Source organism: Cyprinus carpio, chromosome A12 (genome assembly GCF_018340385.1).
Source record: "Cyprinus carpio isolate SPL01 chromosome A12, ASM1834038v1, whole genome shotgun sequence".
Lineage (NCBI taxonomy): Eukaryota > Metazoa > Chordata > Actinopteri > Cypriniformes > Cyprinidae > Cyprinus > Cyprinus carpio.
Genome location: NC_056583.1, coordinates 6,396,612 through 6,540,790, shown reverse-complemented (window position 1 = coordinate 6,540,790; position 144,179 = coordinate 6,396,612). Strand labels below are relative to the sequence as shown.

Genomic DNA, 144,179 nt, shown 5'->3' with positions numbered 1-144,179 from the left:
CAATGAAAAGCCGACAGGACATCTGTTTAAGACCTTGAGTGCACAAAGTAAATGTTTGTTTCGCAGTTGGGACAAACTTTTCCTGGGAGACGATGGCATTCTCCGTAGAAAGACGAACACCCAGACACAGCTAGTCTTACCTGCAAGGTACAAGCAGCGTGTTTTGAGAGAACTGCATGATAATATGGGTCATCAAGGTCTTGATCGAACAATGTCTTTAATCAGAGAAAGATTCTATTGGCCACAAATGCAGAATGATGTTGATCACTATGTCACAAAGAGTTGTGTTTGCCTGAAACAGAAGAAACCATGTAGGGAGGCCAGAGCACCACTCCAGAATATCGTTACTACTCATCCGTTCGAGCTTGTTTCCATTGACTTCTTACACTTGGATAAATGTAGAGGAGGATATGAGTATATTCTAATTGTGGTTGACCACTTCACACGATTTGCACAAGCCTATGCAACTACCTCAAAATCGGCTAAAACTGTTGTTGACAAGTTGTTTAATGACTACGCTCTGAGGTTTGGCTTCCCACAAAGAATTCATCATGACCAAGGAGGGGAGTTTGAAAACCAGCTGGTTGCTCAGTTGAAGAAGATTTGTGGAGTTGCTGGATCAAGGACCACGCCATATCACCCCCAGGGAAATGGGCAAGTTGAACGTTTCAACCGAACGTTACTTCAGATGCTGAAGACATTGACTGAACAGCAGAAAACTAATTGGAAAGGGTCACTCAACAAACTCATCTTTGCATACAACAGCACACGATGTGAAGTGACAGGATTTTCACCATTCTATTTACTGTTCGGACGGTCACCAAGATTACCCGTTGATCTAATGTTCAGTTTGACATCTGGAACCGGAACTACTGATTATAAAGAGTATGTGAAGAGATGGAGACAAGAAATGCAGGAAGCATTGGAAATCACCAGACAGACTGCAAAGAAGGTGGCAGAAAGAAACAAGAGGAACTATGATGTAAAAGTGAGGGGTTCTATGTTATGTCCTGGAGATCGCGTCTTGGTGAGGAACTTGACACCTAGAGGTGGTACTGGGAAGCTTCGAAACCATTGGGAAGATATTGTACACATAGTAGTGCGTCAAATAGGAGGAGAAGGCCCGGTTTTTGAAGTGAAACCAGAACATGGTAAAGGAAGATCACGTGTTCTCCACCGCAACCTCTTGATGCCTTGTGATTATCTCCCATTGGAGACTGATCTTGGGAAGGAAGAAAAGACAAAGGGACCAGTGCAAAGACCAAAACCAGTAAATAGATGTGAACCAGGTCCGGAAGAAGAAGAGGATGAGGATGAAGGTTATCCTTACTATAACTACGTACCTGCGGTCCATCATCAGCAATCCAGGTGTGAAAACTGGCGAGATGAATACGTACCTGAAGTCCAGTTTCAGCAACCTGAGGAAGGAAACGGAGAGTTACGACATGGAAATTTACCAGTTATCCTGCACAGTGAACCTGAAAAGGAAAGGGAAGAAATTGGTCAAGAGAGAGCAAGGGATCGTAGAACAGAAGTTGTAATGGAAAATGAGGAGATACCTCAACAAGAAGTTGATGTGATGGAGGAGGAACAACGTGTAGAAAGACCTGATGAAATGGAAGATATACCTGTAAGACTGGGTGAGCATGACAGGGAAACAGGACAGGAATACAGATGGCCTAAGAGAGAAAGGAGACCACCAAAGACATTTACTTATGATCACTTGGGTACTCCCGCATGTTATAATGTAGAGCCTACAAACACAACAGCGTTTCAACCCATGTCATACGAGATGCAAAACTTACCTCCATGGACTTACCCAACGCAGCATTATCAACCAGTATACTTGTATGCATACTAAGGAGACTGAGGAAATGGAGAAAAAGAATGGGGTTTGAAGAAGGAAGATGATGCAGTTTCCAACACGTGCCTTTATTCACAGTTAACATAGGTAGTGAGACATTGCATACAATCAGTAGAGCATTGAGATAAAACATTATCAGCAGAAATAAAATTTCTTATTTTAGGTTGAAGCAAAAGGAGAGTAATGTCGGGACGACATTTATTTTTGATGGGGAGAGTGTGGTGGTTACAAAAATATATAAAATATATATATAATTAATAATAATTAGTGTAATTAATAATAATTAGTGTCATTGAAAAATAAACTAAATGCCGTTAATGCATAGTGTATTATTTTGGATAATGGTGATTGGTATTCCTTGCCTAGTATGGATGATCGATTATTTGATTACTTTTGCCTTGCGACTTTCACCTGCTGGGGGAGGGGGCGCGCTGCTCAGATAATACAGAGACTCAGCAGATATTGCAGCAGCTCCGTGTCCTGTGTCTTTTATTGACTATATCTCCCCTAACCAGGTATGATATTAGTAAATTGTAGTGAAAATACACTTTATATAAGTCAAGGCTGTAAAAAAATGGCAAGTGTCATTGTTTGAAGTGTATGCATTGTGTATTTATGTTTAAAAGTTCGGTTCAAGTTTACCGCGTGTGTATCACGTGTACAACTGGTGAATGCTAAACTGATGGCAGAGACCATGCGGTCATAGAAATGTGAAAACGGAGTGAATGAATACCATACGGGTTTTTTGAGAACTAATTTATCAATTAAGTTACAGGTGACTGCTTAAAGAAAAGTAATCTGTTGATTCATAAGAGAAACTGTAATATGTGTTCATACTAATGGTGTGTAAAGAGATAATTAGTTTTGCTGACATGCTATAATTCTTGAGCTAATTTAAGAAGTTTAAAAGAGTTGAAGACATGGTAAACGGCACGTTTAAAATGTAGAGTATCACATGTGAATATTGTATGCAATATACAGTACATAGTAGTATTAATGTGTAATTCAAGTTTCTATTGAAATTATTTGTTTAATTGATGAAAACAGTACCTGTTGAGAAGCTGTGAGTAATTCTATATATTTTTTTCCATATGTTGTGTTTTTTCTTTAAAAGAGATATGTTGTTATAAGTTTTATATGACATATGAGAATGCAGAATTATTTGCCTTAATGTCAGATAATACAGAGACTCAGCAGATATTGCAGCAGCTCCGTGTCCTGTGTCTTTTATTGACTATATCTCCCCTAACCAGGCGGTCAGGGTACTACACAGAGTTTAGATTCAACCCTAATTAAACACACCTGATCCAACTAATCAAGTCCTTAAAGCTTATTTGAAAACTACATGGTATGTGTGTGAAATGGTAATGAAAATAACAAAAAAATTATATAGCACAGGGGTGGTGAACTCCGGCCCTGGAGAGCCGCAGCCCTGCAGAGTTCAGTTCCAACCCTAATTAAGGGGGCTTTCACACTGGCAGTTTAGTGCGGAACGGGGCATGGTTCTCATGAAAAATCACTAATGTGAACGTTGTCATCGGACCCTGGTGCGCACTGGGGTACCGAACCCGAAACTACCTGGAGAAGGTGGTCTGAGTTTGGTTGCTCCCGAACTGTGGCGGGTTCGCGTGAATGTGCAAGCAACACGGACTCGGGTGCGCACTTGTTCAGGAAGTAAAGTATCCCGCGCATGCGTAACACAGTCGATATCATTGTTTCCTCAACACACGAGAACCATGAGTGGCAGGAGAACGTTGTGGGACACTGAAGAGGTGAGGTGCCTGATTCAAATTTGGAGAGAAGAGAACATACAGGAGCAGTTAGATAAAACTCACAAGAATGCAGACATTTTTGCATTGCTACGTCCCCTGGATATGTGCTGAATTACACCATGCAATGAACATAAACGGAGTTGTCGTTCACTATGCTGTGCATAATAGCACCAAAATAACAAAAAAATTACAACTATGCTCATTCGCGTTGTGTTCTCCATGCTTTTTCCGTGTGCATTTGCGATGACGTAAGGTGACTGCAAACGCACCTGGGTTCGATACAACTATTGAGTGTGAAAGCAGACCAACGCTGCGGGCGGCGCCGGGAACACATCGCGCTCGGGCTCGGACTGCATCAAACGAGCCCAGTGTAAAAGCCCACTAAAACTCACCTGCCTATAGCTTCTTAGTAACCCTTCAGACCTTGATTAGCTTGTTCAGGTGTGTTTGATTAGGGTTGAAGCAAAACTCTGCAGGGCTGCAGCTCTCCAGGACCGACGTTCGCCACCCCTGATATAGCACATTAAATAGCACCCCTTATAACTGTGATTTGGTCTGTTCTCCATTGGAGGTCTTGACCTTTGCTTAAAATCATATAACATAGATTTTGTCAATCTAAAAAATACTTAATATTCCTCCACATAACTTTATATATTAAAATTTGATGTGGAAATGCACTTCAAAGAAATGTAAATAAGTCATCACAAGCATAGATTGATTTCACCAAGTACAACACTTTACCAAAACAATATCCTATCCTATAGCAGAACGACATTCCAATCAACCAATCAGAATAGGGATATAACTTTTAAGGAAATATCTGTTTAAGGCTTACAATCAAGGTTAGGTGCTTCTACACCCTTGTTAATCAGCTATCATTTCCCACTGATTTAGGAATAAATTATGGGTAGGGTAGGGGTAGGTATTGGGTTAAGTCTATATTTTGAACAATAATGTTGATCCAGGATCATCAAAAGATGTTGATCCAGGAACATGTCTTACTTGGCAAAGTCACGTCGACCTGAACTGAACGCCCTTCACACATGAGATCACAGATTAGTATCTAGTAGAGCCAGCATCCGAACATACTCTATTGATTAAAGTGAAAGCAGGTATGACCCTGACACTACAGTTGAGTGGGCACATGGACTGGCATGGATGTTGGCACAGAGTTAACACAAGCAGATATAGTGAGGATGGGGGAGGCTCCTGGCTTCATGAGTGAAACCTGTATGAGCATGACTGATGGTGAGATTGAGACATATGAAGGGTGCTGGGTACATGAGCTGGCACTGTGAGAGCGGGCAGCGCTTGTCTGCCTGAAGAGATAATCCCTCTGTAAAGTCACGTCTCAGGAACTGGACAGATGGCACTGGTCAAGCCAAGTGAACACGTGTGCGGTTGACAGCATTTTCAGCATCTCAGTGCCTTGGTTCACAGTAAATGCTGCTTTTCACAAACTTTATGCATGTGCAGTGAATTCAACATGCATTTTGGGAACGCACTGTGCACTGGTTTACTTTCTTTACATGTTTGCATAATTTATAATTTAATGTAAATAATTTATAACATTTATGTGGATAACATTTTTACAGTATTTCACCATTATTTAGCCAAAACAAAAGCTTGAGCTAGGAAGTGAAGATTTGGAAGAAAATTATTTAAGAATATTAGTATTACAACTTGCAGTGTAAAACAAAATAGTTATTGATATTAAATATTCATTTGTGTAGTTTACAACAGTCTCTAGGATAAAAACGTCTTTAAATGGCTGCATTTGGTTCAAGTAGAAACTGTTCATACAATATGCTTTGTGATATTTTAATTATTGTTTTTCTATGTTAAAGGGATAAGTTCACCCAAAAATTACAATTCATTATTCCCATTATTGGCATTATTTACAAACACTCATGTTGACACAAATGACTAACTTTCTTTTGTCACACATGATTTTGTGTGTGTTTGTGTATGGTATTCAATTCAATTCAATTCAAGTTTATTTGTATAGCGCTTTTTACGATACAAATCATTGCAAAGCAACTTTACAGAAAATTAAGTTTCTACAATATTTAGTAGTAGCTTATCAGTGATGACTGTCAGTTTATGTGCATACGGCAGAAATATCAATAAAAGACGTAAACAAACAGACGATTAACACTATTAACAGCAATTATGCAGTCAAACTTATAGCAAAATGTGGTAGTTCTGTATGTTGTCTCTGGGTTAGCATCATCTGAGGTCCTCTGAGGGGCTGGCATCATCTCTTCTCAGGAGTTCTGGATCCAGACTGGAGCTTGTGTAAATCCTAGTTGTGTAAATACCGTGGCAAAACAGAGAAACAAATAGAGACATAATTAGCGTAGCTGCTGTTCAAGCCAAGTAAAATTAATTAGTTTAAACCAAGCTAAAGAATAATAATGCGCATTTGATCAGATATAACTGCAGTCCAAAATTATGAGATGCATTATTTGAATGCTTGGCCAAAGAGGTGTGTTTTTAATCTAGATTTAAACAGAGGAATTATGTCTGAACCCCGAACATTATCAGGAAGGCTATTCCAGAGTTTGGGAGCCAAATGCGAAAAAAGCTCTATTTCCTTTAGTGGACTTTGCTATCCTAGGTACTATCAAAAGTCCAGCGTTTTGTGACCTTAGGGAGCGTGATGGGTTGTAGAGTGGTAGAAGACTAGTTAGGTACACAGGAGCTAAGCCATTTAGGGCCTTATAAGTAAGTAATAATATTTTGTAACTAATACGGAATAGGTAGCCAGTGCAGAGACTGTAAAATTGGGGTAATATGATCATATTTTCTTGACCTGGTAAGGACTCTAGCCGCTGCATTTTGGACTACCTGTAGCTTGTTTATTGAGGATGCAGGACAACCACCTAGCAGTGCATTACAATAGTCCAGTCTAGAGGTCATGAATGCGTGAACTAGCTTTTCTGCATCAGAAACAGTTAGCATGTTTCGTAGCTTGGCAATGTTTCTAAGATGGAAGAATGCTGTTTTTGTAACATGGGAAATATGATTTTCAACAGACAAGTTACTGTCTAATATAACACCCAGATTTTTTACAGTAGAGGAAGTAACAGTACATCCGTCTAACTGCAAATTGTAATCTACGAGATTCTGTGTAATGTTTTTTGGTCCAATAAGTAATATCTCTGTCTTATCTGAATTTAATAGGAGAAAATTATTGGTAATCCAATCTTTTACATTTTTAACACACTCTGTTAGCTTAGATAATTTTGAAGATTCACCTGGTCTTGTTGAGATATATAGTTGAGTATCATCAGCATAACAGTGGAAACTAACCAAGGGGCAACATGTATATTGAAAATAGCAGAGGACCTAGGACAGATCCTTGTGGCACTCCATATTTTACTGGTGATAAATGAGATGACTCCCCATTTAAATAAACAAAGTGGTAGCGATCGGACAGGTAGGATCTAAACCATCTTAAAGCCTGCCCTTGGATACCTGTATAGTTTTGTAATCTATCTATGAGTATGTCGTGATCTATGGTGTCGAACGCAGCACTAAGATCAAGTAAAACTAGCAATGAGATGCAGCCTTGGTCTGATACAAGAAGCAAGTCATTTGTAATTTTAACAAGTGCAGATTCTGTGCTATGATGGGGCCTGAAACCCGACTGAAATTCTTCATAGAGATCATTTTTTTGCAGGTAGGAGCACAATTGAGAAGACAACTTTTTCTAAAATTTTAGACATAAATGGAAGATTTGAAATGGGTCTGTAATTTGCCAGTACACTAGGATCTAGTTGTGGTTTCTTAATAAGAGTCTTAATAACCGCCAGCTTGAATGGTTTTGGGATGTGGCCTAAAGATAACGACGAGTTAATAATATTGAAAAGCGTTTTTTCTGCTACAGGTAACAACTCTTTCAGTAGTTTAGTGGGTACAGGATCTAATAAACATGTTGTTGGTTTAGATGCAGTGATAAGTTTATTTAGCTCTTCATGTCCTATAGTTGTAAAGCACTGCAGTTTATCTTTGGGTGCGATGGATAACACTAAAGTATTAGACGCTGTAGAATCTACATTTGTTATTGTATTTCTGATGTTATATATTTTATCAGTGAAGAAATCCATAAAGTCATTACTATTTAACTGTGAGGGAATATTTAGATTGGGTGGCGTCTGGTTATTTGTTAATCTAGCCACTGTGCTAAATAAAAACCTTGGATTGTTTTGGTTGATTTCTATGAGTTTGTGGATATGCTCGGCCCTGGCAGTTTTTAGAGCCTGTCTATAGCTGGACATACTGTTTTTCCACGCAATTCTAAAAACTTCCAAGTTATTTTTTCTCCATTTGCGCTCAAGACTACAAGTTTCTTTCTTGAGAGCGTGAGTATTACTGTTGTACCATGGCACAGTACGTTTTTCTCTAACCTTTTTCAATTTGATGGGGGCAACAGCTTCTAATGTATTAGAGAAGATAGTGCCCATGTTGCCAGTCATTTTGTCTAGTTCATGTGTATTTATGGGTACACAGAGCAGTTGAGATAAATCAGGCAGGTTATTTGTGAATCTGCCTTTGGTGGCTGGAACAATAGTTCTGCCCGGACGATAACGCGAAGCTATATAGTTATTATCATCAATGCGCAGAATGCACAATACAAGGAAATGGTCAGTAACATCTTCACTTTGAGGTACGATATCTATGTCAGTAAGATCGATTCCATGAGATATAATTAAATCTAATGTATGATTAAAACAATGAGTGGGCCCAGTGACATTTTGCTTTACTCCAAAACAGTTTAATAAGTCAGTAAATGCAAGTCCTAATGCATCATTTGTATTATCAACATGAATGTTAAAATCTCCGAAAATTTGCGCTTTATCAGCAGCAACCAACAGGTCTGAGAGGAAATCTCCAAATTCTTTTAGGAATTCTGTATATGGCCCTGGTGGTCTATACACAGTAGCCAGAGAAAGAGATACAATAGATTTATTTTGCATATCTGACAGTGTAACATTAAGCAGAACTATTTCAAATGATTTAAACCTGTATCCTGTTTTCTGGGTAACATTGAGAATATCACTATATATTGTTGCAACACCTCCCCCACGACCAGTCTGACGGGGCTCATGTTTATTTATGGTATTCCCTACATTATGGGGAACAAATGTCCCCACAAATATAGTGAAATCAGTAAATTTTGACCTTGTGGGGACTTTCTTTTTTTTTTTGGTCTCCATGAGGAAACAAGCTAATAAATCATACAGAATCAAGGTTTTTGAAAATCTAAACATGCTGAAAATTTTGAGGGGTAGATTTGGGGTAGTGGTGGGGTATGGGTAGGGTTGGGGTAGTCTTGCATAACCAGACCTTCAGACTGAAGGTCTGGAATTCATGGCAGCTTTCAGTCGCCAAAGCCCGCCCTTGAGGCCGTTTGACCGACATGTCAAACAACCAATCACAGTTTGTTTCGTTCATCATCACGTTTCGAGGCGTGGAAATATCGCCACAATAACAGACTGGTGTGTAAAACTCTCAGACATAATTTAAAGATTCTATGCCACAAACTTTAAATATTCCACATACTTTTGAAAATCCAGCGCTTAGTTGATCCTGATAAGTGCTTGTCGTCACAGCTGTAAACACTACGGCTTTCTTCTTTCGTGAGGGGGTTTGGCGCCACGGTATCTTTGTTTTCAGGCGGAACGTTAAAGAACACTTAATATCGCTGGATATAAAGTGTCCCCAACTAAACAAGCCAGAGGCGAAAGTGGCAAGGAGCCAAAAGTCCATTGGTGACAGAATGGAGAAAAAATCTTGGGAGAAACCAGGCTCAGTCTGGGGGCCAGTTCTCCTCTTGCCAGATGAAACCAGCAGTTTAATTCCAGGCTGCAGCAAAGTCACACTGTGCAGAGGACTCATCTAGTTCCTGTGGTCTTGTCCCGGTGGCCATCTAGGAGACAAGGTCTTCACTGGGGATCTGTCTTTGTGGCTCATCAAGTTCTCCTGCTCTTCGCTGACATTCAGGGCTGTAAAGATCATCTCTAGGTGCTGGTCCAAGCAAAGGTAATACTTTTTTGAAGAGGAAAAGAGTTTTTATAAAGGTGAAGAAGCTGGATCTTTATGCGTTTGAGCTTTGGAAAAGAAGATGGCCATTAGTGGTAGGAAGTCACACTGTGAAGGAATGAGAGGAACAGAGGACTCAAATGCAGATGATTAGATGCAAACAAGTTTATTCTCAAAAAGGTGCACAAAAATAAAGCTGTAACCAAAACAGTGAGCAAATCTCTGGAGTTATCCAGCTTCGGTTGGCAGAGGGATGCAGACCAGACAGGCTGATTACTTTCCAAGACCCAGCACTCGCACAGGACCAGCAACCTGAGAGTAGAGCGAGAGTAGAGCAAGGCACAGGGTGGCAGTCTTTCACTCTATATGTCCTGGGGTACAGGTAAATACAGAGATCAGAGCAAAGCAGAGCACAGAACATCAAACGCAATGAACACAATACAATCTACTAAGAGAAATATAAAGGAAAGGGTAATAAGCGACAGGTAGAGTAGAAGCTACTCATGATCTGCCCCAGCCAGATCAGCACTGATTGCACTGGTCACGAGCCGCCAAAACAGACATGACAACATAGACAGCAGAAGGAGCGAGGAAGGCACCCTGACCCGTGATGCATACCATTTGAAAGTCAATCTCAGTCTTGAGAAGAATATTGTGAAATTTTGCAACATTTTTTTAAATCATACAGAATTAAGGTTTTTGAAAATCTAAACATGCTGAAAATTTTGAGGGGTAGATTTGGGGTAGTGGGTACATTTTTCAGGAACAAAGATTTAGGGAATTAGTGAAATTGCTTAAAAAGCATTTCAATTGAGGCAAAGCACACGCACACATGTAGAGGTGCAAGTTGAAGAAAAAAAAAATGATAATTTAATTGAAAGTGTACAACTGCACACTCACTTAAGCATAGGCTATTTATCCTCCAACATTTCGGCTAGTAGCCTTTGTCAAGGTATAGTTTCACAAAATGGAGAGTAGTATAAGTAGGGTGACCAAACGTGTCATTTTCCCAGGACATGGACATGTCCTGGCCAGGATTTCTATATTGCCTAAAATATCCAGGTTTTGGCTTTGGTTTCCTGTTTTCATATTTAATGAAGGTAATGATCGCTTGACCAATAACATGCAAACACTGTATGTTATCGACCGATCGTGGTGCGTGAGAAGGTGGGATCTACAGAGAACGGTCAAAGCGATGCAAATACATGTACATATTAGTGTTTGACTTGAAGCAGCACTGAGCATACCGATCAGTGTATGACATCAAAGTACCGTGAGAGCGATTCAAAAGCACAAGAAGCTGACTGCTCTCTAGAGCTCCCACAGTACTTTGTCATACAACAATTGGTCTGCGCAGCGCAAACAAAGCCAAAATGTGGATATTTTAGGCAATATAGAAATCCTGGCAAGGACGTGTCCTGGGAAAATGGCATGTTTGGTCACCCTATACAGTATAAGTAAAGGAGATATTTGTACACAGTTGAGAGTGGCGAGTTAATTATTTGATATAATTATTATATAATTATTTCACAATTATTTGATTATTATGTTTTGCTTGGAAATTTTCCTTGTTTTGGTGCTTTATCAATAATCAATTGATTGATTTGTCGATGTTATATACTTATACTTTTGTCTCCCAAATGGATTGACCTGTTTATATTATATTTATTCTTTCCATGTCAGAATCTAATTCTTAATCAGTTAACTATTTATGTTTTGGTAACTACTTTTGATGTGATTCTATTTTAAGTTGTTTTTGTGAATGTAACAATTGATTTAATTTTGTTGGATTGTAATTTTTATTTTTTCTGTTTGTATAGATCAAATTGTTGATGTTACTACTTGCCATGTTACAGTCTAATTGTCAGTTTTTTAATTATAGGATGATTTGGATCTCACCACTCTCAGCTGTGTACAATTATCTCCTTTACTTATACTCCTCTCCATTTTGTAAAACTATGCCTTAACAAAGGCTATTAGCCGAAACGTTGGAGAATAAATAAACTATGCTTAAGTGAGTGTGCAGTTGTTCTCTTTCAATTAAAGAGCATTTCAAATCAAAGCCCAGTGAAATTGTACAGCGTTTTAAATTCAATGCAAGATAAAAAGAATAGGGGGAAACTGTGCTTGAGTTTGTGGCAGTAATGAGGAAATTGGCTCATGACTACAATTATGGAGAAAAACTGACAGAAATGCTTTGGTATAGACTGTTATGTGGCATAAATGTAATTAATGTAGACTATTGGCAGAGATGGATTTAACATTTGAAAAGGCATTGAAAGTTGCCCAAGCAATGGAAACAATCAATAAAGATGTGAAAGATTTGCAAACTCAATGCCAAGAAACAGGCATTTCAATGTGAGTGCATAAAACGTCAGTAAAGCAAGATGATAGTCAAAGTAGAGCATGTTACAGATGCGGGTGAATGTAGATTTGCTTCTAAGAAATGAAATAAAGGTGGGAAACAAGGACACATAATAAAGGAAGTGGATCAAAAACTTCCCTTTTGGGGAAACAAACTTTCAAGGGGGATGAAGACATAAGAGAGGAGGACAGAGAATCCATTATGTTAGCAGAGATGAAAAAGTGCACCTGCATCTGATGAAGAAGATATTTTTACAAGAAGTTTGCAAGAAACAGAGATTCCACTAGCTCCACTAACAATCACACTGGTTTTTAATGAGTCAAATGCACAGTTTGAATTGGACAGGCTGTTGGGTGACAGTAATGAATAGGTCAAATTTTTCTAAATTGTGGGGAAAAGATCAAATTCCCGAATTAAAGACCTGTTCCTTGAATTTAAAAACCTATACTGGCCAAGTTCTAACTGTGTTGGTTAATGTATGAGTAGAAGTCAGATACAAGGGAACAGTGAAAGGGTTATCGGTAGCGGTAGTACCCTGAGCAAGACCAAATTCATTGGGCAGAGGATGGATTAAGAAATTGGGCATGAAATGGATTACATAGGATTCAAGGTATGGAAATTTTAACTTTGCCCAAAGTCCTTAGCCGACATGCAGAATTGTTTAAAGAGTTGGGTGAATTGAAGGGTCCACTGACAAAGATTTATGTGGATAAGGAAGCAGTCCCAAGATTTTTACAAAGCCAGACCAGTCCCTTATGCAATGGTGGAAGCAGACATAGCATGCCTGTTAAGAGAAAACATCATAGAATCTGTTAAATACTCTGAATGGGCTGCACCTGTAGTACCTTTTTTAAAGTCTGATAATACTGTATGACTATACGGTGACTACAAACTAACAGTAAACAAAGTTTAAAATTTGGAACAGTACCATGTTACTTGGATAGAGGATTTGTTTTCAGTTTTGTCGGGTGGACAGAAGTTCACAAAACTGGATATGTGCCATGCTTATCACCAGATTTCAATAGATATAGAGTCCAAGAAATATGTCACAGTGAGTACACACCAAGGGTTGTTTACTTACCGTGTTTTAATTTTTGGAGTTTCTTCCAGTCCCACCATCTTCCAATGGACCATTGAGGGGGTACTGCAAGGTCTTCCACATGTGGAAGTTTTTCTGAATGACATCCTGGTGACCAGTTGTAACAATGAGGAGCATCTCCAAACCCTATTGGATAGTATTGGATAGATTACAGGAAACAGAGCTGTGGTTAAAATGGAGTAAATTTACCTTCATGGTAAAATACCTTGACAAAGGCTTGTTTAGGACTTTTAAATTACTCTAATAAGTTCTTGCCCAACTTGTTTACTCTATTAGTCCCTTCATACAAATTGCTGTGAAAAGATGCAAAATGGAACAGGGTTGCATCTACAAGGCTGGTAAGGATTATGGAAATGCAGATGCTCTAAGCTGGCTACTATTGCCAACAGAATCTGGCACAGGAGCAAAGAGTGCTTATGCTGGAAAATACCGATATCACCTTGATTACAGAAGAACAGGTGAGAGAGTAGACAAGAAAATATCTGGTATTATCCCAGGTGAGAGAAACCGTGCAAAAAGGATGTCTGCATGAATTCATTGGATCAGAGTTTGACCCATTCACATGAATTAAGTGTACAGGATAGTTGTGTACTTTGGGGGGCCCAAGTAATCATCTCCAGTGTGGGTAGATCAGAATTCCTAAACCAGTTGCATCAGTACAACCCTGGAGTGTCAGGATGAAAGCTTTGGCCCAAAGTTGTGTGGTGGCCCAAGTTAGATCAGGATGTGGGAAGGATGGTTAAAATGTTTTATGTGCCAAGAGCATAGAAATGTTCCAGCTGTAGCCTCAATGCATCCTTGGAATTGGCCAGAAAAACCATGGCAACAATTGCATGTGGATTATGCAGGACCATTCATGGGGGAAAATGTTCTTTGTCTTGATTGAGGCACATTCAAAATGGATGGAAGTGTATCCACTGAATTCAGCCACATCTACTGCTACCATTTAATGTTTGCAGAATAGCTTAAGTAACCATGGATTACCTGAACTGATTGTATCAGATAATGGCACTTATTTTGTTAATTCAGAATAAAACTGGAATTGTGAGTTCCAGAATAAAAATTAGGTGTGGCATATTACTTCTGCACCTTTACTTATAATGCTTCCAGTGATGGTCTAGTAAAACGGGCTGTGCAAATTATCAAAACAATGCTTTAAAAAAAAAAAAAGTGGCAACAGAACGATTGCAACTAATTGTCTCGAGTTTTATTCAGTTTATTGGACAGATGAATGTCAAAATGTGTTTATGTGTAGTGCCCCAGTTTTGTCCGCTCGTGTTCGGTCGCGCAAATTCCGGGCCATGAGCGTCCACTCCCAGCTCATCTCGGGAGGACTCTGAGCTGTTCCCAGGCTCCACCCCGTATGTATAACAGACTTGTGTATGGATTGATTTATGTATTAACTGGTTTTCGCCATGAAATATAGCCACATATGCTGGTATGGCTTAATAAGTAAATAAACAAACAATCAGCAATACAGCTCCATGTTTTCTAATAATTATCTATAGCTACTCCTAAATTCCAGATGCCCATTCACTGTCCCTTGAGACTTTTCCTCATGCCAAAGTCCTTTTAAGACAAGTCATGTCACTTGGCGGCCATCTTGAAAACGCCTCTCGGGCATGCAAGAGCAACTCCTATCTCTTTGTACGGGAAACATCAAATTCTCCAAAACTGTTCACTAAGCTTACGATTAAATTTCATATTTGAAATAACCAAAGAATTCTGACAACAACTGTGTCATAAATGTTGTTACTTTTGCTCAAATCGAAAGCTTATTTGCATTATTAAAAGCTTATTTATTCAGAGTAGATCAGTCAATGCGCATGTGCAGTCCTAAGGGCAGGTCTTAGACCGCTGACTGTTTCTATAGCAACCAGGACACTTCTAACGGCAGCTGCAGTGACGCGTTGACTTTACAGATTAGCGATTGGTTCTTTCATTCAGAAGGCGGGGCTTCCTGCAATTGAGCGGCCATATTGAGCATTGCATTTTTTTCCCCATTCAAAACTAAAGGAGTGACACGTCTTGGGTATTCTATAGTCTTTGCTCACTCAGACCAGCCGGTCTCCTTCAACCTTCAAGTCTATTTCCAAATCTTCTATCCATTTTCCCCCTCCCTCCCTCCCTCCCTCCCTGCATCTTGCAACACACCCCACTCACAAACATCCTTTCATCCCAACATCCATTCTTCCACCCTTCCTTCAGCCGTTTACAGCAATACGGCTCTCGTGTTTCTAATAATTCTCAATAGCTACTTAGAAAGTTTTAGAATTTTAAGAAGTTTTATCGTATTTGTTATACTTGTACTTTAATTGTTTGCCATGAAAATAGCGTAAGATGCCGACCTGGCATTAAATTAAAATACACTACTATTTAATAACTTCTTATTCTTCCCCCTCTCTATACCTCCCAATCTCACTCTCTCCCTACCTCCCTCTGTCACTCTCTCCCTCCCTCTTTCCCTCCCTCACTTTACCTCCTCCCCCACCAATATCCTCTCATCCTCAATACCCCCCATCCACTCAAAGACATCCTTTCATCCTAGCATTCATTCTTCCACCCTTCCTTCAGCCATTTTTCAGCAATACGGCTCTCATGCATCCTAATAATTCCCAGTAGCTACCCTTACAGTCCAGAAGCCTCGTACAGCGCCACTACCTCACGCGGTGCAGTCTGGACTTATTCAACCTCCAATTCTATTCCAAATGGTCTATCCATTTCTCTCTCATCCTGCCATCTAGCAAAAAGTTGGTTTAAAACCCACTCACAAACATCCTTTCATCCCAACATCCATTCTTCCACCCTTCCTTCAGCCATTTACAGCATACGGCTCCCAGTTTTGTAATGATTCAAACAGGCAGTCCAGGTGCCTCATCCATTGCCCCAAGGGACCCTACCTCACGTGGGCCAGCCAGGACTCCTCCAACCTCCAATTCCATTCCTCTGGTCTACCATTCCCCTTTCCTCCCTCCATCAATACCTTCAAATCCTGCCACAGGTACATACTTAGCCATAGCGACACCACCTACTAGGCCAGCTTCAGCAGTCCATCACCTTCTGTCTCAGTAGCTCTACGCTCACAAACAATTCAGCAGCAGGTCGTCTACAGCAGTCCAACCAAGGGTCATTCAGGAGCCCTCTCAACACTGAACTCCTACTTCTGGATATTCTAATTTTAAACGTCCCTTTACGTGAACTTGTGGAGCCCCCTCACATCCAGCTTCAGCATGCTCAATTCCAGCCCCCCCTTAAACCTCAACACTTCTCCATGCAAACTACAGCTGTCTGCCGCAGCTCCATCCACTCCAGTAATTCCAATGCCGATAGAAATGCCCCTCAGTAAACATTAATCTTTCCTTAATTCATTGACATAGAGGCCGGCCAATCCTGCATCAGAGAGGCAGGACGGCACTCAACAACCTCAATCATCTGGGCTGCCCCTTGTCTAACTACAGGCTCCTTCACACCTGCGCGTTCTGTGACGGAGCCCATGTGAGAAACTCCTGCCCTCATAACCCTACGACACCAGCAGACTGACTTGCACAGCACCTCCGCACTCCTATTAAGAACCTGATATAGTTGACAGGCTACTAGCAGAAGAGGTTTAATTAAAAATCGACTAATCTTCTCCCCACGATGCTCACATTCCAACCATTAACTGTATCATCACAACCCCAGAATATTCATTCACCTAGCAGGCCACGGAGCTTGGCTTACAAAAGCTGATACCACTAATGCCAAGTCTTGCCTATCCATCAAGAATCTGGTGAGGCTTCTGGGCAGGTGCCATTACTTCACCATAAGCCATATTCGATTGCAGAAGCAGCCCTAGGATTTTAGACTCTCTTTCTGAAGCTACGATGGATTCTTGCTAACAACCACAGACTCCTTTATGCCCTTCACCTCCTCAAAGACTTAGAATCGTTGCACCTTCATCTGCACCACCATAATTAGGATTTTCACACTAATCTACGTTTTCACTGAACTCTGCCTTCCATTATCAGAGTAGAAACCTCAGAGCCTCACACTTAATCTGAGCTAGACAGATGTGTGCAAATTCTCTCCTTTGCCCCAGTTTTGTCTGCCCCTGACGTGGATCGTCCGTTTAAGCTTGAAGTGGACACCTGCAAGGCCTGGAGTTGGAGCTGTCCTGCTTCAGGATGGTGCTGACAGCATATCTTATCCAGTATCTTATTTTTCTGCTAAATTTGCAGCACTTTGATTTGAATATTGGTTATACTGCTATACCTTCTTTTTTTATCTCTCTCAGTCTTGTTTGCTTTTGATACTTCACCGAAAACCTGTCTCTTTTGTAAAAGGGGACTAGGTTATTTTAGGTGGGGGGAGTGTTACGCTCTGTCCTTTAAGCATGTTTCTTTCTTTGTGTGATGTCATGACTCTGCTATTCTTACTCTTTTTTTTATCTATTTGTTTATGTCCTCCCCTGTGCAGCTGTGTCTAGTCACATGCACTGCTTGATTAATTATAATAAGGACGATGAAGTGGAGGATGGCAGGAGAGAGGAGATTTACCAGGAAAGAAGCTTTATTTGTCTTTATTTATTCTTTACTTCTTGTGTTCCTTCTTAAGTTGATTTAAGGTATTGTTTGTTTGTAGTCTTAGGTTATTACTGATTTGGGGTATTTGTTTTGTTAGTTATTTGAGATAATTTTGCTTGTAGCCTTTACTTGTATGATATACAAGAAAATAATTTGTCCTTTAATAATAGCCCATTATTGTATTTGGATTTCACGTGTCCTTACTTTGTGCTGCATTTCCTCTTTATGCTGAACTTAAGTAAGGGTTCATAACAGTGTGTGTGTCCATACATTGGAAGTCAATGGTAACCAAAAATTTTGAATACCAACATTCTTTAAAATACCTTCTGTCGTGTAGAATGTCTACAGGAAATACACATTTGGAATAACATAAAGGTGATAAATGATAACAGAATTTTAATTTTGGGGTGAATTAACCCTTTAACCATTGACTGTATGAAAACATGGACTAAGTGTCTGTGACGTCACCTGTAGGTTTCTAAAGAGCATTTTGAAGCCTAAAGTGGGTGGAGCCAGCCATCACCATCTTGGCAGCATGTCACCACATGTCACTCCTGGATAATCGAAAATGGCCAAAGAGGCAGGACGTGGGTGGAGCTGGATGCTGAAACTATGCCCGCCTAGCTCGAAAGGTGGTGACAGCAGCGGCAATCCACCTGCCACTCAAGTGGTCATGCCCTTAATTATGCCCTTAATTAGAACTTTTAGGCTTAACATAATTTAAATGGATAAGTTATTAAAAAATTCAACCCCCACACAATTGTAAAGCTGTACCAAGACCTTACCAAGCTGCAACCATTTTTTATTTTATTTTTTTTTGCTGTTAAGTTGGGCATTTTCACATGGTGGGTCTATGGGACTGACTCCCTTTTGGAGCCAGTCTCTAGCGGCCATGTTGGTTTCATGAGAGAAACCAGAAAGTTGCTGCTTGCCACATGCACTTGAAATTTGAAACATGACTGTTTGATGTCATGATTGCTGTGTTTTTATGATGTTCAACTTCTGAAGATGTATTCTGAGATACCTGCATTTTTTTTCCATTCCGAGCTGTGTCTAGCTGTTTTTTTATTTTTCTTTCTTTCTTTCTTTCTTGCGTCACTAATAGGGTCATTAAATTCAAACATGAATTGTATCTACCAATGTCTAATGCAGAATCTGAAACTTGAAACAAAACCAGCTGAGAACCACTGCTCTAATATGTCTATTTACTGATAGTCGCACGATCCTGACATCTGTATGATTTCATGTTTCCAGCCATTTCTGAGGTCTCATGAGCACGGGAGGGATGCTTGGTTTGATGTGGGGAGACATGGATCAGAGGGGTGTCAATGAGCACAGAGATGTGAGTGTGAAGAGCATGAAACAGATGTGATGAGATGTTAGGAGGACAGCAGGAACCAACCAGGACAACAAAGAAAAAACACCTGACTTGTAGTGCACTAGCAGAAACTAATTACTAATTTCAATAGTAAATTCAGGATTTGGTAATGGATTAATATAACCCCTGTTTAATATTCATATGTGGTTGTTACAGACAGAATTCTGAATTATTTGTTGGTGATCTAAGAACAAAAATATACTGTTCATGATGATGGTTACTAAAATAAGCATATTGCAAGTTGGCTGACAGAATTAATAGTGTGCGCTGATGTTTGTGTGTGTTGTACCTTGGTTTTGCTCCATGACACACTGTTACATCACAGCGGGAGAAGTTTTAAAGGGGTCATATGATGTTGTTAAAAATAACATTATTTTGTGTATTTGGTGTAATGAAATGTGTTTATGTGGTTTAAGGTTCAAAAAACACATTATTTTCCACATACTGTACATTATTGTTTCTCCTCTATGCCCGGCCTTTCTGAAACGCATCGATTTTTACAAAGCTCATCGTTCTGACTGGCCAGCTATCCAGTGTGTTGTGATTGGCCGAATACCTCAAGCGTGTGACGGAAATGTTACGCCTCTTACCATACTGTCATGCCATGTCCCGGTCAGAAAACCAGTGCGACAAGACAAAAACATTAAAACACATTATAAATGAGGCATTTGTTGCATCCAGTGAGGACATAATTATGTATTATAATGACTTATACTGTCTTTTTACATGTTGCATTGCATCGCTCCACATAAACATAAAACCATGTCTGCATTTATGATTGGAGTAACGAAAAACAAGCAGCTCTAAGAGATACTCTACCCTGCTCAAAACTCACGTTTAATTAATCAGTGGAAAATCCTTTAAATATGTATTGTTTGCATGAACATTTGGGCAGCGTTATGCAAATCTTCCCACATCATGACATAGACATGTGGAGGCGTGTTTAAACAAGGCATTTTAGGAGGGCGTGGACAAGTCTTAACTTTTATAAAGAATATCTCTTTGGGTTTGAGACTTTAATTTTTGCAACATTAGGAATCTTATCTATTCACAAACAGCTTGTAACAATCCAAAGAGAAATGAAAACTTGAAATCGCATCATATGACCCCTTTAAAGTTTAACATCCTGCTCAGAGCAGAGTGTGTCACTGCCAAGAGAGACAAGACACTGAGCCACCCACCCTAATACAGCCTCCCAGCATCCCCCAATCTCTCTTTATCTAACAAATCGTCACTCTATCCCTACAATAAAGAACTCCCTGGAACCCCCATTATCTCACAATTTCACTCTTGCTTTCACTCTCTTTCTCTCTGTTTGGTCTCTGAAGAGGTTTTGTGGATTCTGGCTTTCATCAGACGTAGAAGCTGACAGGCAGAGAGACGTCTGATGACATTTGGGGGAGGGCGGGTGGAAGAAAATCCTGATCAGATCAGACAAGAGTACCTTACTGACCAAACTCCCACAGGAGTGAGTGTGGGTCTGTCCCATTGGCTTTAATGAGCTGTTTCTTGATGATCACTCTGTGCTAGTCAGGTAGATTGAAAAACAAAGATTTCCCATTATTCTAGCTGAATGAAACTTTTGCTAGAGATGCAAGTTGACTGATAGACAAAGACAAATAATCAATTCTTTCCCTCCTGCTCCCCCATATCATAGAAAATCACCAATGAGAAAAACAAAATAAAAACAAAAAATAAAAACATCCAAGAAGTAATTAGATTTTTTCCATTAAGAAAACTGCCTTTATTTAGCTAAACTACAGTAAAGCTACTACTTTGAAGTAGTTAGCTACACTGTGAGGAACAAAAAGTGGTTAACAGTATAATGAATCTACTAAAAAGCTATGTCTTATTAAATGGTATCCATAATTCAATCAGCCATATATTTCTGGGTCAAAAAACAATGAAAGAAAAATGGTTTTGAATAACTGTCCTAATAAAGCAATTTACTTGAATGAATCAGACAATCCAAAGCTACATTCACGAGTTCACATATTCATGTATAGCTGCGAGAAAAGTATGTGAACCCATGGAATTGGTTGGTTTCTGTAATAAGTCATAAAATATCATCTGATCTTCATGTAAGACAAAAACAATGTGCACAAGCAATTATAATCTTTCACACCTTTTGAACACATCCCATTAAACATTCAAAGTGCAGTGGAAAAAATAAGGGTGCTTTCACACCTGCCTCATTTAGTTCAGTTGAATCGTACCAGAGTTCGTTTCCCCCTTTGGTGCGGTTCGTTTGGGCAGGTGTGAAAGTAGCAATCGCACTCGGGTGCGCACCAAAGGCGGACCAAACAAGCGTACCGAGACCTGCTTGAAGAGGTGGTCTCGGTACGCTTTCAAACGAACTCTGGAGCGGTTCGTTTGTGGTGGGAACGTGATCCGACCTCAAACAGACCCAACTGCAAAAAGTACTGATCATTTTTTGCACTAAACCAGCTGCCGTAGTCAGCTGCGCTGTGCATTATGGGATGAGGAAGTGTTTGTTGACAGTTTGCACTTTAGCATGGCAGCTCGTGGATTAATGCACGCCTCCTCTTGAAGTTACGAGCGATGCCCGCTCGCCGTTTGCAGTCCATTAGAACGTTGTTTTCAAGCCGCATCTGTGCTTCATTATAGAAATGTATTGTTTGCATATTGTGGTGTATACAAACAATGTAATAGATTATGGCCAGGGACAAAACCAGCTCGCGCAGTCGTCTCTCCATAGTTGTGTTGTCTCCATGTTGTTTGCTGGCTTTTCCTCTTATGTTGGAATTTTCCTGCACGTAAATTCTGACCAATCGAAAAGCAGTTTAAGAAATACGTCATGGCCAATGAGTGATGTGGATGTTGTCATGTGACTGCATTTTGGTTCGTTTCAACTGGTTCGGACCAAAGCAATCAGTGTGGTGTGAAAAGGAACCAAAAAAGCTGAAAAATGCTACAATGTATAATTGTTTGCCCTTGGTTCGGACCAAATGAACCGAACTAGAGATGTGAAAGCACCCTAAGTGAACTTTACCTTGTTTGTTTGTGAGCTGTTCATGAGGTCCTTATTTGCTGTGAGCAGTTAAACTGTACACTGTTCTTTAAAAAAGTCCTCCAGATCCTGCACAAGGGTTAAAACATTCACTAATATGAAACACAGTGCATTGAGAGCCAGGGGTGAAAACTTTTCTGGACTGTTATCTTTGAATGAGAGAGAAGGTAAACATTTGGCTTGCTGTCCTTGATGGATGGCTTGGACTCGGGATACATCATTCTGCACTCATATTTATGTCCAATCAAATGCTCTCTCTAAAAAAAGGCCTAATTTATAAAAAGGTGCTAAAAGCCTTATCTGAAATCATTTACTTGTCTACATATTTTCTATATGGCACTATGTGCACTATAGAGCAGGAATGTCCAAACCTGTCCCTAGAGGGCCACCTTCCAACAGAGTTTATCTCTATCCTCAATTAAACACATCTGTATAACCTCATCTTCACGGTCTTCAGGATCACCAGAAACTTCCAGGCAAGTATGCTGGAGTCAAACTCTGCAGGGTGGTGGACCTCCAGGATTAGGACTCGACAAAATGGAGTAATGATGCTGAAAATTCAGCTTTGATCACAGGAATACAGTAGCCTATGTTAAAACATTCAAATAGATAATTTAAATGAATCCCATGATAACTAGAATTTACACAAGCTTCAGTCTGAATCCAGAACACCTGAGAAGAGATGATGCCAACCCCTCAGAGGACCTCAGATGATGCCAACCCTGAAACAACATACAGAAGTACCAAACTTTGCTATAAGTTTGATTGTGTCATATAGTAATTGCTGGTAATAGCGTTTATCGTCTGTTTGATTATGTATTTAATTGATTTTTCCGTACATTTCTGGCATATGTACATTAACTGACAGTCACCACTACTACTAAATGAAGAGTTTGGTTCCAAAACGCGATAAACACCTTTTTTAAAAAAGATGAGTTTTGGCCAAAATCAGTATTGTATCTGGTTGGTACTGAAAAGTCAATTTTTAATTTTACGCAAAATGCAATACCCGCCGAGTTATTAGGTCATGTTTTCTCCCTTTTTTCCAAACTGCAACAAACCCCAGTCTCCACTCTCTGCAGAATGCGATATAACCGCTAAACCAATCACAGCGCACCATTCAACACACTCTAGACAGTAATGGCGACCCTTTGAATACACCCGGCATCCTAGTTTTCCTCATCTACTTTGTACTTTGTGATCAACAAACAAGGGCTGCATGATAAATTGCATGTGATGTCATGTCATGTGTATCTCGTCAGTAAAGCCCGTTCTGTGATTAATAGTACCGGTAAATCTCCATCATGTGCTTTCAGATGGAGCGGCATTTAATACACAGAGCCATAGATCACAGACAAGCTGCGCAATATCGCATTCATTAGATGAATTGCATTCAGTTATGAACGCGATATTGCGTAGCATGTCAGTGTTTGTTTTTATCAATGCCATGTGACCCTGGACCACAAAACCAGTCTTAATTGTACATTTTTTGAAATTGAGATTTATACATCATCTTTCCATTGCTAAGCTTTCCATTGATGTATGGTTTATTAGGATCGGACAATATTTGGCTGAGATACAACTATTTAAAAAATCTGGAATCTGAGGGTGCAAAAAAATCTAAATACTGAGAAAATCCCCTTTGAATTTTCCAAATTAATTCTTAGCAATGCATATTAATAATCAAAAATTAAGTTTTGATATATTTACGGTAGGAAATTTACAAAATATCTTCATGGAACATGATCTTTACTTAATATCCTAATGATTTTTGGCATAAAAAAAAAATCAATAATTTTGATCCATACAAAGTTTTTTTGGCTATTGCGCTTTTTGTGGTCCAAGGTCACATTTTATGTTTTTGTTAATACAGCATAGAGCACCAGTCAACTAAATGAATGTAACATGACAAAGATGAATGCACTTTTGGAAGTTGAATGTAAAGAAAAGGACATTTTGGAATGTCTGTGGTCTAATGTAATATTGTTTTTCATGTTCTTGTTCATGATGAAATTTTCTTTTATTGTTGTAATAAATTTATAGCAAACAAGATGACCCATTGAATTCATTTTGGGAGCGATGACTGATGAATGTATTTTTAGTCCAGTGCCTGTAGCCTATATAAGATTAGTACTGACCAAGTTCAGAGGCTGTCATATGTTGATCAACTTACTATGCTGTGTATTTTCAACAGTTTCAATATGAAAAATAACTTTCATATTGATTCAATGGATTTTTTGCATTTAAAAGAAAAACAATAACAACAAAAACATGGATTTATTGCATTGGGGGGGGGGGGGGGGGTATAAAATTTTATACTAAATCTTTGAAAATCAAAATCTGGATTTGAATTTTTAATCTTATTATAACCTAAAGATGCTATGTGAAAGTTTGAAACAGAAAATAGTGGTTTTCATCTTGCCGCTTCAGTGGTAAAGAAAACATTTTTACTCAAATTAATCAAAATGGATTTATAGCATTTTGGAACCAAACACTTCAAATATTATAGAAATGTATTTTTCTGTGAAGTTGCTTTGCAACGATTTGTATCATGAAAAGCACTTTACAAATAAACTTGAATTGAATTGTTTATTGTTGTTTATTAGCCTACAAGGTTAAAGTCTAGTTAAAGAAGTCTAGTTAAGAATGACAAGGATAAAAGATTTGTAGCTGTTTTTTATTCATTTAAAATACATCCTAAATTATCTAAATATGTAAGGCTTGGACACGTTGTCCGTCAAAAATAGGTGTCTATCTTTAGCAAAGCAGCGTGGAGAGCCGCTTCTGGAACGTGCCGCGGCATGGCTAGTATAAACACAAGCATTAGAGTGGCCGTGATCAGCTCTGGTGGTCACTGAATCCTAATGTCACTGAATCTGCTGTTAACATGAACCATCCATTCATCAAGCAAAAATATAAGAATTAGAATCATTGTAATGTGACAATCGGGTGCAGGTCAGGGAGGATATTTAAATCACAGAAAAATATAGTTGCGGGTGGGTGGCAGGTGGATAATTTATTTTAAGCAGCAGATTCGCGTGACATTTGAGCTGATTCACTTGAGCTGATTGCCCAAGGTTCCCACTACTCTTTTCAGGGACCAGGTGGTGAGCCTACAAATGGTGTCCCCGGCGGAGGCAGATCCAGCTTTGGCATTGCTGTGTCCCGTAAGTGCCTTGCACATACCTTGACCACACCTGGAGGTTGAGAAGGTTTGACCAGCTCTTTGTCCGCTACAGAGGACAGCACAATGGGAAGGCTGTCTCCAAGCAGAGGTTGGCCCGTTAGCTAGTGGATGACATCACCTTGATGAACCAATCCCAAGGTGAGCCGTGCCCCATGTGGGTGAGAGCTCACTACACCCACAGTGTAGCTTACTCCACCCAGAGTGTAGCTTACTCCTGGGCTTTGGTGCACAGCACCTCTCTGGTAGACATCTGCAGAGCAGTTGGCTGGGTGACACATTCACGTACAGCCGGTTTCTTCCCATGTGTTGGGTGATAGGTAAGTGGCGGGAAGAATTGGCTCAATGTCACACTTGCTGCTCCCTTCCCCTCACAAGGGGATGCGAGTGCCTTTCTTTTCCCAGTTGAGTTCCCCGGACCGCAAACCCTGGTCTAGCATCCTCCAGCACCCCCAGCAGTCAGACTTGGTGGAGGAGTCTAATGCCAGGCCCAGTACTTGCGTTAGCATGCCCGGGACTCCGGTCAGCCCTTGTGCTAGGCTAGGTGTTAAATCTGTGTGGTTCCCTGCGGGTAATCCCAGATGTGTATTATTCCATGGTAAGGTTTCCCTCATGGTAAACCTGCTCTATCTGTCTTTGTTGGTAGTAGCTCCATCCCCACTCCCAGGTAGGACCTACCCCAGACACCTAATCCATATGGATTCCTTCTGTTAAAGAATTTCTGTGGACGGAACAGTAGTATGGCTTTCTCCAGCAGCGATGTAGTCACCATTGGCCTCTTACAGCACCTAGGTCAGTGAATTTGCTTTGGGGCATTGGGAAGGTTATGACATATGCGTTGCCATTTGCCTTGGCATGCAGCAGATTGTCACCATTATCATCACCACAGTGGTAACGATGTTCAGTGGTTATGGTGCTTTCCATAGGACCTCAAATGTCGCCACGACTCGTAGTGACTGACAGATAGGGAATGTCCCAGTTACGTATGTAACCCTCATTCCCTGACGGAGGGATCGGAGATGTTATGTCCCCTTGCCAAAACCCTGAACCACTCGCTGAATGATGGAACATGGTCTCGGCTCATCAACATAAGCCTGAATCAGTGGATGCAAGCCTCCATCTTATATACCTGTATGTACGGGAGAGTGGCTCAACATTGCAAAATCCACTCGCCAATTATCATTGGCCTTTTCTCTTAAACTCAGAGGTGATTGGGGCTCCCAAATAAGACCCCTAATGTTGTCACAACATAAGGTCTAGACATTGATTCATAGAAAGGTTCAATTTGAGTGATCTTTGACTGACTTCCAGATACAAGTTCAACTTTATTCAGTAACACCACACACTATACCAACATGGTTACTGGATTTTGTTTTGGGCAGTCATTTCCAAAACCTATTGAAAATAATGTTGCATTAACATTTTAATTTTGGAATTTAATATAATGTGGCAATGAGAGCTACATGCTAAAGGAATTTTAGGGTTTTGTTCACTTCTAAAGTTAGAAGTTAGTGGAAATGAGTCCAAGTTCTGGGGGACTATAGTTAGAACGATATTTAGCAGAAGTGTTTTGTTTGGGGAAGTTGTAGTGACAGATAAGGCTGTGGTTACTGTGAGAAGAGAAATGAAAGTTCAAAGATGTAGCTGCTAATCTTCATGTTGATCAAGCTCTGTGAAACTATTTAGCAGACACTTTTATTCAAAGAAACTTATAAATGAGGACAATAGAAGCAATCAAAACTAACAAAAGAGCAACAATATGTAAGTGCAAATGATAAGTCTCAGTTAGCCTAATACATATAATACCTTCACATAGCAAGGTATTTATATACATACATATATATACCACAATATATATACAAACACAAAGAAAAACAAGTAGATAGAATAGAAAAAGTAGAAAGCTAGCGGTGTTGTTGTTGTTGTTTTATAAAAAAGAAGATACTGTAGATGAAGTAGAATTAAAATAGAATAGAAAGTGCTAGAGTTAGAGGGTCAAATAAAGATGGAAGAGATGTGTTGTTAGCCAATTCTTGAAGAAGGCTAAGGACTCAGCTGCTCAGATTGAGTTGGGCAAGACATTTGACCAGGAAGAAACATTTAATTTAAGAGTCTGTGAAAGTGATTTTGTGTCTCTTTGGGATGGCACAATAAAGCGATGTTCACTTGCAGAATGCAAACTTCTAGAGGGCACATAAGTCGGAAGTAATTAATTTAGGTAAAGGGGTGCAGAGCCAGTGGTGGTTTTGTGGGCAAACATCAATGCCTTGAATTTTATGCGAGCAGCTATTGGTAGCCAGTGCAAATTGATAAACAGAAGTGTGACATGCATTCTTTTCGGCTCATTAAAAATTAAACATGCTGCTGCGTTCTGGATTAATTGTAAAGGTTTGATAGAACTGGCTGGAAGACCTGGCAAGAGAGCATTGCAATAGTCCAGCCTGGAAAGAACAAGAGCTTGAACAAGGAGTTGTGAAGCATGATCCAAAAGTAAGAACCTGATCTTCTTGATGTTGAATAAAGCAAATCTGTATTTTTAGCAATGTGGTCTAAGAAAGTCAGCTGATCATCAATCATAACTCCAAGGTTTCCAGCTGTTTTTAAAGGAGTTATGGTTTACGTGCCTAAATGGATGGTGAAATTGTGATGAAACAATGGGTTTGATGGAACCACAAGCAGTTCTGTCTTGGCAAGGTTGAGTTGAAAGTGATGGTCCTTCATCCAGCAAGAAATGTCTGTTAAGCCTTCTACACACTGCATGATTTTAGCAATCCTATAAGATAATTGCTGGTCACACTGTGCGACATGGATCTAATAAACTTGTGTACGACATGCATGTAGACTGTATGATGATGACACCTATTGACTCGTAGGTTAGGACGCATGTTTCTATAGAAGAATAAAACGTTATTAGAATGAATCACACTTTGACAGTTGTAGTTTTATGTGTGCTGAAAAAAAGTGGAAGCGGCGAAAGAGGAAGGAATAAGAGCTTGAGATAAGCTGTTTTATGTTTCAGCACCATGTCGCGTTGATTTCATGTCGCATTTTTACTGGTTGGTCAGTAAACGTGGGTTGTAACTGCAAACACACTCTGCAATGATCATGCTGAATTTCTGACACTGCCAGAAAATTATCGTAGGCTATCTTTGGTCGCAAGAGCTGTCTTAGAACCTCTCTCACTGTATGACATAGGACCACCGATTAGGAGCCACAATCACAGAAATCGCCATGATTGTTTAACGATGCCCATCTTTCGTCTGGGACAGCCGAAAATCGTGCAGTGAGTCTCGGGCTTTAGACACCACAAGAGGTCGCCATTTCCCATCCTCTCGGACTCCATTCCCCAAACTCCATACACCTGTTCACTCATTACACCCTCAGCTGTTCCCCACTGTCACAGACTATATATTCTCCTCTCACTCACCACTCTGCCTGGCCGAATTAATTGTATTGTAGTTGTAAATTCTTGTTTGTAGGTCATTTTTTTGTTTGATCTGTTTCTGTTTTGCTTTGTCTGTTTTTGTTTATTAAATCTTCTTTCACCTGCACTTGGACCCAGACCCTGTTTTTCCACGGTGCTCTCTTAACGTTCCGTGTCAACAAGTTGAGATGCGAGCAGCTATTGTTGTATCATCAGGATGGATTGAGAGGTAGAGTTGTCATCAGCATAGCAGTGATATGAAAAGCCATATTTCTGAATGACAGAACCTAGAGATGCCATGTAAACAGAGAAAAGAAGTGGTCCAAGAACTTAGCCCTGAGGCACCCCAGTAGTTAGATGTTGTGACTTGGACACCTCACCTCTCCAAGATGCCTTATATCTGAGAGGTAAGACTCAAACCACTGGAGTGCAGTTCCTGAGATGCCCTTTGAAGAGAAGGATGTGTAAAAGTGTATGTTTGTCGGTAAGATATTCTTGACAGATTGTGGTGTGGAAAATTGTGTACTGAAGGTTTTAATTTTATTAATGAAGAATGTGGCAAAGTTGTCAGCTGTTAGTTGATGAAGGAGGAGGAGGACAAAGGAGGGAGGAAAATGTTTTAAAGAGAATGCAAGAGTTAGAAGGGGTGGTACGGGCTGACCTGGAAGACAAGGGGCAGACAGTGTCTAAACAAAATGTAAAAGTGGAGCAGAAAGTATTAGTAGCACTATTAGCATCAAGAGAGGAAAACTGTTTAGGGGGAGGAAGCGAAGATGGAACCATAGCAGATAGCCAAGAGGGTGAGAGTGAGCGTAGGTTACATCGAAAGATGACATGTGGAGCGGTATCTGATTTCTGAGTAGATGTAGTTAACACTCTCTTGAGATCAAAAAGGGGCAAGCAGAGTGTGGAAGTCTGCAGCCTGAGGTTTATCTAGGTGGATGTTGAAGTCTCCAAGCATAACTAGGGGAGTACCATCCTCCAGAAAGTTTGAGAGCAGCACATTTAATTCATCCAAGAAGTTACCCTGTGGTCCTGGGGGTCAATAAACAACTTCAAAATAGATTTTAAAAGGGTGGGTAATAGTGACTGAATGTGATTCAAAGAAGCTGTTAATACTCAGAGAAGGTAAAGGAATACATTTCCAATCATTAGAGATAAGCAGACCAGTACCTCCACCTCTTCCAGTCAGATGGGGAGTGTGGGAAAATTTGAAATTATTGGAGAGTGCTGCAAGAGTAGCAGTGTCCTCTGGTTTTAACCACGTCTCTGTCAGGGCCATGAGGTGTAGTCTTGAATGACTAGTAATAGATGTAATGAAATCTGCTTTGTTTACTGCAGACTGACAATTCCAGAGACAAACAGAAAAAGAAAGTAGTGTATTAGCAGACATAGGCAAAGTGCGCAGGTTGTTAGGATTGTGCTGCCTATAGAGTGTGATTGGTGGTTTGCGAGTGGTAGTAATAGTAGGGATATGGAAACACATAGTAAGAGTTGGTCAAAAAAACTGAAACAGAAGTGTAGGAAGGTGTAAAAAAAAGAGGATGTATCAAAAGCGATACTTGTATCCCTTGACCGTTTTCCCTGCACGGTGGAGTCACACGATGGTCTTTCCACTCTTCGGTCTTAACACAAGGAGGCCTTCACAAGAGGGCTGCCGCGACTGCTGACGCGGTATACTAACCTTTTTCATAATTGAATTCAGCAGAGCACACTTTACTATTTATCACAACAAAAGGTTATGTAAGTGCACACCACTGACTATGTATTAGATACAGTACAAGACCAAACACGACTTCAGCCCGTCTCGACAAAGTAAACAAAACAAGCATTTCCTAGCAACGACAACTGCGCTAAACACTAATGAGACCAGAAATAAATACACTTATGAGCTGCTTTTAACTTCCACTGATGGACTGCTTCTCTCAAAGAGTACTTTACACTGTCTTTTGCTAGCGCTTGAACACACTTTACTATTTATCACAACAAAAGTTTAAGCAAGCGCACAACACCGACAATTTATGTGATACAGTACGAGACCAATACTTATAATGTAGAGTTTGTGCACTAAAGTTGAACTAGTGTTGAACATTTTGAGAACACATACTGTAAGAGTGGGAAATGCAATAATAATATACTGTAGGAACAAGGTAAGATGATATGAAGTCTAAACAAAATCTATTTGTTGGTTGCAGTGAGTGAATCTAAGTATTTGTGTAAATGTCTTTGTGTATGTGAATGTGTTTATGTGTACTTGCTGGTTGTTTTGATGAATATATGACTGTGTGCATTACAGCATTAAGGCATCAGTGTGTGTGGAGGGGGTGTGAGTGTGTGTGTGTGTGTGTTGCTGTGTAATCTTTGATCTCACATCTACTATGACTATTTCTCATTAAAACCAATGAAACATTGATTGACAGGCTATAGTCACTTTGAAGACATAAATGAAATCATATTAATAATATTTCAATAATTAACATCAGTGTTCATAAAACATTAAAATTAGGATTTGTAGCTCTGTATTTTAGCTTTGAAATGCTTTCAAACATTTGTCAACCTGTCGTACAACTAATTCATGAGGTTCCTGCTGATATCTTTCAAGACCGGAACGATATTGACAAGAATGAACAATACTTCTACAGCATTTATTAATCTTAGTTAATGTTAATTTCAGCATTTATTAATGCATAATTAAAAACAAAAGTTGTTCTTGTTAACATTAGTTAATGCACTGTGAATTAATGAACTAATAATGAATGACTGTATTTTCATTAACTAACATTAACAAAGATTAATAAACACTGTAAAAAATTAATTGTTCATTGTTTGTTATTTAATACATTGACTAACATTAACTAATGGAACCTAATTTTAAAGTGTTACATATATATATATATATATATATATATATATTTTTATATATATATATATATATATATATATATATATATATATATATATATAATGTCACAGTGTCTGGTTTGTGTATCCCTGGGTGTCCACTAGAGGTCTCACTTCCCCATATCGTCACCCCACCTCAGGAACTACATTTCCCACAAGTCTTGTTGGTATTCATCACTGTTCATTGTATTCAGCTGTTCCCACTTACATTGTTTGCACCTGTCTCTAAATACCTGGGCTGCGTTCAGCCCCGACAAAACGTTGCAAAACGTTTTTTAAACGGAAACGGTGGCGTGTTGAACACCCTGTTGTGATGACGCAAGCGTTGCAACTATGGCAGCTGAGAAGGCCATTCTCTGTGTTCTTTTTGAAGAATTTTCGGAGCCTGATGATATTGATATAAATACTTGTTTAATACTGCAAAGTACCCTCGATGTTACAGTCACTGCCCTTGCCGTCCAGAATGAAAGAGAACATCTTACCAAATTCTGACTGAAAACACATCTATTTTATCTCCTGGTAGCTAATCAATTCTAATTTAAATTATTTTATTTCTAGTTCTTAATTTTTAAATACCTTGTATTAATTATCATTCACATTTTTTGTAAAGCACTTCATTACCACTGTGTATGAAATTTGGTATATAAATAAACTTGCCTTGCAATGAAGTTAAAAATATAAACAACTACATCATCATGGTGATATGCTATATTTTACTATAAAACTCTTACGGCAAACATGTCTTCTAATGTCTTCAATTGTTGCATATACCGAGCTGCAGCGGACACATTTGTAAACTACTTTACTAGGACCCATTGTGAGAGGTGTCTCTTTAATACCGCAATGCAATGCATAGAAAACACAGAAGCTGCATTAGAAGGGGCATTTAGATGCATTTACTAACTGTTTAATGCAGGACATTAATGTTTTAACCTGCAGTTACAAATGCATTAATACTGTTTTAATATTTTAAACATAAAACGTTGAATACTGATATTTGAAATTATATAAAAAAAAAAATGAAAAAAAAAATTTAAAGATATTTTAATTGTGAAAATAGGTGTCAGTAGTTGTCAGCAAGTCATTGTTAATAAGTGAGTCATTGCGATTGACCGAATCATTTAAACAGTTGATTCATTCAGGAAGGAAACACCATCATATTGATCAGAGACGCAAACAGGACTTATAATTGTTTGCGAAATAGCCCAAGAACAGTTAATATTGTGTCAACAACGTAAATGTCTTAATATTACATTTTTGTTTATTGAACTGCTGTATAAAATCAATATTACAATTGCGTGATACTGATTAACTATATGAAATAAAATAAATATATAAATTGCTCCCCCCATATCTCAAATTTTCTGATCATGCTAAATGCATTTTAATAAACTGAATCATGCATGAAACAATGTGCACTGGTCTAACCTAGACTTCCTATTGTCGCTAAACTTTAGTTAACTTACATGGTAGCTCTCAAGAGTCAGGGATGTAAGCAAGACAAATTAACTATATTTGCCTTTTTTCTTTTGGATAATTAGCTGTAAATTCGAGGCACAGGTAGCTTAGTCTTTTGTTCATCACCACTCACCTCCACACCAAGACAAACACAACTTCAATTTATTTATATATATATATATATATATATATATATATATATATATATATATATATATAACTCCCCACGAAAAAAGGGGAGGTGCTAAAGCCACCTTTGATGTCTATCTGCGCACGTGCCTGCTCCCAAGGGCACCATCAAATAAAGTCTCTCCATCATTCACCTGATTTCTCTTTCCTTTTTTTTTTTTTTTTTTTTCTTCCCTATCTCTTTCCTCCTTGTCACATTACATTTGGCAGTACTCTCGGGGAAAAGGGCAGCGTGTCTGTGGAAGAGTCAAAGCTCCAGGCTGACAGGCAGAACTGTGGTAAAGGTTACCCAGGGAGGGGGGCCTGTGGCTGGGACATCAGACAGTGCTCAGCAGCCATCCCCCCGAGAACCTGCCGTCAGTCCAGCATTCATCATAAACTCACCTGCTTATGCACCTAAAAACATCCTGGAATGGCTAGGGACACAAATACATACTTTGATATATAGGAAAATCTTACACACGTTGTTCCAATCCTTCCTGCTGTTTATATTTTCTTAGAACACACATGGAGATTTTATGAAGAATCTTCATATATTACATCATACAGTTTGTGTGAGAAACAGGCGTAGATTCAAGTCATTATTCACTGAAATTCTTCTCCTCTGCTGCAGCAGCTCTCAAATGTTATTCTTAATTCTGCATAGTAGAACTGGATCATTTATGATGTACACATTTACATCCAAAACTCAAATTCACTGCCGAATCTGAATGCAGATGCACACATTTTTATAAAAACAGATTATCAGTTGATAAAACATTTATTTTTTTATCACATGGAAAACTCAGATTAGTCATATTTACTAACTTGATGGTACTTTTGTGATTCTTGTATGAAACTTGAACAAAGAGAGCAGCCAAATATCCATTTGTGGTTCAGTTTTCCACAAAAAAAATAGCATACAAGTCATACTGTCACGTTTCCTCAGGCAGGAAGGGACGAGGAGACGTTGGAGAATACTTTGAAGGAGTTTTATTCAGGAAACAAGGAGACAAACACTGGAATATTGGGGATGACATTTAACAGCAGACAAAGAAACTTGGGTTTGGAACACTATTTAAACACATGACTTGAGGGGAAGATGAGGAACACCTGGGATCAAATTAATAACTCAAACAATCAGGGAGCAGGAACACACACAAAACACGGGACAGAGTCTTACACATACATTTGCCAACTTAGTGAATGTTTACAGAGACAAACAGGGCATCATACACAAAACGACTGAGGATAACAGACTACTAAATTTTTAAGTCATTCTTAAAACAAACTCATTGCTAGGAGAGGCATGACAAATGATAGCAATGTGTATTTTTAAATCAGCTCAAAATATCAAACGTCTGATATCCTCAGACTGGATGGAATTGACTGGATTGACTTTCAGTAATTAGTGTTGACTTGTCCAGACTGCAAACTGGGGCAAACTCTGGGCAAAAGTGTATTCCAGCCTTAAATAGTGAGGTAATTGTTTTGTTGCTTTAATATGCACAAAATCAGAGAACAATTCCTGGTTCATGTTCACAAATCTCTTTCTCCTACACACACTTGTGCATTTTATGGGTCGGTAGGCCTACTTTTCTTTGACCCGCCAGCAGCCAACAGCTCCATCTAGAGGCCAGGAAGGCTCTAATGGCAAATACACATCAAAAACTTGTAAAAGCTTCTTTCACAAAGATCTGAGCCTAATATATCTTTATCTCTTGTTGGCGTGAAGAAACTTTTATTTCTTAGACGTTGCTCCTTCATGTCTCAGGATACAGAGGTACAGAGCAATACCATTCATGTGTATAATGAAACCTAAAGATTATATTGAGATGTCTTTAATGGTCATTTTGGTATCTTGACAATTCAAAGCACAATTTGAAATCTCTTCTGAAATTCTAGAGGAGACATGAGATGATGTAAGGATAATAAAATTCAAAAATAATAACAGACCTCTTTTTCTCTAACAGGAAACGCACACATACACAAACACAAATAAAATAAAACAAAAATATTCTTAGCTTTAGTTTACACAGCACCCCCCTTCATGAGTTGACATTACCGATTATAAACACCTTTTCACCATATTTCCAAGGTCAATAGACCACAGAATTGATGACGTAGATAGAAGTTAGGATCCCCCTGGGTCCCTCAAGAAAAAGTGAAAAAGATTTTACCATTGTCTTTTGAATTATTGCATAAAATAAGCTAGGTTATATAATTCTTATACGTTTTGTTTATCATGATAATCTTAACAAACATTTATGAATTTTGAAGTAAAAAAAATAAATAAATGAATAAATAAACAGGCTATAAAGGAACTACACCACAGTCACATAACTGCTGAGATTCCTCTATCAAACTTTATTTATTTATTTATTTTTTTTTTTTTTATAAAGTTTTCTGCAGACATATAAGAGGTGTTACAACATATTTAAAATGAAACTGGGTGTCTGAAAGAAAAAGGAAATCAACAGAACAGTTCCACACCACAAATATAGACCCCTACCCAACAACCCCCCCACCCCACCCCTAAGGCCACCCGTAACACTCACAAGTAGATTAAATTATAAAAAAAAAATAAATAAATAAATAATATAAATAAATAAATAAAAATAATAATAAAAAAAGAAACAATAATAAAACAGTAAACAAAAGAAGAAAAAGAAAAGTCCCCCCCCCCCCCCCCCCAGAAGACTAATCAGGAGGTCTTGACATCCCGATAAGGCCTTCAATAGTAGTCAGTACAGGGCTCCAGGTTTTATGAAATAATCTCAGCGAACCTTTAAGAGAATGTCTAATTTTTTCAAGGTGGATGCATTGCAATACCTCTCTTATCCAGTCGTCATGTGATGGAGGAGAAGCATGCTTCCATTTAAGGAGGATGGCATGCCTGGCCAGCAAAGTAGTAAAGGCAATGACGCAGTGCGCTGTAGCTGGTATACATGAGATTGGGGAAAGGCCAAACAGGACAGTCAAGGAATTAGGGACAATAGTGTAATTGAGGGCCTGTGAGAGAGTTCTGAAAATGTTGGACCAATAATCTGATAGCACCGGGCATGACTAGAACATGTGAAGATGATCGGCTGGGGACTGTCTGCATCTGTTACAGGCGTCACTTCTGTTAGGAAACAGTTTAGCCAGTCTGGCATTAGTGAAATAAGCTCTGTGAAGCACTTTACATTGTATTAGGGCATGTCTAGCACAAATAGATGAGGAGTGAACTAAACTGAGAATGTTTTTCCCACTGGTCATTGGAAATGTCAATGCCCAAATCATGCTTCCAGGTTATCTTAAGAGACTCAATCGGAGAAGGGGTTAAGGAGATTATTTTACTGTAAATGGTCGAAATCAGTCGTCTTTGACCAGAGTTGAAGGTGAGAATTGAATCAATTTCTGATTCGGGTGGACGATTGGGAAAATGGGGAAATAGCTTTTTGAATAAAGTGCCTCACTTGAAAAAAAAACGAAAAAGATGACTATTAGGAATGTTAAATTTAGCTGATAAGGAAGAGAAAGAGGAGAAGACTTCGTTTTCATACAGGTCGTTTAGAGTAGAGAGACCCTTAGCTGCCCAAATATGAAAGAATTTATCTGAAAGAGATGGGGAAAATAAGTGATTATTTGAAATTGGCATATGAATCGCTGCTCTATGTAGACCAAATTGTTTTCTGAATTGATGCCAAATCTTAATGGTCTCTATCAAACTTTATAAAAAAAAAAAAAAAAAAAAAAACCTAGAATAGTTTGCAAGAGTGAAAACACACTAAGGCTATGAAAGCAGACTAGTAAGTAGATGAGTTTTCCTGTTTGGTATGATGGCATTTAATGTCCCTGACAACCTCCGTAGTCCCATGTAGCCAATTGTTAGCAACAGTAAAAGCTTTTAAACAACACAGGGTATTACTATTGAAGACAGTTTACACCACTGAATAAGAAGGTAATTGCGATTTTTTTTATCTCACAATTCTTTTACACCTTGCAATTCTGACATTTAACTCAGAATTGCATGACATAAATGTGCAATTCTGACTTCTTTTTTTTTAGAATTGCTTGGTATAGACTTGTAATTGCAAGTTAAAAAGTAAGGACTATGTGATATTAAGTTGCAATTGTGTGTTATAAAGTCAGAGTTGCCACTATTTTGTCATAGTCACAATATCTTGAGAGTGTGCTAACCACAGACATTATTTCAGGCATTTAACCAAAAAACATTGACTTCAGGTGATAGAACAGGAGGTGCAAAAAATCTAACTCGTTTCCGGGTTTTGGCTTACTAAAATATGTCTTCCCTGTAGCACTCTATTTGTCTTGTTATTAACTAATTCAGCAGTTTTGTATCTTTGTGTTTCATGATTTTTTCCTTTCAACCAACAAAGAAGAGGTCCATACTGCAGCTTATTCGGACAGGAACAGCCGTCTGATTAATATGTAAAGGACTATGGTAAAGACGACTGATAAAACACAGCTTACTCTGGGGACAATGCATAAAAACCAGACAATCAGAAAAGAACATATAGTGGGAAAGTGTTTAGATAGATAGATAGATAGATAGATAGATAGATAGATAGATAGATAGATAGATAGATAGATAGATAGATAGATAGATAGATAGATAGATAGATAGCTTGTCACATCAAATTAGTGTTACATTCTAACAACACAGTGCAGATGACAGGACACAATATGCACACATTCTCTTTCTCCCACACAACAGACAGACGGATGGCAATCAGGCTTGACTAAACAGATAAACACACTGACCCTAAAAGAGGAAGGAATGAACCAGAAACAGGATGCTTGAGCTCCATGTCAGAGAATTTCTCCATATTTCTGCTGTCACCAAACCCTCCCCCAACGTAACTGTCAATTTACCCTGTTTACATCACACAAAGCCATTCCCAGGCATGAGAGGGCTACAGAGGTCATGTGCCTGCTGGAGATGTACTGTATACTCGTATATAGCTTTCGTACATTAAATATGTCATCTTTGAGAAGAGAGAGACGCATGTCCTTGGGGAGTAGGAGGAAGATTACAGTGGGAGGATAAAGCAGGGAAAGTTTGGGAAAACCAGAGAAATACATTTTTTTTTCTCTCCAGTGCTTGAAGAGAGAGAGAGAGAGAGAGAGAGCGAGAGAGAGAGAGAGAGAAAGCCCTGTGCTTGGTAAACACACAATTAGAGACCAAATATAGGCTATCTATTAGGTCTGTCACAATTTATATCCTTAAGCATTGTCAGTAAATGAAAACAAATATTTCCATTTATTCTTGTTTTTTGGATGTTTTTAGGAGTTAATGTACATTTCACTTTGCCTCTCTCTGCCTGTCTCTCTACCCACATATATATGCAAAGAGGGGGAGTACCGGCACCTATATTTCCCACAGCTCCTCTCTGTTCCTTTTCTTCATGCAGAGAATCACTCGTTGAGTGAGATGACCTAAATACAGACACAGCTCCACACTGAACACAAGCCTGCCGGGCTTCATAAAGGAAGGGAGGAAAACACTGGGAGTAATGCAGAATAAAGTTTGAGATGTTAATCTTTTTTTTCTCTTTGGGCGTGAGAAGAGTTACATAAAGCCATCTACAATTCTCTTAATGTGGATCAAAGGAATACAAGAACCCTATCTGCATACATGCGGCTACACACCCGCAGGCACAGACACACGGGGTCAAAGGGTTGTTCATATAGAATGCGTTTCTGTTTTGAAAAACTCGAGACTCAGAACATTGGAATATAAAAAACATGGTTTGGAGATGCATTTTTTAGAAGTTTATCTGTCACATTTTTTTTTTTTAAAGTGTTATGTGCGAGAGACTACAAAAGATGCAAGGTGTGAGTGCAGCGGTCTAGGGGAGTCTTTTCACACAGAATGTGTTTTTGCATTCAGCTGCACTGCCACCTTTTCCATGTAAACATTTGCTAGATGAACCATTGAGCTTGCATCTTGTGAATTTGCAGAGTCTTACACATTATTATTATTTATTTATTTTTCATTCATGCTGCATTCATTGTAAACAGTCCCTTAAAATGTTACAGCTAGAAGCTTTGACAAGGCATCTGATGAGAAATTGGGCAGCGTGTGCCTTAAATCAAAGACTTTAGATATACCAAGATGGTGCACTCAAATTGCTACAAATGGGAGAAAGTGCAATGTGAATTATTACACCCACCCTCAAAATAAAAGAGCCAGTCACGAGGTGGTAAAGTCATTGCGTTACTGCATCTACTGTTAGGATGCGAGCTTAGGACTGCACATTTGCATTGGCTGGACCAACCTGAAATAAAAGCTTTTTAACACATTTAAGTCGATACTTGGTCTTGCATGCTAGAAATTGCTGCCCGAAAGCATTGCAAATATGGCCACTGAGTGAACAGACTTTCCTTGAAAGGGATTTTGCTTTATAACTGCTACTTAGTGACTAGTCCTTTAACATCTACTACTGGAAAACAGGTAATTTAGGTAACAGATTAGGTCATTTTGTTTTATGGTTTATATTACAGTTTAATGCCAAAAGCAAGCTTAATTTGATTTTTTTTTTATACGTTTTTTTATTATTATTTCTTTTTTTTTTACTTTAATAAATGATTGAAAGCCTTCCATATGCTGTTGCTTAGTGACAGTTAACAGTTTTCTTCCGGTCACGGCTGCAACTACTTAAATAAGAATTAATAAAGATTATGAATACCCAATATTAATTGTTAACCCAGTGCAAAGTATGTGCAATGTCAAACAACAACAGATAACCGAGGATTCCATTAACCTGGGGTTTAGAACTGGTGTTATGAGGGGAGGATTTCTGGGGCTTAAAGTTGGCATGAAACGGAAATTGTGATCATCTTTTCTTCTCTTTTGTGACACATAGCCAAGTAAAATGGATGATAAAAAATGTAGGGCGGGACTTCTTTTTTTCCATTGGGAATTTTTGATTGGATCATAGTTGTTTGCTAATTGAGTGACATTTTCTTGAAGGGGAGGGATAATTGTCTCGACTTCACACCAAATCATCAAGAGAATAAGGGTTTTGTCCAAGGTTAAAAGTTATATATCATCTGATAGCTTTCTATATACATTTTTACTAAGTATAAGTTTGAACATAATATAAATAATCTATTTTGACCCTTTTAAACTAAATGTAAATTTCTTCACATGATCAAAGACGCTGTAAATGAGAAATTTATGGACAAATAATGAGTGCCTTTTTGACCTATAACTTTTAGAGTTAAATTCACATTGCTGAACCGTGAACAAAGCTGATATTATGCAACTGCCTCAGTAGCAGTGAAGAAGAGCAAAGACAAATAGGAGAAAGACAGGTTGCAACAGTGTTGCGAGTAAATTAGACAATTCTACCATCTCCTGGCTGCAATGAGGTGTTGCAAATAAACATGTTGAGATCCAAGAGAAAATGATGTAATGATAATGTCCTGCTTATTACACAATTTGGTAACACTTTAAATTAGTGAACACTATTTACTATTAAGTAGTTGCTTATTAGCATGCATATTACTAGCATATTGGCTGTTTATTAGTAGCCTACTTGTGAAGCAGATATTAATGCATTATTCTGCATGACCGTATTCTAGATCCTTTAACCCTAGCCAATACCTAAATATAACTAATACAAACAACTACCTTACTTATCAGTAAGCAGCAAATCAGAAGTTTATTGAGGGAAAGCTCTTACTTAATATTTTAATAAATCCTGAAAATGACCCATTCTTCCAACTTTAAAATTTCATCTATTAAATATAAACATTCCATATTCTGCAGTTAAGATCTAGAAATGGCCGTGAGAGATGGTTGAATTTTTCATATATTGACTCGCAATCCTAGTGATTACAACAACATGGTTTCCCTTTTTGCATAAAGTTAGACAAGCCTTGGACAAGTAGTCATTTATACATTTAATTTTTCATAAAATTATTTCAGAACATCAAATACTGACTAGTATATTAATAACTAATTAAGCACCTCACAGATCTAAATGAAAAAGGGAGTTATCATATAATGGGCATGGAGTAAAAGCCACAAAACAATCACTGCAAGTCTAATAATGTCACATCTGTTGCCAGTGCAGATGTCAAATCTAAATTTATATAAATTCAGTTTCTTGCTTATGTGCATAAATCTACCTCGGTATTAAGAGACTTGAGTTCTCAGTGAGGATCAGAATGAAAACGTGCAGATATTGTAATCAATACTGTGGATGCCACAGTACAGAGTTTTCAGTCATTTGTGGAATTGATTAGAAATGTGTATTCATAAAACCAGTCAAACACTCACTCAAAATTTAACATAAAATATTTACAAGACAATACAATATGTATAAAAAGCAACAATGAAGAAGGGTAATGTGCAATAATGTTGTTACATGTTATAAAAAGAAAAACTAAGAAATCAGGTCAAACATGTGAGGCTAGTTTGTCATAGATCGCTTTAAAAAATAGGCAACATGAAACAGGCTTTCTGCAAGTATAAATGTTTCCTCAAGGTTTATAAACTTAACACAGGCTACTTCAGGATATTTAATAGTCATCAGAATCTGAATCAAGAGCATAGGTCACAGGTTTGGTGGTACGTGCAGCTCGGCTCCTGGGAGCTGCAGATGTCACTATATTCTCTTCCAACTGAAAGCTTTCATCATCATCCCAGCTCTTTGCATTCTGAAACGTAAAATGAAATCAGAATTAAACTTAGGCCCTTTGAAACAGGGACTGAACCGCGGAATCCAATCATAAAAATGGAATTTACTGTATAATGTGGAATGTAACGCAAATTTTGGATAAATAAATCAAAAGTAGGTCACTACACTTAAATCAAAACTTGATATGGACTTTTTAAATATGAATCTTGCATGTTCTGAGTGTCTCTTGTGTGAATGAATGACGCAGATGCCCAGTTTTGTTTACTATGCACATATTGAAGTGTGGTGTTTTCAGCCTCCATATACGAGTATATGAACAATCTCTAAAACTGCTCTGAGAGTCATGAGCATTTTACCATTCCTTGTGAGAAAAACCAAAACTACTGCCATATCATATACAAACAGAAACTTAAAGGTCTTCACAGCAACCTGTCAAAATAAAAGTTAGGTTTAACATGAAGAAACTGTGACAGAAATATATTACTTAATGTAATGATGGCTCTACTACTACTAAATATAAAATTATTATTTTTAAGGAATATTTACCAGAAAAATGTTTAACAAAATGTATTTTTGATCTGTGATCTGTGCAAGATCTGTGAAGCTAAAAGGTAGAAGTGGGGAAAGTCTTACACAACAGGTGGGGGAGGAGGGGAGTCCACGTCACTATCAGGAGCACCGCTGGGTTCTGGGTTGAAGAACTCATCATCCTCAATGACAGAGCGCTTCTGTTTAGTGCTCTTTGTCCAGTCAACAAACACCTAAATTACACTCAATTAAGTTTTTATAATAATAAAGTTATAATACTAACTTTACAATTACATTATATATCTACTCAACATTTAAATGGTGACGGTCATAAAAACTTGGATTTATTCAAACCTTAAATACTGAAGAACAGTAAAAATAGCAAAGAATGTTATATGGTGCATTTATTTAGCAAAATGCTCCTCTCTAGAGTTCATTTTTCTAGCTTACTAACAAGTTTATGGTCACTGAATATGTTTTTCTTAAAGGTAATCTGACATTACGTGACACTCTGTTTACAAGCTGTCATACTGAGATCCTTCCGCTGTTGAAACACTGATTGACCGATTACATGAGACAGGATATGGATTTCAGTAAGTTGTACCCTTTCTTCTTACATACCTTTAGACGTTCATTCATGTTTATTTTGTACTGTAACTGGTATTAAAGCAGAGGAGATGATCAGTTCACATGCACTTTGCGGTGCCACTTCTCTTGAACTGAGGCACTACAGTGATCTGTCACTTCACATTAAACAGCATCAAAACGGCATTTATTGTTTGAATATTGTAATAATATGGACAGAATTTGAAATCTGAGACTTAGTTTTATATCAAAACAAAAGTAACAAAGCACAAAGCTTATTGCGATTTATTGGATGGGAGGGACGCTAAAATGTTCTGTTCATTATATGAAAACAAGCTAGACTAATACTTATAGATTAATTGGATTTAAGAATCAATATAGTTTTGTAAAAATGAAAATCGATTAAAATCGAGAAATCAATAATTTTTTTTTTCCAGCCCTAAATTGTCACTCTATAGCTGTGTCCCAAAGTTGAGTATGCACACTTCGAAGGCCACGGACTTCGAAGACCAGACCTCCGAAGTGCACGAAGGGTCCTCCGAAGTGCGTGAGATGCTCCGCCTTCACAGGATTTCCTAATTCCGACACCAGGTGTTTCCGATTAGCGCTCTGTCGCATAGCAACAGTGCAAGAAGAGCTCTGACGAGAGGACAGTCCTGCCAGGACAGGTGGAGCCAGAACTCCTCATTTTTGTTTTTATGATTTACTCATAATGGAGGAGACGCTGATGAACCTCAGGCTTAGCCAAGACCGAGGCCAGGTAAACTACACTGGTTTGCTGCGATCTTCGTCGGATTACAACTTTAAATGCAGGTACTGGCTTGAGCTTACTTGAATAATGTAATGATACATACGAAAAACTACAAAATACACACATAGCAGTTCAAATGCTGACTGATATCTTACAAAGGTGCAATTTTATGTAGTTTATTGTCTTGACCATATGTAGACAGGTTTGCAACTCGTATTTTTTAGGCAGTTAACCATAAAAATAAAACTGTATTTAAAAAAATAGACAACATAACAACCTAAAACACAGCAGCTTTAAATTTAATAACCTTGAACATATTTAGAAGTAAACTGCAACATACACAGAAGTGCAGCAGTATCATTAATGTAAAACCATCCTGACAAATTCTTTTTTTCAAGACAATACTGCACATACCTTTTACTTTTACTCTCAATACCTTAAGTATATTAGAGTATGCAAGATAACACTTTTACTTAAAGGATAGTTCAGCCAAAAATGAAAATCCTGTAATCATTTACTCACCCTTCAGTTGCTCCAGGTTTCTAATTTATATTTTTGGGTTTAAAAGGTTTTAAATATGAGTAGTGGTTTTTTCCCCAATATGGTATTGGTAGTTACTAAAAGTAGTTTACTAAAGTATGTCAATATTTCTTGTACTAATTATGTTGTCATAGCTCTAAACAATTTCTCTTTTCCTTCTTTCCCTAAATCAGACCAGACCCCTGTACTGCAGGATAGAGCTGAATGTGGCAGTGCTGGACAGGTGTTTAATGGTTTTGTTCTGAGCAGGGAGACCCTGACTGTGCTGCTGGATCTTCTGAGAAGTGAACAGCAACAGTGATGGTGTGCCACAATCCAGACCCTGGTGTTTCTCTTCTGTCTGCCAGCGGTACATCATACAGATGGTCTCCAGAGTGTTTGACATGTGCCTCGTTCCACTGTCACTGCACTGTCCTCTGAGTCTCTGAGGAAGTGCTGGCCATTCACCAAGATATTGACCTCCTGAAGACCCCAGAACACATGGAGGCAGGGCCGGACTCAAACTGATGCTGTTTTCTGATGTTAAACCTAAACTATGTTGTAAATGGTTGTAAAAAGTACTTTCTATTATGTCTAGAACAATTTGTTTTAATGTGTAAAAAAAGTATTTACAGGACAAACAAATAAACATATAAAAGAATGTTTTGTGAAAAAAATTATAAGCTACATTAAAAAAAAAAAAATTAACAATGTACTTTAGCACTTTTCTTTTATTTACACGTGAATATGCAAAACAAAAATACAAAATGTACAGAAAGTACTCAGGCTTATTTACGAATAAATTACACACAAAAAAACGAATAATGTATACAATTTATGCTTTTAATTTTTAACTTGCATCACAAAAATAAACTACAGAAATTAGGTTGTTTTACTGACAATATGACATTTAAAAAATATATTGGAAAACCTGTAATGTACTCATTTTTTCCCACTGTTTTCTCTTGGCTAATGAAGAATGTATTTGTTTGAGTTTGATGTCCTCCCTGTCCACTCACTCCCTCACCTGTCTCAGGACACTTCACAAATAAACCATGCCTGTTAACAACAAAAACACAAGCTCACTTTCTCCAGAATAGTATTAAAACAAAAGAAAATGAAAACACTTATGAAAACAGACAGGTTTGCAATCTTAACATTAGAAAATATGACACAGCAGGACATGCATACAAAATTCTGAAGTGCTTAAGTTTGGTTAAAACATTTGTAGACATCTCCTGCATGACTGCACTACAGAAACAACAAAGGGAAAGACCATTGCCTTATATAGTGGCTGTCTTATTGTTTGTGGGCTTTATGTTAAAAAAAAACCTGCCTTTAAACACTTTCGCTAGGTATCTGAGTAAATGAAAACACAATACTTACATTTCAATGTGAAGTCCTCCACAGAACTCTCACCTGCCTCTGAATATAAACACCTTCGTCATACGCACGCAAGTGATTCTGGGATATGGAAGGGTGCGAAGTGTCCATAAGATGTACACTTCATTTTCATGGGAAATGAAGGGCGCATTTGAAGTCGCGTTCGAAACTCGTCAGCCTTCATCGCGCCGCAGTGATGCATTCGCACTTCAAATGCAGTCTTCGGAGTGCGCATTCTGACTTTGGGACAGCTTACGTCGTGACGCTGTGACGCAATCGCACTTTACATCCGCACTTCGGAGTCCACACACTTCAGTTTGGGACACCCTTCGTCGCGCCACTGTGACGCATTCACACTTCAAATGCGCACTTCGGAGTCCATGCACTTAAGTTTGGGACACAGCTGAAATCTCCCAGTAATGTGTCATAGAAAAAAGGCAGCTAATCAGTTTTACACTTCACGTTATTCCATCACTTCATAAACAGTTTTGTACAAGGCGAAACCTCATGGACAAAGGAGAGTAAACATGCATGAAGATTTTCACCTTAGCGCTCTCTTTTCTCTCTTGGAGCCACTTCCTCATGGATGAACTCCATGTCAGATTCAGACTCTCCCTCCTCAGAAGAACAGGGCTGCTGCTTCTTCTGGACTGGTTTGAAGGAGAGGGTGGTCTGTTTTCCAGACTTTGAGCCTGATACAGAGACAAGATGAAACCTTAAGATCAGAATTTCATGACATTGCACAAATGCATCTGATTTCTAAATTGCATTTTACAGACCTTAATGGTATATTCTTCAGTAAATTCAAAATTCCCCATCTATGAACTAAACTGTCAAGTAGAATGGGAGCATTTGAAATTCGGTTTTGACTGTGTGATGGCACTCACATAAACACTATTTTCTTCCCAACAGTCTCATGACAATTCATAACCAGTTTTCGTTTTGATGAAATGGTGGCAACATCATATGAACTTGTATGATCAGCTTATGCCCTACTGAGGATTAGGTTTAGGGGTTGAACTTCTAATCATAGAAAATTCTGTAATTTTGTAACCTCATTAATTATATTAGTGTTGTCACGGTACCAAAATTTCAGTATTCGGTACCGATACCAGTGAAAATCCACGGTTCTCGGTACCAAAGCAAAACACAATTTAAAAAAAATAAAACCAGTACCATTCTTTATACTTATTTACAATTGTGTTTTAAGTTTTTCTACAAGTAATATAATTATGAAAAACAGTAAACAAGTATCACCCAAATTTAATTAGTCTTTTAATTAATGAAATTTAAACACATTTTATTTTTTGTTAAATAAAGGGGATTTGCTATTAAAATTAAAAAAATGAAAGAAATATTGTGTGATTTATTTCTTTAAAAAATAAAGTTTTATTTATTTTTTCAACAGTAGTAGCAGTATCACATACATTTCTTCTAAATAATAGTAATATTTCTAGCACAATGCCTTTATGTAAAAATGAACTTATTTTGACGGGTTGCTGTGAATACCTTTAAACTGACACTGGTTTTACTCAAATGAAACGGTAAAATGCTTGTGAAGTGACTGAAATTAGATGCTGAAATTACTGGAAGCGTCACGCGCTTCAGTCTATGTAGTAAACATTCATTCATTCACACAGAGATGAGCAGAACATGCAGGATTCATATTTCAACCAACTTTCGCGGCTTAACATTTACAGATACTGGTCCATATTGAGATTTGATTTGATTAATTTATACTAACTTTGACAAATTCCGTGACTGTCCATATTAAAATATAAGTTTCATTTTCATGACTGGATTTTGAGATTCCGTCCACATTTTCTGCTTCATGGAAATCATAGCCCTGTATGCGTCAAGAACCAGGTTGACCGGGTGCTCGGTACCACCGGTACTTAAAGAAACCTGGTAACGTGGCATTTTCATTTTTTTAGTACCGACTTGGTACCGAAGTACCGGGTCTTTTGACAACACTAGTGAGATGACAGAGGCTGAAAACACAGCGAGCATCGTCCGTGCTTTAATAAAGTGTGTAGTAAACAAAACAAGTGTGTCGCAACATCCGCCATTCAATCATTCATTGCGTAAATCAGGGCACCTTTACACATGATGTCAAATGCATCCACACATTTGTAGTATTACTATAGAATTTTACCTGAGCATTGCAAATCACGCATATTGCTGTGTTCTTGGTTCTTGTCAACAGTATCTCCGCCATGATAAGCACTGAAACCATTTTTCATGGTTTATGAAAGTTTGGGTTTCATTGATTTCCAATGGAGGGACAGAAACCTCTCAGGTTTCATTATAAATATCTTCGTTTGTGTTATGAAGATGAATGTGTTATGCGCTTGGAGTAACATTTGAAACTGTAATGACACGTTTTCATAAAAAAAGAATAGAAAACAGTCCATTAGTAAACATTGCTTGCAGCAGACTACTTAACATTCACCACACACACACACACACAAAAATATATATAAATAAAAAAAACACCACACCCAGAATCTCATCAAAGATCTTATAGTGTCCTGGCACATATGTGATGTCTCTGCAGTTCATTCCCACATCCTCATCAAACACCCACATTTGCTAAATGAGAAAGAGAAAGCAAAGAAACATTGGGTCATTCTACAGTACAGATGTGATCGCACTTCCATCTGAAAATATGAGTTGGCCATTCTTCACAGAATGAAGGAGACTCAACCTCTTAACTTGGTTATTTATTTGTTTATTGTATAGTTCAGCAAACATTCTTGTCTTAGTAAAGTGAGTGAACACTTCAGGATAACCATTCTAGTGTTGACATGCATTATTCATAAACAGTGGGTGTCCATGGCCCTAATAAATATGACCTTTCAGGAGATGATGATGATGATCTCTACCTGAGTAACATGCTCCACTGAGCCTATGTAGGTGTCGGGCCGTAGCAGGATATACTCCAGCTGGGTCTTCTGATGATAAATCCTTTCCACAGACAGACGCTTCTCATCTTTCTTGGGCTTACTGAGAGCCTTATTCTCAAACAAACTCTAATAAAAAATTTTTTTTTAAAAGTTACAAAAACAATGTTACAGCAATTATGATGCATTTTTAAGACTGATAAAAGAAACTAAAGCACTTTTTTTGGAAACCGATACATCTGCAGGGGCTGGTGCTCTCTCTGGCAGTGGCAGGTTGCAGCGCCACTTCCGGTGGCATCCCCAGATGCCTCGGCATCTGCCAGAGTTCGTGGCACCTGCCACTAGTTTCTGGCAGCTGCCATAGTCTTTCTCACCATTTCTGCTGTTTTCTCGGTAAAAACTACACTGTTCTCAGTGGTGTGTGGTGGTGTTTTTTTAAAATGATGATGCAAAGCTCCCACAATTGTATTATTAGTATTATTATTATTATTATACATTTTTAGCTGCCAAGAGTTCGTGCCAGGAGACATGATCGTTTGTCACCATTACTGCTGTAAACTACACTGTTTCATTTTTAAATAAAAGATTTGATGATGCATATTATACAGTATACCAGCAAGCAGATGCGATCAGAATATGACCCCCATTAATTGCATAAGCATATAAAGAACATACCTAAGGAGTGCCCAGCCGCCGCAAGCCAATAGCCTACTGTATATACACACACACGCGCGCGCACACGCACACACACAAACATTAATTTGATGTAACACCCGCTGATAAAGTTAAAAAGAACAGCTGAAAGTCCGTTGACAAATAAAATATATTTACATTTATGCATTTAGCAGAAGCTTTTATCCAAAGCGACTTAAAGTGCATTCAGGCTATACATTTTTTTTTTACCAGTATGTGTGTATATATATATATATATATAAATATATATAAAATATTATATATATATATATATATATATATATATATATATATATATATATATATATATATTTGTATCGTTAGTGCCTTTTGTTATTATTTTGGAAGAAATGTAAAAATACGCAAAAACACTAACTTGATTAGATTTGTTTTGATAAACAGAATGTTACATAGTGTAAAAATACAAAATATAATTGTTTTTAGCCTTTTTTTATGTAACAACAGTAAGGTTATAAGGATATACACAGTGTAGTTTTTACCGAGCAAACGGCAGAAATGGAAATAAACAACAGTGGCAGCTGCCTTTGACTCCTGGGAAGAACTCTGGCAGCTGATACATAAAAATGTATAATAATAATAATAATAATAATAATACAATTGTAGGAACTTAGCATCATCATTTTAAAAAACACCACTGCATGCCACTGAGAACAGTGTAGTTTTTACCGAGAAAACAGCAGAAAGGGCGAGAAAGATCGTGGCATCTGGGGATGCCACCGGAAGTGGCGCTGCAACCTGCCGCTGCCAGGATTTGCGCTTGCTCTCTCTGCAAACAGTCCAAATGTTTTCTGCTTTATATTATGTTGCGGGTCAATTTGACCCAGTGATTGTTGACCATGTTTGAGCATCAGTCAGTAATACACACAGAAGTAGTTTGACATACAAGGGTTGAGAGGTGTTATTAGGGTGAAGGTCAGTCTTATTCTATAAAGCATTTTGGCCAAAATCTGCATGAACATAGTGTGCCATCAATATTGTGGCCAATTTACTAAAAACATAAAGTCTAAAAGTTTAACTCGCATCTCCAAAAAAACTACCGGTCAACTTTAAGGAGTGCACTGATAACCTCAAAGCTAACAGGCATACAACCCTAAAAAAAACAAAAAAAAAAACAAAATGTAAATCTTGTAAGTCTCAGTGAAAAGTCGCGTAAATGGGGAAAATATTTATTTATTTATCTCCAACACCAATGTACCAGCTCCTGGACCCTTTTCACAAGACTGTGATGACGCGTTTAACGTCACCAGCATCGTAAATCCTCTAAATTTTTTCATATTTGTATTTTTTTTTAAATGTATGTACATTTCTAAAACCATTCGTTATATTATATCACCTTTGCATCAAATTACAAAAAAAAAAAAAAAAACATTTAATGCTAATGCGAGGGTTTTTCTAATGCAGCGTCCATGGGAGGGATGGTAAATTTGACATCGTTCTTTTTTCTGATTGCCGTTATCAGTCTCTCTCAGAAGTCATGAAAACACTATCGTGGAGCTTTTCTTTTGCTATTTGAGCAAATGGGAATGCAAAAATATATATTTGTGGTAGTCTCCCATTCACTGCTCATCAAGTTAACCCAACTATGACGACTTCCGCTGCTGAGAAACCCGTGGTAACCACTGATCTATAATATAGAATATATACAGTAGATCAGTGGTGGTAACAACAGTATGGAACTGTAGCGGAAATTACGGTTACCATGGTAACTTTTTTACCCTTGAAGAATCCGTTTTACTGAACAATGTACAATGTAACGCAAAAACGTAGAGACGATAAACAGAAATTCATTCTTAACAACACAGTACAAAAAAAAACAAAAAAACAATACCAGACCGCTCTAGTGTCCATAGTTAACATATATCATCTAAACTCATATAATAATCGTGTAGCGTACTGGAGCAAAAACTGTTCATATCTAAACCCTAAAGTAACTACTTTTATGAGTACTCTGACAATATGAACAAACAGACAATATGATACTGTATCAAACAGAATTACAGGCTGCTTATGGGAAGGGCATATAACAAATATCATGTATTCTATTAACTAACGTGTATGTTTTTGTTGTTGTTGTTTTTTACTTACGTTCAGAGGTCCTTCTGTTGCAGCCATTCTCACAGTTAACGTCTAGCACAAAAACGAAACAATTTTTTTAACTATAATACAAACAGATCTGCCTTGTAACTTACTGCTGTCAAATCACTAGCCCTTCTGAATTACGGAAGATGCATCAAACTATCTGAATTACAGTTATGAACACATGAACTAATCCAATGACACGCGCAACTATAAACCCCAGTCACAACCTCTTTTAAAATTTCAAATTACACATATTATGTGTCTCCCGCCAAGGTCGCTGGCCATTCACTGTCAGTAGTGGGCATTTGTTGCATTTCTAAACAATAGCTTTAAAGATTGTGAGCAGCGGCCCGCCTCCTTTCTTAGGTCCAATAAATAAGACGATAACACGCGTTAATCCAGTGAGATTTTTGTTCCGGTTTCTCTCACGGTCAAAACCACTGTTTTTCTGTTTGTTTGTTTTTTCGGAAAATGTTTACGTTGTTGTCATTATATTTCTGTGAATGCCATAAAGTACGTTGAGAAAAGGATCCGAAGAATGAGAGTTTGAGGATTAAAATACAGTATATTAAATCAAATTTAGATGTTTATAACGTTTATTCTTAGCGTTATCTCTTCTAATAATTATTACTTAGAAAGCAATATTAAAAATATAGCAACATATTACGTACGAAAAAATGTCATATATTTAATTATAACTGTAAAAACATTATTTAACCTTTAAATGAATTGAGAAACAAATTTTATAATTAGTATGCATATTAAACTCATATTTTATATCTCTTTGAAGTTGTGTTATTGCATTTTGTTTGAAAGACGATAATCCACTTCAGTCGTAATATAGGCATATCTACCATATATAGCCTAGGCCTACACCTAAGTAGGCTACCCTTTTTTTATTTAAATATATTTGTAAGTGAAATGGAAGCAGACACACATAGATTTCCTCTGTGATGGGGTATAAAAGCTGATTGGTTGTTGGAGTGGTAATAACATTGATTCATGATGCACATGTGCCTCTACCTCCCTCCCCATTCTGTCTCACCCTCCCTCTCTCTCTCTCTCTCTCTCTCTCTCTCTCTCTCTCTCTCTCTCTCTCTCTCAGCCTCCTTCATTTCATCACTGTCCTTGGGTGTGTATAGCAGTGTCTGACATTCTGTTCCTGAGGACTGTGTGTGTGTGTGTGAGTGTGTACACGCAGAGTAGCCCAATGACGTTGTAAATTTGTGCTCATCCAGGAACAGAAGTCCTCCAGCAGCATCCCGTGAGCAGGCCAGAGGAGCAGTATGTCAGTCCATCCCAGGAGCTGAGCTTTGCTGTTGGATACTCAACTACACAGAGGTGAGTCTGTTTATCTAGCTTTTCTCTTCCATCCTGTCCCCCTTCCATCCATTTTTCTAAGTGAAATATTCATGATTTACAGCCTCTGATTGTCCTGATTGTCATCTGGTGAGCTATATTAATGCTTGCTTTAAAGAATGTAAGTGCTTTTTTTTTACATGTTTTTCTTCATCAGTCATTGTGTGTATTGAATACAAGGTTATACATCTCTGCATAGCCAAGTACCATTTTTGTTGTTTTAGCCCTGCAGTGAAAGTAAGCTTTTATTTGCTGATATGTGCACACAGGTCAGATTCATCCCCTCCCATCTCCATATTGATTTGTTTGCTATTGCCATTCCCTGCTTGTCAGCTACTTAGCACCCCCCCCCCCCCAATTCTTATAGATAAGATAATGTGGGGGGTGGGGGGGGTGCAGTTTTATGGCCATTAGCTTCATATCTCCATCACCGTGAGATGACTTGTGAAAGTGAGTCCCTTATAGGAAAACAGTCAGATTTCGTGATTTCTTAATAAGAACTAAAGAGTTAGGTGTTTACTATAAAATTGTAGTCCTGTCTTGTGTTTATTCTGTATTTAGTGACTGCTTGGCCCAAAAAAAGGTGCAAAAACTGTCACTGGGGCAGAATTATTTCAAAAGGTACTAATATGTACCTTTAAGGTAATATGCACGTTTTAGGAGTAAATAAGGCACGAAAGTGACAGCTTTTTTCTTTTTCTGACAGTGTAGAAGAGAACTGGTTAATGGTTCAGGGGTTTAAACTTAACCACAGGGGAGGTGAACCTTTTTCAACCACCTCTCCGAATCACAATCCCTCTCTCTACATGCTATTCCATCACTGTAAAAATGCTGTAGTAAAAACTTGTTAACGGTAAGTTATTTGGTAAAGAAAAAAAAATAAAAAAAATAAAACCTAATAGATCTAATTGGGCATTTTTTGTAATTTTACAGTTAAATACTGTGGTTAAAAGCAGTTTGATTTGTTTTCTTTCTTTTTTCTTTTTCAATGAAAAACAGGTCATATAATTTACAGTGGAAAAAAAGTAAATTGCCAGACATCTGTGACAACCCATATGTGATGGTTTTCCATTGAAATAATAAGTTTCTTCTTAGTTATTTTCTTCTTATGTTGTTGTGGTGGTATATTATATAAATATATTTTAGTAACATATTGTTGCCACCAAATTTTTTACAGTGTAGATACAGATAAACAAAAATGTGCAGATCAGCCCAAAAGAAGCAGAAAAATATAAACAAACAGATAGATTATGGGCGTATGGATGGACGAATGGATAGACAGGCTGACAGACAAGAGACAGACAGACAGACAGACAGACAGACAGATAGATAGATAGATAGATAGATAGATAGATAGATAGATAGATAGATAGATAGATAGATAGATAGATAGATAGATAGATAGATAGATAGATAGATAGATAGATAGATAGATAGATAGATGTTATGAATATAATGGTAAGGGCACTGACCGTACTAAGGTGCTGGGCAGCAGATGGCACAGCGGCCTGTTGCCTGGACACTGTGTATGTGGCAGCCAAATCCAACCTGGCCAACTGATCAGTGCAGTATATGTTTATATACTGCACATATAAACCCCCCCCCCCCCACTAAGAGAGTTTATGTTTATGTGAATTTAACAGTTATACGGTGTGTAATATAAAATACTACACATAACACCTCAGTTCTTGGTTTCCCCTAAAATTCAACTACAGTAATTCAGAAATGTATAACATAGCTGTAAATACTTAGAAATAGTTTGTCATTAAGCATTTAGTTTAACCTTCATAATATTGTTTATTGTCTTTTGTAAATATTTGTCTACATACAATTCTGAGCTTGGTCAATAATTTTAATTAATTTAATTCAGTGGTAATTTGACATCAGATTTTAGAATCAAGATTGCAGACACACAAAGGACCGATCTTCATACTTTTCAGTTGATCAGTGACATATGTGCTTCACCACTTGAAAAGCCCAGACTGCCACTGCTCTGTACTGTATGTGGCCAAGATAGAAATTTTTCTCTTGTCCATATGCAGTTAAATTTAAGTTTCCCTCTTTCAGATTGAAGATGTCCTCCACTCCACTGGCCGAGGCAGAAGAGGATGTGTTTGGTGAGTGACCTCTCCCGTCTGCCCATCCCCTCCCCCTCCATTAATGTCCAGATCTTCATTTCCACACTCCCAATGCACTGAGCGCATTAGCCTGGCCTCTAAAAGCACCAGGGGTTATGATTCCCTCTGAGCATGTGCACTGGTTTGTTTTAGAGTTGTAAATATTTTATTAAACATTTTTGTGAATTTTTAGATGACATCAATCTTGGTTGAGGAACACTGGTAGGCCTATATGGGCACATTCAAGAGTTTGGCTTCACATGATTTTTGTACAGGCTTTGAAGGTGCAGCTTGCTGAGTCAGTGTCTAACCACAGGAGTTAGTGCTGAGATCTGAAAACAAGTTGGGAGAAGAAAGGTTTTGGCTATGGAATAGAGTAGAACAGTGTGACAGAGCCTAAAAATACAGAATGTTTATGAGCATGTTCCCACTCCCCCAGACCCAATGAGCAGCCTACAACATAGAGTGCATTAGTGCCCACAAGCTTTTTCTGTGGTGTTGATTCCGTAAGTATTTTTTTTTTGTTGTTAATTTTTCACATTGTGTTTTTAAAAAGTTTTATACGCCATGAACCAGGCCAACCAGCTATGTGGTGTATCACAACAGTACATACTTCATTTGAAGCAAATCAGTTTTTGAAAATGTTACAAAAATTATTTGAAAATGTTGCCAAGGTACAAGATTGTGTACTTAAAGGGATAGTTCACCAAAAAAAAAAAAAAAGATCATTCTGTCATCATTTACTCACCCTCACTTTGTTTCAAACTTTTATGAGTTTCTTTCTTCTGCTGAACACAAAAGAAGATATTTTGAAGAATGATGGTAACCAAACAGTTGACGGAAGTCAGTGGCTACCGTCAACTGTTTGGTTACTAACATTTTTCAAATATCTTCTTTTGTGTTCAGCAGAAAATAAAAATGCAGGTTTGGAACAACATGAGGGTGAGTAAATGATGACAGAATTTAAATTTTTGGGTAAACTATTCCTTTAATGGCTTTAGTGAGGGAAAGAACTACAATCCAAGCATTGCGAATGACATAATCAAATCGAAAATGATGGAGAAATATAAAACTATTAATTTATAGTTGCTGATTACATTAAAGTTTACTGCATTGTTTATTGTTATTATTATTTTTTACATTTTTTTAAGTGTTTTGACAACTTAGCGAGACCGCATTGGAGTGGGTGTTCCCTGCAAACTTTATTGGTGTGAATTGCTTGCCACAACTGTACAGAATTTTTGTACATGACTGTGTAATTTTTCTGTATAGCATCATGGGTAATGTAGTTTTTCACCACAGATTCAGCTGCTAAACATGATTACTTTAAAAATAGGTTAAAATAATGTCTTCTGATGGCCATTGTAAAGACTTTAAGTCTGTCCCTCACAGCCTCATTTTCATCTGCATTAAATTCAGTATTGTATCTAAACTGATTAAGGTCTATACATAGCATGTATACTATGCATAGTATGCTAATTTTCTTTAGGCATGAAATATTTGGATTACTTATGTTTCCCAAAATATGCACTGTACAACAGAGCATATTCTCAAAAAAAAAAATGGTACAACAGCTAGGATGGTACCCTTTCAAAAGGTACATATTTACCCCTAAAAGGTGCATAGTAGTACCTTAAAGAAACATTATATTACCTAATGTGTACAGATTAGTATGTAAATGTTGTATATATATTTTATATATATTATAACTTTTGAAAGGGTACCACCCCAATGACAGCTTTTGTACTATTTTCTTCATAGACGTGTAATGTCATATCCCACAATGCTGTGCTCTCAGTTGACGTAATGTAATATGACTGCTTTTGGCTGCTTTTACTGCCTTTAATTGCCACTTGTAATTAAAAATTAATTGTGATGAGGTCATGTGACAAACAGTGATGCCATGTGACAACAAAGTGTCATAGTACTGACCAAATATTTATAAAATTTGTCATGCACATATTATTATTATTATTATTATTATTATTATTATTATTATTATTATTATTATTATTATTTTAAAGTACATTTCCGCTACACGTAACAATACTACTTTTTTTAAAACAATACAGCATAGAATTCAAATAAATACACAAAAGTCCCTGATAAAAACTGCTGAATTTTGTATTATTGAATTATTTATTTATTAATTCTAGGTTTCACAGAGCCATTTAAATCACAACAAATTTGTATTTCTAAATGTAATAACGTAGATTTGTGCAATTCACTACCTCACTCTCTAAAAACAAAATATTGAAATAGAAAAACTCATGACATTTTTGTTGGTCTGTAGCTCTAAGTTTGTATTTTGCACACATCTACGCACTTCACAGTGCCATTCTTTCACTTTAGTGTATTTGTTAGTGTGTGTTTGTGTACTTCCTGTTTGAGTGACCCTCACACACACACCCAGGGTGTACATGAGGAATGGCCACCCATCATTCATGTAAGTAATCTAGGCTGTTGACAGCTTAATAGAGATTCGGGCCTGCTTTACGGTGTCACTGCATTTTATAGATTATAACAAGAACACTAATGTGTGCATGAGTGTGTGTTGAGAGCAGTGCAGCAGTCTTTTATTAGGATTTTCATCATAATTGTGGTGTTAGTTTTTGCATCTTGGGCTACATGTTTGCCTCCAAATGCTCAATATCAAAAGAACTCAGGGAGTAAACATACGTCTATGTGTTTTATACCACATTAGATCTGACTGAGGCAGTTCCAGAGACCGAACGACTTGACAGCAGCCTACAGAAAGCCAAAGCACAACTGTCAGTCAAAACCAGGAGGCATCGACCCTCCCGAACCCGCCTGAGAGACAGCGTGAGCTCGATAGATGGAGATGACAGCACTGATAGAATGGTGTGTGTATGCTGTAGATTTCATGCATCTGATTGTATGAGTAGTTCACCCAAAAAGGACAATTCTGTCAAGTGTCATGTTATTTACTCACCTCAACTCATGTTGTTAAAAGGAACATCATCAATAGGGTTTTATTTTTTTGATGGAGTACCGTCCTGACTAGAAAAGAATGGACTGAAGTCATAATAAGCACTATAAATAAGCAAAATACAGTAAAAACAGTACAATGATGAAATATTATTACCATTTAAAATAACTGTTTTCTTTTTTAATATAATTTTTAGAATATAATTTTTTTATGTGTTGGCAAACCTTATTTTTTAGCAGCCATTACTTCAGTCTTCAGTGTCAAAGACGTTGATATGGAGCAGTAGAAAACCATGATATTATTATGTGATTAGTAGTAAGTTCAAAAGAACTTAATTTATTTGAAATAAAAATATTTTGTAAAAAAAAAAAAATTGTTTATACTATAGTAAAATTACAAAAATATTTTATGTAAGAAAAGATTATTTTTGTAAATTTACTATAAACAATTATTATAATTTACAAAATATTTTTATAAAAAAAAAAAAAGTTTTTTTTTTTGTTTTTGTTTTTTTTGATGATGATGATGGCTGTTAATCTCCAAAAACTGTTTTTATTTTTTTTTATTTCAGTTTTAGTTATTTTAGTACAACAATTTAAACTAAATGAAAATGAGAAATATTACTTTGGCAACAAGCTGAAATAAAATAAGTTTAAGTTTTTTTAAATATATTTTATTTGATTTCAGTTAATGTTTATTTTATTTTAAGTAACTTTTTTATGATTTTAGTTTTAGTTTCAGTTCACCCCGATAAACACGCATTCATGTGAGACTCATGGGATATGATATGTCATTGTGTGTGTCTGTGGTCTAGAGTTATGGTGGCTCCATGCAGACCTCATCTTCTCCAATCCACCCTTCTTTTCGCTGCTCCTCCCCCTCTTCTGACCTACTCCTTTCCTCCCCTTCCTCACGGAGAGACCGAACCTTCACCTTTGACCCTTGCACTGTGGTTGGAGAAAGGGAAGCACAAGATGAAAGACGGAGCTACAGGCACCTCCTGAACACCTCCTCTCAAGAGGCTTTGCCCCTCACACCATCTAAGTCTCCCTCCAGACCCTGCGTCCATTCAGAGACATCTTCCCCAGCCCATCTTCGCCAGATGGACCACCTCAGGTCACGTGAGGGTAGCCAACCCCTTCTACACTATGGGGAATACTCACAGAGCGAAGGTTTGACCTGCATTAGAACATCTCATCTAATGTAATATCATATGATCTCACATCATTTTACCTGATATACACTGCCTGTCCAAAAAAAAAGTCACACACTCTAATATTTTGTTGGACTGCCTTTAGCTTTGATTATGGCATGCATTCGCTGTGGCATCATTTCTATAAGCTTCTACAATGTCACAAAATTTATTCCCATCCAGAGTTGCATCAATTTTTCACCAGGATCTTGTATTGATGATAGGAGAGTCAGACCGCTGCGCAAAGTCTTCTCCAGCACATCCCAAAGATTCTCACTGGGGTAAAGGTCTGACTCTGGACTCTGTGGTGGACAATCCATGTGTGAAAATTATGTTGCATGCTCACTGAACCACTCTTTCACAATTTGAGCCCGATTAATCCTGGCATTGTCATCTTGGAATATGCCTGTGCCATCAGGGAAGGAAAAATTAATTGATGGAATAACCTGGTCATTCAGTATATTCAGGTAGTCAGCTGACCTCATTCTTTGGGCACATAGAATAATCATCCATGCAGTAATTATCCAATGGGAGGATCTTAACTATTTGCTTAGTTAAATCCACGTGGTGATCTTTTTTTTGGACGGGCAGTGTATTTGTATATGTATATATATATATATATATATATATATATATATATATATATATATATATATATATATACATATATATATACATATGTAATGCTACATTGTGATTATTTAATATGATGTGCTAACCACCAAATCAGCAAGTTATTTAAAAGTTTAACTTGTACAATAAATGTGAATATGATTCTAATAGTTATTCTGATCCTGACTCTGACCTGGATTAATGTAGATTTTAATTTTGAGCTTCTATTCTAGTTGTTTAAAAATTTAATGTAGATCAGAATGATTCATATTTGGAAATCCCTTTGTTTTGCACTCCTGGATCAGGTAATGCTTTTTGTGCCGGTTTTTCAAAGCAACATTGGATTAGATCACCCTGATCCAGACACAAACTTTTCCAGATAATCTAATATGGATTTAAAGCGCTCTAAATGGGACTACATATCACCATTTAAAATATATCTTTTATACAGTTTAAAAAATGTTGTTCCTGAAATCCATCCTGAATCCACCCTTCTACTGGGATCAGGATAATCCATATTTTTTGAATCAAATTTATCCTAATCCAAAAAAAACTTTTGAACAACACATACTGAAGGTTTGATCCCGTTTGATCCAAGACTGGATTACAATCCAATTACAGGATACTTATAGTCTGATTACAGAATCCTTTTTTTCTGTTGAGCAACCCATTTTCAAGATATGATCTAATCTGATCAAAAATATGATCAAATTTCTTTTTAAAAATTTATATGTTGTCCTATTTAGAGCACTGGAAATTCAGATTTGGTAATCTGGAAAAATTGGTAATATGTCCTAGGATGATCCAATCCAATTTTGCTTTAAAAAACCGGCATACAATTAAGATTACCTGATCCTTGACAGCAAAACATGGGATCATTCTGTTCCATATTAAAATTTTCAAACTGCTGGGTCCAGATTCTGATCTGGATTCTGATGCTCATTGTGATGATCTGTTTTCAGACGACAGTCATGACACAGGCCCTGATGAACCTGATAGTCCAACAGTGCTTCTGGACAAGAAAACCAGGAGACGTTTTCTTGATCTGGGGTTAGTGTCTTAAGAGTTTTGACCTACAAAATAATAATGATTAAAAAAAATCAGCAATTAAATGTTTTACATTTACATTTTTAAATGTAAATGTCTTTAACAACAATCTTTATCGTACCAAAAGTCTGCTAACTATGTCTATAAAACAATTTGGAAGATTTTAAATGTTTTTTAATGTTAAAAATGCTGGGACAACTATAATTGAGCTTTTTTGAGGTTTATTTTCTGACAACTGTAAACACTATGTATGTGAGAGCAAAGTTTGTTCATCATACAGATGCAGTAGTAGTGGCCAGAGTTTGGCTTTAAAGATTATCTGCTTGATTTTTGTTGGTAGGGTCACTTTACGTCGCACATATGGAAAGGTCAGGAAAGACAGATCCAACAGACTGTCAGCGGGAAATCGGTATGTGTGTGAGTCTGTCCTGCATTTATTCAGCTAATGTCAGTCATCTATGCACCAGTGTTTCCTTGCATACCTGTATGTAGATGTGTGAGGTATTTTGTGTTTGTATCCAGGGATTCAGAGAGAACAGAGAACCGGTCCTTGCGTTCTTCTGGTCCACCATTTGTGCCTTTCTCTTGGTTTAGTGAAAGATTAAGAGGTTCGGGCTCCCCCAAGAACATCCATTCCCCATCCAGACCTTTCACCCAGGTAACCTAACCTCAACTAGGGTCCACAGGTTCTATTATTGCTGTATGAGGAAAACTAGAGTGCTGCAGTTATGATGTATTTTTAAAGGCCATAAGTTATAACCCCCCTTGTTCCCTCTACAAAATTTCACAAGGATTTTTCCTGTTCAATGTAATGCTGTTTAATGTCCCCCAACAACCTCTGTAATCCCATTTAGCTACTTGTTAGCAACTGGCTTTTTCAAAACAAGTGAAAGCTTTAAAAATCTCCAAGGGGTGTTACTGATGTATTTTTTGCCATAAAATAAAACATGAAAATATCTTGAACCACTGTTCACCGCAGACATTATTTCAGGCATTTAAAAGGTTAGTTCACCCAAATATTAAAATCATGTCATTATTGACTCACCCCCATGTCATTCCAAACCCGTAAGACCTCCGTTCATCTTCGGAACACAGTTTAAGATATTTTAGATTTAGTCCGAGAGCTTTCTGTCCCTCCATTGAGAATGTATGTACAGTATACTGTCCATGTCCAGAAAGGTAATAAAAACATCATCAAAGTAGTCCATGTGACATCAGAGGGTCTATTAGAATTTGTTGAAGCATCGAAAATACATTTTGGTCCAAAAAATAACAAAAATTACGACTTTATTCAGCATTTTCTTCTCTTCCGGGTCTGTTGTGAGCGCGTTCACAACACTGTAGTGACGCCGCTGACGTATGACGCTGCTGACGTGTTATCTTTGTTACAGGGCGCACCAGAGAACATGTCAGCAGCGTCGTACGTCAACAGTCACAGCAGTCGCGTTCACAACAGACCCGGAAGAGAAGACAATCCTGAATAAAGTTGTAATTTTTGTTATTTTTGGACCAAAATGTATTTTCGATGCTTCAACAAATTCTAACGGACCCTCTGATGTCACATGGACTACTTTGATGATGTTTTTATTACCTTTCTGGACGTGGACAGTATACCGTACATATATTTTCAATGGAGGGTCAGAAAGCTCTTGGACTAAATCTAAAATATCTTAAACTGTGTTCTGAAGATGAATGGAGGTCTTATGGGTTTGGAACGACATGAGGGTGAGTCATTAATGACATAATTTTAATATTTGGGTGAACTAACCCTTTAACCAAAAACACGTTCAAAAAAAAAAAAAATACTTTTTCAGCTGTTCGATTACATATTTTATTGAAAAACTGATTTAGGAGCGTGTGTGCAAGGTGTCTAAAGGGGAAGTGTGTCAATGTTGTATAATATACATTGTTACATCGCTACGGGACGAGGATGCTCTACTTACCTGCAAACTACTAACGCTGGTATACGTCAAGAAAAAAAAAGATGACATGAGCCCTTAAATGGAATGAAAATAATGATAAATACTGCAATTTCTATATGAATTCTCTCGCAGATTAAATTAAAAGCCTCTTTGACAGAGATGAATTATTTATTTTAAAAAGCCAATAATGGAATATTATAGTGCTGTAGCACTCATTCCACTTTCTTCAAGGGCTCCAGTACTGATGAGGACTTTGATTCTTCAGTGGGTTTACTGGAAGACTGCAGACCCTGCAAGACTGAGTCATCACAACCCTATCAGACCCTCCCCGAGCATTCAGATGGGGTGAGATAACTTAACTTAAACTATAGTAGAAATTACCCAGTCATGTCTAAATTTGGTCAGTCCAGCTGAGTTGCACCTTTAAAGGGTTAGTTTACCCAAAAATGAAAATTAGGTTGTGTTTTACTCACCCCCAGGGCATCCTAGGTGTATATGACTTTCTTCTTTCAGATGAATCCAGTCGGAGTTATATAAAAAATGGTCTTTGATCTTTTTAAGCTCTATCATTGCACTCAGCGGATGTTGCAGTGCTTCAGTCTAAAAGACGTGAAATAAAAAGCGCTCATCCATAACCGGGGGGTGAACAAAGGCCTCCTGTAGCGAATCAATACGTTTTTGTAAGAAAAATATCCATACTCATAATCACTTGAATCTAGCTTGCGCTCACTGTTGTAAACGGAAGCAGTTCCGGGCAGATGACGTATGAGTTCGGCTTTGCACATGCACCGCTCAGAAATGACGCATACAGAAACGCAGCGGAGAGATCAAAACAAAACAACGGTCAATAATTAGAAGTACAAAATGAGGATTTGTAAGGAAGAACAAGAGACGGTTTTCCTTTGCTAAAGTAAAGGCCAGGACACACCAACCAAACTAAAAAAACTTTGCTTTCTTTGATCCTGTAAACAAACAATGGTTTTGACGAAACTCACCAGCGCATGCGCAACGCTGACCTCATACGTCATGCTCCTGGAACTGCTTCTGTGTACAACTGTTGGCACAAGATAGATTAAAGTGATTATTACGTTTTGAATATGGATATTTTTCTTACAAAAACGCATGGAGTCACTAAAGGAGGCCTTTGTTCACCGCCCAGAGCCGTGTGAGACACTTTTTTTTTTTTATGGATGGGCGCTTTTTATTTAACAACTTCTTGCCTGAAGCACTGCAACATCCGGTGAGTGCCATTAAACAGCTTGAAAGATCAAAGACAATTTTTAATATAACTCCGACTGGATTCGTCTGAAAGAAGAAAGTCATACAGACCTAGGATGCCTCGGGGGTGAGTAAAACAGTCTAATTTTCATTTTTGGGTGAACTAACCCTTTAATAGTTCATCCAGATATAAGGCTTCGCTACATGTATGTATATCGTGAATAGTTAATACACATAAATAACTACACTGCTAAAAGTACAAAAGTTTGGAATTATATACAGTATATTTTTTTTAAGTCTCTTACATCTCATACTTAAAGAACTATTCTTATGAAGACTGCATTTGATCAAAAATACAATCAAAACAGTAATATTGTGAAATATTATTGCAATTTAAAATAACTGTTTTCTATTTTAATACCTTTTAAAGAAATGTACTCCTGTGATGGCAAAGCTGAATTTTCAGCATCATTACTCCAGTGTCACATGATCTTTCAGAAATCATTCTAATATGCTCATTTGATTCTCAAGAAACATATTGAAAACAGTTTATGATACCTAATATTTTTTGTGGAATTCATGATACCATTCAAAAGTTTGGGCTCAGTAATATTTAAACAATTATACATTAATACCTTTATTCAGCAAGGACACGTTGTTCTTTTGAACTTTCTATTTATCAAAGAATCCTGAAAAAAAGCATCACAGTTTCCACTAAAAAATGTTAAGCATCAAAATCTGTTTACAACATTGATAATTATAAGAACCACTATTAATATTTGAGACCCAATAATAATTAATATTAACTGAGCCCAAATAAGCATATTAGTAAGATTTCTAAAGGATCATGTTAGACTGAATACTGGAGTAATGATGCTGAAAACTCAGCATTTCAATCACAGGAATAAATTACATTTTAAAATATATTAAACAGAAAACAGTTCTTTTAAACTGTATTTTTGATCAAATAATGAGCATAAAATACTTTTTTTTTTTTTCAAAAATATTAAAACATCTTAATTATTCCAAACCTTTGAAGAGTGTAGCTATTTAATGCTTAATCCAAAAATGGACAGAAAGGTTGCAGAACTGCTTGCAAGAACGTCTTAATATACAGGCAGAACATTAATATAGATTTTTCATGAAGTGATGTTTCAGTCCTCTCAAATGCAGAGAGGAACATACAGAGATCGATGGCTCTGGCACACTGCTATACAGCATAGAGTCTTTCACCTGGAAAGAGAATCATATTATATTGAATTGAACCAGATATACACTGGCTTAATCATATTAAAGGTGGTTTGTGCTGCATATTCAATTGTGCTCAGTAAATAAACTGCTGTGCTGTTTGAATATGCTGAATTAAAGCATTTGGTACAGTTGCCTGTTGGTTTGCTTGAGCAGTCTTTCTTCTAACATTACACCTATGACCAACAAAGGTATAGTTTGCTCCTTTAAAAAAAAATGTCGCTCTAAACCATTCTGTCTGTATTTTTATTTTATTTATTTTAATTTTTTTTCCAGAATGACTGTGACAGCAGTCGCGGCACAGATTTCAGTTTTAAAAAGAAAATGCTTTCTGCTTCTGGTAAAGATAGGACAGAGCGACAGAATGGCGTTCATGGAAAACGGGACAGCGGTAAAAATGGACACAGTGAAGATGGACAAAAATTACTGACATCTTGATGGTGTTTCTGAAAGACTGAATACAATACGCTGCAGGTGCCATTGTTAATGTCAAACATTGCGTTGGCTTTCACAATGTATTACTGATGGATATATTAATAAAGATGGATATATTAATATATATATTAATGGATATATTAATAAAGATGACTTGCGAAATTTGTCCATTTACATATTTTATTGAAAAACTGATTCATGAACGTGTGCAAGGTGTCTAGAGGTGAAATCTGTTATGTTTGTGTACAAAACAATGTACATTGTTTTGTAATTTATATGTAATTTACTGTACATTAATGAGATTTCGTCAGCATGTTTGTCATGAAAACATTCACAAAAGAACAATTCTGACATTATTTAGAAAAAGAAAAAAAAAATTGTTCAAGATGTGCTTGAATAATCTGGATTATGGATAACAACTGGTCCATGAAGTTAAAAACATGTTTCAAAACCAGCCTCAAGCCAGCTTGACGACAGAATTACACTTGACAAAATGAATGACAAATTAGCATAATAACTCATATTCATCAGAATATGTGGACATTTATATTCCATCTGCCCTGTATCATTAGATCTTTCATTACAGAGAGATTAGTTGAGACATTTAGTATGGGACCCGATATAGCAATATCAGAATTCTTCTGTGTCGATTCAGTTGAACTGGTTCACAAAGCGAACTGATACGGTCAAAGCAGTATTTCAATATTCAATATTTCGACAGTGCTAACTCACAGTAATTCATAGATTTAGCTCTACCTTTTCTGTAAGACTGAGACAAGCCCCGACTCTTAAAATGTGTATTTTTATACTAAATTGCTAAAAGTAACTACTTGTGTACTTTTCCTCAAAGTGTAAAAAGAACACTTTTATGGAACATTTATAGAATCATTAAGGAACTGGAATCGTTCAGATGAACCCGAATCGCAACTATTATAACTATTTCAAGCTTGTATTGATGAAGTTATTATTATTATAATTAACAATACAAATGATGTTGTAAAACATTAAGAACGACACCGTAATATTTTCAAAATAGCACTGCACTTGGAAACCTTGTTGAGTATATGGGATATTGATTTCATGCTTTGATTTATAGCATGATACTTAATTAATTACTCAGTTATTATGAATTAATTATTACCAATAAACCGTGGTATTACCGTGATGTTGGGTCAAGACAAGGTATTACTTATGATGTTACATACACAATTGTTATAATGAAAACTCCTATATTTACACTTCCAGCGTTTCTTCTAAATCAAAAGTACAACGCAACAATCTCCCGTCCAATCAAGAGATGGTACATCAGATCACCCAATTGGATAGATCTATGCTGCGGCAAAAGGACACTTTTGGCCAATCCGAGGACGCGATCTTACAGACCAATATGGCGGCGTTGAGGTGTAGGGACTTGTAAATGAACAAAAACCTAATTCATTTACTGCATTAACTACTACTACTACTACTATACTAGACTATTTTGTGGTAAGCGGGATTTTAAAAAGAAGAAATCCTAAATTGGCATTTTATCACATTTTTACACGTCAACTATATACTGCATACGATTGGAGATCATGAGTAGAGCTGGTATCTGACGGTCTCCTGTCATACACTGGGATGTGACTAAACTCAGTTATACGGTTGATTAATTGATATCTTGATCTGTAGTTTAAGAAACAGACAGAATGAAGGTGGTAAATCTGAAGCAGGCTATCCTGCAGGCGTGGAAGGAGCGCTGGAGTGATTACCAGTGGGCCATTAACATCAAGAAGAACTGTCCTAAAGGAGCCACATGGGACTACCTCAATCTAGCAGGTCATATCTAAATGTTTCACTGCATGTTCAGTAAACAAATTACTGTATTATATTATACACAACCCACTTTTAGCCATTTGGGAGCAATTCATTTTGAGGACATATGCACATAATTATGTTTTAAGCCCTGGGGTATTTTAAAGGGGGTATCGTGGTCTTTTCTGGTCTAAATGATCACCAAGGATGCATTTAATTTGATTAAACATACACTATAGTGTGAAATATCATTACAATTTAAATGACCATTTTCTGTTTTTAAAATATAATATATTCCTGTGATGGCAAAGCTCAATTTTCAGCAGCCATTACTCCAGTCAAAAAATTATGGTGATCATAACAGACTTCTTTCAAAAACATTATCAAATCTTAATTATTCCAACCTTTTGACCGGTTTATACAATTAATGGCAATAGGAATGTTTGGAAATTTGAACTGATATTTCCTTTTGACACACAGATATAAATAACATGAACTGCCAGGGGTTCGGTAATATCCAATAGAAAAAAAAAGTACAACATGGTATGCACAGTCTGGTCTTTGCTATCCAAAACCCTGACAGAAAACCTGCAGCCCTCTGGAGTCGCTGTGTTAGATGCTGTGTAGTTGTTAAGGTGTGATTACTGTTTCTCCTGATACAGAAGCTCTTCTGGAGCAGGCTATGATTGGCCCTTCACCCAACCCTCTGATCCTGTCCTACCTGAAGTATGCCATCAGTTCACAGGTGAAAATATAAGTCATATCAGTAGCCCAATAAAAGCTTTTTTATTTGGCATGTTGATTATTACGAAATACTTACTTTACTTATCGTAGCTTGTTATTTGCCATATTTGCTCAAAGAGTAAATGCTCACAAAACACGCTGTTCTAATAGCAAATTTCTACAAAAACACCAGGAACTGTAAACTTGTGCATCACTACACCACTAGGCGTCAGTGTATATATACTATTGGTCCAGCACAAGTTCTTAACTTGTTTTTGATGGCATGATTTTCTCTCTCCCACCTGTAGATGGTGTCATATTCTAGTGTGCTGACTGCAATCAGCAAGGTATGTGTTGTTGTTGTTTTTTTTCATTTAAACAATTTTCGCTCAATTGAATTTTAATAACCAGACTATGTTCATTTGTTCACCCACAGTTTGATGACTTTTCACGGGAATTATGTATCAAATCATTGCTTGAGATTATGGATATGTTCTCAAACCGACTCAGGTATCCGTCTGTCAATCAGTTGCATCTCTCCATGCAAAAGTCAGTGAGATGCGGTTTTTCTAGGATGCAGGTAATATGTTTTCTCTCTTGTTTTTTCCACATGAAGTGCCACGGAAAGGCGGAGGAGTGTATCGGGCTGTGCCGCGCCATGCTGTGTACCATGGTTTGGCTCCTGCAGGGCTGTGCGTGGTACTGTGAGAGACTACGGGAGTCCGGCGCTTTGCCTGTGTTAGAAAACAGTTTGAGAGCCTGCCTGGGGCGCATGACCAATCTGTTACACAGCACCAAGAACAGAGCCTTAGTGCACATCGCACGCCTGGAAGAACAAGGTGTGTGTATTTATTAAGGATTTACAATAATTATCTTTATGACATATTTACAAAGGTTCTGTTGCTTTTATAAAATTAAGCAACATTGTACATAATGTTAATTCACCTTATTTGGTGCTTGATCATTTTATGAATGTATCTATCCCTTGATTCCTTTCAAAGAATCAATCAAACAGTGTAGGCTGTAGTAGTGGTTCACAATCTTTTTTGTCAGCCAAACCCCTCAGATGGGAAATATTTACATGAAGTATTCCCTTAGATTTCAAATTAATATTTAAATAATTTAACAACACATTCACGTTTGCGGTTCTTTGATGTTGGTTAATGGTCACATGATGTACTAGTAAATAGATCAAATATTTTTTACTTATTTTAGTAAGTGTTTTATTTGTAGCTGGATTTTAAAGTAGACACACAATACTTTTTGGTTTTGTCTCTGGAACCCAATCTAATTGAATAATAAAAACAATAAGTAAAATAATAAATATAGCTGCAAGCAGCAATACGGGGCCAAGCCCCAAAGGTACCTCAAACAGAACCGCACAGCAAGCATTTCAAGCATTCAAATGTTGTGGTTGTAGCTCAATGCAGAGCAGGAAGAACAAAAAGAGCAGAAATTAAATTTACATGGAAAACAGCTAGTTTAGAAATTAACTTAAATAAACAGAAGGTCAGATGAGAATGAACAAAAACACACTTAAGTTAAATCCAAGAGGATTAAAGATTAGTACAGTGCTTACCTGGATAATAAGGGAATCGAAATGACATTACACACAAATTTTAAAAAGTTGTCCCACATGGGACTTGAAACAACAATCTCTGGGTATGATGTCTGTCACTCATCTTGTTACGCTGCTGGGCAGACATATGTTCTCACAGATGCCATAGTTCAGTAGTTCAAATGAGAATCAACTCAAAATAACCAGAAGTTCAGAAGTGAACGAACACAGAATGAACAAAAACAGACTTCTAATCCTAGAGATAGACAAAAACAACGCTTATTGGGATTATAAAGGAATAGTTTCACCACTGGGCAGGTGCATGCTCACACACCTGCCGAAGTTCAGTAGTTCAAGTGAGAATGAACTCAAAATTAAGAATTTTTATAAAAATGCAAAGCATGTTATATTTAATAATTTCAGTTTATTTCATTCTCAGAAAGACTCAGTGTCTGGAACAGAAGCAACTTTTATAAAATAACCATTTAGCATGCTAAGCTAACTAGGATAAGGACACAAACACATGATGAGCCAGTCGTCGAGATATAGACTGCGCCGTCAACATCCTGAACAGGAGCTTGTAAAGGGTCCGATTTAAGATTGGTCGAAGGCCACCGCTTTTCTTGGGTACAGTGAAGTAAGGGCTGTAAAACCCCTTCCTCATCTCGGCTGGAGGGACAGGCTCAATGGCATCCTTCGCCAATAGGACAGCAATCTCCTTGTGCAAGACGGGGGCATCTCGGTCTGCTACTGAAGTTTCGAGAACGCTGCTGATCTTGGGGGGCGGATTGAATTGAATCGTGTAGCGGAGTCGAACCGTCCGAATGAGCCAGTGGGACGGGTTGGGTAGTGCAAGCCACGCTCCCAAATTTCATATCAGCGATGGGTGTGTCGTGGGTTAGTGTGAGGGAGCGCTGTGTCGCTCACTGTCAACCCACGAGCCTTGCAACCCGGAGGAAAAGGAAACTGCTCTTTCTTTGACAATGTGATTACTGCTGGCCATTGAGTCAACAGCAGAACAGAAAGAAAAAGACTCTCTGCCCAGCCCTCCTCAGGGGGAAGTAGTGGTGCTGTCCTCGGCACCTCCTGAAGAGCAGTCTCCCACATCTCTGTGTTGCCTGTGTCAGGGCTGATTCGTTGTCTTCCTAGAGGATTTAATGGCCGAATTCGACATGGGGGGGCATCGCTCGCCTGCATGGGGCTTGACACGCCGGCCTTGATAATGCCTCAGCGTGGGGCAGAGATGGTTTGGAGGATGCAGGATGGTGCCCACGGTAACAAGCAGGCTGAGACATGGCCTGTGACAGAATGGTGGCACCTGGAGGATCACACCGGGCTAAGATGTTCTGTATGGCCTCATTTTGCCGAGGCACAACCATCATCAGTGTCGCCACACAGGCCAGCCTGGGCTATGGGAGCGTCAAGAAAGTGCGCTTTGACAACGTCTCTTATCTAGACCAGGCTGAGCCAGAGATGTCACTCCTGGACCACCAGAGTGGACATCGCCTTCCAGAGGGACAGTGTTGTGACTTTTGTTGCGATCGATCGTGGCCATTGTCAGAGGACAGGAAACTACTTCAGCTAAGAGGATACGGACGAAACAACGTCTTTAATAAGAGGCAAATCATCCGTGATTTGCTCTTTTAGGAAATCTGCTCTTTTAGTTGAAGCGCCCAGGGGAATCGGTGAAAGGGACACCACTGTTCGTGCTGTACCGCCAACCAGAACAGCTTCCTAACACACAGCAGATGAATGGCTTTGTAGAGTATAACAGCTTTTCATACAACGACTCAGCTCCGAAGCAAAAATCTAATGAGTGGATGCATCTACTAGTCAGTTTTCATTGGCGTTTTCTCTTAAAGAAAAATCTCAAAGATGATTGGGCTCCCAAGTTAGACCCCTAATGTCATCACGACATAATTTGTAGTGACCAACAGATAGGAAACAGATACAATAGGTACCATAGCACCCTTGATGCTTGGCCCCTAATAATATAGGCTATAGTTTTCAATTACAATTTTACTGTAAAATAAAAATGAATTTGACAATTCTGATAATAGTTTTAGACTCCAATCTGCAATACTAATATATGCAGGGAACTACACTAACCTTTTCCACTGGTGGCACTTGCGCTACTAACTTTTTCAGTTACTGGCGCAAAACATGATTTGGTCGCACAAATTATTTATAGTAAGCCGCTCTGGATAATAATGAACAATAATGAAACTATTGCATACAGATGTGCTTTTTATTTTACTTGCCATCTTTTAAACCACATGCCTTCTTGTTTTCTTTAACATTGGTTGGGATAGATTTACTGCAATTGAAAATACATTACACAATATAATGCAAAATGAATTTCTTTTGTATTTCAACATGCTATGGTTGGCACAGATGGGCAGACTCCTGAACTCTTAAGGAAAAATAAAATAAATATAATCCATAAAATAATATAATAATAGATTTTCAGCAGCTATTGACTTTTCTGTATTAAAGATACAAAAAAAAAACAATGCATGTCCACTTCACAGGACATCCCCCTCACATGCCAAAATCGATTGGCCATTGTGTAGTTGGGCCTCCTTGCCCTTTGCCCCTGCGAGAGCCAGTTCTGCACACTCTCTCTGGCATCAAAGTCAATCAGTTCAGGCCTCTCTACACTGATTCTGATAAGGTCTTCTACAGTGTCTGAGTGAAGATTTGCTCTTATGTCTGATTTAATTCTTTTCTGTGTAGAGAAACCTCTCTCACAAACAGCAGCAGAAATAGGGAGTACCAGCATGATCTGGATCAGGTGTAGGGTGTTCTAAAAAAAACAAAAAAAAAACGGTATATTAATATATATATTAAATGTGTGTGTGTGTGTGTGTGTGTGTGTGTGTGTGTGTAATCTGCTAAAAACAAAACCTTATAATCTGAGCAGTATGGCTCAGTGGTTAGCATCACCTCCCAGAGTCCAAGGTAGCTCTTGTCTTTAAAAAATGTGTATATCATCATCTTCATGGCCTGAAATTCTTCCTTGGCCAGTTCTGGATTGCACCCATTTCTGGGATTTTTAATAGACATTTAATATAGTTAATCATATTGGGTTATATTATGTTAACTTAAAAACAGTCTGAAGTGGGTGGGTGTGGTACATAGACACCTTCTCATGACTGTGGAGAAGTGCTCCAAGAGAAACTCTACATCCTTCACACCGTGGTCCCAGAGCCTACGTTTGTCATCTGGCCAGGCATGGTGGTTGAAGGCATTAAAGCACTGCACCGATGTGGTTGTTGGTGTTGTCCTTTGTGTTCTTCTCTATCAGCACAAATTAAAGAAAAATTCTGAGTTTCAATGAATGCATTATATCAACATAGAAGTTAAGTGTGTCCTTTTGGATGTAATAGCAATATTATAAACAACTTACCCAGCAGGCTACTGAATCTGTTTCTCAGGTGTTTCACAGTGGACTCACATGTCCTTTCGATTGCTCGCTGCAGTCTGGGGGCAGCTTGGCTGATGGATTCGCCTTCCTCCAGTTTTGCAGCCCCCCCCTTTTGAAAGGTTGACTTCCTGGATTAAAATAAAATATGAAATAGTAGAACATTCTGTACCTTTTACAGTTTATTTCTAATATTAAACAGCAGATAACCTGAATATATTTACTTGAAACTTGAACTCCTGTCTTTCATTGTCCTGATTCTGACTCTTGCATGGCAGCACAGAAGGTGCTTAGTTTTCCACCAGGTTTGGGTTGGGCTGCCAAGGCTTCTATGGTGACTAAAAGGTTTTCAATCCCACTGACAGCCTGGCACACAATCATTTGTTTAGCTTGTATGTTTATTAATGATTAATAATATGTATTTCACCCAACCCCCCTCTTACCCAGCCCTTACTTGAGGTAGGATGAGATCATTTCTCTGCAAAAGTGGGCTGAACTGACTAATATAAGAGAAAAAGTCTGCCAGGAAATGGAAGAATGCCACAAAAGTCCCGTCCTCCATAGTGAGTTTGATCTGCAATGTAACGTAAACACACAGATCAACCACATTATTAATCATTCCTGCCTATGTAAAAAATGACTTAATAATCATTCTGATATTAGAAAATACTGAAACACTTGTCACCATGTGAAAAGTATTACCTTTTTGGCTCTTCCAGCAATTTCCGCATTGGCTGAGGCACCTGCTAGGTGGTCCATATGCAAATAAACAGCAGTAAACTGTCCTGGGCTTTGGAGAGTGCGGTCTTTTCCTTGTTTGAGGAATGTTTCCAGAGACCTGGACACATGGGGCAGCCACCTAGTCCCCTTCACTCCACTTGGAGCATTTACATTGACCCCGATGTCTGTTCCCAGCTCCCTGAGTTCCCTCATAGATTTGGGGCTAAAATGGTATGTTTTCCAGACCAAGTTTAGCAGGTCATACACCTGCCCTATCATTGGGATCTCCCGCTGTACAGCTAGCAACCCCAGCTCCAATCTGTAGACAGAATAGTATATAATGTCAGAATAAGTTTTAACTTACTTTTGCTTTGCTAGTTACAACATCTGTGCATATTACAGTGATATGCTATACTCTAGCAATACAATCTATGATATGATAATAAACTAATAGTAATAATAATAGAAAAAAACAAGCAATAATACATGACTAACCCTAATTAAAAAAAAAAATGTAATTAACAGCACCAAAAATATATATACAGCTATTGAAAAAATTAAAAGACCACTGCAAAAGCAATGTTTCTATTTTTTACTGTTGATAGGTATGTGTTTCGGTAATATGAACAATCGTGTTTTGTTCCATAAACTTCTGACAACATTTCTCAAAGTCAAAATAAATAACATTCAGATCATTTATTTGCACAAAATGACAACTGGTCAAAATAACAAAAAAGATGTGGTGTTGTCAGACCTAAAATAATGCAAAGGCAATTATTTTATAATCATTTTGTAAAACACAATTGTACTAGAGCGTACCTGTGAGGCATACAGTGAAACGGGATGATAAAGTCTCCAGCATCTGCTTGTAGGAGGGCTATCACTCCCTCTTTGTGGCCCAGGTTAACAGCAGCACCGTCTGCCCCCAAAGATACTGTCTTGTCAAGCCAGTCCACACATTGTGGCTCAAGACCAGTAAAGGCTGCCTTGGTTGCAGCATAAATACCTTAGATAAAAAATTTAGTCTTTTTAGAATTGTACAGTAGGCCTACATAAATCAATTGATATGAGTAATGAAAATTATCTTTTGCATGGGCATGTTGAACCTCAATATGTCCAGTGAGGATGTTGGAAGGTCTTCCCTTTTCAATGACACGAGCATAAACAATTTCACACTATTTCGTGGAGACGTCGGTATCGCCGTCTATCATGAATGACAAGTACTGGGTAGAAGAAATTTTGGCACAGGTCTTTTGCTTGAGAGTGTCTGAGATTACTCCAGTAAATTCAGCACATAATTTGTGGTTAGCGTATGTTGGATTAATGGCCACCCCGTTCTTCTTCAAAAGAATAATTTGCGATTTAAATTTGGTGAAAGGCATTTCCTCTTTGGCTGTATTATAAGCTACATTGAACTTAATTATCAATTCAGATTCCTCACTTGCTCAGTTTGCTAAATGTCATGGGATATGTACCTGTCTCTACACTTTGCGTGCTTCATACTGTCATACTGAATGATTTGTGTTTAAATTGTTTTGACGCAGTTACAAATTTGGACCATCCTGCAATTGAAGGCCCACAGAATTTACAGTACACACAGTGCATTGCTCCGTCTTGGTACCTTAACCACTGGTATTCTTCGAGCCACCGGTGTTGAAATTCATATGTCCGTATCGTTTTTCTCGCGTGTGCTTTTCCTGACGAATCCTTCTCAGCCTCATCATTGTCACTCACAGACTCCGTTTGACATGTCGAATCGACATCAAGTGATGGGTCTGTTACACTTGAACTTCCCTTCTTAAAATAGGAGTCAGTTGTCCACTTCATTTCAACACGTGCAGATTGTAGGCTATGTTGAGATATATATGCGATTGCTGCATGTGTCTTAAAGAGAGGTATTTATTTTTTAAATCAACGTTAGGCTACGCCTCGCCTACACCATTCCGTGAGGGGGCAGTGGGGTCGCAGGGCTGAAGCCAACTTGATGTGTTGAATGCTCAGAGCACGTTATAAAACGTATTCTTAAAATCCACATTTCTGTTTTAATAAATGCTCATAGTAAATCATAGCATATTGCCTAAAACATAAGGTAGGTACAAAAATAATCAGTGATACATTTGCGACCCCATAAAAATTAGGGTCGCAATGGCATTTCAAAAGGTCGCATATGCGACCATTTTGGTCACAGTGTAGTTCCCTGATATGTCTCAAACTTTTTACTATCAAGCTTTCAAACCCTTATGCATTTAACATTTCAAATCCTTGCTTTTTAGAGCATTTATTTTGGTGGAATACTACTGAAATGTTGTAATCTTCTGCCTAAAAATGTTTTGGATATTATGCAAATGAGCAGTCATGGCCTAATGCTTAGAGAGTCAGACTTGTAACCTGAAGGTTGTGGGTTCGAGTCTCAGGTCCGGCAGGAATTGTCCCCCAACTGCTCCCAGGGTGCAGCAACAGTGCTCCAAACTGCGACTAAAACAGTCGCATTTGCGACCATAAATATTAATTTGCGAGTGACGTTTTTGCTGAGGTCGCCACTGGCGACTACCCGCCGAGAGCACCTCAGGATTTAACCGCTAAAAAAGTTTTCTCAGGCGCCCCGTCTGTGATCAAACGAACTCGGGCCGAAGGTTAATACACACAACTACACCGAGTGTAGACCTGCCGCGTGTACAACAGCTTTCAGCCGAGATCGGCCCAGAGGGAAAAAGCCGTCTGTCAGCCAGAAGTGTTTTGTAGAGTCGGCGCGGCTCTGGTCCATTATCTTCTCACCGATGCCGAGACTGAACCGACAGAGACGCATTTCAGCCAGAATCAGCCCAAGTGTGCTTACTATCTGGGTATATATTTACATCTTATAACTTAAAAATTTGAATCTAATGCCTTTTTTCCTAATTGTTTTGCGATCAAATCTTTTGTTATGTTCACGTATTAAACTGAGACGATGCGCATCAAAGTTTTAGTGGAGAAAGAGAGTTTCAGACAGTCCTCTTCTCTGCCGCACATCAGAGCTGACGCACACAGTCTGATAAACGCAGCTCCGCTGTGCAGCGAGAGAGAAATGACGGAGACGTAAGAAGGGAAAGTGCAGAAAATACAGCGGCTATTTCGTGCACAACTTGAACAAACTAGAACAGGTAAAGCTGTCAGCTGTGTGAATATTGGCAATATCGTTAACAATTCTCGTTTATAATAATTACTAATATGGCTTCTTCTAAACAAGATCTTGGTCTGTGTTCTTTTAATGCGTGAACTTCATTATTTGAAGTGCAACTGCCGTCCAGTAATCGCAAAAAGCTCTGTGCTTTGTCACTTTTTAATAAAAATTACCAGCTTCAAAATGATTCTGAATTCATAACGAAATTCAAACAATAAATACAGTTTTTGGGCGCTCCTTAATGGGGCAGGCGCGGTCCATAAAGCACCTCATCAAAATGCAAAAAAAACCCATTTAATCTTTCTCTTTACTAATATAGTACATAATGAACATGAATTAACATCAAAAGGTAGAGAGCCTACAGTACAACTTACTGAAATGTCTCGTGTAAAAGCTCATTCAGTGTTTCAAACTGCAGAAAACGTGTAAAGCTTGTAAACACTGCAATGTAATATACGTTTACCTCAGAATAACCATTCAGTGTCAATAAGCTCATCAGTCAACTAAAAAATAAAGGTGGTTAAAAGGTTCTTCACATAACCATTTTTGGTTCCACAAAGAACCATTCAGTCAAAGGCTCTTTAAAAAGAACCATCTCTTTCTTTATAATCTGGAGAACCTTCTTTCGCCACAAATAATCTTTTGTGAAACAGAAAGGTTCTTCAGATGTTAAAGGTTCTTTATGAAACCATTTAGACAAAAAAGGTTCTTCTATGTCATCGTGAAGCACCTTTATTTATAAAGAGTGTATGACAACATTTCCAGGATGCATTGAGGAGGAGCCCAAACTACACTCAGTGACCAAGTGATGCTTATGCTCCATGATACTGGTACAGACTCTGTGTAATGAACAATTCTTTGTGACTGTATATTTCAAGCTGGAAAAGACATTTAGTTCCCACTTTAAGTGAACCTTAGTTCCCAAGTCATCTACAAGATGGATTAAAATGCTGATAAAGTCAAAAAAAGATATAAACACATGACAGTATGATTGAAATGTTAAAATGTAAATAAATAAATAATAAGAATTGTAAAATAAATAAAACACGTTTATTCTGTGGCACCTAAAAAAAATTATTTGGCTCCTAAGTTTTTTTCTTATAGGAGCCAATGGCTCCTTACTCAATTTTTTTGTTTGGAGCCCTGAGCAATATGGCTGCCCACTGACAAGCTAGGTGATATCGCGTTCGAAATCGAATGCGATTAATCTGCGATTTATGAGGGCGATTTTGCCTAATTATCAGTGAACTACGGCTCTGAGTAGTGAAAGCTGCTCAATCTGAAAGCAGGTGATGCTGATTTACTACTAATCACGGGACCGGCTTTACTGACGAGATGCGCATGACAGTCGAATGCAATTAATTGCACAGCCCTAATATGAATGTATTTCTGAAAGGAACTGACTTCACAAAAGTCTCGATGGCATTTTTCCTCCTCTTATCATTGCTGATCTATAAGCGCCACCTATTGTCAGACAGTGAGTTTGCGTTCTCATTCAGCCTGTTTTTGTTTCATGCAGGTTTTCTCTTTGTATCCTTATTTGTATAGTGATTAAAATGCAGTGGTTGGTTCTAATTTCAATCTTTTATTAAATATGTTTAGTTGTTGTAGAAGTAGCAACTGCCCGTTTTATTGCAAAAACAGTTTCATGGCAAGGAAAAATATTTATGGCTGGTAAATTTTCTCAAGTCACCAGCCACTGGCAGACGTGAAAGTTAGTTTTAGGCCCTGCTTCCAAATTCACCAGTGATACTGAGACACTATATCACAACTAAAAAGAGGGTTGAGTCCCCTTTAAATTTCAAGAACAAGTACATTCACCAGCTTGTTCTTTTATGTTCCACACTAAACCTGTGTTGGAGCTCTTAATTTTGAACTCTCAAAGTGGACCAGATTTATGAATTTAACTTTAACATGTACAAAATTTTCCCGAGGGGTATCAAGGAGCTCCCACCACAGTCTCACAAAATCTTGTGCGAAACACTGTATTATATTAAAAATGTATTAAACTTAGTATTTACTTAAATCAATTATAACTCTTACCAAATTAGTGTTTTTAGGCAGTTTTATATGTATTTTCATATTTTTCGTATATGTGAAACTTCAACCACTGATGTCACTCTTGGACAGTGAAAAAAGCTTGAAAAATGAGTAATTTATACAGTTTAATCTCAAATTTCACAATATTTGCTTTTATTTTTGTACTGTGGTTTTGTCATCCAATTTTTGAGTACAGCCTACTGCTGTTTATTGCCTGCAGTTTTTCCCCTTACTATTAAGTAGTAAGTAGTCATCTAGTATTCCATTCCCAAAATAACATTTTAATGGCTGGAATCAGCTTATTAATCAGTGTGACTCAAAATTACAACTGTGGAAGCTGACTAATTTCCACAAATCATTTATTTTAAACACTCTCTTTAGGAAATCAAATTACTAATTTGTTTGCATCACCAATCAGTTGTTTTTGTAGACTTAAACATAACATATAACATTTACCCACAGAAATTTATTGTTTATTGTTTATTGAATGACTATGTAATATAAAAAAAAAATCATATCATTATAATAATCTAATAAATAATATTAAATATAAAAATCATTATATCCCATTTAAACTTCCATGTCTTCTCTTGTCTCATAAGCATCCTGGACCAATGTAGAGCAAGCTTTGCTCAAGGTTTCAGAAAATCTCAATGCTGTGACCAATCTGACGCTGAAGGAGGATCTTGAGGAGTGTGTTTCATTGGTCAAGGGGTGAGAATCCAGAAAGAACTCAAACTCACTGTTTGAAGTGTAGTTATGTTAGAGCTGGACAATAAATTGATTACTCACAAAGATGTTGCCTGACAATTATAAAATTAAGCAACATTTGAAAATCACAGTGATTTTAATGTGGTTTGTCCATGAAGTCGATCAGCTAGTTTCACAATAAAATCCTGAATCCACTTTACAGTATTCATCTAAAGCAAAATTGCTCTTGAATACTATTTCTATTTTTTACTCACCATGAAAATAGCCAAGGAACCAGTCAATAAATCGATAGTTTGTAAATGATTTAAGTGTTAAAACTACATGATTAAAAAAAAAAAGCAAAATTAAATGATTTGTTTGTGATGCTCTTTGTGTTTTTTTTTTGTTTGTTTGTTTTATAGTATTTATTCTTTGTTTTTTCGTAGCATTCCTCAGATGTTGTCTCTTCAGAGTGATCCACCGGTCCACACCTCGTTTCCTTCAGTCCATGCCTTCATCATGCTGGAGGGAACCATGAACCTCACTGGAGAGACACAGCCATTAGTAGAGCAGCTTATGATGATCAAGAGGATGCAGGTGACTCCAGACACAAGTGTTCATATTTGAGATGAAGTGTTGTATGTGTTTTTCGATGTGTTTTTGTGATCTCTCTCTGTAGCATATTCCAGCTCCACTGTTTGTGCTGGAGATCTGGAAGGCATGTTTCACTGGACTCATTGAATCTCCAGAGGGGAACGAAGAGCTGAAATGGACAGCTTTCACTTTTCTAAAGGTGTGTTTGAGTCACCAATCACACTTGAATTTTGGATTGTGATATTCATTATGTTAAAAGAGGCCACTTTTAGGGATAGTTTGCCTAAAAATAAAAATTATGTTGTGATTTATTTACATTCATGCTGTTCCACACCTGAGGCCAGAATCACAAAACCTTCTTAATAATAAAAATCCTCTTAACTGCTATTTTCTTTTTCTTTTCTTTTGGAAATTGGAAAAATAAATTGCATTCCTGAAAAGAATGTTCTTAGAAATCATCACAAATATCTTCTTAATGCATTCAGCACATATCATTAGAGTGCCCATGTACAGGATGCATTAACTCTAGCAGCACGTGACAGAAATACAGGATGCATTTACTCTATAGAGAGCGCAGGAAAGACAGTGCTCCATCTTGAGACAGACTCTTTAAAAATAACAATTTAAAATACTCTGAAAAATTTTAAAATGTGACCCTGGTCCACAAAACCAGTCTTAAGTGTCAATTTTTCGAAACTCATCAGAAAGCTGAATAAATAAGCTTTACATTGATGTATGGTTTATTAGGATCGGCCAATATTTGGCCGAGATGCAACTATTTGAAAACCTGGAATCTGAGGGTGTAAAAAAAAAAATCTAAATATTGAGAAAATTGCCTTTGAAGTTGTCCAAATGAATTCTTAGCAATGCATATTACTAATCAAAAATTAAGTTTTTATATATTTACAGTAGGACATTTACAAAATATCTTCATGGAACATGATCTTTACTTAATATCCTAATGATTTTTGGCATTAAAGAAAAATCAATAATTTTGGACCCATACAATGTTTTTTTGGCTATTGCTAACAATATACCCCAGTGACTTAAGACTGGTTTTGTGGTCCAGGGTCACAAATGGATGCTGAGTACTGAACTCGAGCCAAGTCATTCACAACAAAAACAGTTTTTCATAAAGTTAATCGGTGTGTCTTCAGCAAGAGAATCAGATAACAACACAGCTTTTCTACTTAAGAAAATAATTAAGTTTAACAAACATAATTCACTTTAAGACTTTTAACTTAAAATTGATCTTGATAAATGTCTTTCTTAAGAGTTTTCCATCTTGAATCAGGCTCCTGCATGACTGACAAGTGAGGGGGTTTTTTTGGGTGTGGGGGTGGGGTATTTGTGGTTTTTTTGTTTTGTTTTTTGTTTCTTTGAACCATGGTAGCATCTGTCTGCATTTGTTGTCATTGTATGGAAAAAGCAGCATTAACTTCTCCTTCTGTGTTTGGAAAAAAACATGAGTTGAGCAAATTATGACAGAATTTTCTCAGAATTTTCTGGGCGGGGTAGTTTTCTCAGAATTTTTTTTTTTTTTTTTTTTTTTTTTGTCAACTATCACTTTAATAGAAGAACAAGGCTCCTTGTCATTATTTTTGTGTTTTTGTTCTAGACATTATTTTTGCCTGTTTGTAGTTCCCATAGAGTCAAAACATTCGATCATTGTTTTTTTTTGTGTGTGTGTTTTTCACATTGCATTTTCAGATTCCTCAGGTTTTACTAAGGCTGAAGAAGTACCCACAAGGGGAAAAGACACAGGTACCATTATTTGACTGTTTACCTCACCTGTACCTACAGGGTGTGAACTCTTTTGGTTCCAGTTCCAATTTGCGTCGCTCTTAACACCTGACCCTCAGTTGTCTGCCATCAAAATTTGTCATTCCACATCGTCCAAAATGTTAATTACTCCATCTGACCTGCCCATGTTTGTATATTTGTCAGGATTTTATGGAGGATGTGAATGTGGCATTTGAATATCTACTGAATCTCACTCCACTGCTGGATAAAGCCGACCAGAGATGCAAGTATGTCAACGCTACCTGTATTAATTATGATTCACTATTTGCTGAACCACAGAAAGCTAGAAGAATGATTTTTATGGGCATAAACTTATTTTATTGAAATTTGTCTGACAGTGCATTCAAGGAATTTATCAATACCATGGTGTTCGCTCAACTGGTAGAGCATGTTATAACAATGTTGTTTGTGTTTGTGTGTGTGTGTGTGTGTGTGTAGCTGTGACTGCTTGAGTCTGTTACTACAGGAGTGTAATAAACTGGGCCTGCTGTCTGAGGCAAACACGAGCAGTCTTACTGCAAAACGGTATGGTCAGAATGTTTTATCCTCTTTCTTTTTTTTATATAATATGTTTTATTTTAAAATGTAAAACATGCACATGAAAGAAAAGACTTGTTTGGGGGTAGTCATGACCTAATGGTTAGAGAGTCGTGGTCGTGGGGCCGAGTCTCTGTACCAGAAGGGATTGTAGATGGGGGGGAGTGAATGACCTTCCACCCTCAATACCACGTCTGAGGTGAGACCCTTGAGCAAGGTACTGAAACCCTAGCTGCTCCCGGGGCACCACAGCAAATATAACTGCCCGCTGCTGCAGGGGTGTGTGTGTGTTAACTTCTCAGTGCTGTGTGTGCGCACTTGGATGAGTTAAATGCAGAGCACAAATTCTGAGTATGGGACACCATACTTGGCTACACGTCACGCCACTTGCACTTTTGTTTATTGTCTTTTTCTTAGCTTCTTTTTCTTGTTTATTTATCTCTGTGTTCCGTTGTTTTTTTTTGTTTTGTTTTTTCAGGACTGAGGACAGAGAGCATGCACCCAGACTAAGGACAGCAGAGAATGCAAATATTCAGCCGAACCCAGGCCTCATCCTGAGAGCCGAACCAACCGTCACCAACATCCTTAAGGTTCTCAGCTAATTTTATATTGTTTTTGGGGCTGTCGATTTAACACATTAATTTCATTAATTAGAATGTAGAAAATTGAATGGATTTCAGAGTTATAATGGGAATTGTATTGGTTTTAATGTAAACTATAATGGTGTCTATTTGATGGATTCTATTGGTGGGATGTAATATTGCAGATGGCAACCAATAGAACAACAGTAATTCCTATTGGAATAATGCCATCAACAAAAAGGAATTTTGTAATGGTTTAAAGGAAACTGTTAGAACCTGTTTTGTTTTTTTTTCAGCAGGGTTATGATACTCATACTTTGCTGCACATTATTGACAATATTGAGCTGATGCTTGACTTTGCAAATGTAAAATCGCAAATCAAATCGCAATTGCAATATCTGTCAAAAAAAATCACGATTAGATATTTTCCCCATATCGCACAGCCCTAATAATTAACGCATTTAATGCACCTGACCATCCCAGACCTACGTAGGTAATAGAATATAGAATGCCGTGAGAATGTCCCTAAAATTCAAATTATTGGGGCGAAGAAAAACACCTTGTGTGAGTTTTTGTCTCATATTTAGGTCATATGATATAGTTAAGCAATATCACACGAGCAAAGGGTGCAATGTCACGAGTGCATGAGTTGTTATATTCAGGGGTGTACATAAGTTTTTCAGCCTGGTTCTCGTAAGAACCAGGCTTGGTTCTTGCCGGCAACCCGCCAAAATAAAAGCCTGCTTATTTTAAGGTTGAAAATGATGAAAAAAATATTATAATTTTATTTTGAAGTTTACTATAAAATAATTGTATTTGTATTTAATACTAATTTTGTTTATTTTATATATATATATATATATATATATATATATATATATATATATATATATATATATATATATATATATATATATATAAACTAACTAAATGCAATAATATTATCACTATTATTATTATTTTTTTTTTTATAGTTATATTTAATGGGTCACACTATGTTCAGTGTGAGGACCATAACAAATCTCCAGAGGTGCGTTCCGATTGACAGGGTCCCTACACAGTGTTCACTGCTCCCTACTCCCTAAGCACTGGATATCCGTTGAAGTGGACTTCAATGACAATAATCGCTCATTTGGAACGCCCTGGAACGTCATCAAAGAAAGGCATACATTTTATTTATTTATTTACATAAAATTAAATTTATTTCAAATTTAAATACATATAAAAGGCATTTACAAGTATGTATCTAATAAATATAGTCAAAATATATATGTTAAGACTGTTAACAGGTCTCATCTCGGCTTTCTTTCCCAAGCACAGCCTCAAAGTTAACTCTCCTGAAGTAAATAATGTAAAATAGAAAATTACAGAGCCTCAGCTCTTTCTCCCTGGTTTTACCTAGTTTCACCTATTCATACAATACAATATGCAAATGTAACATTCATCGCCATAACCATTCATAAATACTCTTATTTGTATTATAACAACATTTATTGCAACCCCTTCATTGAAGAGCCTTTAAAAAACTCCTTTAACGGCTCTACTTTATCGTTAATTCTGACTGGTGACGCGGTGCGCAATGACAGTTGGGTGATTTTCCCTCTCCACTTCCTGTGAAGTGATGTATCGATGTTCCCTTGTTCACTATGCCGTTTGTAGTGCCCTTCGAACTGAACATGTTCGCTCCCTTCGGAATGGAATCTCACTTAAAATGGCGAAATACCCTGTGAAGTCCACTTCGCAGTCTACTTACGGTCAAATGAAACGCACCTCAGGTTCTTTCGAGAACCAGAGTTTATGCACTTCCGGGTTTAGCACTGCCGATTGAAGAGCGTCAGTGAATGAAATGTCACAGTTTTGCATTGTGGTTAGAAAACGTTAGCGGGTAGCCTTGATTTATGCTTTCAGTTTGAATAGAAATCTTATACAGTACAGTTTGTCGATCTAAAATGGTAATTGTGCATTAACAGCTATCATCCATATCAGTACGCAAATGCGCTGTCAGAACTTATTTATACAGTGCATTTTTTGTTTTGGTCATGCATGCGGACCTGCGGACCACTTATGTACACCCCGATTATATTTTAGACATAGTATTGTCTGTTTTTGCCCACAAAAATATTACCTATAAAGCCACAGCAGAACTTTGTACATCTTGCAACACAAAAGTGTTTCATTTCTGAATGAATCAGTGTTTTCAATGAATTGAGTGAACCAATGGTTTAATGGCTCATTCATTGTTATGATCTTTAAAGTTCCAGGGGTTAGTTATTAATATTGCTCTGATGGTGGAGATTGTAGAAAGAACCAGGCACAAATAGCGTTTAACCCAATTGTATGTTTTAATTTCCTCAAAAACCCTTAACTAACCAAAGAAAAATTTAGAAAACAAACCCAAAATCTTCTTCGTATGCGACGCCACAACTAAACTTCACTGAATACAAAACAAAAGTACAAAGAAGGCGCTCACCTCTTACCTAGTGTGTCTAACACTTGTTAGCTGCGGGCAATATGTATCCTAGGTCACACGATGCGCTAATCTGTCCCCTCACCCCACAGTAAAAGAAGAGAACATTAGGTTCACACATTCACAACGGAAGAATACAAACTCTAAACACTCTAAACTCAAAACATCTGAACACACACACAAAGCTAATCAGTGCGGCTCGCCAAAAGACCTTTAACCAGCAGGACGGCACCGGATTGGCAGCAGAGATGACACCCTTAATGATGATCGATAGGCGCCTCCTCCATCCAGCAAAGACCTGAGAGCAAGAACGACAGACTAGAGAGCAGAATGTTAGAGACGGAAGAGGGAGGGGAAAAAAAGAAAAAACAAAACACACGCAGCACGTAACATTCAAAAAGAGAGCCATTTACTTCATTCCTGAAAGAATCAACCTTTTGAATGAATCGAATGAATGAATGACTCAATGATTTTCCCAGTAAGATATTTACCACCACCATCTGGATGCAAAAAAGCTATATTACTCAAACCATGTATTTATGCATGTATTGCAGCAATGAAACTTTTTTTTTGTTTTGTATTTCATTGCAACAATAAGAATTTGGAGGAAAATTTATTGTTATGAAACAGTTCATTGTTTGTTCATGTTATCTCATGTCTTTTGTTATATATATATATATATATATATATATATATATATATATATATATATATATATATATATATATATATATATATATACATATTTTTTTTTATTATTAAATATGATTTTAAATATGCCATTCACCCCCTAACTATTGTCTCTATCTTCCAAATGAGTTGAGTAAATGGTTTCATGCTCTTAATCTTAGTTAAGGTTAGTTAAAAATACAGTTCATTGTTTGTTCATGTTATCTCATGTCTTTTGATTTAATATTAACAGATAAATCTTTTGATTGTTATAATTTATTAGTAAATGTTTAAATTAACATTAAGATTAATAAATGCTTTAGAAGTATTTTCGTTGTTAGTTCATGTTAAGTAATATAATAAACTAATGTTAATGAATATAACTTTTTTGTAAAGTGTTACCATTTACTCACAGGTTTTCTTCCTTTCTCGTTGTCTAGACAGTGGATGCGGATCATTCTAAGTCTCCTGAGGGACTGCTGGGAGTTTTGGGTCACATGCTCTCAGGAAAGAGTCTTGATTTGCTACTGGCAGCTGCGGCAGCGACTGGAAAACTCAAGTCTTTTGCTCGCAAATTCATCAAGTGAGACAATATGAAAGAGAATGGATACACTGCATCAGGATCAGCTTATATATTTAACCCAAATAAATACATGAACAGAGTGTCTAGGAGATTGATATCTGCTGTTCTCTTCCAGGCTGAATGAGTTTCCAAAACACATCAGTGGAGAAGGATGTAAGTGATGTGCTTTATTTTGCTATGATTACATGCAGCCTGTTAATAAATTCATTTATATATGATTTTTTTTTTTTTTTAATGCTAACGGAAAATTAAGTACATTTTGTCCTCAAATATTGGGGTTTGTTACCACCACAGTAACTGAAGAACCCATTTTAAGTATGTACAATTGCTCAAGCATTCACATCTGCAGTGTGAACTTGTTAATTATTTTTAGCTTTAGTGAGTGAGAATGTGTGAGTATTTAGTTACTCACTGGATCTGAGAGCAATTTCACTTATAACGTCTGTGAATGTACTTTCTAGCAAAATCTGCATCAGTGCGAGCTCTGCTGTTTGACATTTCCTTCCTCATGCTGTGTCATGTCGTTCAGACCTATGGGTCAGAGGTCAGTCTCCACACACACATATTAAGTGTACAGAGCAATCTGATAAAGTTGTGTAAAATTCTTACATAATTCATAATCACATCCTGCAATGAGAGACACTTTACTATATTGATCACATCCATTCACCATCTGTCATCTGTCCAGGTGATTCTCTCAGACCCCAGCCCATCAAGTGAGACACCCTTTTTTGAGACGTGGTTGCAGACGTGCATGCCAGAGGAAGGGAAGACCCTGAATCCAGACCACCCCTGCTTCAGACCTGAGTCTGGGAAGGTGGAGAGTCTGGTGGCCCTGCTTAATTCTTCCTCTGAGATGAAGCTTGTGTAAGTGCTGCTTCACATCAGCTATGTCTATCAGTCACATTAACATCTTCATGAAACATTGATTTACAGTATATATCACCCACTTTAGTAGTGATGTTAGTAAATTCGGTTAATTTCTGTGAATAGGTTCAAACTGTTTATGAATCCTTTATTTATTGTCATCACTCAAAAATATTTACATGCGTCCCTCCGTACATCAGCAACTGCATGCAGTCATTTTCGTCAGAAACTGCATGCAATGTAAGATGACATACAGGTCTGGGCCAGTGTTGGGTGCGTTAAATGCATTAATAATTTGAATGCACTATTTTTACCATATTTATCTGCACCAAATTAACTTTAATCAAGGTTAAATCGACAACCCTTGTATTTTTGTTCAGGGAAATATGTAAATTAAAAATTCACTAACATTTGTGTTGAATTACACATTTAATGTATCTATTTTAAATAAAATTAAATAAATCATCTGACATTATATCCTAAGGGTCTGTTGTCTTGAAATGACTCTGTTTAAACAAGTGTCTAAATACCATATAACATGGTAGTTAGTTTAAAGGGGTCATATGATGCAATTTCGAGTTTTCCTTTCTCTTTGGAATGTTACAAGCTCTTGGTGCATAAAGAACGAGCCGTTTCAGGGGGGCGTGGACGAGTCTTAACTTTTATAAAGGATATCTCTTTGGATTTGAGACTTTAGTCTTTGCAACTTCACAGATCTTCTTTATTCACCAAGAGCTTGTAACACTCCAAAGAGAAAGGAAAATTTGAAATCGCATCCTATGACCCCTTTAAATAAAAACAGGATTCAAAATCCCATACTTACAGTGTATATACTGCATTTGATGAAGAATTTGCATGTTCAGACCTGGGACAGGGCAATCTTAAGAAAACTGTTTTAATAAATGACAACTTCTGCGCTGCTGGAGGCAGGTTGTAGATTTATGTAAACATGACTCGTGACGCACACGCGTATCCCTTAAACACAACAACGATGAAATGAAGAAGTGTAGGCAATCTAGGTGTTGGACGGGCACCAATGGTCAGAATATTATAGACAAAAGAATAATGATTAGCAGCAGTTCAGAGTCAAGTATCATGTTTGCAATACAAAAGAACCATACAATTTCCATAATCAGTCCTTTATGGGAAGTGTGAATGTCTCGTAGTCTGAAAACTTCAGCATGATGTGGAAAAAAATATTGGAGTCATCTCAATAACACAAACCTGTTTGTTACTTTATTTTATCAGTGTTCATTTATTTTGTTAAATTGGATAAATTATTACAAATTTTTATATTTTATGTGGTGTCATGATTTGATAAAAACAAAGATTTATTATTGTATGTTTTTTTGGCATTTCATTTATTGTATACCTTTTAAATTCGCTTATTGAAACAGCAGCAAGATGTTGTAACATTTATTTGAAACACATGTATTTGGTACTTGCTACCTTGTATCTTTACTCCCTCCCATCATTCTCATCACTTCTTAAAAAAACCATAATATGATTCTCTTACCTACTTTGCTTTTTTGCAAAACTCTGGGTCGTCGACACCAAGCTTCGTAGAAATTTCTTTCTAGGAATTAAATGCTTTCTCTAAATCTGTAAAGTATCTCCGTGAGGGATCATACAGGTGCAGATATATCTGTGGCAGCTCATCTGTGCGACACTCCAATGTATTTATGTTGCTAGTGACTAGGAGATGTTGTTCTCCTGAATGACCTCAGCTGAATAAGAAACGGACTGGGAAAAAAAAACTCTCACGTCAAAGAAGGTGGAGTTTCAGAACACACTCACTGATTGCGTAACCGCCACGGACCAATGGAAGCTCAAAGGTGTTTAGGAGCCAAAACGAACTCCCCCGGAAAGTTCGCTTTGGTCAGCTGTTTCGAACTGCCAAAACGAACTTCGCCTTGGCCTGATTTTGTTCGAAATGACGTCATATCAGTTCGTTCTTCGATTTCGTTTGAAATATTTGGGGGCCTTCAATGAGCTACAGTTTCTAAATTGATGTTTTTGCAGTTTCAATAAATTGGGGAAGCTTTTAGTTGTGAATGTTAGTATGGGTATGTGGTATTTATTACATGAGCCCTTCACACCTTGTGTTTTTGTCTGTTCCAATTTGACAAATCATTATTTATTTATTTATTTATTTATTGTGCTGCTTTTTTTTCCTGTCTTAAAGATCTGTTAGTCAAACATGTTCTCTCTCTCTCTCTCCAGTCAGATGAAATGGCATGAAATATGTCTCAGTACACCAGCAGCTATACTGGAGGTTCTGAATGCCTGGGAGAATGGAGTTTTGTCAGTGGAAGCTGTTCAGGTGAGGAGGTTAATGGTGTCCTAACAAAAAGCATTTTTGCAGAGTCATATGACAATTTGAAAAGATCTTAGTTGGAAAATATTGTAGGAATACATAGTTGAATTATTTTATAAACTGTAATTAAAGAAGTCTCTCTTTCTGTTTTTGTAGAAGATCACGGATAACATCAAAGGGAAGGTGTGCAGTATGGCCATCTGTGCAGTGGCATGGCTGGTGGCGCATGTTCGGATGCTGGGATTGGATGAGAGAGAAAAACCTCAGACAATGATTCGTCAGCTCATGACTCCCATGTCAGGAGAAAACACTTTGCAGTTCTACCATGAGCGGTAAGGGATCTTTGCACACACCAGGTCACATTCTCACATTATGAGTTGTGAATTGCTAGATGTTGTTATGATTGATTGAAAGTAAACTCTGCATATCTTGGTCCTTGAATATTATCCCTGAATATCCCTCAAAGACTGGTATTTTTCCCTCTGTCTCTATCTCCAGTGTGGTGATCATGAGCTCTATCTTGGAGCACATGTGGGCTGATGTATTTCAGCAGACGGGACTGTCCCTGCGGCCAGCAGTCGAGGGTCAGGAGCCCATTCCATACCGGAACCTTCTTCCAGCCCGCCAGCCCATCCGCCAGGTTCTGCAGACGCAGTTTAGGGAGGTTCTGGAGAAGGGCTGGGTGGACTCACATGCATTCCATCTCTTTGAGAACCTGCTACATATGGGAGGGGTTTTCTGGTTTACTAACAATCTGGTTAAGGTAAATGTGTCTGCACTACTAAGGAATATGGGAAATTAACTGTACCTGTTATCAGACTTGGTTGTGTATTCGTGTTTTAGGAGCTCCTTAAAGAGACCCGTAAGGAGTGGGCGTCTCGAGTGGTTGAGCTGCTTTACAGTATCTTCTGCCTGGACACACAGCAGATCACCCTCACCCTGCTGGGTCACATTCTACCACGTCTCCTCACAGACCCTGCACACTGGCACAGTCTGGCAGACCCACCAGGAAGAGCCCTTGCGAAGTATGAGCTGCAAATACATTTTTATTTTAGGATTTTTTTTTTTTTTTTAATTGCATTATGCATTAGAAGCATGGTAAATTAACACACACAGTATACCTTTAGGTGCATGTAAAGCAATAACCACAAACAACATTTTTTACTTACATCTTATCATTCCAAATTCCGTGTGACCACTTTTTTCCATACAGTATCAAAGGATACTCAAGGATGACTGAATGTAGGATGCATCCTAGGCCTTAATGCTAAAAGTTATAGAGAATCTTAATTTGCTGTTTTGTGATTTTTGTATTCGAGTGTAAGTATTTGCTCACACTTGTTTAATTGTACACAGGATGACTTAAATTATTTTAATTATAATTAATAATATTTTTAATATATTAAGATTATTGAACTTAATTGATATACTAAAAAATACAATTAAAGTTTGTGTAAAGCAATATTAAATGTATGTTCTGAGTTTGTCACACCACAGAAAAATGTTTAAATGATAAAAAAAAACGGCAAGTAAATAAAATAAATTATCAAAATCTTTAAAAAATAGGCAGTTTGCTCTGCTCTCAAATGCTGGGGGCATGTCTGCTGTCTACGCTGAAAACATGCCCACTCACAGGTAGGCATGGGCCGATTACCGGTTTGAGCTCGACACATGCGCAGTACCACGGGGTGCGCGGCTGTCCGTGAGCCTTCTTGATGCCGAAAATTACGTAATGCCAGCGGATGGCCGAAATATACTTTGGCCTTTACGCGATCGCCAACTGGCCGTTTTTTGCCTTATTGCAACTCTCTGTTCTGGACTTGAACAAACTGCGTTGCAATGCAATCATTTTTCAAAATATCATTTATGCGAAAATATGACGTCTGTTAATGCCCGTTAACACAGACAAGAGCTGAAGACAGACGCACAGAGAAAAATATTGTAGCAGGCAGATCACAAACTGTTTATGATGCACAAACCATTGAGAGAAAATACTCAATATTGATTTGGGGGTTTATATGAATGTGTTTCTGAGGGGAGCTGACTGTCTTCTGAAAAGTTTACGTGGTATAATTTCAAAAAGCTTGTCAGAACATTCTGTTTTTGCTTCAAATTGGGTTGTTATTGAATCAAATTGTGTATGATTATTGTTATATAACTAAATGATATGAAATTATATAAATTATATGTATATGAATTATATAACTAAAATTAAATAACTAATTACATATTTAGGTTAAAAAAAGATGTCAGTCTTTATTTTTTTATTTCTAGGAAACAAATCAAAGGAAAAAAATTAACTAATTCTACTGTTTCTAATATTCTGTGTTGCTATGTTGCTCAAAAACAAAATATATTGTCCAGCGGGAATTTTTTTTATTTTTTTTACCCAGTCATTTAAAAATAACACATTTCAGAACTGTAACAACGATACCGTGAAACCGTGATATTTTTGCTTAAGGTTATCATACCGTCAAAATCTCATACCGAGATCCTAGTTTTTAGAGGAGGAGCCATGCTCAGTGGCTCCAGTGCGTAATTGAGACATGATTTCAGGCCTGCCCAAAAAATCCTGAACACGAAAATGCTGAAAAACTGTTTAAAGGTCTAACTCCACAATATACATAGTCCACAGTCTTTATAACATGTTTCAGCAATACATTTCTAAAATTTATAATGTGTTTAGAAACAATTCTCTGAATTGTTTTTACATGGATTTTAACCCCCCCCCCCCCATTGATAACTTTGTTTTGAACAGACAGTTCTTGACATTTTTGGAATCAGAAAATAAATTGTGGTAATTATAGTATCCTAGCTTATTTTTTTAATAAAACATTGGAGAACAAGCAGTTTTGTCATTCATAGGTGACTTTCTTAAGACCAAAGCTTATCAGACACTAGACAAGTTTGCAGGATAGAAGATCATAGCAGAAACTTAAGTGTCCGTGTCCACCTTGTTATTCTCCTCTCCTGGGCAGTTAAGATGCCTTCTTCTGTGGAAGTGAACTGATAAAATCCTCTGCTTTCTGAGTAGAGTCAAACATCATCTGGTCACCGTTGTGCCGTAGTTTAATTATCGCCAGATACATGAGAAACGGCTGCAGACCCAGTGCTGTCATCCTCCTAAAGACTGGGTTGAGGTTCCTTCTCCTGGCAGACGTGGCTGGAAGGAAGTCAGGAAAAAACAACAGCGTGACATTATCTTGCGTATATTTCACCGGGTATGCCTGCTGTGCACCCTTCAGGATCGCTGATCTGTTTTGCCATCACAGCACACGAAAGATAAGAGTACGCGGCTGCTCAAAATTACTTTTTCTTCAGTTATAGACACGATGAGCCCGCTCAATCTCAATATCGCGTCCTTTCAATGCAGGAATCCACTTGAAAAGATTAGCTCTGAGGAAGCTGACTGCATCTAAGCCTTCCGCCCCCTCTGGTAACCCCACCAGTCATACGTTATTTCTCCTGCTCCTATCCTCTATGTTCATCACTTTATCTGTAAGTTGTTCTGGCTGTTTTCTCAGGTTTGGTACTGTCCTTAGTATCCTCACGTTCAGCCGCTTGAACAGAATGGACCCGGTCGAGGCCACAACCGAACCCAAAGTACTTTGCTGCTCTTTAAGTGCTAGCTTGATACCATTAGCAATGGCACCATCGAGATCCTCTTTGTTGATGGTGGAATCTTTGAATTTTTTCTTTATTGGCGATTGCTCAATTACTTTTTCCGATTGTCCTTGCCTGTTGAAGTACTCATGATGGAATAGATAGAGAATGGTTCGAAATTTACTTTCAGGATTGTAGAATATTTGACAGAGTGAGCAGAACAAAGGACCGTGCGTGCACCGCCATCAAAGGGTCACATGATCTCGCTCCATGGCAGGATGTTTTGATTCTTCAGGCATAGCAGGCTTACTTAGCCGTCCTCCAACTCTAAACACACCATCTTCTAGTACTGGATTGAGCTTATATAAATGGCTGTTTCTTTTCACACTTTCTCCCTTTTGGAGGCAGGAGAACTCTTCTGAGAACCTTCTTCTCTGACAGAACATGATTATTTCAATTTCCAATGAGAGATAATCACCATAGAGTTTGCTCTTGAAATCACACATGTCCTTGGTAAGAGCATCTTCCTGTTGAGTTACATCTGACACAGACTCCGTAAGACGTGCAGTGAACTCCATCATTTTCCTAAGATTGAAAAGCAAAACTTTAAATCTTAGGATCCAACCCATCACTCTTATTAGATGTATCCAGGATGAGATGCGGTTGATCAAACAAGTCATGGCATCATTTTCATCCCCTATTGCAGAAACTTCAATTGCAGCTGATACCTTGACCTCGGGGTCTCTAGATGGAAGTTGTTACAGTCATCTGGGTTAACAGGCCAGTCTTTTTCTGATTGCAAGAGAAATGAGGGACCAAATATCCAAAATTTGTTGTTTAGGAATAGCTCTGCCCTCACACCTCTGGAGACAAGGTCTGCAGGATTGTGTACAGTGCTCACAAATCTCCAATGAGATGCATCAGAAACCTTAAGAATCTCTGAGACCCTGTTTGCTACAAAGACTCGAAATTTTAAAGTCTCATTCTTAATGTATTTTAATACAGAGGTACTGCCTGTCCAGAAAACAGTCTTGAAGCTGTAGTCTCCACAGTTTGTCCATACGAGCTGCTATAACAGAAGCTGTTAACTCTATACGTGGAATAATAACAGGCTTTAAAGGTGCCACCTTAGATTTTCCCATTATGAAGGTGCTGTGCATCTTAGAGTGTTCATTGCACAGCAGCAGATAGGTAACAGTATCATATCCTTTCTCACTTACATTTGCAAAATGATGCAACTGAGCAATTATTGCCTCTCTGGAGTTCAGAGGTTTTAAACATCGTCTGATGCTGAAACCTTCCAACTGATGTAGTTCCTTCATCCAATCTATCCACTCCTGAGCAACCGCTGCTGGTATGGCATCATCCCATCCTAGCCAGTTCCGACACGGATCCTTTTAGCTGTAAAAACCACAGTTGCTAGGATCCCCAAAGGGTCATAGAAAGAGCTGACAGTTGAAAGGGTCCCACTGCAGGTTAATGGTCTCTCCTGAATGTTTATGCTGAACATAAAGGTGTCGGACTGGACACACCAACGCACTCCCAGTGCTCTTTCAACAGGTAATGACTCATGGTCCAGATCCAGGTCTTTAACTTCCTTCACTCTATCCTCCTCAGGTATTGAGGCAAACACACTGCGGTTATTGCTTATCCATTTTGTTAGATGAAAGCTGCTCTTGGCACAGATGGTTTTAAGGTCTTTATAGAGGGATATAGCTTCATGTTCCGAGCCTACAAAAGCAAGGCAATCATCCACATAGAAACTGTACATAGTGGTCTCAAACACTTGTTGGATGAACAAGTCTTTGTTGTCTTCTGCTCACCTTCGTAAAGAAAAATAAGCGCAACTTGGAGAAGACGTTGTGTTGTTGACAGCTCTTAACAAGTTGTTGTGGTTGCCCCCTGGTGTACTGTTCCAAAAAATGCAGGCTATTGTCAGTCTTTCCCTCGATTACTTGTCTAAAAGACCACATGAAAGCATGGTGTAGAGCAGTGTTTCTCAACCCTGGTCCTGAGCGCCCCCCAGCATTAGTCTTCCTAATCAAACACTCCTGATTCAACTCATTAGCTCATTAAAAGAAACTCCAGTAACTGAAATAGTTGTGTCTGATAAGGGAGACATACAAAATGTGCAGTGTTGGGGGGCGCCCAAGACCAGGGTTGAGAAACACTGGTGTAGAGGGTCGCCATCAAATATCTGCATATCTCTCTTAGGCAGTGATGCAAGACATTGCTGATTCACCAGCATTGATGTTATCTCATTCTGTTTTCCCATTATAGACAACATGTATTTCTGGTCACTGTTAATGTTCGTGGAAAGAGTGTACAGGTGCATCTCAATAAATTAGAATGTTGTGGAAAAGTTCATTTATTTCCGTAATTCAACTCAAATTGTGAAACTCGTGTATTAAATAAATTCAATGCACACAGACTGAAGTAGTTTGTCTTTGGTTCTTAGTGATGATTTTGGCTCAAATTTAACAAAAACCCACCAATTCACTATCTCAACAAATTAGAAATACTTCATAAGACCATTAAAAAATTAAAAAAAAAAACCTTTTTAGTGAATTGTTGGCCTTCTGGAAAGTATGTTCATTTACTGTACATGTACTCAGTACTTGGAGGGGATCCTTTTTGCTTTAATTACTGTCTCAATTCGGCGTGGCATGGAGGTGATCAGTTTGTGGCACTGCTAAGGAGGTATGGAAGCCCAGGTTTCTTTGACAATGGCCTTCAGCTCATCTGCATTTTTTGGGCTCTTGTTTCTCATTTTCCTCTTGACAATACCCTATATATTCTCTATGAGGTTCAGGTCTGGTGAGTTTGCTGGCCAGTCAAGCACACTAACACCATGGTCATTTAACCAACTTTTGGTGATTTTGGCAGTGTGGGCAGGTGCCAAATCCTGCTGGAAAATTAAATCAGCATCTTCAAAAAGATGGTCAGCAGAAGGAAGCATGAAGTGCTCCAAAATTTCTTGGTAAACGGGTGCAGTGACTTTGGTTTTCAAAAAACACAATGGACCAACACCAGCAGATGACATTGCACACCAAATCATCACAGATTGCGGAAACTTAACACTGGACTTTAAGCAACTTGGGCTACGAGCTTCTCCACCCTTCCTCAAGACTCTAGGACCTTGGTTTCCAAATGAAATACAAAACTTGCTCTCATCTGAAAAGAGGACTTTGGACCACTGGGCAACAGTCCAGTTCTTCTTCTCCTTAGCCCAGGTAAGACGCCTCTGACGTTGTCTGTGGTTCAGGAGTGGCTTAACAAGAGGAATACGACAACTGTAGCCAAATTCCTTGACACTTCAGTGTGTGGTGGCTCTTGATGCCTTGACACCAGCCTCAGTACATTTTTTGTGAATTTCACTCAAATTCTTGAATCAATTTTGCTTGACAATCCTCATAAGACTGCGGTTCTCTCGGTTGGTTGTGCATCTTTTTATTCCACACTTTTTCCTTCCACTCAACTTTGTTAACATGCTTGGATACAGCACTCTGTGAACAGCCAGCTTCTTTGGCAATGAATGTTTGTGGCTTACCCTCCTTGTGACAGGTGTCAATGATTGTCTTCTAGACAACTGTCAGATCAGCAGTCTTCCCCATGATTGTGTAGCCTAGTGAACCAAACTGAGAGACCATTTTGAAGGCTCGGGAAACCTTTGCAGGTGTTTTGAGTTGATTAGCTGATTTGCATGTGCCAATTTCTAATTTGTTGAGATTTGGTGGGTTTTTGTTAAATGTGAGCCAAAATCATCACAATTAAAAGAACCAAAGACTTAAACTACTTCAGTCTGTGTGCATTGAATTTATTTAATACACGAGCTTCACAATTTGAGTTGAATTACTGAAATGAACTTTTCCACGAAATTCTAATTTATTGAGATGCACTTGTATGTGGCAATGTCACATGGCAATATGTCATCCTGGTCATCATTTTGAGAAGATGGTTGCCGTTGTCCCCTTTTTACATCCTCATGAATCCCACTTTCTTCCCTGAACAGAACTTCCTGGTGACACTCAACGTCATGAGTTAACTCTAAAGGAGGCCTGTTTACTTCTGAAATCCACACTTTGGCATCATTTATAAATCTTTGATTGTATTTGGTGATGCTTACGAACCATGCATTTTGTCTTTCTTGTTCATCAGATGGAACTAAAAGCATCAGATATTCGTGCAATGCAGTGACATTTTCAGACAATTGCAGCAGAACATCATCCCTCGTGAGCTCTTTGAGAGACAATATCTGGCTCTTGTTTACTTCCTCTTTACGCTGTTTCTGAATTGACTCAAACTTGCTTGCCAAAGCCTTTGCAGTCAGAGTGATTTTCTTTTTCTTCATTTTAGATGAAGTTGAGCCAGCCCTTGATCCACTCATTTTGTACATACAAGACAGATGCAAATAATCATCGCAGTATAGATCCAAAGTAAAGCCAACAACATCAATAGCCACAGCAATCACATTTAAGCACGATAATAACCAACGCGACAAATCCAATGTAAAGCCAACAACATCAATAGCCACAGCAATAGGCACGATATAACAACCAACGCACTGAATCCAACCACACACCATACATCAGTCTACTCCAAACACAGTAAACACCAACCCAATCAGCAGCAATCAACAGCAACACCAAACTTCAACAAGTGGCAGTAAACCCTAACTGCGTTCAACAAACCATAACACAGTACAAAACACAGGTTACATACCACTGATTGTGTGCTATGCTATCGGGCGGCTGTCACTCTCCATTAATCAAGCTGGAGCTGGGACTGCATGTGTGATCTCGATGGCTGATGATTCCCTTTCTCCATAAATGGCTACGGCCTTTAATGAGCTAGGCTTCCTTTCCTTTTGTCATGTGATCTTGTTTTTGCTGACAAATAATAGGCGACTATCTTAAGACCACGAATTTCGCCGCCGAGAGGCTGAATAGAGGAAAGTAACTTTAAGCTGATAATGATCATGGATCCAAAGATTGCGTTTTGTAGATTTATTTGCATGAGAAACAAACAAGGTTGTGCGTCCAATACATTCCTTAACTGTTTCACTGACATATGAAATGGTGTCCAAAAGTCATGATAAATGGCATTAAACAGCGTTAAAGTCTCTTTAGCGGTCAGCAAAAATAAGTCTTCCTCTGTCATCCCCTCTCTTACCCAAACACACAGGTGGACACATGATAAATTCTTACTACTTCCGCCACCACCAGGTGCCGCAATTAACACAAAAAATGTGTACAAAATAATTGAACTGACTTACAGTCATAATTACAGCAGAAAAACAGAGGATCTAACTTAAGTTATATAAGGGGGGCCTTTAAATGTTATGTCAGACTATGTGAGGGCCTTTGAGTCAGATAAGAACCACTGCCACCATCGTGGTGGTGAGCACCACTTAAATTTTCCTCAAAGATTGTAAGATTCTACTTAATAATTACCACAATGATGCATTAATGTGATTATTTTGTTCCAGTTTGGTCAAAGGTCATTAGTGTCTAATCTTTTACTATATCCTCTGACACTGACATCTGTATCCTTCCATAGTTCACCCCATTTTTGACACCACGGGAAAATCCATATTGTCATTTACCTGTGTTAATATGGAAAGACAGATGGAGCCTCGACACATAACTTTTTACATACTTTGATAATTTGTTTTATGTAGAAAGGATTGATTCATAAATGAATGACAAATGTATGTATGAATGGACCACAGTCTTTACTTCCATTCCTCTTTTTACTTGCTTTCTTTGATCCACTTCCTCTTTTTTTAATTTTTTAATTTGTATTTTTTTCAGTCTAAGATTCAAACTGACATCTGTTCTGATAGATATGGGGTTGTCAGGCTTTTTCCTTCTTGGCTTCTCTTTCCAAAATTTTTTTTTTTTTTTTTTTTTTTTAATTTTTTTTTTTTTTTAAGTTACATAAAAAGTCAAATCAACATTTTAAATGAGGTCAAACATTCTTACTTAGATGTTAATCTTCCTTCATCTGACATTTTTCACCATCTTTAATGCAGAGAGACCAAATCTTAAATTTTTGTTGCCAGCGTATCAGTATTCTAGCATCTAGGTGTTAACCTCAAAACTAACAGACAGGAACTAAAACCCACAAATTTTCCAGAAAATCTTATTTTAATTTCACAAGGTCTTTATGAAGAAATGATGATGATGATTTCTTATAGGTTGTCAGTGTGGTGTGCTCTCAGTTCTTACTCATCTCATCATAAGGGTCAAGCATCAGCACGCCAACGCAAGAGACAACGTGAGGATATTGAGGTGTGTCACACAGAACATATTCTGTGTATTCTCTCACACATTTGCATACTTAAATGTGTCCTACCCATTAAGAATATAATTCTTGCAATTTAAACTCAGCCATGATTCACTTGTGTTATCAGTAATTAATACACACTTCTTTTATTGGTTGTAGGATTACACCAGCCTTTTTCCTTTGGACGACACACAGCCATCTAAACTGATGCGTCTGCTCAGCTCCAATGAGGATGAGACTGTCATGCTGTCCAGTCCAGGTCATTTCCTGCCTGCCTCACCTGGCACAAGCTGCCCAAATACAATAAGAGCTGCATATAAATCATTTTTTAAATTCCCTCTGCATATGTATTTTTTAATCTATTAGTCAATCTAGAAACTGCAAATGCTGCAAAAGTCCCCACAAAAATGCAGCATAGCTTGCGATTGGTTTGAGCTTCCTGTGGCAGTATCACTCAATATGCAAGCTTACTGTTGATTAACTAAAAAAAAAAGATAAATAGCCATTGCTTCCAGACACTTCTTATAACAATACTGTTTATATATATATATATATATATATATATATATATATATATATATATATATATATATATATATATATATATATATATATATATATATATATATATATATAAACAGTATTGTTATAAGAAGTGTCTGGAAGCAATGGCTATCTAGTCACTTTCACTGAAAAAAGAAGGAAGAGCTGGAAACGAAATTGTTGATTTTATACGCAGTCAACAGAGTAAAACGGAAGTTAACTGGATTTGATTTAGTGAAATCTGCTTTAATAGATACTGTACACATTTCCTTGTTCTCAGAATCTGATGTTATCTTTTCTAGGTGACCGTTCCATGAGCAGTTCACTGTCTGCCTCTCAGCTTCACACCGTCAACATGAGAGACCCTCTCAACCGAGTGCTAGGTTTGTGCTGTATTTCTGCTGATCATTTAGTGCCACTAGATAGATTAATGAGATGGTGTTGCTATCTTGTACCATCTTTGTTCCACCACACCATACTACTTATTTACAAGTCATGCTATTAGAGTCATAGAGTAAAGGAGATTCTTGTCCTTTTTTCTTTCTAGCAAATTTGTTCCTGTTGATTTCCTCTCTGTTGGGGTCTAAGACAGCAGGCCCTCACACACAGTTCGTTCAGAGCTTTATCGAGGAGTGTGTGGAGTGCTCAGAGCAAGGCAACCGGGGCAGCATCCTGCAATTTATGCCCTTTACCATGGTGAGGGAATCATTTTGTACTTTATGCATGCACAACACACACAAACTTATATACGTGGAGATTTCTAAAAGGACCACCATTATATCACGATTTCTGCTTCTCTTGATTAAATACGTATAATCATGTGAAACTGGCCTACTGGTTATTCATCCTGAAAACCTTTTTGTTTGTGCTTTTGGTCACACTTTATTTTAAGGTCCAATTCTCACTATTAACACAAAAAACCATTAACTATGACTTTTGCTTGAATAAACTCCTAATTTGGTCCTTATTATTAGTAAGTAAGGTAGTTGTTAAATTTAGGTATTAGATAGGATTAGGGATGTAGAATATGGTAATACAGAATAAAATATATTTATAAGTACTAATAAACATCTAGTGTGTTAATAATAAGCATGTAATAAGCAACTAGTTAATAGTGAGAATTGGTCTCTACACTAAAATGGTAACTTAAATGTTCAACCAAAACATCAGTAATTCAGTGATACATATATATATATATAATAATCCATACAAAAATATAATTCTAACAACATAAAAATAACCAAAACACTATATTAACTACCAATTCCCTAAATTAAATAGTCGTTCCCTAATTTAAACTAGTTGCTTAGTAACATGCATGTAACTATCATATTGGCTTTTTTATTAGTATTTATAGAGCACATGTTAATGCCTAATTCTGCATGACCAAATTTTAGATCCCTTAATCCAACCCCATACCTAAGATTACCAACTACTTTACTAACTAGTAATAAGCAGCAAATTAAGAGTTTATTGAGGCAGAAGTCATAGTTAATTGTTAGTTAATAGTGAGAATTGGACCTTTAAAAAAAAGTGACAAAAAAAGATATATATATTTGGCTCTAAACATTCATGTTCAGTATTTTCAACCACCAAAAGTTTCATTTTGTAGAGAATCTTTTATTCTTTATAATGTTGCCTCTAAGATCATTCAAGCTTCCGATGCCTCTCTACAGGAATCTTGGCCAATTCCTCATGTGCAAAAGCATTCAGATCACTGATAAATTGTTTTAATGAGATTTATATTTAGAGACTGAGCAGGCCACTCAAGAACATTCTATGAGTGATCTCTTAACCAAGCTTCAGTAAATTTAGACATAAATTTTGTAAATGCAGTAGTAAATTTTCCCTGCTGGAAATTCCTGTGATCATCAGCTTCAGTCTCTGCACTGAAGCCATCACAGTCTTTGACAAAATGACCCAATACTTCAAGAATCCATGATGTCCTTCATACAGTCATGATTTCCACTTCCTGCTGCAGCAAAGTACTCCCATAATAAAACTGGTCCACCTTGTTCTTCTGCTCACAAGGCTTGCCTTTTTTGCACCAGACATACCGCTCATCCATGGGTCCAAAAAGTTCAAATTTGGTCCCATCACTCCATAAAAAATTCTTCCAGAACTCCACAGGTCTATCAAAATTAAATTTAGCATATCATTCAGCAAATAAGAAGCAGGGTGGTGTCATTTTTGCAATAATCATGATTATCAGTTAAACCATTATCATGCAGCCCTAAATTGTAGCATGAAAAGTCTTTCATAAATTACTTTTAATTTGTCTTAACAGATTTCAGAACTGGTGAAGCTTCAGGCGCTGGCAAAACCCAGAACTGTGCTGTCCATCACAGACCTGAGCCTTCCACTGGGCCGGAGAATGGCAGCTAAAGCCATCGCTGCTCTGTAGAGGACATTCATTTTAACAGGCCTCTAAGATGATGTGGTTTTGGTAGGTGTGTGACTGAGGAAACTGCTTCAACCTCCCTCCCTAGGGGAGAACAGACTTTTTTTCTTCATTACATATGATTCCTGTAACTGCTGGTGGGTTTTGATGTTGCATTCACATCTGACATTTGGAGGACAGCTCAGTATTAGTTCTAATTTGACATGTGTGTGCATACCTGTGAACCAAAACTGTAGCTGACTGCTGACTGCTAACATTAATTTACCATTAACTTCCATCAATGATGAGTAAACCAAGCAAAATTGTATACTTCAACATTGTATATTTTTACTAAAATGCCAATAAAACGGTAAAACTGTTGTAGATGCTTCTCTATGCCATTTCCTTTGTTAAAATTTTACTTAATTTGGGGCACTTTATGCCTGTCAACAAACATGAGCAAAAGTGTTTGTTCAGCTGTGGTTATGGTTAGATTTCCACTGAAGTCAGGATTATCTTTGGTTTCACATTATGAAATATTTTTACCATTAGATATTATCTATATACATAGGAAACAGTTATGGGGGGTGTATCTTATCATTAGTTGTTCACATGTTCTCAAACTGTTCTTTATTTGATGAAAATAAGATTTACAAAATGTGTTATTTTGTTTTTAAATCTTAAAATCAATGTGTGTGTGTGTACATATATGCATGGCTTTTTAGCAGGACTTTCGACTGAACACATGCATCATTTACGCTAATACAGGCAGCACACACTATATTGTATCATATTTGACAAATTTTGAAGGCATCTAAATTATCAACATAATCAGAACTTTGCTGAAACACCTGTTGCACACAAGCTGCTCCATGCCTTCTGTCTGATTTATAGTTTATACTTTTTTAGCAAGTAAAAAGCTGTTTATTATAATTCTAAAAGCATCTACTACCTGGCTGTTATTCACATCTTTTTGCTGTGAAATCTTTTTTGATTTTTATATAGTAAACGTAAGAACTTTTTTTTTGTTAGTAATATTTCAAGCTGAACACCTGGACCCAAACAACTTAGGTTTACTTGAATATCCATGCACTAATTTCAATGTGAATATTAAATATGATACATCAGGCTTTTGAGGAATGTTTATTTGCTCTTCTCTCAATCATCATTGAGCTTTGATCAAAAAACTAAACGGTCACTTTATTTTAAGGTACAACTCTCGCTATTAAAAACCATTAACTATGGCTTTTACCTCAATAAACTCCTAATTTGCAGCTTATTAATAATTAGTAAGGTAGTTGTTAAGTCTAGGTATTGGGTAGGATTAGGGATGTAGAATATGGTCATGCAGAATATGTGCTTTATAAATACTAATAAATAGGCAATGTTAATAACTAATAAACATCTTTAATAATTAAAAGTAAGAATTGATCCCTATACTAAAGTGTTACCAACTAAGCATTTAAATATCATCTTACTGAGACATTATATAGAGTGACAAATGATATTTATATGCATTTTATGTAAATAGACTGCTATACTGTTATAAAGATCACAATGATTTACATTGCAAGCTATCAGAATGTTTGGCAATACAACAAGAACTCACTTACTTACTATCTCAGTTTGGGTAGTAAAATTTTATTTTTGGTTCTTTTTTTCTTGAGTGTGAGCTCCATATTCTCCTATATCATACAATATGAGCCATACAAGCCTGGGGTGTATTCCAGCAGATAATGTGACATACTCAGGTATGTTTGGGAGTAAGTAACTAGATAACCCCAGGTTTCGGTTCCAAAAATGGAGGTAACTGTCAGGGTGTGTAAGTAGCCATAGCAACTTACTCTCTGAACATAACCTGCTCCAGAGTAGGTTCTGTTTGAGCGTTAGTTTATTTCAGAGCTATCAGCGCATGCGTGACCTATTGACCTATATATGTTAGTTCTATTTTATAGATTTTTCTGACAATTTCATATGTCAGGCAACCAAAATAAAAAAATAAAAACTTCCATGTCAAGTATGGAAATGTCAGAACACAAATTCAGCTGACGGACTGGATTTGAGACTCATCCAATTTTAAAAAGTTATTTTGAAGTCTGTCAAATAATTATGGCATGGCTATTTTCTTTTTTCTTTTTTTTCTTTTTAAACCTATGAAAGTTTTATTATATTCTTTAATATATATTTAAGAAAGAACAGTGATGTGTGATGTGAGTAAACCTATATCCTATATAATCCAGTTATGAAAACAAATTTCTGTGGTAGACATGGTGGGATAATGGACTAAGTGAGTCAGCTCAATTTGATGTGAGTCAGCAAATAATTTAATTTTTCAGAAACCAAATAGAGCTTGTATTACTGGGGAAATACCGGTGTATGATCAAGTGGAAAAGAATACCACTCAAAAACAAAAAAAATGGATAAAAATAGGACTTGTGTTACATCCTATTCATTACATCAAGGAATGACTGTAACGTTAGTACAGTGTCTGTCAGAGTACCCTATTTTTTATTTATTTTTTCCTGAGAATTATACAAATAAATTGTCATTCTATTCGTTGGGCAAAATTCTACAAGTAAACTTGCTTTAGATTTGTATAAAAACAACTGTTAATTTTCCTTTTCTGCCAATATGAGTACTGGCTAAGATTCTCTCGGGGGACATTAGTTGGGGAGTTTCTATACTAATATTTTTGAATTATTTAATACTTTCCAGATATTATCATCATCATCATCATCATCATCATTTATTATAATGAAAAAAAAATCAAATGTCAGTTATATCATTCATACTTGGTTAATAACAGTAATTTTACTTGATTACTGTACTTTTTTACTTTTTACTGAAGTACAATTTAAACTGATCACTTGTACTATTACTTGGTTACATTTCTGAAGAAAAAAATACTTAGTTTTATTTGGATTTTCTTTCATATTATGCACATTAAATATGGTAAACAGAAGCTCAAATGTAAATGCAAGGATGCTTGTTTGCACACATAAAGCACATGTGCTTCAGCATCAGTTATTCAGCTTTCATGAGGGAAATTTCTGGCTTCAAAAATTCACCATCAAATGTAATCTTTAAGTTTTCATTATTTATTCTAAAAACTTAGATGATTTGCTCATGAAATAATCTAAACACAAATTATAAAATTATATATCAATATTTGCTGATTAATTATTAATTATACATTCTAGATGTAAAATAAACAATGAAAAGATGTATTATTGTTACAGACAGGAGCAATAAATAAACAACACAAAAAGTGACTTCAGTCTGTATGTCACTCATCACTAATTCAACACACGTTTTTGTATTCTGTTTGGAATATGTGGCATCTGCATCACATCTTGCTCTTTAAAGGGATATTCCAGGGAAAAATAAAAAATTCTCTCATAATTTCCTCTTTATGCCATCCCAGATGCATATAACATTCTTCCTTCAGATGAACACATATGAAGATCTTTAGTCTGTATAATGTGTAGTTTTTGATGTGTCATTTTTGGATATCTCGTATACGTGCATGATATCCAGAGAGATGTTTTTTTCCCCTAAACCTCTTTGTGTTCATCAAGAAAGAAAGTCATATTTGTGGGATAGAATTAAGAGTGTAAATGGTGGTGTATCCCTTTATTGGCTGTATTTTTCGTGTTCCACTCTATCACATGCCATTTATTTTTATGCAGTTTCACTATGTATACATTTGTGAATTTAGGCAAAAGAAAACCGCGTATTTGAGCATTCTTCTGGTGAGTGGATTTGATTTGTTGCATGCATTTGTGGCTTGATGAGTGTGTAGATCTGTTGCCTGACAATAGATTCAAATGTAGCTTACATTTGTGGTTCTGATGCGTGCATGTGTTGGAGGTTATGATGCTGTTTTTACTCAATATGTGTGTCATGCGCTGTAAACTTATCATTATCTGATACAATTTACATGAAAACAGGATCATTTTACGTAGCCTACATTTAAGGGATACTCCGACCCAAAATGAAAATGTTGTCATTAATCACTTACCCCCATGTCGTTCCAAACCCGTAAAAGCTTTGTTCGTCTTCAGAACACAATTTAAGATATTTTGGATGAAAACCGGGAGGCTTGTGACTGTCCCATAGACTGCCAAGTAAATAACAGTGTCAAGGTCCAAAAAAGCTATGTGATTAATGACAAAATTTTCATTTTGGGGTGGAGTATCCCTTTAAGTACAATACCCCTCAAATCACATTAAGCACATTCAAAATCTTCTAAACATACTTTTCAAATTTTCATACTATAAAAACAATAATACTAATCTTACTAAATTGAAATACAATTAAAATAAATGAAAATACTTCTTATATTTTATGAAAGTATTTTTACACACAAGAGCTTTGAATGGACAAAAGCTTCTGAGGTTACCGTGGTATAACCAGAATATGCAACTCCGTTTAATTATAGAAAAATAATGCATACCCAAATTGCTGCATGGTGGCAGCATTACCACCACACGTGTGCAATATTTTTCAAAGGGCCTTTGTCTGTTTCCTAATTAATTGTCAACTGACTAAAGATGATACAATTAAACTCAAGATACAGAAAGTAATACAGAGAGAAAATATGAGCAACAATGGATTTAACACTCATTAGCCTCAAAAATATTTATTTGGTCAAAGTGTAAGGCATATCTTCAAAAATCCCAAACATAACAACAAATAATGGCAAAAATAAATACATGCATTTTTCAGTTAAATAAATAAATAAATAATACAGAATCATAAATAAAATTATCTGACATCTCATTTATAAGTACTATTTATGGGTAATAAAAATAAAAACAAGAACATATCACATGAAAACAGTAGGTAGTTCTTACAGAGATCAGGAGATCGATCCAATGATCATGATCTCATTTAGCAACTTATGAGACACGTTCATGTGCTCATATTGTATGACACAGTTAAGTTAAATAATACATTTTACAGAGAGTTAAATAATACATTCCTTTCTGAGGCAGACTGTAAAGAATTAAGCCATTTAAGGGAGTTCCTAATGTGTTAAATTAATAAATAATAAATAACATTTGAAGTGAAATATAAAATAAATAACCTAAATAATAAATAAACAAAATACAAAATTTGAAGACAACAAATACCCTGCAGTGCCTCCATGTCCTAGCTAATGGTGCGACATGATTCCAGCAACAAATAATTTGACTGTGTACCTTGAAAAATATCAAGTGTTTGTTTGTTTTTTGCTTACAGTATACTGTTAAAGGCTATGCTTCTGTGTCAAAACTCAAGTATACTTTGGGCTTAACAGTCTACGCTGCTCATAGACCTGCTGCATTTATGCAGAGCTGCACAGTCTTAGGGTTCTCTGCCATGGACATGTTGGAGGTCATTCTGCGAATACTAAGAAAACTGCGGAGGACGTCACAGCTGAAGTCCTGAAGCTGTTGCAGGGTGAGGTGGGCGGCCACCTGGATCATGAATTCCGTTGTCAGATGCTTGTGCAGATCATGCACAAGGGTCTGTGACTGCTCATCTTTTGCATGGTTTGATGGGTCAAATCCCGCCTGTTTCTGCAACTGTGAAAATACATAAATACATGAATGGAGCAGTTCAGTTAAATTGCATTTGGAAAGAAAACCAAAAGTTGCACTTTCCCAACATACTCTCACCATGAGTAAGACATTTTTGCAATCTTGTTTGAATTATAACTTCTCATGAGATAAGGCTGAACTTCTCTATTTATATTACTATGGCTAAAACACATTACTTGACTGCAATCCTAAGAGAGGAACTGTAATATGATGCCATACGTAATTTAGATTTAGCAGTAGTAAGTTTCTAAATCAAGGCATGACTAAACAGGGTAACATTTAGGGAATTGATACTAGTAAAGAGTAAATAAATTACATTTCATTCACAAAAGAACAGTCCCCAAGTCAAATACCATACCTTTTTGATTAGGGAACGAAGTTCTTGAATTTCATTTTTAAGTACATTCACTTGGTCTGTCTGGGCCAGTTTTTTGATGATCTCATTCAGGAGATTCAGATGAAGTTGCAGTCCCTTCACCATGTCTGCAAGGCAGGTTTCCTGTGACAGTAACAGAGAGATCTCACAGTTTATTTGCTGAACAATCCTGTTATATTTGTTTTTTTAATTGTGTTCCTTGTGTAATTGTTTTCCATTATAAAGTCATATGTTTTATATAAATTATAAAACATTACAAAGTGGTGTTTGTTTATGCCGAACCCACTTCTAATGCTTAAAGCTGTTGCTTATTGGCCCATCTCTCAAAAGTCAAACAGATTTTTTTTCTCTTTCTCTTGCTGTTGTGAATCTGATTTCTTATAAACGCTATAGTATGTAACTCTCCTTAACAATCTGCATAGTTTGTGGCATCATTCATCTTTGAAGCTCAAATGGTGTGGGTTTACAGTACTACATAGGGTTAGGTTTTGTATATATCAGTTGCCTTAGCTATTGCCCAAGTATGATAAAAAATAAAAAAATAAATTAAAAAAATGAACAGTCATATTTGACTAAGAAAATGCCAATAAATAAATAAATAAAAGTCAATAAATAAATAAAATGTACCATGCTGGAGATATTGGAGATGTTCTGAAGAACTGGGGCAGAGGGTATCACAGATTTCAAGTACTTCATCTGCAGTCTAATCGTGTTGTCGCCCAAAGTCAGACCCTGAATGAAAAGACAAGCATTTGACTTGTTTAAACACGACAGGACAGAGTTTTTTGTTCTTGTGTCAGTACACACTCCTCACACACTGTACATGCCAGAGCAAAGTACATTTGCAAACAGTGGCCCTCAAAAGTATTTGGACACGCTATAATTGTCAAAAACGGTGTTTAGTTTAGTTTAGTTTAGTGATCCAGGGTGAAATGGTGATGCATTCAAAGGTCAACTCTACATCTCTTCAGCTGACAGTCCAAATCTTTGGCCACTAGACTATCCCAACCACAAGCCAATGCACATATGTAAATATACATATATATAAAGGTTAATCAGCAAGCATGTAAACAAATATTGAAGATTAGAGGGACCAAATGTACATTTTTAAGAATCAATCACCGAACAGCATATTTATTGACTGCTCTTCTGAATACAGTATTTCCTTCAGTGTCTATGGTGGTTACAGTCCTTTAAAAAATAAATGTGCTTACCTTGTTATTTATCCAGGCTGCATGAGCTTTAGGAACATCTTCTAGAATTTTGTTGATTAAACTGTGGGCTTGTTCAATAGTACCCTTGTTCAAAATGTCCAGTTTGTCAGAGATTGGGGCAGATGCCACAATTCCCACAAGTGTGACTAATATAGCCGCTGGAGGAGAGAGAGAGTGAGAGACAGAAGCAATTAGAAGTGCGTAACACTGTGACGCAGATCTCACACACATGGTTCAGAGGTATCTAGACATCCTGATTTCACATAAATGCACCTGATTCCAACTAACTTTAAAAGTTCCCAAGGCTTCTTCGTACTTATTTACATAACCTTAAATAACCTTAAATAATACATTAATCATCTTAGCCTTCTGTCGTCTAAATTAAAACCGTGTACATAGTATAACATAATTTAAAATATTATTGAAAATAGTATATGAAGTAAAATTTAATACAATTTAATGTAAATAAAAAACATGTAATTTCATGCAAATAATAATTAAAATAAAAAAACTTACCCTGGAAGTTCATTATCACAGCAGTAATCAAAAAGAACATGCACAAAGTCACCAGACCCCAGCAGTAACAAAGCCCCATCATGTTCACGATTTATATATCCTGCAGCGGAAATTCCTGTTTCTGACGTCATCTTGAGTAGATATTGAGTACAAACTGGTGTCAAAGCATGATTAAGGTTACTGATCCTTTTGCATTAATAAATCACTAACAAACATAACAAACAAACCTATAATGCTTGAGAGGCCAGTAGTTACTGTACATTTATATATGAGTATATATATATAAAAAAAAATAATAAAAAAAAATTCTTTATTCTTTATTTCTTTATTAATGAAAGTTATCATACAAAATATTTTGTAGCTAAATGCTCTTGAATTACATTTTTATTTTTTACTACAGGCACCTTTTAAAAAATGCCCTTAAATAAAACATAATGAACAGAGAACAATACAAAATGTTTTGTTAAAGTGCCATAATACATTTATAAAGTATCATATTGTAAATAACATATTGTAAATGACAACTAATACAGTTGCGTGTTGCAAAGATAATACACACACACACACACACACACACACACACACACACACACACACACACACACACACACACACACAATTAAATCAATTAACCACAGAACTGTTTCAATAGACTAAATCTCACAAATGTTGATATTCAGATGAAATGACAAAATTAAAAAGAACAGCTCATAGCATACTATGAGAGATTTTGAAAAAATTATTATATTATATTATATTATATTATATATATTATATTATATTATATTATATTATATTATATTATATTATATTATATTTTATATTCTATTATATTATGATGTAACACCTTTAACTTTAATACAGCATGGGCATATTCATGTGCACTCATATTCAAAATTTTGTGGTCAAAAAAAGCATATTGATGTCAGTATTGGTCTCTTTCATTCCTTTGTGTTTCACAATAGTGTGTATATTTTGGACCACTACATTTTAGCTTTCACTCCCAAGCAGATCAAAACCATAAATAGTAACAATTATGAGACAGATACTCTCAAATATATCTGTATTGCTTTGTCATCTACTACAAAAGAGTGGTAAATTAATACTCCTCTGAAATTCCATGTTGCACTAACCTCAGCTTTTTGCTGCCAAACAGTTATGGTTGGGCTTGATGTAAAGTTGGATTTTCACTAAAGATTTTTAGATATAGATACAGATAGATAGTTCACTTTTTCCTACTCTGTCATCATCACACCAAAACCAATGGTAGGAACACGTGGTGTTATGGGTTGTTGTGTAAGGCAGAGTTTCCTTTTAAGAAAGAAGAGGGACAACTGTCAAACAGTTGAGGGGAAAGGGGAAGAAAGGTTGTCAAGGGGTATCAATTGAAAGACATAAGCTGAATAAAAGTGACCTCACCATCACATCATGTACATGCACATCATGTACAAGAGTCTCTGATTTTACCACAAAAAAAATAATAATAATATTTATGTTTTTATTTTGAGAGTGGGAGAGAAACAGAAATAGACAGACAGAGAAAGGGGAAGATTGGTGTTTCTAAATTCAGTGTATTCCCACAAAACCCTCCATTAGCATGAACTCACTCATTCCTCTAGACAGACTGAACATATATTCACTCTTGATTGAAAGTGCTGCTACAGTCGCACAGGTTTAGTAATTGTAGCTTTTTTTTTTTAACTTATCCCAAAACGATTCCATAAACAGCCCTGAATTGTGTCCTAAATTGTACCATTTATAATCTTTGCATCTGTGGATCATTTAGAGGAGTACTTTTCAAAAAGGGAAAATTTAGAAATAAATCAATCTAAATGTAATCGTGGCGTCACTGGTGGAGAGAAAATGGAACACTTCCGTTCCATGAGCTTAATGTATTTGACCATTCACCTTAAGGCCTTTCATTTTTCATTTGCATTCTTTAATTTTTTATTCTGTTAATTAGTTTCAATAAACTGAAGAACTGCTTTCAACATTCAATCAAAGAATATAAAATAAAATATCTATATTAAAACAAAATTATTAAAAAATATGCAATTTATACAGTATAAAATATGGTGGAAGGAGACAAACAGCAATAATATGTCATTGTTAATAATATGTCAGTTAATTTAGTAGGTTTAAATTTTATGCTTATATAAGAAAAAGAAAGTAGGGACTGGCAAAGAAAAGTGCTTAAGCTTTACATCTGTACATCCTTCAGATTCATAACCAATTTGTTGCATAACAAATAGTCATGAAACTTATGTGACTGCCCATTTCAATGCCAAAAGCTCTAACTTCATGGCACTGTATCTCAAATAGTCAATTTCTAAATAGAAGGGCTTTGTAAAATCTGCATAGCTAAGTACTGGGGCAGTAACTAGCTTCTCTTTTAATACCTGGAAAGCTGATTCACACTCAGGATCTGTTGCAACCCCCTCAGCAGATATCACATGTCCCAGATAGGACACTTGGCGCTGAAAAAGCAAACATTTACTCCATTTTACTTTTAGGCCACACCCCCTAAAACGTGAAAGAACTAACCTAAGATGACTAAGATGTTGTTCAAAAGATGACGAGAACACACCACGTCATTCATTACTTATTGGCTTTATTGCCAAGTATGCTTGCACATACAAGGAATTTTTTTTAGTGACATAAGCTTCCAGTACACAGAGACAACACACAGAAAAAAAATAGCAAATAAATAAATTGTATAAACAGTTGTGCTATAGATGATAATGGAATATAATTGAGTAAGATGCAGGGATGTACTAGGATGGAGGGGTAACAAATAAATATAAGGATATTGGACATTTTTTATTACATTAGTGGGGAAAATTTAACTGTTCATGAGGTAGATTGCCTGGGGGAAGAAACTGTGCTTGTGCCTGACTGTCCTGGTATTTGCGGCTCTGAAACGCCGGCCAGATGGCAAAAGTTAAAAAATGGGAGATTCTGAGCCCTTTTCCTCACTCTGGATGTATACAGTGTTTGAACGGTGGGCAGGGGAGCACCAGTAATCCTTTCAGCAGTCCGAACCGTTCTCTGTAGTCTTCTGATGTCTGATTTTGTAGCTGAACCAAACCAGACAGTTACTGAAGTGCACAGGACAGAGGAGAATATCAGAATCAGAAACTGAAAGAGCTTTATTGCCAAGTATGCTTGCACATACAAGGAATTTGTTTTAGTGACATAAGCTTCCAGTACACAGAGACAACACACAGAAAAAAAAAAAGCAAATAAATAAATTGTATAAACAGTTGTGCTATAGATGATAATGGAATATAATTGAGTAAGATGCAGGGATGTACTAGGATGGAGGGGTAACAAATAAATATAAGGATATTGCATATTTTTATTGCATAAGTGGGGAAAATTTAACTGTTCATGAGGTAGATTGCCTGGGGGAAGAAACTGTTCTTGTGCCTGACTGTCCTGGTATTTGTGGCTCTGAAGCGCCGGCCAGATGGCAAAAGTTCAAAGATGGGGTACTGAGCCCTTTTCCTCACTCTGGATGTATACAGTTCTTGAAGAATGGGCAGGGGAGCACCAATAATCCTTTCAGCAGTCCGAACCGTTCTCTATAGTCTTCAGATGTCTGATTTTGTAGCTGAACCAAACCAGACAGTTACTGAAGTGCACAAGACAGACTCAATGACAGCTGAGTAGAACTGTTTCAGCAGCTCCTGTGGCAGGTTGAACTTCCTCAGCTGGCGAAGGAAGTACAACCTTTGTTGGGCCTTTTTAACAATGGAGTCAATGTGATTGTCCCACTTCAGGTCCTGAGAGATGGTGGTTCCCACCAATCTGAATGGCTCCACTGCAGCCACAGTGCTGTCTATGATGGTGAGTGGGGGGAGTGCAGGGGGGTTTCTCCTGAAGTCCACTATCATCTCCACTGTTTTAAGAGTGTTCAGCTCCTGTGTTCTGTCCACAAGAGGTGTTCTGTCAATTTGTTCTACCCTGTCAAATTTTGCTACCTCCCATTAAAACAGTGGGTAGTACAATTCAACAAAGTAAAATGCTACCTGTAAAGTTATGGTTTATTAACGTCTACACCTACCACAATCCTAAACCTACCCTTACAGTATACCAACCTACAGGCAAAAACTTAAATCTGCTAAACCTGTAGTAAGGACTGTAAAGAGATGGACCAACGAAACTTTAAAAGCCAGTTTCGACCTCACGGATTGGAGTGTTTTTGAAGCTGCTATCACCGATCTGGATGAACTCACAGAGACTGTAACATCCTATATTAGATTCTGTGGGGATATATGCATTCCTACCAGGACTTATTTAACATTTAACAATGATAATTCATGGTTTACAGCAAAACTCAGACATCTTCGTCAGGCCAAAAAGGATGCCTACAGAAATGGGGACATAGTCGCGTACAATCAGGCCAGGAACACACTGTATAAGGAGATTAGAGTGGCTAAAAGGACCTACGCTAAAAAAGTTGGAAGATCAGTTCACTTCCAGTGACTCAGCTTCAGTGTGCAAAGGTCTGAAAGCCATCACAAACTACAAGACACCATCCCCATGCACTGAGGCAAATCAACAGCTTGCTGAAGACCTGAATTAGTTTTATTGTAGATTTGAAACATCCATAGCCATTCTGTCTTTAACAGATCTCTGGAGTTGTGTGAAGTCCCTTCCTGCTTCAAACACTCCATCATCATTCCTGTTTTAAAGAAACCCAAGATAACAGGACTTAACGACTACAGACCTGTGGCTCTAATGCCTGTCGTCATGAAGTCGTTTGAAAAACTGGTTCTGGCTTATCTGAAGGACATCACTGGACCCTTACCAGACCCCCTGCAGTTTGCTTACTGAGCAAACAGGTCCGTGGATGATACAGTCAACATGGGACTGCACTTCATCCTGCAACATCTGGACATAACAGGGACTTATGTGAGGATCCTGTTTGTGGACTTTGGTTCGGCTTTCAACACCATCATCCGAACAGCCCTCCAGACCAAACTGACCAGCTCTCTGTTCCTAGCTCTATCTGTCAGTGGATCACCAACTTTCTGACGGATAGGCAACAGCTAGTGACACAGGAAATTCATGTCAAATAGCCCCTCCACAAACACTGGTGCCCCTCAGGGTTGTGTTCTCTCCCCACTGCTCTTCTCCCTGTACACCAATGACTGCACCTCTAAAGACCCCTCTGTCAAGCTCCTGAAGTTTGCAGATGACACTACAGTCATCGGTCTCATCAAGGACAGTGACGAGTCTGCATACAGACAAGAGATTAAGCAGCTGGCTGTCTGGTGTAGTCTTCACAAACTGAAACTGAACATGCTCAAAACAGTGGAGATGATAGAAGGGAAAAAAAACCCTGCACTCCCCCCACTCACCATCATAGACAGCGCTGTGGCTGCAGTGGAGTCATTCAGATTCCTGGGAACCACCTTCTCTCAGGACCAGAAGTGGGACAATCACATCGACTCCATTGTTAAAAAGGCCCAATAAAGGTTGTACTGCCTTCGCCAGATAAGGAAGTTTAACCTGCCACAGGAGCTGCTGAAACAGTTCTACTCAGCCATCATTGAGTCTATTCCATGCACTTCAATAACTGTCTGGTTTGGTTCAGCTACAAAAGGATTGCTGAAAGGATTATTGGTTCTCCCCTGCCCACCCTTCAAGAACTGTATACATCTAGAGTGAGGAAAAGGGCTCAGAAAATCCATCTGGATCTCTCACATCCCCTTTCTGAACTTTTGCCATCTGGCCGGCGCTTCAGAGCCACAAATACCAGGACAGCCAGGCACACAAACAGTTTCTTCCCCCAGGCAATCTACCTCATGAACAGTTAAATGTTCCCCACTTATGCAATAAAAATGTTACAATAACCTTGTATTTATTTGTTTCACCTCTATCCTAATACATCCCTGCTTCTCACTCTATTCTACTCCATTTGATCACTATAGCACAACTGTTCATACAATTGATTTATTTTTCAATTTATTTTTCAGTATTTGTTTTTTTTTCTCTCTCTGTGTGTGTTGTTTTTGTCTGTATTTACTGGAAGCTTATGCCACTAAAACAAATTCCTTGTATGCACAAGCATACTTGGCAATAAAGCTCTTTCTGATTCTGATTGTGATTAATCACACGAGAATACAGGACCCATAGTTTAGCAGACATGTTTGGATATGTGTGCTTCCACAATATTTAGTACAACAACTGTCTCAGTGGTGGTAAGATCACAGGTTACATCTCAATCCTCATATTTCATACCTAGGAAATAGGACATATTTAATTATTAAAGTGTTTTACCACCATTTGCCTTTAATACAGCTTACAACCTTCTTAGAATAGATTTATACATTCTATTCCAGTGGAATGTTGTCTAGCAGAACATCTGCCATTTGCTTCGTTGATACTGAAGAAGGGAATCTGCGTTTCATTCTTTTTAAAACTTGGACAATATTCAGTCAGGTGATTGGCCAGGGTAGATGTTGATGTTCATCTTGCTCCAACTGTCCAGGTTTTATGACCATGAAACTTTTATTTATTTATTTATTACCACTGGTGTCAATTATTTAAGGTTTAGTAATTGTAGCTTGTCTGTGAATTTTTGGCTTTGTAAAGTTCTCTGTGGCCAGTTTTTGTTGAAATTGTGTCTTTGGAGTTAATATTGAGGTTTGCTTTCACTTTGTAGCTCTGTGTTGTTTGGACACACTCCTTCTTTCCCCATTCTTTACTTTTGGTTTTCGTCCACTATTCTTTACTGTTCTTCTTTAACACAGAAAAAATGGGCTGTTAAGTTTACAGATACTGCTGCTAAACATGCTTCCATTATTCATCATTTTTGGAAGTCTGAAAAGTCATGCATTTCACCCATGGCTTAACACTGCTGAAAACTTAAAAATACACAGATATCAAATCTAAAGAATATAGTTTTTCACTTTAGTTTTCTCTCAGGTTTTTCAGTTTTTTTCACTGTAGCCTACACAAATGATATTAGCCTCTATAATAATGGGTGTTTACATTATTTTGTCCAACCCTAAGTCATGAAAGTGTTTTGTGACAATACTTACCTGTAGAGGGCAATGTTGTTTATAGAATCAAAGAGACCAAATTAAAAAAAAAAAAAAAAAAGACTAAGAAAGCAAGAGAGTAAATCTGAAGTACCTGTATCATGTAAATGTCATATGAGTGAATATATATATATATATATATATATATATATATATATATATATATATATATATATATATATATATATATATATATATATATATACACTCATATATCATTTACATGATACTTCAGGTTACTTCAGATATAAATATATATATATATATATATATATATATATATATATATATATATATCAACATATACAAATAAATATATATATAAAAAGAAATATTAAGAATGGTTATATCATCTGATGCCATGCATGATGCTGCCACTGTACTTTTTTTTGTAAGTATCAAGTCTTATGAAACACAAACAATACAATTTCAATCATAAAAAAGTATTTATGAATTAATTACATAGAAATTTATTCTGCTTGAGTTTTTAATCCAGAGTCAATATTAAGCAGAAGCGTGCACACGCACATACACACACGTGCACAAACAACATTTGTGTGAGAACACAACATTTCCCCCCCTCCTACGGGGTTTCAAACATGAAATGTTGACACAAAGTCCTTTAAGTGCCCTGGGCGAGAACGAATGCGGACAGGCCGTGGAGAAACACGGGGATGAGGCTGGGCAGCCTGTGATGGGCAGGCACACATCTCAGCTGGCAGGTTGATAGGCATGTCTGGAGCCTGTGGAGGGGCTGTCTGAGGTGTCAGCTGAAGTGCTGGGGTGTCCTGCCAAGCAGGGGGTGTGGCTTGAGGTGCGACACCTATTGTATGTGCCGGGGGCGGCACTTTGTGGAGGCGGCTTGCGTGCCACCGTGTGCTGTCGGTGAGCAAGAAGGTGGCTGGGCCTAACTGATGAGTAACTTGAAGAGGAGCAGACCAATATAAAGCGAGTTTGTTGTCTCTGTGGGGCCTGTGAACCCTGACCCAATCTGCGGCCTTTATGTCAGGGACCTTAACACGTGCTGAGAAATCAAATTTCTGCTTTATCCTCCTCTGCTGGCGGGTGACAGAGGCCCTGACTCTCTGTAGTGGTTCCTGAGGCAGTGCGGGGCTGAGCCTGTCGAGAGGAAGGTGGAGCTCACGGCCAAGCATGAGAAAAGCTGGAGAGACCGTCGTAGAGTGTTGGGTGGCCCTGTAGTGCAGCAGTGTGTGATGGATGACCCGTAAGAAGCTCCATCCCTGGAACAAGTGTGCTCTGAGACTTTTTTTCAGTGACTGATGGAAGCGTTCAACACCACCATAAGCTTGGGGGTGATAGTATGCCGTGCGAATGTGATGAATACCTTTGTTTTTGAGGTATGTTGTGAACTCGGCTGAGATCAGCTGTGGGCCATAGTCAGTAGTGATAGTGTTTGGAAGGCCCCAATGAGCTCAGGCCATTTCAAATGCAGGTCACAGACAACCACCAGGAAGCGTTGGTGATGAGGAACTCCCTGTATCTCACCACATATGTCCAGCTGCAGGTGGTCCCAGGGCTGCGATGGCCAAGCAAGAGGTTGTAAGGGTGGAGGGGCCTGGTGACCAGCCTTACTGCTCAATAGACAGGCAGTACAGTCTTTCACCAGGGCCTCAATGTCTTTATCTATCCCTGGCCACCAAACCCGGTCCCTGCAGCATTGCTTCAACTTCACGATACTCAGGTGGCCCTCATGAGCCATTGCCAAGACACGTGCACATAGGGAGCTGGGGATGACTCCACACAGGTGTTATTCCAGCAGGACAGCTCCTGCTTTATTCTGGAAAATGCTGCCAGCCCTTCTGGTACCCCCTGAGGCCAGCCATTCAGAATATAGACTCGGAGATGAGAAAGGACCGGGTCCTGTTCCGATGCCTCCTTCAATTCTTGTAATGATATGACGGCCTGGAGGGGTGTGTATAACATCTGGAAAATGTTCCGTTCCACCTGGTCTGTGTCGGTGTGTGTGGTGGGGTGTGGCTGAGCGAAGCGGGACAGTAGATCAGCCACAACATTGTCTCTGCCTGGGGTGAACTTCAGATCAAAGTTATACTGCCGAAGACGGTCGGACCAGCGGTGTAGCCTCAGTGGCCGGTGGCCTGTCCCCGATGTGGAAAGTAATGCAGTCAGGGCCTGGTGATCTGTCCTTAGGGTGAAAGCGCAGCCAAAGAGATACAAGTGCCACCCCTCCCAGGCCCAGATGCAGGCTAATGCTTCACGTTCCCCCACTGAGTACCGCTGCTCCGTCTGATTGAAGGCCCGTGATGCAAAGGCGATGGGCTTCTCAACACCCTGCTGGGTCTGTGACACTACTGCTCCTATGGCTGTAGCTGATGTATCGCAGGTCACCCAGGTGGGGCTGGAGATATCAAAGTGAGCCAACACTGGGGCTGCAGTGAGCTGCACCTTGAGTGCACGCACAGCATCAGAGCATGCCTGTGACCACACCCATGGCTCATCCTTAAGCAGCAGTCACCATAGTGGGGCACTGGTAGCAGAATAATGTTGGAGGAACTTCAGGTAGTAGCCTGTCATAAAAGGAGGCAACCTGCGCAGCTGAGCTGGGTTCGGGAATTGCCAGTATGGCATCTACATTTGATTGAAGTGGTGTGACACCATCTGCCAAAAGCCGAAATCCTACATATTCAAAAGTCGGTGCAGAGAAAACAAATTTTTCCACATTGAGGGTTAGTTTGTGTTTAGCTAGGGCTGCAAAGACTCTGCTGAGGCGTTCATCGTGACTCTGGGGTGGGCCCATGGATAACCACATCATCCAGGTAAATGGCCACCCCCGGTATACCAGCCAACACGACACCATGATTTTTTGGAAACAGCTGGGGGCGGAGCTGAATCCGAACGGCATACATGTGTAGCAAAACATGCCTGCATGTGTCACAAAGGCTGTGAGGTTTCTGCTGTCTGGGTGGAGAGGCACTTGTAGGTAGCCCTGTCTGAGATCCAGTTTAGAAAACACGGTTGAGCCATGGAACTGAGCAATGAGCTCTTCTGAGGTAGGCAGAGGGAACCTGTCTGGGATCACTGCTTTATTCACCCCTCGCAGGTCAACACACACCCATAGGGCCCCTGATTTCTTCTGAGCTACCACCAGGTTTGAGACCCACGGTGATGCATCCACTGGTTCAATAATGCCAATGTCCAGCAGCTGCTTAAGCTCAGCCGAGACACCATCACGGAGAGCCAAGGGAATGCGTTGGAGTGGTTGGATGACTGGTTTAATGGAAAGGTTCAGGAGGGGTTGATGGGCAAAAGCAGTAAGGCAGCCCAAGCCTTCAAACAGGAATGGCCACTTTTCCTGCCAGGGCGTGGAGACTGTCAGGATCGCAGCTCCCTTCATGTCAACAAGAGAAAATCCCAGAGCCGAGAACAAATCCAGACCCATCAGGTTGGCCCCACGACAGGCAACATGGAAGGTAAAGCTAGGCACCATCTTGTTGCCATACCCAACAGTCACTTGCAGGGAACCCACTAAGTCAATCTTTAAGTCGCCATAGCCACAGAGTGAAGCAGAAGGTGCCGAAAGTGGCAGTGCTCCGAAAAAAGTGCTGTATGTGTGCATATTCAGGAGAGACACACTGGCATCAGTGTCCAAAAGCAGTGGGATACACACATCATTTAGGCGCACTGAACATGCTTTAAATGAGACTGGCCCAGAGTAGACATTGTGAATGATAGTGGGTGTTTGGTCTGACACAGCTGGAGCGGAGCGGCAGACTGAAGCAAAATGATTCCGTTTACCACAGTTGCGGCATATTTGGCCACGGGCTGGGCAGTTCTGTGCTCTAGACAGATGAGAAGATCCACAGTTATCACAGGGCCTTGATGCCTGTGCTTGTGGGCGTGGCCGAGACCGCTGCTGGCGCCTCAGTAGCATAACTGCAGAGGAGTCTGCTGCCGCCAATGTGTCTTTCTGGCTGGGTTGTAACGTCGATGATGGCATGGGGGAGGGGGCCGAGTAGTCCACGATTGTTTGCTGTTTGGTCAGAGGTGACGCACATGCAGCTGCACTCTCTATTCTTAATGCAATCGTGATTGCCCGAGACAGTGATAAATCATCCGGTTCTAACAGCAGAGTTTCATGCACTTTTGCATTGTTGGTATGTTCAATTAACTGGTCGCGAATCATTTCGTCCTGCAACACACCGAACTTGCATGTGCTGGCCAGTCCCCACAAGTTGCCTATGTACTGTTGCACAGACTCACCGGGAAGCTGGTGTCTTTGGCGGAACAGGAAACGTTGCAAGAGAGCGCTCTGTGGGGCTGCAAAGTGTGCGGTCAGAAGTTCCACGGCTGTGTCAAAATCGCAATGCAGTAACAGCGCTTTTTTGCAGGCTGCACTCACGTCAGTCAGCCCCACTGCCAAAATGAAAGTCTCAAAGGACTCTAACCAGCGAGACCAAGGAATCGGAGGCTCACCGGGTAGAGCAAGGAAAGGAGCAGGAGGTGCTAGTGCGATATCAGCCATCCTTGTCGCCAAATGTTACGTTTGATAAGGATCACACCGATGCAGGGAGTAACATCAACTTATTGTACGTATCTTTTACTTAACTTCTCTGTCTTCAGACCCCAGTAGACGAACACATACATTGGTCAGGCATGACAGAATGCTTTCAGCACAATCAAACTCGATGCATCACTGAACACTAACTCATTGCATTATCAAACAACACTTGTGTGAGAACACAACACTTACTATTGTATTCAGAAGTAGCCTACTGATCCTTTATGGAAATCGATGGCTTCAGAGAATATTTCTCCTCAAAATCAATATTCTGCCTTCATTTACTCATTAGTCATTAGCTATTTTTAGTTGTTAGGAAGACAAATACCATACTTTTCCAAAGAATGGGACTGTTGAGCTGTTTGAGCTTGTGTGGAAGTTAGTTGAGCCACCTCATGTTTCTAGGCAACCTTAAACAAAATTGGTGATGTGACCACAGATATATGAAGAATTATCCATTTTACTCACCCTTCGATGGAGAGAGGCCCATGGAATAACTGGTAACTATATATAAGTTCAAAAACATTTTTTGCTGTACAAAGTGATTTTTTTGTCTGAGCAATTACAGACAAATCAGAAAAAAATATCACACATATGTTTGTGCTTTAGGTAGTTAAAACATGACGCTATACTGTTAGCATAATGTTAGCTCTAAACTGCTGGAGGATACAAGTATGTTAAAATGGTAGGAGTGGCGTAGTTTGAGCCAAAAGTCCTGGTGTAAGTTGAGACAGTCTCTTACCCCTTCTTATGTTTTACTGTAATTCTACATCATATTTCCTTATATTTAGGCCAAATATTTTTGATTTTGTTCTTTTGTTCTTTGTTTTTCATTTGAACAACTTCTGAAAATTTTAAATATGCCTTATGAAATTTGGCCAATGAAATTTTTTTGAAATTGTATTTCCGTGCAACATTTATGAGTGGGATGTTGAGTACTGTTAGACCAGTTCTGTAAGGTTAATTGCAAAGACCTGTTAGGGGCAACCACAAAATATCTTAAGAATGGTGATGGGATTCAGTGATTTAACAATATTATAATTCACATTCCATATTCTTTTTCAAAATATCTATTATTACAAAATTATTACAACCCCATGCAGTGACAATACCAACCATAGGATATCTAAATACCTGTTTCTATATGGAAATGATAGTAAATGTGTTAGTGGTTTATGGAATGGAAAATGGTAAATTGGAACCACTGCTAAATGTGCAAAAAAAAAAAAAAAAAAAAACCTGATGAAGCAGAATTATGCAGAGAGAAAAGATACAGCAGAGGTGGGTAACAGCAAGAACACAAACTAAACAGAATACATGTCTTGAAAGGTCACACGCCTTAAATGAAAAGTCAATAAATGAAAAGACATATTAAATAAATACATTATTCTGTTTTATAAACAATATTTGTTTTAATAATTATTACACTGTATCTCTGTAAAGTTTCTCTGTTTGTAAGTTTCACCATCAGAATTTAAGAATGCCATAAATCTAATTTTCATTCCAATTTAGTGCTTAAATACCTTAAATTAAGGACCTAAAATGACTACAACTAAAATGAAAATAATAACTAAATAGTATATATTTTTTAATTACACCACCAATTAAACCACAAGTTATCTTCTATATTGAACCAATATCTAACTGCTCTAATTTAGGCACAAAATGCTTAGGTCTTTTATTCTTCTGCCAGTATATAATATGGGACTCACACTATTTCAGGCTCTGTAACTAGACTAGGTCATGTTTTTCTTCTCCCATGTTCGAATTTCTGGTCCCCATAGGAATACCCTTTCAGAACATCCTTAACTGCTGGGAAGATTCCTTAAGGTTCTCTGGGCAACAGTCCAGGGCAGGGAAATCTGCCTCACAGCATCCCAAGATGGAAAACACACCAAGAAGGAGAGCTATCACCTCTGAGGCATCTGGGTCTTCACACTTAATTGGCATGTCAAAATATGTCATGCATTATAAATGGCAATATAACTGCACCTATAAAATGGTGTTTGAGGAGTAATTCCAGAAGTCGGGCAGGCCCTGCCATCTCAGGCAGAAGCCAGGTGTACCATACCCATTTTCTCCCCATTAACCAAGTAAAAGCTGACACATTCTGAAGAGGAGCTCAAAGAACTGTGATCAGATTCCTACACATGTATTAAAATCAGTTCAGACACAGTACAGTATAAGAACATCCTGTGACTAAAACATGCCAATGGCCAGTGTCACATTCAGAAACATAAAGGCCTGCAGCTGTGCAAAAAAGATAAGTTAATTGACACTTCTTGTTTAAAAGACACTGGCTATGTTCTCATAGGATGCACATTATACCTATAGTATACCTATTATATCATATTGTACATGCTATTTCAACCACTTTTTAGCACTTTAAGTGAAATTTTCCAAGTGACTGAATATTGGTGTCACTTTACAATAAAGTTCCATTAATACATTAACCAATGTTAATTAACTGACATTAACAATGAGTAACACATTTGTCGTTAACTAAGATTAATAAATGCTTTTTAAAGTATTTTTCATTGTTAGTTCATGTTGACTAAATAGTTAACTAATGTTAACAAATAGAACTTGGAAGTGTTTCCGGAATATTTCAAGTTAAGCAAATGTTAGGCCCATGCAATGGCATTAATGGCAGAATGATAATTACCATAAAAAATCAGTATCAATCAATCAGTCAGTAATTTCAACTCTTCTCCCATTTTCCATTAAAAATAAATACATAAAAAATAAATGCCAGTTTGTTCTGTTACAGCTATATTATTTGAGCTGTAAATTTGGCACTTGTCATTTTTCTGGTCATTTTAGGGGATTTTAACAAAGTTACACATAAAAATGTTAGTAAGCAATTTTTATTACTACTACTACTACTACTGGTAGTAACTTTCACAGCTTCTTGCACAGATGCAGGCCATTATGTTTGCTTGTGAATGCATGTTTGTGAAGATGACTGGTTGTGTTTTGACACCTTACAAAGAACTCGGCAATCCACTGAGCTTTTAGGATTCAATTCAGACAATGCAGAATTTAAACAATTTATAAAAATTGTAAATAATATATGAGATGTAGGAACAAATTGTCATTGTCTAATTTACTGTGATTGTTGATATTTCTTTGTTTTTACAGTTTTTCTGAATTGCTAAAACACTTTTTTTTAAACCATCACTCATTTTCTCAAAACCTTAAACACAAATCCAAATACTCAAACTAAATTCACGAAACCTTCTGACTCTTCCATTAAAATCAAACCATTTCACTTGCACTCAAAATCAAATGGTGCTCTCAGATCACACACACACACACACACACACACACACACACGAGTCAATAAAATAAACACTACAGAGATTCATTAGCAATTCTGTAAAAAAGTATAGTAACTGCAACTGAATAAGGTGAATATATTGTATAGGCCTACTGTATGTACTGCAAGAATAGTATTGTGCTGAATATTGAATAGTACTGAATGAATATATTCAGCACTTGAATACTGCAAAAATACTGCAGTCCAACTACAATGGCCAAAAAGGTCAAATAAAATTCGAAATGAATACCATGTTACAGTACACTCAAACATTGTAATTTGTTCAATTGTAAAATCTCTCAGTGAGAGATTAATTCTGTCTCAGCATCATGTCTTTGTGCATGAGGATTTGTCCACATCACAAGTAATGTAGTCTTTTTTGCTAGACAGAGAAAAACCCCTCTGGTCTGACAGATTTTTGGGGGTGCTTTATTTGACAAATTGGTTTAAGCTAGTGAGAATTTGGTTCAGAGGTTGGGGTTTAGTGTTTTAGCAATTCAGGAAAAACTGTAATTTATGTATTTATTTGTTTGGTAAACCAGGCAATGAAAAGACAAAAGGTGCACAATCCATATTTAAAATAAAAATAAATGAGTATTATAGATGAAAATAAGGTTTTCCTCTCTGAGTTTACCCTTCATTTTCGGCATGACATTTATATAATTCATGAACAATGTAAGGATCAATGGATTTAAAACACCCTGCTATCATTGAGACATAAAAAAAACAATGCCATGTTGGCACTCTAGTACACATAGCACTTTCAAGCAAACCATAATGCATAACTTTTCTGTTGCTTACACAGAAACAGAAGATCTAACATATGCATGACCACCAAAAAATGTATTATGTATGGTACATTAAAATGTCTTGGTAGGCAACTCATTAGGTTTTTAAGTCCACTTTTTTCTGATGAATTCCATGACATCCTTCACTGCCTTTTGTAAAGGATTAACAAAATGCTATTTTCTAAATTTACAGACATGACTTGTAAAGCTTTGAAGATAGTGACTCACACAGACAGAACATTCAGGTGGATTTCAACGTATGATTTACCTTGGCAGACATTCTGAATTATTCTTGCTGGCACTCCACATTGAAACTGAAAAATCACACAGTATTGGATGTGACATACCAAGGATGCGCTCTAACAGTGCAAACACACTATGTGGTGGTCAACATCACCTCATTATCTTTAAACATAAAAGTTCAGAAACATTTTAAATCATTTTCTTAAAGTGTCTCAGGGTGTTTTCCCTAGAAACAACTACAGTGATTTATCTTACAGTGACTGATCACAAAAATAACAAGCTAGCCGGTTTATTTCTTTTAAGTCACAGCATTATTAACGCTGAAGGATTCATGAAGAAAATAACAAGCCATTTTCTTTGCTCCCCTAAAAACCTAACCAATGAGTATCAAAGCAAACTACAGTGCTTTTTACATTTGCACAGTATACTATGTTTAGTGAGACACCTGAAAATCATTGATGCATGCAAGAATGTGTTGCTCTGTAAAATTTTGATGTTGCCTGCAGGGACAACAACAGTACGTTTTGTAAATACCCAGTAGGATGAGTGCTTTACGCTCCATGTGTTGCCTGCTAAATGGGGATCTGACTGAAAAAAGAACCACTGGATGAAAAAAACAAAAAAAAAAACAGACAACGCCTCCTTTAAAAGCACACAGAGCAGACAAACCTCTTAGTCAAGAGGAGCCTCAAGCTCAGACATTTCGGAATCAATTATTCATCTGAATTGGATTAGATGGCCCCTGTGATTTCCCTCCTCTTATCTCCAGTCATCTCTGTCCATGCGCATGTCTGTGGCTGGTTTTAACATGATATGTTTCACATTTCCCTGTTGTAGACATTGCACTCCACTGACCACAAAGCATTCTATGTCAGAAGTTCTTCCTTGTCCTTTGGAAGGGGACTGATCTATCAAGTGAATGGTCTTGGATTCAAGGATACAAAGCAATTATTCTTTGTTTTTCCAATGATTTATAAGTCCAGTAGCCCATTGCCCAGTGTGCCCATTGCTTTTTGGCAGCCTGAGAAGCTTCCTCCACATGTCATGAGCTCTTGGCCTGGCACTATACCACAGTGCTGATGGTGGAAGACTCCTCAGACTTGCCCTGCCTGCTGGGCAGAGACTTGAGATACTCTAGGTGGCGCCTGGCATCTTCCTGATTGTGTCTCACATAGTAGACCAGGTAGGAGATGACCATGGTGAACCATCCAAACATGGTCACCAACATGGCCACGTCCGTGGTCTTTTTGAGCACCACACACAGGTCCAGGTCTTTGGCCAGCAGGAAAGGCACACCTTGGGCTCCAGAGTCTGAGGGTTCAGATGTCTGACAGATAATTCCAGTCAAAGATACAGGCTCTAGGTCCAGGTGTGGAAAGGCTGTCTGCAGCCTGCAGTCACAGTGCCAGGGGTTTCCAGTGAGGTTGGATCTTGCTGTAACACCTTCAAAGGCATCAGGGTCCAATGTTGTGAGCTGGTTGGACGAGAGATCCAGAAACTGTAGAGAGGCTGCCAAACCTCTAAAGGCTCCAGGTTCAAGCAAAGCCAGTTCATTATGGGAAAGATCCAGTTCAGCTAGCAGTGGAAGATCATGAAAAGCATTGGCAGGGATGCTGGTCAAGAGGTTGTAGTCCAGGTAGAGGCGTCGTGTATCATTGGGAATATCCTGAGGGATCTCAGTAAGATGCAGGTTGCTGCAGCGCATAGTCTTACCACCAAATGCGCCCTCACTGTCTGAACAGTAGCAACGCTTGGAGCAGGAAGTCGCAGCATGGTGGAAACACAGTGTCATCAGCACTAAGCTGTGAAACAGCAACCACATGACCACAGAGTGCCGAAGCAGCCAACCTGAGGGTAGCAGCATTGTGGGACAGTGGGCATAATCCCTTTAGAGTTCGACCTGTGCTCAGAGCACCCAGGGGGCTGTACCCTACATCAAAATCCCCAACAGCTTGCATGCCTAGAAGATTGAAGAATACAACCAGTTAATGGAATATATATATATATATTTCTTATTTTTTCATACTTCAGACTTTCAGAATATGTAAAGATTATAATGTGTTTCCTCTGAATGCTATTGTGCTCCTTGCATGAGATACTTTTGAAATATTTACTGATAAAAACATTTGGTTTAAATGATTCCTCTAATTAAAACAGATTGCCATTAAACCATTTCAGAACAAATGCATACATACAGAGATACACATCAAACATTTTCAAAAGGATAATTAATGCAGAGATCATTTTAGCTATATTTCCTAGTCCTTTTAATACTATATAATATCATTATCTTGACATTACAAATACCCATCAATGAAGCCATGCCATTGTTTAACTCTTACTAAAACTCTTATCTAAATCTTTTCCTTTTTCTTGCCATCTCTTGCAGCAATGCCTCACCAGTCTCTTGTGATTTAAGGATTTGTACATAGCCTGTTTTGATTGTCCCTAATTAACTTGCAATTCATTACATCCCTTACATCTGTCTTCCACTATCTATGTGTAGGATACATAGACATACATACACATACACAGAACCATACATACAGTATGCACGTATTATAAACCCATACCGCACAGAAATTAAAATTAATTAGCAGACTGATGCCTTAACCTTTCAAATTTAATTTACTGATGGAAACTGGTGTGCTTGATGCTCAAAGCAGTGAGGTTTTAGCTATTATTATTTCCCTGCTGGCTTCATTTATTTATTATTAATATTATTATTATTATTATTATTATTATTATTATTATTATTATTATTATTATTATTATTATTATTATTTTGCTAGATACAAAGCAATGCTCTCACAATCAAAAAAAAAAAAAGAGAGATTATCCACTCACGTTGATGACGGAAAAAGTGGCACTTCCTCAACAGTGTTGGTTGATTTATATCCCTGCTATGCTGGCCTAATTCACAGCTCTGCTACAGCCATTAATGAAACCCAAGAATGACAAAAAATGACAAAGCATGTGAATAAGATGTTTCTTCAAGAAGAAATTTTAAATAGACAGAACATTAACAAAAAAGTTATAATATAGTGTTGAAATTAAATTAAATTTCATTTCATTTAATTTCATTTCATTTCATTTAAAGACCCAATATATTTGCCTTGTAGTTTCTGGTCCTATTTAAGGCTGCAGTCTACTTCAAACGAAATCGAAGAATGAACTGATACGACGTAATTTCACCATTGGTCCATGGCAATTACGCAATCAGTGTGTGTTCTGGAACTCCACCTTACTTGATATTACGAGAAACATGAATACCCTCTTCAAGAGATTGGCAAACCACATGGCGCACAATCTGAGGTACGAAAAATGCACCTCCTCATCTGTGCTCCACATTTGCTAAATAAAAAGGGCAAACTCGCCATCATTCTTTCTGTTTTCGTGAAGTGGACGCACATACCACCTACGTTGTTTGCTCTTGTTCTTTTTCTTTGCCATTGAATAGATCAATGCTACTGCCAGATGTTTAAGAAACTGTTCTACTCTCACAGCTGCCATGGTTGAGGAGATACGTGTGTTGTACTGTATAGGAGATACATGCAAATATTCTACACATATTTACATACTCAATCTACACTCTGCCTCCAGCAGTGCAGGGGTATTGGAAGGTTCAAAAACTGTCACAGAGCCCTTTCAAACTTTTTTTTCTTCCCCAAAACGAATTAAAAAAAAGAATTTGGTTTGAAGTATATTGAGGCCATTACACTTCTTTACATCGATGTATCTCATTCATGATTACACAGAAGTATTGTGGGGCTTCTCGATGCTCATGGAAAACAAATGAAGAGACCAAGTGTAAAAACATCAGTTTTCTTTTGTCATATAAAAACTATATTGCAGATGGAAAAGACAGCAGCCCAAATGATGTACAGTACAAGAGAGGGCAGGTAAGGAACACTGCCTGCTATCTGAACTGTGATATTTAATCCCACCAATGTTGTGGTCAGTAATCCATAATAATAGTTTCACTTAAGACGTAGCTTGTTTTGTCTGAAGTGCAAGTAACAATGAACAACAACTTGTTTTGTAATTCACACTTTTTTTAGTTATTTTGTCCAACCTTCTAAAAATAGCTTAGCCACCTTAACTCATTAATATATCAGCAGCATATAAGAAGCAGCTATCCTCTTACAAAACTTCAGGGCAGCATGCAACAAGGAAGCTGCCTTGGTTGGCTGCAATAATTTCCAACCTTATTCATTGTAAGAAAAACTTATTTCAACTCTGCACAAGCCTGCCGTTTTCACGGATATAAAAATCACTGGTTCTCTATTTATGCATTGCATCACCTCTTATTACCTATAATTCTGAATTCTCCAGTACCAAAAGTCAATTGGGTTTGTAGTTGACAAATGGCAGTGAACCCGCCACTGTCCACTTACACAGATTAAAAATGAAATCGATCTCTAAGTACCTCTTAGTATCACATAACGAATGGGAGCCTTCTAAAGGAGGAACTGTTTTTTGAAGGGAGAGGGAATAAGACGCTCTAGACTACAAAAGCAGCTGAAATTGCAGGCAAATAGCTCCTTAACTGAAAGCTGAAGAAGGGAGAGAGAGAGAAAGAGAGGGAGAAAGGAAAACATTAGCTCAGCTTTCATGCTTCAGTGACCGAAGTCTTCCCCTGCCAAAAACCAAACCAAGACAGTTATTTACCCAGGTTTAAAAGAAACATAATTTTAGCCTTGCTGTAACATATAAAGTTTTCTTTATTAAAGCACGGAAGGGTGACCTAAGGATGAGCAAAGTGATGGAAGATAGGTTAGATAAGAGTCACAGACCTCCTGGAAAAGCTGTACCACTCATGAATACACAACAGGGTTCTGTCATGACATTTTTGCAAGTGATAGTGTAGGCCGGACACAGGAGAGACGGACAGACAGTGAAAGATGAGGACAACAAAGACCTTAAACACAGATCAGCAGAGAAATACAACTGAGAGAGACGGGGAAATATCTATGATAGCTCAATGGACAGAGATGGGCAGAATAAAGGTTGAAACAAGACATGAGATGGAAGCATGCAGGGGGTGAAGAGAAACCACACAGGATGTTTACATGATTCAACAGAGAGAACAAGAGAGGAAACAAGAGAATCTGAGGAGCAAGTCTTACATTACAGAAGAGAAGAAAGAAGAGGAGGAGGAAAAATTAGGTTAAAAGGTTCAGGACAGAACATTTTGGGGGAGAAAACTGATGTGACCTTGCCCCTGCATTGAAAGGCCAATGAACAAGTTTAGAAAAATGAAAAAAAAGATGTCACAAATTACAGACACATACTTGATATGATTTATGATATAACAATTTCTACTTCAGCCTGATTGAAGAGCTGGATTCCTGCTGGCAACATAGGATGGTGTGCTGTTTTACCCACCACACTTCTTAACTAGTTTATGTAGCTTTATTCCAGTGGGCTTACAAACCAGCACTAATCACCACAAATCAACTCAAATCAGCATGGAAATGCATGTGATTTGTATGATTAGCCATGGACACATAGATATTTATGTCTTCAGCAACTCCTGACTTGTACTGCTATGACTTTTCAGTGAACTGCCATAAGATTTGTGTCTCAAACAAGAATACAAATTACGGGGAAGAGAATGAAAGGTACATTAAAGTAGGGATGGGAAAGGAGGAAAGAAGCTTTGACAGAGCTGAACTGGACTGTATTGAATGACGTGTCAGTAGATGGAACTTGACTGAGATGATAATTGGCCCGATATTGCCACTTTGTCATTTTATTAAACTGTTATCCTTGTTGCTCATGCTGAATGTAAGCATTAAAGGAGGAGAAAGCCTGAATAGCTCTAACATTAAGAGTTGCACTTAGATGAATGCTAAGTGATATGTTTTACTGACATCTTTGGCTAAACTGGACTACTGGTTTGTTCAAAGGAACAAGTTTTTCACCATTTAAAATCATGTTGATTCTCCAAGTAGGCTACTGTAAATGTTCACTCTAAAAAATGCTGGGTTAAATACAACCCAGTGCTGGGTAAAATATGGACAAACCCAGCGACCCAGTTTTGACCCAGTGGCTGGGTTACTGCCCAGAAGGTTAGGTTAAACACTTAACCAAACTGTTGGTTGAAAACAACCCAATCGCTGGGTTTGTCCATATTTTACCCAGCGCTGGGTTGTATTTAACCCATTATTTTACTCTTTAGTAGGAAACTGTAAACCCCTTTTTTCCAATGGTAATATTCCATAAAAGTGGCAATATTCAAATGTCTAACTGTATTTAACAGGACTGAATGGCATATGTTACATTAAAATGTAAAGCAATTTTCAAGTTTAGATCAAGTAGAAATATCTCTTTAGGGTAACTGCTTATTTTCAGTTTTACAGTGTACTGTACACAGTAGTATAAATGTAAAATGTGTGTGGGTGTTGAGAGAAAGGAGAATTGTAGTTAAAAAACAACATCAACTAGGTTATAATAGCTGTTTGATGCACACAAAATATTTCTGAGGCAGCACAATATTTGGTTTAGTTAGTCTTATGAATCCATCACAAGGTTTAATCTTGAGAAATTAAGTCTACAAATTGTTGTGCTTCCTCATCTCTATTATTGTTTAATAATTCATTTCAAACAATGTCTAAGTGCTCCTGACTGCTGGCAGTGTATGATAGTTTACATGAAGACCATACTGCCAATCGGTACTATTCAATTATCTGAGTTGAATAGTAATAGAAAAAATAATGCACAAACTCTTTCCTATTATCTTGAAGGTCTAAAGGTGAATAGACAAATAAAGTAATTTATAAATACAGATTTTATGACCTTGGTGTCTCTACATATTCCACTGAACTGTATGACACATAGTTGTGTATAATTAAATAAAGTAGTTATTATCCACACTAGTTATTGAAATAACTGTTTTGTTTTATGTTTCATGTTGTATAAATAATAATAAATAATGTAAAAACATATCTAAATTCAACCTACGAACCCGATTCCAAAAAAGTTGGGACACTGTACAAATTGTGAATAAAAAGAGAATGCAATGATGTGGAAGTTTCAAATTTCAATATTTTATTCAGAATACAACATAGATGACATATCAAATGTTTAAACTGAGAAAATGTATAATTTTAAGGGAAAAATAAGTTGATTTTAAATTTCATGTTATCAAAACATCTCAAAAAAGTTGGGACAAGGCCATGTTTACCACTGTGTGGCATCCCCTCTTCTTTTTATAACAGTCTGCGAACGTCTGGGACTGAGGAGACAAGTTGCTCAAGTTTATGAATAGGAATGTTGTCCCATTCTTGTCTAATACAGGCTTCTAGTTGCTCAACTGTCTTAGGTCTTCTTTGTCGCATCTTCCTCTTTATGATGCGCCAAATGTTTTCTATGGGTGAAAGATCTGGACTGCAGGCTGGCCATTTTAGTACCCGGATCCTTCTTCTACGCAGCCATGATGTAATTGATGCAGTATGTGGTCTGGCATTGTCATGTTGGAAAATGCAAGTTCTTCCCTGAAAGAGACAACGTCTGGATGGGAGCATATGTTGTTCTAGAACTTTGATATACCTTTTAGCATTGATGGTGCCTTTCCAGATGTGTAAGCTGCCCATGCCACATGCACTCATGTAACCCCATACCATCAGAGATGCAGGCTTCTGAACTGAGCGCTGATAACAACTTGGGTTGTCCTTGTCCTCTTTAGACCAGATGACATGGCATCCCAGTTTTCCCAAAAGAACTTCAAATTTTGATTCGTCTGACCACAGAACAGTTTTCCACTTTGCCACAGTCCATTTTAAATGAGCCTTGGCCCAGAGAAAACCCCTGCGCTTCTGGATCATGTTTAGATATGGCTTCTTTTTTGACCTATAGAGTTATAGCCAGCAACGGCGAATGGCACGGTGGATTGTGTGCACAGACAATGTTTTCTGGAAGTATTCCTGAGCCCATGTTGTGATTTCCATTACAGTAGCATTCCTGTATGTGATGCAGTGCCGTCTGAGGGCCCGAAGATCACGGGCATCCAGTATGGTTTTCCGGCCTTGACCCTTAGGCACAGAGATTGTTCCAGATTCTATGAGTCTTTGGATGATATTATGCACTGTAGATGATGATAACTTCAAACTCTTTGCAATTTTTCTCTGAGGAACTCCTTTCTGATATTGCTCCACTATTTTTCGCCGCAGCATTGGGGGAATTGGTGATCCTCTGCCCATCTTGACTTCTGAGAGACACTGCCACTTAGAGAGGCTCTTTTTATACCCAGTCATGTTGCCAGTTGACCTAATAAGTTGCAAATTTGTCCTCCAGCTGTTCCTTACATGTACATTTAACTTTTCCGGCCTCTTATTGCTACCTGTCCCAACATTTTTGGAATGTGTAGCTCTCATGAAATCCAAAATGAGCCAATATTTGGCATGACATTTCAAAATGTCTCACTTTCAACATTTGATATTTTATCCATATTCTATTGTGAATGAAATATAAGTTTATGAGATTTGTAAATTATTCCATTCCTTTTTTACTCACAATTTGTACAGTGTCCCAACTTTTTTGGAATCGGGTTTGTAAATGTATGTAATATTTTAATATGTAAATAAACATAAATATGGAGTGTTTTACAAGAGTTACCCGTGTCTTTTAGTTAGTTAGCCTATACATGTTCTTCATTTACTAGAGGCTTAACTCCTGAAAGAAAAAGTAGCATTACAAATAATACCAATATATTACACTTTAAATATTAAACTTCATCAAACACCTATAGATTGAATAAAAGCTTATTGTAGGGCTGTCAAATGTCTTATTTCCTCATTTAAACGCGTTGGACAGAATCGTGCGTTCAGAGCACTTCTTATTCAAATACAAGACTGACTTACATTTCTCCTCTCTGTCTTCTGAGGTCTCCTCTCTTCTCGGCATTCGCCTTCGCGTGTTTGCTGTAGAGAAGGGAGTTCGGAGTCATTTGCGCAAATATTCCTTCTGGTTTAGTGCTGGAGATCCGCACGCAGCGCGAGTCGTGGACGCGTTTGGACGCGGACAGAAAATATGAGAGAGAGAGCGAGAGAGAGAGAGAGAGAGAGAGAGAGAGAGAGAGCGAATTGAATTTGAACAAGACTTTTATTACAAAAAACTCTCCTATCCTCAGTACACCACAAAACCATGGTTAAGGAATTTAGTCTAGTGTTCCAAATGACTGTTAACTTGTGAATTACAGATCATTCCTTCATTGTTCATTCACAATGTTGCCATGACTCTTGATTCTAATATTTTCCATATGTATTTTTAATCTATAAATAATTTACTCTTGGACAAAACTGCAAACTGCATAGTTTGGACGAATCCCAGGAGGACTATAATTATCAATTAATTAATAAATTAGAATCCAAGAATCAAATAAGGTCCTGAACTGAAAATCAAATAAGTGGATCCACTGAAATTCTGATTAAATAACAGAATAACTGGTTGCAAATTATTATAATTCAATTAGCTTGCATTTAAGATTTTTTTTTTTATTTTTTTTTATTTTTTAACATTATATAGCTGGTGTTTGCTTATACCATATACAGGACAGTTAGCAACTGTATTCTTAAAACTCTTATTGTCATCTAATAAAATAACACGTTATAGATTTTGAAGTGCACTGTAAAACCCGACAAGTAACTTAACTCAAACCGTTTGAGTAAACAGATATCCTTAAAAACCTGACAAGTTATGTTAACTCAAACCGTTTGAGGAAACCGATTGCCTTAAACCATTTAAGTTTTAAAACTTAACAGTTATGAGTACTCTGAACTTAATTCAGTTGAGTTCACTGAAAGAAGATATACATTGCAATTAAGTAATTAAGTGATTAATTGAGTGATAATTGAGCATTAGTGATGAACACTTGCTGTTAACAAACAGAATTACTGAAGAAAAGAGAGAAAGGAACTACAACTGACTTCAGACACAGCCTCACTAAAACCTGACAAGTTATGTTAACTCAAACCGTTTGAGTAAACCGATTGCCTTAAACCATTTAAGTTTTAAAACTAATAGTTATGAGTACTCTGAACTTAATTCAGTTGAGTTCACTGAAAGAAGATATACATTGCAATTAAATAATTAAGTGATTAAATGAGTGATAATTGTGAACTAGTGATGAACAGCTGCTGTTAACAAACAGAATTACTGAAGAAAAGAGAAACACAAGAACTACAACTGACTTCAGACACAGCCTTAGATAAAATAAACTGAAATAAAATACATTAAATATCTCAAGATCTGATTAAACAACCCCACAAACAGCATCACCAGCTCCATTTATTAATAACCAGACTGACTTTATTTCTGTCAGACGTCTACAGAAGATCTGATTGAGAATTAACTAAGGTTTAGATGTTGATTTATGTTTTCATTTAAAGTAACCATGTTCGAGATCAGTGTTTGCTTTAGTTGGGCTCTTGACCCTTGATTTCTGTCTTAGTTTTTTCTTTGGCTGTTGTAACCATTTGTTGTAACTCAAAAGCCCAGAAAAAATATCATCAGGTGTTACACACATACACACTCTCTTAGAAACTGCTTTTATCCAAAGCAACTTACAGTGCATTCAGGTTAGCATTTTTTTTTTATCTAACCTGTACCTAGATGTTGCTTGTTATACTGTATATTGGTGATGATAATCATTGTTTATTTAACTGTTTGGAGTCTAATCTCTGATGAAATAGGTGTTGTGTAATTAGTTGGACTGATTACAGTAGAAGTGATTCTAAGAGACAGCGGTTCTGTGATAATCAGTTAATATAAAGAATTTTCCAAACAGTTTGGTATTCTGTGGTGTCCCTTAGTCACACACAGACATCAATAATCAGCATATGAACCTCAACAATGGTGACCATAAAAACTAAATGCAGCAGAGCATGCTGGGAGCCATGGATGAGTTTTGTATTACAATAGTACCCAGCATGCATTGCAGCATGTTTTTTTTTTTTTTTTTTTTTTTGTAACCATTGTTGAGGTTCATATTCTGATTATTGATGTCTGTGTGTGACTAATTGACACCATAGAAGACCAAACTGTTTGGAAAGTCTTTATATTAACTGATTATGAAAGAACCACTGATTTTTTCACTGACATCAACTGAACTAACTATAAAACACCTATTTAGTAAGATTTTGAATTCTGAACAGCTCTATAATTAATGATTATCATCACCAATATGGTGTATAACAACCAATATCTGGTCATATTTTTTCTGGGTTTGTTGACTTATAACAAAGGTGTTTCAAAAACACATGGTTACAACGTCCAAAAAAAAATAATCTAAGACAGAAATCAAGGGTCAAGAGCCCAACTAAAGCAAACACTGATCTCTAACATGGTTACTTCAAATGAAACAATAAATCAACATCTAAACCTTAGTTAATTCTCAATCAGATCTTCTGTAGACGTCTGACAGAAATAAAGTCAGTCTGGTTATTAATAAGTGGAGCTGGTGATTCTGTTTGTTAACAGCAGCTGTTCATCACTAAAGCTCAATCAGCACTTAATTAATCACTTGATTACATAATTGCAAAGTTTTAAAACTTACATGGTCTAAGTAAAGGCAATCTGTTTACTCAAACGGTCTAAATCACTTTCACCAACAACTACATACAGTGTAAAGAATAAAGATTAATAGAGGGTGCAAATGTATGTATTGTTTATAACAGCTTGCGTTGATTTTTCTCAGTGATATAATGTTAAACCTGTGGTGTCTGTCCAGTCACATTTAAAGGTTAATTTGTGAAAAGATCACTGATGTCTCCCTCATGCTAAAACATGACTTGTTTCATATTATTTACTTGTGTGTAAATAATAGCTGCCACATGCTGGCTTGACAGGCATATTTCAGTATTGTTTAATATTAACAAATTAATTGAGCTTTGCATCTAAACCAAGAGGCTATTTTTTTTCTACAACATTTACTGTAATTTTGTTTAGACAACAGAGAAAAAAAAAAGGCAGCCTTTGGACTGATGAAAGTAATCTTTCATTTATTTCACCCGCCTGTATTTTTTCACTTTCTTTGTCTCACATACTCAAACTAAATCAGACAGCTACTTAAAATGATGACCTGTGTGTGGGTGGGCTGCAGTTAATTCTGATTGATCTGTGCCCTGCTGGAGCACTTATGGACTTAATGTAACAAGATGTTTGTGTTTGTGTGTGTGTATATGTCTTTGGGGCACTCTGTCTAAAACGATTTTCTGTTATACCTTTATATTATCCTGTGATATCGTAACAAAGGGGAACAAGAAGTATGTCGAAGCTACACTGTATTATATTGAAAATCAAAGCAAGGGGATTTTGTTACGTAATTCTTCTTCAAATTTCTCAGCCACACCAGTGTTTTACCCTTGAAATGTGAGGCAATCATACTGGAGCTGCTTAATCTATAGAAGATTGTATTGTGCTAACTGCATATTCTGTGATAAGCCCGAACCTTCAGGACAGAATTCACACACCCGAAAACATTAGATGTGTGCAAAATAAAGTATTACAGGTTTTATATATACATTAGCATAGTTTTCAAAAGAATACTTTTTACTAAAATAATTTACTTCAAAATAATTAAGTACTAACTTAATGTAATGCCACATTTAACTGCATGTTAATTTCAATTATATGAAACAGGCCAGAGACACAGAGGTCAGTTCTCACAACAACAGGTTTATTGACAAACGGGCAGCAGGATGAGAAGCAACAGTCTGAAGGTGAGTATTTAGAGGAAGTAAAGGTATGCAAGTTTCTTAGCTGTGGGTAATTGAAGATTGTCTCTTGCAGGTGATCTGATGGTGTGGTGGAGGAACTGGAGCAGTGGAGCAAAGGAGCATCTGGGGTAAGTAAACACAGGTAAGTAGTCAGGCTAGTTAGGGAATGCAAACTGTAGACCAGACAATGAGGCAATGAGGAGAGTGCAATATAGGGCTGCTTAATCATGTACTTTATATGCAGATTTCCTGCAAGCTCACAACTTTTTCACAAGAGTAGTGAGAACATCAGATAGTGTATCACCAAAATCACATTGAACTCAACTTTAGGCAGAAGATATTCCATCACTATAGATAGGAAAAGAAGAATACCATTATGCAAATGACTACTGGCAAACAGACAAAAAGGTCTACGGGATATTGTGAATCACACTGAATTTCATCCCACACAGTTAAGTGGTGCAAGCATCACTGTTAGTCTACAATTACACATAGTTAAGGTAAGTGATTTAGCCCTGAGCTTTAAACATTGCCACATAACTCGTTTGTGCTGTGGACATGAATGAGACTGAATCATGTGGCTTGCTGAGGAGAGGTGTGCTACTAAGTTATTGGACTTAGAATTCTTGACTGGGATAAAGGCAGAGGGGAAAAAATTTGCAAACAATATCCATAAATGTACAATAATTGAAGGAGGAACCTGAGCCTGATCTTTTTTTATCCAACAAACCCACATTTAGGCTCTAGGCTGAAAGCAGATCAAAGCACTTCAGACTGATCTGGAAGTGAATTAAATTAGAGCACCTTTCACATCACTCAAATTCAATCATCTCACACAAAAAGGAAACACAATACAGACATTCAGTGATGATGGCAGTCTTGACACAGTGACCTGAGTATAGAGTATATAGCATAGTATGGAAGTGTCTATACTACTGAAATTTTCCAGGTTCAGTACAAGTTATGCTCTATGGCATCATGCTATCAGTTACCACATATAATCATTTCAATTACTTTTTTGTGTGTGTGGAAAAACAAATATAAAATGTATTTAATTTGTCAGAAAAGGGGGAACAACAGCTTGTCACTTTTGTACATTTCTTTCTCACACTTACGATGAAAGTCTGCCGGTCAAAACGCTGCAGCAGTATTAATGTAAATGAATAAAATACACAACTTCTGTCAATATGAGAATGGATGTTTTCATTTTGGATTCCAGAATAGAATTTTTCATTTTCATATAGTGATCACCTCATAAATCGATAACAATTCAAAAGACAAGTTATACTTTTTTTTTTTTTCAAATAAACTTGTGTTAAAATTGCCCATAATGTCACATTCACAGGTATAATACAATTTTGTATTTGCCAGCTAGTGTTAGCATGTAACGATCGGCCTTACTAGTTGATGTTACAGTTAATAAAATGGAGAGGTAAGGAGTGTTTAAAAAGACAGATAAGACAGAATAAGAATATTCACAAGGAACCTAAAACAACACAATAAAACTAAAATATAATCCAAAGTGCTGGAAAGCGCTGGTGATCACCAAATGGTCACAGTGTGAGCAACAACCTCCACTGATTGTCATGCTGCCTCCTTTATAATGTATATTTCCTGTTTCCTGTTTCCTGTCATATGATTGTTCCTTTGCTCCAGTCTGTTGATTGCTCACATGACAGGCAGACCAATTTCATTTAAAGACTTACACACATTTAAAGTCGATAAGAGGAATAAAATGCATGCAAATCCATAAAACTCAAATATGTATAAAACCATAATACATAGCCTACACTCTTAAAAATAAAGGTGCTTTGCGATGCCATAGAAGAACCTTTTTGTCTAAATGGTTCAATAAAGAACCTTTAACATCTGAAGAACCTTTCTGTTTCACAAAAGGTTCTTTGTGGTGAAATAAGGTTCTTCAGATTATTAAAAGGTAAGAAAAAGGTGGTCCTTTATTTGACTGAATGGTTCTTTGTGGAACCAAAAATGGTTCTTCTATGGCATTGCTTGAAGAACCTTTTGAAGCACCTTTAATTTTAAGAGTGTATTGAGTGAATTTAAAACATGTGTCCTGTTAACTTTTAAACAAAGTATTCAAAAAAAAAAAAAAACATCCCTTTTAACTTATTTTATTTATAGCATGTAAATATTTGTTTGCATAAAACGATAAATAGCTGAGGCATAAACTGAACAAGCTTCACAGACCTTTGATGTGTGGCCATGGCCAACAGCTTCTTTAAGTTCTACAGTGCATTTCATCCTCATGAATTGCACTAGATTGAATTCTGGTCTTTCAATCAGACCCATTGCCACGGGTGTATAAAATCAAGCACCTAGCCATGCATTCTGGCTTTACAAACATTTGATGGGGAAAAAAAAGTTTCAGTGAATTCAAGTGTGGTACTGTGATAGAATACCACCTCTGCAATAACTAAATTTCATCCCTGCTACATTTTCCACGTTAACTGTAAGTCGTACTGGAGAGTGGAAGCATTTAGGAACAGCAACAAATCAGCCAGAGGACAACATAAAGTTACAGAGCGAGGTTTAGGTGTACAGTTTAGGGTTTTCTGCCTTTTTATTTTTCAAATCTGTAATGGTCAATGCCACTTCATAATTGATTTTCTTGAGGTCAGCTATATTACACAGATTGTCAAAACACTCTCAGTAGGTGGATTTCTTTTTTAAAATGTCTATGAATTGTAATTATGACCAGCTTTGTTCAGTTAAGGACAATTCTCTCCTCGTCTCCACTAAATAAGTAACAGATATTGAGTTTATAATCATAATAAATTATTTGGGTTTAGACATAAAGTTACCAAATCACAACAAAAACATTCAAGCTCTCCCATGGCATTTTATCACATTTTTCTTTTAAAATTGTGAATGGCTCACATACTGTAAATTTTTGCTACTTTTAGCCTTCATAAACAATTGTTTTTACATAAACAAATGGAAGAGACATATTGTAACTCTAAATTCAGTTGTCCCACAGCCTCATCAACTGCAAAGAGAAACTAGTGAATTGGTGGGTTTTTGTTAAATGTGAGCCAAAATCATGTCAATTAAAAGAACCAAAGACTTAAACTACTTCAGTCTGTGTGCACTGAATTTATTTAATACATGAGTTTCACAATTTGAGTTGAATTATTGAAATAAATGAAAATTTCCACGACATTCTAATTTATTGAGATGCACCTGTATATAATAATGGACTTAAAGGCATCATATGATTGTGAGGATATTTCACTGGAACTGGGTCTTAATTACATCGACATCATACTTATTTATGCATTCATTCATGATCAATGTCAATTGGCATTTATTAATGTGTTCTAATGACTGTTCTTAGACCACTTCCATTATTTTACAATTTCACAAAATAAAAGTACCTAACTGAGCAATTTTAAAAACCCTAATAGAGGCTACAATATATTATAAGACCGTGCAGATAGAGGGGTATAAACATACTGTATTAATAAATAGTAAATAAATGTTATTGGCTAGCTTGCTAAGACAACAAACCTATCATTAGCCATGTGGGGGGAAAAACAGAAGATCACTATTTAGCACTTTTTTATTATTATTATTATTATTATTATTAATTATGTGAATCTGTGGGAGTGTAGACGGGATCTTGACACTGCAGATCCACTTCATGATCACTACTGCACAGACTCAAAAGTTGGTCACACTACACTTTTCATTCCATTTTTTTTTTTTGTACATCTTTTTCTTTTTTTCTCTCAAGCTATGGTAACTAACTACAGTGCTACTAAGCTATATGCCACAACAGTTTAACTACAGCAGTGTCACCGGAAGAAATCAGTTTTTTCTTTGCTGAAGGATGCATCTGTTAAATGAAAGATTGACAAGCAGATAATCTCTTGTTGACAGCGATCCTTAAACCAATGTCTTATCTGTTTTCTGCATCCTGCTTTATTCACAAAATATTGTGCAAAGGCAGTATGAAGTGTGATTTAATATATGCTAATGAGAAGCATGCACATTGCTGGGTAGACAGTTCATATTATAATGCATAGATAGTATTGGTTACATTTTATAAAACAGTATATAATCCCTCTTTAATGCTGATTCTGATATATAATATAAATCATTTTAAAATACAGTAGTTAACAGTACCATTAAAAGAGACATTGAGTACATTAAAGTTTTGCCTTTTAAAAATTATTATTATCTAAAATAACTCTATCGTCATATCTAGTTTATTGCTGGAAACTATACACTTACATTCAAAAACATAAGGTCTTCATATGAAGTGTTCCACATACAATGTAAGGTTGGAAACATTTGGGCGGATAATTTCTCACTTCTACAATCATACTTCCACTGTAAAGAAAATCTGCTGGAATGTAAAAAGTAAACAATGTTTTATCCTGTTGCCCTTTCAGCATGAGGGTAACACTTTCCCATGATGGTTTCAGAAAGTCAAACAAAGAACTGGGCAGGGTGGCGCACAGGTTCCTAAAGGTTACTGAGAGGCCCCATGCATGTTTTAAAAATACTTAGTTCATTAGGGACTAAAGAACAATTGCATACAATGATTTAAATAAATTTATTAACGTATTAAGCAGCAATGCTGTAATGGAAATGAGTGTGTGTGTGTGTGTGTGTGTGTGTGTGTGTGTGTGTGTGTGTGTGTGTGTGTGTGTGTGTGTGTGTGTGTGTGTGTGTGTGTGTGTGTGTGTGTGTGTGTGTGTGTGTGTGTGTGCGTGCGTGTGGATGATTCGCTTAATTAGTAATTTGGTAGTTTGTTTTTGTATTTTTGTCTGTAATGATTTGCTCTCGATCTTCTAAAAGTGATAACAACAAAATATCCACGTTCTTAAAATTAGAATGTCTAATCAAATTATTGTACCCAATCAGGTCTAATTTAAATAACAAAAAAAAAATTGCTATTGTTTGGCACATTTTTAGACAGAAGAAAGAAAGAGCAAAGGGAGGCTGCTAAAGGCAGTTCAACATTGCAAACATGGATTCAACGCTCCAGCAAGTCAG

At 37.5% G+C, this 144,179-nt stretch overlaps 5 protein-coding genes across 12 annotated transcripts; 2 read left to right on the top strand and 3 right to left on the bottom strand.

The window, feature by feature from the left end:
- Positions 1–41,049: 41,049 nt before the first annotated feature.
- LOC109061371 (DNA topoisomerase 2-alpha-like) lies at positions 41,050–51,760 on the bottom strand. 6 transcript variants are annotated; one of them, XM_042767332.1, is made up of 7 exons: positions 51,377–51,760; positions 48,560–48,704; positions 48,176–48,266; positions 47,830–48,043; positions 46,220–46,366; positions 42,542–42,669; positions 41,059–41,927 (listed from the first exon to the last, which is right to left on the bottom strand). In XM_042767332.1, exons 4-7 carry the CDS (start codon positions 47,908–47,910, stop codon positions 41,876–41,878), a joined length of 408 nt encoding a protein of 135 aa, XP_042623266.1. In that variant the 5' UTR covers positions 47,911–48,043; positions 48,176–48,266; positions 48,560–48,704; positions 51,377–51,760; the 3' UTR covers positions 41,059–41,875. The 6 variants fall into 6 exon arrangements, with proteins under 6 accessions (XP_042623265.1, XP_042623267.1, XP_042623266.1 ...); XM_042767331.1 differs by lacking the exons at positions 42,542–42,669; positions 47,830–48,043 and having other exon boundaries at positions 41,050–41,927; positions 48,560–48,706; positions 51,377–51,418; positions 51,620–51,758; XM_042767328.1 differs by lacking the exons at positions 47,830–48,043; positions 48,176–48,266 and having other exon boundaries at positions 41,061–41,927; positions 48,560–48,706; positions 51,377–51,418; positions 51,620–51,751.
- A 600-nt stretch (positions 51,761–52,360) lies between these two features.
- LOC109061370 (sterile alpha motif domain-containing protein 14-like) lies at positions 52,361–65,647 on the top strand. Its single transcript, XM_019078485.2, has 10 exons — positions 52,361–52,502; positions 52,609–52,711; positions 54,797–54,846; positions 57,551–57,708; positions 58,611–58,968; positions 60,563–60,650; positions 60,988–61,056; positions 61,170–61,305; positions 62,801–62,914; positions 65,312–65,647. The coding sequence occupies exons 1-10, from the start codon at positions 52,373–52,375 to the stop codon at positions 65,471–65,473; spliced, it is 1,368 nt and encodes a 455-aa protein (XP_018934030.2). The 5' UTR covers positions 52,361–52,372; the 3' UTR covers positions 65,474–65,647.
- A 1,149-nt stretch (positions 65,648–66,796) lies between these two features.
- On the top strand, positions 66,797–103,189 carry LOC109061372 (mediator of RNA polymerase II transcription subunit 24-like). Of its 2 annotated transcripts, XM_042767327.1 has the most exons (25): positions 66,797–66,955; positions 67,139–67,285; positions 67,924–68,006; positions 68,293–68,331; positions 68,421–68,823; positions 79,489–79,600; positions 80,023–80,173; positions 80,256–80,369; positions 81,881–81,934; positions 82,118–82,200; positions 82,412–82,498; positions 82,989–83,100; positions 86,668–86,810; positions 86,926–86,963; positions 87,272–87,354; positions 87,499–87,677; positions 89,901–90,000; positions 90,151–90,326; positions 90,493–90,757; positions 90,838–91,019; positions 99,797–99,890; positions 100,045–100,144; positions 100,731–100,811; positions 100,976–101,124; positions 102,716–103,189. In XM_042767327.1, exons 2-25 carry the CDS (start codon positions 67,156–67,158, stop codon positions 102,830–102,832), a joined length of 3,075 nt encoding a protein of 1,024 aa, XP_042623261.1. In that variant the 5' UTR covers positions 66,797–66,955; positions 67,139–67,155; the 3' UTR covers positions 102,833–103,189. The 2 variants fall into 2 exon arrangements, with proteins under 2 accessions (XP_042623261.1, XP_042623260.1); XM_042767326.1 differs by having other exon boundaries at positions 66,832–67,285.
- A 4,234-nt stretch (positions 103,190–107,423) lies between these two features.
- On the bottom strand, positions 107,424–110,581 carry LOC109061375. The gene is made up of 5 exons (XM_019078488.2): positions 110,500–110,581; positions 109,984–110,141; positions 109,397–109,501; positions 108,752–108,892; positions 107,424–108,378 (listed from the first exon to the last, which is right to left on the bottom strand). The coding sequence occupies exons 1-5, from the start codon at positions 110,579–110,581 to the stop codon at positions 108,121–108,123; spliced, it is 744 nt and encodes a 247-aa protein (XP_018934033.1). The 3' UTR covers positions 107,424–108,120.
- A 15,096-nt stretch (positions 110,582–125,677) lies between these two features.
- On the bottom strand, positions 125,678–135,453 carry LOC109064601 (leucine-rich repeat-containing protein 3B-like). Of its 2 annotated transcripts, none has more exons than XM_042767324.1 (3): positions 135,303–135,453; positions 129,286–129,367; positions 125,678–128,398 (listed from the first exon to the last, which is right to left on the bottom strand). In XM_042767324.1, exon 3 carries the CDS (start codon positions 128,300–128,302, stop codon positions 127,502–127,504), a length of 801 nt encoding a protein of 266 aa, XP_042623258.1. In that variant the 5' UTR covers positions 128,303–128,398; positions 129,286–129,367; positions 135,303–135,453; the 3' UTR covers positions 125,678–127,501. The 2 variants fall into 2 exon arrangements, with proteins under 2 accessions (XP_042623258.1, XP_042623259.1); XM_042767325.1 differs by having other exon boundaries at positions 129,286–129,364.
- Positions 135,454–144,179: the final 8,726 nt, after the last annotated feature.

Excerpts from the sequence above, each read along its gene's own strand:
- LOC109064601 (XM_042767324.1), bottom strand. The coding sequence starts at position 128,302 with ATGCTGCTACCCTCAGGTTGGCTGCTTCGGCACTCTGTGGTCATGTGG.
- LOC109061370 (XM_019078485.2), top strand. The coding sequence starts at position 52,373 with ATGATGCACATGTGCCTCTACCTCCCTCCCCATTCTGTCTCACCCTCC. Across the intron at positions 54,847-57,550 it reads GGCAGAAGAGGATGTGTTTG|ATCTGACTGAGGCAGTTCCA; the intron begins GTGAGTGACCTC and ends ATACCACATTAG. Across the intron at positions 57,709-58,610 it reads ATGACAGCACTGATAGAATG|AGTTATGGTGGCTCCATGCA; the intron begins GTGTGTGTATGC and ends TCTGTGGTCTAG.
- LOC109061375 (XM_019078488.2), bottom strand. The coding sequence starts at position 110,581 with ATGATGGGGCTTTGTTACTGCTGGGGTCTGGTGACTTTGTGCATGTTC. Across the intron at positions 110,142-110,499 it reads TGTGATAATGAACTTCCAGG|CGGCTATATTAGTCACACTT; the intron begins GTAAGTTTTTTT and ends TCTCTCCTCCAG. Across the intron at positions 108,379-108,751 it reads TTCGTTCCCTAATCAAAAAG|TTGCAGAAACAGGCGGGATT; the intron begins GTATGGTATTTG and ends GTATTTTCACAG.
- LOC109061372 (XM_042767327.1), top strand. The coding sequence starts at position 67,156 with ATGAAGGTGGTAAATCTGAAGCAGGCTATCCTGCAGGCGTGGAAGGAG. Across the intron at positions 87,678-89,900 it reads TCCTCTGAGATGAAGCTTGT|TCAGATGAAATGGCATGAAA; the intron begins GTAAGTGCTGCT and ends CTCTCTCTCCAG. Across the intron at positions 91,020-99,796 it reads CCAGGAAGAGCCCTTGCGAA|GTTGTCAGTGTGGTGTGCTC; the intron begins GTATGAGCTGCA and ends GATTTCTTATAG.
- LOC109061371 (XM_042767328.1), bottom strand. The coding sequence starts at position 51,655 with ATGGCCAGCGACCTTGGCGGGAGACACATAATATGT. Across the intron at positions 42,670-46,219 it reads AGAGAAAAGAGAGCGCTAAG|GTGTTTGTTGACTGGACAAA; the intron begins GTGAAAATCTTC and ends AGTGTAATTTAG. Across the intron at positions 41,928-42,541 it reads CCTCCTCCCCCACCTGTTGT|AATGCAAAGAGCTGGGATGA; the intron begins GTAAGACTTTCC and ends TTTACGTTTCAG.